The following is a 144,179-nucleotide window of genomic DNA, read 5'->3' as shown; positions in this document are numbered from 1 at the left end:
AGATTTAGTATACGCAAAACAATATATAGCTTAGAGCCCCACTCGCTTGGGGGCCCAAAGTTTTAAACAAAAATGATTGTAATGTAATTTCCATATAACGAGAGAAAGCAAATAAGATAAAACAATAAGGCACATCCAACAATGGTGCTTTGTATTGTTATGAACCACTATTTTTCAGGCTCACTTGTCATGAGGCCCCTGTTATCCAGCCACGCTTATAATGAAGCCTCCGTTTCAAAATCCTGCTTGTAATGGGCCCTTGTTTCCATTTAGATATTTATTAGATCCATAAATTATCATATAGCATATATTTAAACCTAAGAAACGGTGACATTTTGTCGCTAAAAAAGAAAGTTTGACGTATAAAGGGCCCCTAAAGCTTCACATATAAACGATCCCTTTCAATACTTAGGGCCCCATCAAATCTAAGTCCGACACTGCTTAGGATAGTGTAATGTTAATCCCTTCCCTCTGTTACTTCACACAATAACTTGAAGCGAATTTTTGATTTATTTGTTTATTTATTTATTTATTTATTTATTTATTTATTTATTTTTGCAATAATTCTCTAGTTTGTTTATGGAATCAGTTCATTAAACATTTACAGTGATAATCACGTATAAACACGGAGTGCCCGATCTTCTCTAAAATGGTTACTTCACATAAAATTGTGCGATTCGGGGTTCGAATAGTTACTTTTGAAGCATTTATTTAAACTTACTTATTCCATTTTTGGTTGAGTCGCCATGATAACATGACGATAACATCACTGCGAAGGTACAACAAATTCGTCGTGAAACGGAAATGCGCTATGGCCGTGATCAGCCGGTTGTCAAATGTGGTTCATTTTAGAAACCAGATTCAACTCAGTCTACTTTCCACAAATTTAAAATATAATCTGAATAGAATAGAGAATAGGACTAGTAAGAAGGAAGATTACCGGCCATTTAGGTCCGGTTTTTGAGGTTGTATCGGACACCGGACAAGGAAGTAAAAAAAAACGAAATGTCCGATAAAATACCGGACGATTGGCAACCCTACCAGAGAGTCCACGCGCCAGAAGTGAACGCTTTAACACTGAGCCATTATGGCCCCTTTGGTTGTTTTAGTTAGTAGTGGACGCAATAAGTGCCAGCAGACTACCTAATTCTCTGGAATATGAGGTGACAAAAGTATGCTCTGTTTTGTTGTTCAGTTTAATGCCCCTTTCAGCAACGAGGCTATATGAGACGTGGAACTACTGATTAACATGGAATCCGAACCACATGAGATCCCGCCGGGAATCGAACCCGGGTCTCCCACGCCACAGGCGCGTACGCTAACCGCTTAGCCACAGAGGAGCTTTTATGATCTGTTTTGTCCTATATAATTGATAGGATATATATTAGTATATAGAGTTGTCCAGATACAACAGAGGAAATCAATATAAGAAAGGTTTTTCTTACCTTGATTTCTACTAACATGTTTGGACAACCCAGCAGGAAAGTAGTGGCAGCCTTTTTCGATGCACATCGTTGTTATCTTCACTAAAGTGTTACTAAATACAGAAGTTAGTCACGCATTAGTCAAGCTCTTAATACAGCGCTAGAAACGAATCTGCATAGAGCCCTATGTTGTTAGTTGTCAATCTGATGCAGTAAATAGTGTTTATTTATCCTCCTAGAATAGATTATTTATTTATTTATTGTGTACTAGCGTCAATTACCCGCTTCACTGGGTTAAAATAAGGAAGATTAGTAATATTTTCCGTTAGTCAGTAAAAATTTTATGTTACTGAAACGTTTTCTGATATCGGTCATTTTCGATCATTTTTATATAGTCCATTCTCCCCTCCCCCAAGTTGAAAGTCTGAATTTGGTTGAGTTGAGTTGATTTTAGTTCAGCGTCCCTTTCAGCAGCGAGGTTATATGAGACGTGGACCTACTGATTAAAGTGAAATCCGAATCACATGAGCTCCCGCCGGGAATCGAACCCAGGTCTCCCATGCCAAAGGCTCGCACGCTAACCGCTTAGTCACGAGGGAGCTCAGGTCTGAATTTGGATTTAAACGGCATTGGAAGTGTCACTATTCATCTCAGTTACCCTGAAAATTATGGATTCGACACTAATATCAGTTATTTTCTATCATTTTTATATATTTCCCCCTCCCCTAAGTTGCACCGTCAAAGTGAAATGATAAAACTACTTCAGGCTCGAATCTCATCTATATTGAAAATTTGATGTAGATCGGATCGCTGGTTCAAGTGTTATTATTATTCACATAGTCATTTTCACTTTTATTTACATAGATGAGGGTGACCATATCTAGAAAATTTAAAAGAAGGGCCACTTACAAAACTGGCATCATTTGTCAAACCACCTAAGGAATAACTATTGTTATGTTGTTATTAATGTCTATTAGACTTTTTGAACCAGGATTAGGGTAAAATGAGATATGAAATTTCTTTTACAAAACTTTGAAATTTTTATTAAACGAAGACTGAACTATTGTTATAAGATCACGTAAAAATATTTACTACGTAATCGTTATACATTTTTTTTTTTAAATGAAACATTTTGCACCCCAATTGCGTTTTTCCCGACATTATCACTCAACTTTCTGAGAAAAGAGACAATCCCGTTATTAACGGGGATGTGTTACCTCGCAAGCGTAGTCGCGCTAAAGCTCTCGCCTGTAGTGTGAGAGATTTTGGGTTCGATTCCCAGTGATGATGCTCGGTTGAAAAAGTGTAACAGCTCTTTTTTCAGGCCAGCGGTTTTATTCTGGGTTTTCTGGGTTCTGGGTTTTCTTCATCTACACCAGACAAATGGTACGTAACATATAGATGTTAGGCCGCTTCTTTCTTCCACGGATAGTGTACTGGCCAAAGATTATCCATTATACACGACAGGTTTAGGGCCATATATGCCAGCAATGTCAGGTAAATGTATTATATAAATCTAGATACAGGTATATAAAATATATGTATGAGTGTATATATATATATATATATATATATATATATATATATATATATATATATATATATATATATGTGTGTGTGTGTGTGTGTGTGTGTATAAATGTTCCAGTATAACTCTGGAACGCCCGGAGCAATTTCAACTAAACTTGATACACATATTCATATTTACAATCTCAAAAAGAATAGGCCTACTGTTGAATAATCACACTTATAGAGGAAGTAGGAAAGGTGACATAAAAATGATCTAAAATGACCGATATTATTGTCTAGTCCATAACTTTTGGGGTTGCTGAGGTGAATCGAGTCACTAGTCTCTATCAACACCCATGGGAGGTGGAAGAGTGGCATAAAATAACTGAAAACAACGGATATTAGTGTCGAATCAATAGTTATCAGGGTAGCTAAGTTATTTGGTGACAATTGCAGTGTGCCTTCCAAGTCCAAGTTCAGCCTCAGTGGGGTAACAACCCTATCGCTCCTACGAGGTTAAGGAAGACGAAAACGTTTAAAAATAATCAAAAAATAATCGATATTAGTGTCGATTTCATAGCTTTATGTGTCGCTGAGATGAATAGTCACACACCAGATATCATAAAAGTACAAACTCAGTCCCAATCCACAGGATGGATGTGAGAAGGAGGATTAAATAAAACATCTAAGATGATCAAGATTACTGTCAAACCTATAGTTTTGGCGCCGCTAAGCTGTTAGTTGCCAATTCCGATGACACTTAAGCCTAAATTCAAGCAAGAACGACCATGTCAACTGGGTTGGGGATTTACAATAGAGGCAACATCGAAGACGTTGCTCGTACTTCTCTCTCTCTCTCTGTATATATATATGTATATATATATATATATATATATATATATATATATATATATATATTGGTATTTCAGAACAACGTTTGGAAGATGATTCCTGACACAAAGATAAGACAAAAAAAAATAGACCAACCTGGTTGCAAAAACCCGTCATTTCGGACTTATAGACTGCCGAAAACTTGGGAAAATTAAACTGAAAGGTCCATAGCTCCAACACTATGGGACCTACCGTAGTTGGGGCAAGACTTAGGAACTATAATGTGCGCTATATCCAAAAATACATATTTTAGAATCCTGTGGTACTCATTCATAGTTTTCGAAATCGCTGAGATGAATGTTGACATGTCCAATGCCGTTCAAGACCACGTTCAGTCCTCATCCGCACGATAGGTGAGAAAAGGTGGAAAATAAAATATCCACAATGACCGACACTAGTATCGAGTCCATTGTTTTCAGGATCGGGAAAACGGCTGACCCATTTGAAGTAGCTTTTGGAACATAGTGTTATGATCCACTTGATATCGGGTTTTTATAACGCCGCTTCTATTTAAGTTTGTATCCTATAGGAACAGGGCGTTTTAAAATTTATGTGATTAGTAGAGTATGTTATGAATTTTTATCATTAGAGTTTCATTGAATTGCAGATCCTCAGGGGGAAGGGGATTCAAATGTTTCCCTACATCCAATCCTTTCTTTCCTGTTCGAAGCTATCAACAGCACTAGTAGACTTACTTCCAATGGATAAAATGCACAACAAAGGATGTTGCGGCATGTGCTCTTAACAGCTTCTTGTTTATAGTTTTGATCCAATTCTCACTATTGTTGTGGTATATAAGTATAATAAACAATAACTTACTTTCTAGTATCCTTTTACTTTTTGGAACCATCACATCATCTTCCGTTGCCTTTGCCTTTTTCAAGAATTTCAAACCGTACTCTACTATTACAACCATGACAAGCATCCCAGAATACCAGGTGAACTTCCAAACAACAGTATCATAGTCCACAACGTTAGTTATGAATATAAATAAACACTAGTGTCTCGCTTATTGGATCAAAACTTCTAATATATTTCAATCAAAAAATTTTCTCCTAGGCCTTCTATCTAGAGAACTACATGTAGTGTAGCCAAATCCAAACTATCACTTAACTCAGTATGATGTACTTATTCTGCAGAAAATACGAAAACTTGATTTAGGGGTCGTTCAGAAATTTTGTGTCTCCTGATCCAAAAACTAATTATTGGCCAAAGATCGCAATCTTTTGATGCATTTTTTGGATCATTTCTAAAAATTCTTGTTTTACAAGAATTTTTGGAATACTTGTCAAGAGCAACGGATCATAAGATACCCAAGGATCCAAAAAGTAGTGAAATCTCATTTTTTTAAAATGTGGCATAGCACTATATTATTAAAGCACTTCAATTATATAGCATCGTGTCTTCTTTAATCTTAGTATGCTTATGATCAATGTTCTTAATCTTGAATTTGTGTACTGTAACATTGTCAATATAGGATATTATGTATAAATGAAGCTATAGTTGTTACAGATTCTGTAAATAATAAATAAATATACAATTTTGTGGTGTTCTTTGATGTCTTTGTTATTGCACCCTCAGTATTCAATTCTACCGCCCCCCTCCAAGAAACCAGGCTGGCTACGGGCCTGCTGTCGTTCAATGGATCCTCACGTAATACGAGATTTCCCTAACACACAACAAAGAGCTCAGCGTTGTGATCGTCACCTGACCGTTGCCAACACAAGCATCTCACTTGATTCCAACTTCGAGCGCTTCTATTTAATTGATAAGGACATACTTATACAGGTGAACGGTAACTACGTGGACAAACTTCAACAGGTGATTCCGAACACCTGTACGAGTAAAACGTCTTGGGAACACATGTAGCCGATCAATAGTTTGGGAGGGGCGTAGACGCAGTACGTAGTACCGTACATAGATGGCACTATGTTATCCAGCATGTTTACTGTACGAGTGTGCCTCGTATGGGAACGTGTGTTGTGTTGTGCTGGTAAAATGGTTCGTTATTCTTACTGAGACCTCGCTGATATGTTGTTCGTGCATGGCCAAGCAGACAGCAATGGTCGGAAAGTAGCAAAAATTTACGCGGAGAAGTATCCTCATCGACAGCAACCAAATCACCAGACGTTTGCTGCAATATTTCGAAGTTTGCGTGAAACAGGATTATTTGAGGGGATGCATGAACGTGGAGGCCGTGTGGAGTATGTTCGTGCACCAAATCTCTAAGAACGTGTGCTACAAGAGATTGCGAATAGCCCCAGTGCAAGCTCTAGGGAAGTGGCCCGCCAGTATGATATAAGCCAAGCGACTGTGTTAAATATTCTGCACGACAGCAACTACTATCCCTATCACCTTGAACGTGTCCAGGTGGTTATTACATAGGGTCACCACTAATTTTGGATTTCTGTCGTCAATCTATAAACGGGGAATTTTACTCGTGGGTGGAAGGAGGAGTCGCCTGAAGTAAGGAAGAAATACAATACTCTCATATCTGATAATTGAAATCATGGATAAATTTTATTATTCTTTCTGTATATGTTCATTTTCATCAATCATTCCATATCGGACTTCCGAAGAAAAAAAAACTATCGAAACAACTTATTGACCGTGCTGATAGCGACTACTCCCCGTCACGATCCTGTTTTCAGTTTTGTTAGTGATAGGAAAAAGAAGAGTGAGAAAGAAGAGTAGCAGAGGGAGGCAGGGAAGAAGAGAAAAAGAGAAAGAATGAAGAAAAATAAAGGATTGGAGGAGAAAGGATTACTGGATAATTCAGGAAATATAGTAATGAACTTGAATGGTTATTAATGAAGCATCAATTTTGAAGTGGTCCGGAAATAGACACATGTTCATACATACGAGCCTGATCTGGGTCCGGGCAACTGCACAAGAGGGAGTTGCCCAAACCCAGCACAAGCTAGGTGAAAATGGAATTTAATTGGTTGTAAGGTAATCCTGAATGGTAAATATTAACTATCAAGTCTCTGAACTCCATAATCTGAGATCGACCACACATATGAATTAGCCGAAGAAAAGAAGAAAAAAATTCTTATACATCCTGTTGTGTATATCAAAACTGAGCGTTCGAAATCATTAGTAATGCACTATTCATAGTGTCCAAACATTTCGCTCCATTTAATTTCGTTTATATTTATACATACATACATACATACATACATATATATATATATATATATATATATATATATATATATATATATATATATATATATATATATATATATATATATATATATATATATATAATCATTTATTGAGCACATATGAGCTAACAGTTTGTAGATGCACTCACATGCTGAACAGTTTTTCCCACCTAGGGACTTCCAAAGACAAAATTTGGTCACAGGATGTTTTCCCCTTGTGTCAGTCCATTTACGACTTCGTTATTTGATCAATTTCAGGTTACTTGTTCGTCACTGGGACACCTCATAACACCTTTCAGTTATCACGTGTAACTTTTGTATATAGTGTTCAGATTTAAGACGATATTTCACAGGGTGAGGATTATGATGATTTATATTATGAAAACCACTGGTTAAGTTCTAGAATATATATATGTAGGTAGGTAAGGGGGGATTCAGGGTACACTTTCCAAAATAATTTTCGGGTTGGTCACTTAAGGGTAATATTCATTATGGTTTGGGTTACGTTTTAGACCTGCCATTATTTCAAAACACATGCCATCAACAATAATTCCACAGAAGATTGCTAATTACATCTATTCTGGACAATGGAAAAAAAATGTATAGTTTCGCGGCGGTATTCTTAAAAGAAAATCTTCATATTTACATCCGTCGGATAATTGCTTCGAAACTCTCGCAACCACTTTACATTCGGGGTAGATACGAGCGCTCTTACATATGTCCGTATAATCCATTAATATTCTACGTTTTACTTTACTATCTTATTCACATATTAAACACATTTACATTTCGACGTATACATTTATATATATATATAAAACGCGCACACATTTAATACATTAACCCCCACAATAATTCTTCAGAAGGTTGCAACATTGTACAAAGAACAAACAACTTCAAACATATGAAAGAAAAAAATTAATTAATTTTTACATATACCGCGTGTCTATGAATTTTGTAGTTTTCATATATTTATTTCGAAGTAATCCAAAAAGTACGTAAAGCAGGCACGTAACATAGAACATTCCTAATTATATATGTATAAAGAGATAAACTAAACACAACATTAAATTTGGGCCCAGAATTATTACAAGATTTACGAAACCAAAAGGGAAGGAAAGCGACCAATGGATTTAGAAAGAATCCCAGAAGGACGACGGTGAAGGAACGTAATTGAAATGTCGTCAAGTACGAAGTCATTATTCACTTCGGCAATGGGTCAAAATATGATGGAAAAACCCAGTCTTTATATAATTCATCCATGAATCGTGTCGCGCAATGTTTCAGCTGGTAATTTCAGATCAGAGTTATACGTTAAGTAATTGGTAATTAACAATTTCGAAATTTGGGGGGGGGGGCAGGTTGAGATTTTTAAAAAAATCTTGAAGAATGGAGAAGAAGGAGATACAGAGGAGAGGACAAAAAGAAGAAGAAGAATGGCGCGCCAAAGACTTAAGTGAGAATAACTAAACCTACAAAGATAGGGGTCAAATTTCACTCTCAACAAATCCATAGCCAAAATATTCTTGACATGCCGAAAAGGTGGTCTACCCAAATACGTAGACTAAAATAAGTTGTCTCGAAACTCACAGCGAGTCCGCGCCCTCAAGGTAATTTTCAAAAAGGCGGAAGCTTTAAGGAAATTCCCTCCCTCACCGTAATCCGGTTGTGTCATTAGAGACTCCGTCCCTACCGGAAGGTTGGTGTAGTCTCTTAATTTAGAATTTCCAAAAAAATCCATCCGACCTCGTCGAAAACACTACTGCTATAGCATTCTAAACTGTGAAGTAATAGCATAGTCCAACAATATATCGCCCTCCTGTTCGCGTGAGGTTCCGGCGTAGGGATCAGAACCCGAAATATTCATAGCACGTACACATTTAATATATATATATATATATATATATATATATATATATATATATATATATATATATATATATATATATATATATATAAAGGGTATACTTATATACTACAGTGCATTTCACAATTTACAATAATTTTATAGTGCTTTCAAGAAACACAGTAGCATATCATCATGGAAAGTGAAATTCTTTTCATTATTAGTCAAAATGATAAAGGTATTAATCACATACATTTATAAAGAGAAAATAAAAAATATAAGATATTCATAGTGAACCATAGTTAAAAAATAAAAAAGGGAATATCAGGGATGTTGCATAATTCCTGAAACAATTTTAAAAAAATAAGCTTATTGTAATGGATTCAAATATTCAAACATGCAAAGAGCTTTCGTTTCAAAAAGCTTTTTCTCCTAACTTTAGCATCAGCATACTCTGGGACAATCTTGTCATAGCCTTGAAGTTTTTGTTCTACGTTTAATATAGCAATATTTGTTGACCTTTGTTGTGAGGTATTACCTCTCAAGTAGTTCTGTATGAGCTTTAATTTCGAGAACGAGCGTTCAGCAGTAGTCACACTTACTGATATTGTTACAAAAAAATACACGTGCGGTAAGCACATCAGGAAAAGAAGCAAAGCTATTTCCCAAATTGTTAGAAAGTTACCTGTTTCAGCCCTATTATAATCTCTGAATACCAATATTTGCCGTGGAAAATCTGAGCTTATACCACTACTGTACTTTGTAGCAAAGTTACATCCAGATTTCTGAAGGTCTTCCTCAGATGCAGGCAATGTTGCTGGGGTGGGAAAAAAGCTATTGAGCACTTCAGTCATTCCGTGGAAATTGGTGCTAAGTTGTGTGAAGTAACTGTGTATTGGATATGAAGTAATGATGAGATAATTGAATAAACTCTAATTTAATTCACTAAATTCGATTATTTTATTAAATCACATTATTAACGAAAGAAACGTGAACTTTTGGAAACTCATTGAAAAAAAACTTTGATAAGAACTGTACATTTTTAGACATTTGTTGTAAACACATTTTTGTCAGTAAACTCGACTAGCTTCCTTGTTTCCTTTCCGCATACCTTCAAGCATAGCCTGATACTTCCCGATTCTTTGGACGCTTAACTCATCATTCTTCAGCCAAACAAAACCACGAGGAACAAAACAACAAGGGGTATTCGACACACGATTAAGATAGGTGCAGGATCATCGGAGACAAACAGATCCCACCATTGGAGGACGACCGACTCCATAAGTCAAGAGTACCATTCTGTCGGTTTATCGCCGCAGACATCTTTAAGTTTGTCAGCAGAGTAGTGGAATGAAGATGTGGGAAAACACAATTGGAAACGCATGAAGACGAGAGAACTCGACGCCCCTTGCAGATCAACAGGATAGAGATCCAGGTGTTGACTGTCTCCAGCTATCCAGGCTGCTCCAAGGGCAAACATTCATTATACCAGATGACTAGGACGACGCCAATCTCGATGGATCTATCAGGCTAGTGCTCTCCTTTATCTTTCAATCATAACCTATTTCTCTCTCTCACCTTTTCCTTACCAGTCATCTTCAAAATTGAAACATTTGAATTTCATTTAAATTCAGTCATAATTTCGTTATTAAGTACCGTGTTGTGCATAAGTTGCATCCCCTATTGTTACATTATTCTATGAGTATTTTAGAGATTATTCTGAGGTATAACTGTTGGCACAGCACCGGGACAGTTGTGACACAATAACTTCAGAATAGGATAAAATACAGTGTATCTTCCAATACATCTAGTCTACTATCCGTAGTAGTGCATCAAAATAACCTTTTGCGTTTCTCTGGAAATGTTTCTAAAATACTCAATTTCGAAGAAAGGTCCTTTGTGGGTTTTACACAAGATCTTTCATTTGCTGAAATTATTTCTTCAGATTTTTCTCTGATCAGAAGTTGGCAAACTTTTGGAAATTACATACATGGACATTGGGATCTATTCCCAATTGACTAGCATCAACACAAATTCAAATGTATCTATCTTCTTTAAGACCTGAGCTGCTCTCAACTCATCTGGTTTCTTACTTGTTGGACAAATCGCGGTAAAGGACTTTTGAACATAAGCAATTGTGTCTTTCAAGCAGTTAAAAGCAGTATGTTTTGTTTCCCACCTAGTTATACTTTTTTCTAAATAATGTTGAAGCTATTTCATCACTAACAGCTAAAAGTGACAATCTCGGAGTAGTAGAACTAAAAAAAAATCTTGAAGAACATCAAAAACCTCGGAAACGTATGTGAAGATTTTGCAGCGTTGGCAATGACAAAATTCAGATTATGTGCACAGCAATGAAGGTACGGAGCGTTTGGAGTAATATTACTAATTCTTGCTTGTAAACCACTATAAACTCCGCTCATTACTGATGCTCCATCATATCTCTTCCTTCTGCACCGTTGTGTATCGATTTGGTTGCTGAGTAAAATTCCACGAACGAGATGTTCATAGTTCTCGACAACATGCTTATCTAATGCATAAAATCCTAAGAAACTTTATTTAATTTCTAATGTCTCTTCTTCATAGTTCACAACAACAGAGCAAAGAATGACACTAACCTGATCAGTTTTTGTTACGTCGAATGTTAAATGCACGATTTTTGAACATCTTCATTTAATGTTTCTCAAATTGCTAGACAGAATGTCAATGAGTTCGTTCTGTTTTGGGGTTCTCAGATATTTAATTCTGCTTTTCTGTTTTTGCTGCAACATGTTCAAAACCTGGCGGTAGCACTAGAATATTACAAAATAAAGTTATTCTATTATAAAACAAATTATATTGATAAATTTATACTTTAGTATCTTCTTTCGATGATACAAGTTTCTGAGAAATGTATGTATTTAGATAGATCAACTAACTTTTTCCCACGCAGCTGTCTCGCTGTCTGAAGAGGTCTTCGATATGACAACACAGCCACTCTCCAGCTACTACAGCAAGAATCGTATCGTTGCATTCTCCTTCGCTCCACCTCCGCGCACAACGTATGAACGGGCTGCCAGGTAGCACCAGTTGCCCGTAGAGAAATCGGTTTCTTGGTCGTGAGCGCAGACTAAAGGGAAATTACACGAGGGACGATGAGCTCTTTTGGAGGTCTCTGAGAATTGTCTCGGGCATCTTGAGCCTCCGTTAGTAGCGGTCTGAGTCAACGCAATAAAATTCTGTGTTTTACAATATTTTCCGATAGTTAGCATAGCTGTTATAAATACTTGTTTCATTATTTGCGTTTCGTTGCCAAGGCTCTTACAGAGGCTTCTTCATTGGCTAATCGCATATTTCAGCATTCTTTATTAATCGATTAGCTTCCATTTTGTCTGGTGGGTACGACTACCCATATCAAAGTAAAATGTATGGTTACTTCATGGAACAAAAAAGTAGAAATGTACGATAAATCTTGCTAGTGGAGAGAAAATAATTTATCTACTTGATAAAAGGGAATAAAGACTGTATAATAAAATAAAAACTGGACTTCAATAATAATAATAATAATAATAATAATAATAATAATAATAATAATAATAATAATAATAATAATAATAATAATAATAATAATAATAATAATAATAATATGTACAGATCTTATTAAGGTTAGTGGTAGTCCAAGCCATCAAACCAGTATACGCCATTGTCAAAACCGGATCAAACTCTGCTACTAATTTCACTGTTCGTAGAAAATTTCCTTCTGCAAACTCATCTTCACATTTTCTTAACCTTCATTTCCTCTCAAAGCTGTGATTCCAGAGGTAAGGAAAGGAAAGTATTATTTTCATGAGACACACCAAAACTTATCTCCAAAACACACTTACTTCTGAAATTTGATGCTCGAAACCCTTATCAATTGTTTTATTTTTCATCCAAGCATGCATGTGAATCACACTTTCCTCATGAACAGTTATTTTATGAGAAAGATGTCCCCAACCATGAATATCGTCAATCTATTACCAAATAACCAACAAGTTTCACAGTACACTTTATCCATGAGAGAAGAATAACACAACCACAGTCGAGGAGTTTTAGCTCTTGATTTTGTTCTCATAAAGTAATAATCTTCAAAGAACTTGCGTCTTGTAATTTCATTGATAGAAAAGTTAATGCATGGTCGGCAAGGCCCAAGAACAGAAAAAGCGTTACAGGCACGTAGCCAAAGGGGATCCGGGGGGTCCCGACCCCCCCCCCCCTTCGAGAATAGAAATGAAAAAAAATAAAGGAAGGATGAAACAAAATGAAATGAGAAAAAGAAGGATCAGCATTAAAAATAAAAAGCTACAGCAAGCTTTTCGTTACTCTTTCTTTTGAGGAGATTTGTATCATTTGCAATACATGGTGGCAAGGTGGGCGAGATAACCTGGAAGAGTCAGAAAATTTGAAATTATTAGAAAAGTTACGGAATTTTCAGAATTTCTGCTACTAGTCAGGGAGATTTCAAGCTCCCGAAAGAATAATGCCGTTGTGTAGCAGCGTGGATATTTTTTTATCATAATTTTTCGTCATCGCATCCTTGCAGTATCAAACATGTTATTTCAAAAACAATTTTCTACTGCTCCTTTAACCTGTCATTTGGAACAGACAGTAGTTAATGGAATAATAAAAACAAAAATTTATGTGGGAAATAGTTGTTAACAGTTGATTCAACAGAGAAAGGAACGCAGATATTGTAAAATATTTTACAAGACATTATTGAGTATGTACCTTTTATAGTAGTTGAGGTCATAATGGAAGGAAAATTGTTATATTTGAATAAATAATAATAATACGTAAATATTGCAAAATCTTTTCAATACGTTCTTTTTTATTATTTTACTCGAGATTTCTTCATAGTTTGTTATTAAAATACTTACCAACATATCCTTATTTTATTGTCCTACCTAATCAATATTTGTTAGTCACGGACCCCACCCCCTTTCACTAAATCCTGGCTACGTGCCTGAGAGTTACCATAAGTACTCATTTTTACTTATTTCACAATGATTAATTCTTCCACATACGAAGTAAATAGCAGAATATAAGTATTTAGTACCAAGTAATAAAGGGGTTTAGCGGGGCCCCTTGGCTTGGGGATCCCAAAAAAGATTTTTAAAAAAACATTACGAAAGCCACTAGTAATTTAGAATTTCACCACAATGATTATTTTTCACACATAAGAAATGGCCCTATTGGCTTCATGGGCCCTAAAAATATGGTAATAAAATTGCTGACAATTTTAGCATTCACAATGATTTTTCCCCACACATAAGAAGTGAATAACAATATAAGTATTCACTACTGAGTAATAACCGGGTTCAGAGAGGCTTCTAGTTTCGGAGCTTCAAAAACAGAAAAAATAGTACTAAATTACTGGCAATTTTAAAATTAGCAATGATTTTCTCTCGCACATAAGAAAAGAATAATAAAATATAAGTATTTAGTAGCCTACTGAGTAATTAACGGCCTCGACGGGCCCCCCGTGCGTTGCACCGCCCATTCTTACGGCACTGATGACGTGGCGCCCACTATCAGCATTCAAGGATACTATGTAGCTATTGGTGGAAAAGTTTGCAGTGTCCAAAATGATAATTTAGAGTAACGTAACGAGGATAGACCACATAAATAATGGGAAGAGATTATCATGACTAGAAACCGGGACAAAATGTGGACCTGCAAGACACCGAAACAAGAGACTTCAGCCGGAACTATCCAATTAAAATGGGCCGCATGGTAACCCTACGTATTTATCTAACATCCAATGAATTATACAAGTTGATACAGTATTTTTGTTTGTTTAAGTTTGGGGCCCCTTTTCAGCAGTGAGGCTACATGGGACGTGGACCTACAGTTTAAGGTGAAATCCAAAGCACAGTAGCGTATTCAGATTATTAGCTCTCCCACCAGTAGTTGAATCTGGGACCACTTGCACCAAAGGCACACGCCCTATCTACTAGGTCAGCTTGAAAGATTAAAGTGATACAGAGATTATAATCTCAATCAATCAGAGAATTACGTAAGTAGAATAAATAGAGATAGCTAGGGAAATAAATGTAATAAATAAATCAATAAATATGTAAATAAATAATATATGATAAGGGAAATTAAAAAACCAAGCTGCTATTCATTGGACTGAGCGAAGTCTTGGCTTAATGCTCCGCTTCACAAGTTCGTTTCACTTTTTTCCCACACATTAAAGTTCATCTTTAAAATATTCGTCATTTCTCATTCCTAGAAGAGGTCTTTCGAAACAGAAGTTGGACGAACGGACTCAAAGAGGTGAAGAATATAAGACTCCCTTTTGACTACATCATCGCACACGTTAACGGCACGGAAGACCCGAATTCGATTCTCGGCGGGAGCTCATGTGGTTCGGACACCACGTTAATCTGTAGGTCCGCGTCAAATATAGCTTTGATGTTAAAAGGGACGCTAAACCTCAATTCAATCAATGAAGAACTTATATCTCTGTTTGCTACGCTCTCACTAATGGGAAGAGGTTAGTGGTTCTGAAACAGGAACAATTATTCAAGTTTCATTTAGATACAAAATGCTTAAACAGTTATAGCCATGGTCGGTGGTACGATCCCTTAATAAACCATTCTTTGAGTTGAGAAAATGTGATAATGAACTATCTGTACTGTGAGGATTGATGTTACGTGATGGTTTGTGCATCCACCAACTAAACCGGATCCAAACTTTTGTCATTGTTCGGAGCCGACGTTAATAATAGATCCTGTCTGTCAGAAGCTCAGTAATGCATAAAGATCCAGAACGCAAAAAATGCACTTCTAATCAGTCATCTTAAGGACCAGTGGCGTATTTTATGGGCAACCGAGGATACTGGCGCTAGCCCTGCAACATTAATAATGATAGTTAATATAACACGTATAAATTAATTAAAAATAATACATTTACAGTTTAATATCTTCTTTTCATGGTACTAGATTCTTTATATTTTCACAAACATGAATACGTACTAAGGCAGCTGTTAAAGCTTAGAACACAATCTCTGTCGCTTTCGTAAACAATGATGATTTTACAACTCCTGAGAAACCGTAGTCGTCTGCCAGCAGAGAGAAACGTGTAACCGCTTGCGCGCCCACGTAGATTTCCCCATAACAGTATACTAGCAAGGCACGGGATGTCAACCAAACAGGTTATCTCTCTGTGGATCGGTTTCTGTAGGCGGAGCGAATAAATTGAAGTTAAGAACAATGACATAGCAGTCATTTTGGGGCTATCTGAGAATTTCGAGGCAATATTTCGTAACGCTTTGCGTTAACGCAATGCAAAATTTCTGGTTTACTTTGCAATTCTTGTTATTGTAGTTATAATTACGTATTGCATTATTTGTATTGAGTTGAATCCGTTGATTTTGAGCAAACCATTACGAAATGAGGCCCGCAGACAGTATTGTAGATTGGAGAATGTGTTAACTTCTATTACTCTGGTGAGCATTATGAGTAATATCTAGCGGGAAAATGAAATGCTACAAACAAAATTATCAATTTTTATTTTTGTTACGAATTAAATTGATTATAGAACGTTTTTTGTAAGGCTAAAATCAATACACTAATGGATTTAAGACCAAATAGCAAAATCACTATACATATTTCGTGATGCAAAGTGATGAACGAAAACCATTGTATGGGATAACCTGGCATATTCCGTAAACGTTTGCGTTAACACAGAACGCAAAATTTGTGATTTAGGTAGCGATAATGGACATAATAATTATAATGACTGCCTGCATTTTTGCGTTACGTTGCAATACTCAGATTTTTTTTGCGACCATTACGAAATGACAACCAACGTCATTAACAGAGGCGACTTCTGAGGTAAGTGACATTGGTAAAAAATAACATTTTACGCATGCAATCCACGAGAAGTTAACTGCGCAAATGTGTGATGGGATTTCATTTACGGTGGAAAACATTAATGGTCTCAAAGCAAAAGTTCAAACAAAGCACACCAATAATTTTTTATTCATTATTATGCATATTATTATTATTATTATTAGTCTACTACTACTATTACTACTACTACTACTACTACTAATAATAATAATAATAATAATATACAAGGTCAGTGGTAGCCTATGCCTTCAAACAAGTATACGCCACTGTTAAGGACCAGCTTCACAAGTTAATTGGATACAAGATCTGTTCATTTAATTACCAGACTGATGCTGTAGAAGCCATAGATAGATCCGGTCTTGGGGTTACCTGTTCGATTCAGCTCACGCAAAATGAGCTTTGTGATGAACAAACACTATGTGCTTTGGTTTTCTTGTATCTTCTTACTTTCTTCATCCAACCTTTTCGTTCATTAGCTTCATTACCGTTTCCCTTGGTATCGAAGCATAATCATGGGACATTAAACAAATATATATATAAAGGTAACCAAGAAAGTTCTGTCGCTTTTTCACCAACCACCTTCGAACATCGATATGTCACCTAAAACGTACCTGGAACATCAAAAATAATTCCCATCAGTATCGACGACCTTCTACCAACCTTCTGGAAGGTCATGGATTCCATCGCAGTAGAACTTGGTGGTCCGTGTCCGTGAAGCGAAGAAGGTATCAAGTTCATTTTACACCTCTATTAGGGATTTGATCTGGTGTCCTCTAAGGTGATTGTCCAAGGAATGGAACAGGTGATAATCGGACTGTGCAATGTCCTGGGAGTATGGCGGATACAATAGTGTTTCCTATCGGAGGAGTAGAATGGTGTCCCGGGTCATCCTAGCCACGTCGAGCTTAGCGTTGTCGTGTAACAGTATGACCCCTTTGCCATACAGAAGTGCTGGCTCCAGAGTATTGCTTTTTCTTGAACACGGCTCAACTGTTGACAATACACAGTTGCATTGATGCTCTGACTAGCTGCACGATACTGCGAGCAGTCCACCAAACATACAGGAGAACCTTTTCCTGGAGCAGTGCTGGTTTCGGCTGTTCCGGAACTGGTTCATGAGATGCTAACCAATGATGATGGCGCCGTGGAACTTCGTACAAGACCCACTTCTCATCACATGTCAATATCCTTTCTGGAAATGGCTTCTTCCTCAGACGAGACAGCAGTGTCTGCTCGCGTTGCCTTCTGGCTCGGAGTCAAATCATGTGGGACCCATCGATCCAGCTTGTAGTACTTCCCTAGTTGATGGAGGTGCTGCTGAATGGATTCTCCACTCTCACTGAACTGTAGTCCCAGTTCATCACATGTCTGGTCACTGGTCGCCTCAATTACTGCCTGAAGATCTTGGTTTTGTACATGTGTTGGTCTTCCGGCACGTGGTGCGTTTTCGAGTGTTTCGTCACCGTCCGTAAACTAGTTAAACCACTGCTGGATTGTTTACGTAGTCACGACACCCTTACCAAAGTGTTGGCATATCTTCCGTCCCGCTGCAGCGGCGTTTGACCTCAGTTTGAACTTGTACAGCATAAATACCTTTATGACGCTCTGTTGAGGTCCCATGTTCACTCTGTCCTTACGCAAGTTCACGGTATAACTGAACTGCCACAACCAGGTAGTATGTTGGATATACCCACACCAACAACTGACCTTTGCCTTATCTTCATTCACATTCAACTCACGGCGTTAGGGCCAATTGAACACAGACCTCCACAAAAAGGGACAGAACTTTCTTGGTTACCTTTATAGTATATATTTAATAAATATTTGTAAAAGTTCTTCCTCATTCTGTTTTTCTCACATAGCATTTTGGAGGTAACAGTATATTCTTAGCATAGAAAGGACCCAGCTGCGGTGGTTCAATGGTAGAGTGGGTGGGGTCACTGGTTTGATTCCAGCTCTCGCCAAGTAAACCTTGTGGTTGACAAACACGATGTACATGGGTTTTCTAATTTCATCCTAGTTCCTTCATCCCAGCATTATTATCATCATCCATCTCATAATCACTGTTTCTAACGTTGTATATCTAAATAAAATAATAGTAATAATAATAATAATAATAATAATAATAATAATAATAATAATAATAATAATAATAATAATAATAATTAAATATGAAGTATTGGCTAGTCAAAGTGTTTTGTCAACAATAGAAGTTCGTTTAAATTTTGAATTTAGTTTATTTGTTGTAATAATTTAAAAATCTGTTACCATGAGCACATCAAATTAAATTGATTATTGAGTAAAAATTGAAGATGGACGTGAGGTGAGTTGATAATATACAGTATATATATATATATATTATACATATTTTGGTTGGCATTTATTCAGAAGTTGGGCGTCCGCTTTCACCACGTTTTTTCGCTGTTATCTCCTTTGCTCACTTTCTGCAATGTGTTACTGGGATCATTAATCCGTGCTCTTCACAAACTTTTAAAAGATTTGCCCTTGTACATTCGCCATGTTGATAACATAAATGCTCGTTTCTTTCCCACAATGCAACTGTTTGGTTACCTTGCGCCAAGTAGTTCCCTCCGCTCGCCGTATAGTCCCAAGTTTATAACCACTTATATATAACAAATAAACAGATTTTTCGAGACTCTATGTATTGTCAAGCACACAAACGATCAAATTATCCATATCTTTCCTGTAAATTATAAAAATTTTGCTGGAAGCGGACGCCCAACTTTGGAATTTAACCCTGGTTAATTCATTTGCAAAATTTACGATAAAGTGTTCAGTTTTTGTAGAAAAAACGCAATAGGTACAGTAATATTTTTCATAAATAATATATTCACAGCGTATATCTTCGATGAGGTTTGAATTTACACTAATCCTCTTGAAAAGCAATAGGCCTATGTAAGATTGAAAATTTAAATGTGTATTGGCGTAGAATATTTGATATGAGTTTGTCTGTATGTTATAAATTTACATTACTATTGATGATGAGTGTGGTTTCAAATTCACTTTTTTTTTTTTTTTTTTTTTTTAATATTTACTAAAACGTTGGAGCTGGCTGACAAACATGTTGTAGATATAACTCCATCAAAAGTAAGAAGTCAGATGAATTCGTTGCTACTCAGTCACTAATTTTTACTTTTAGTTTGCTTACCATTTCCGAACTACGTGAAGGTTGGTTATTATTGACTTAAGCTCCGTGCTTATATTCCCAGTCCCCTGCGTTGTTTCAAATGTCAACACTTCGGGCACACAACAGCACGTCGTGCTTTTTATGCGAATTGTGGCCAGAGGTGAGGAACCTTATACAGTGACCAAGCTCTTTTATGTCAACTTCAAGGGCGAGCATTCTGTTTGGTCTCGGGACTGTCCAGCATTTCAACGTGAGAAACGTAACCGGGAGCTAGTGGTTGTCGAGATTTCTACTGCCAATCCTAAGAGTCATTTGAAAGAAAGCAACCTCTTTTCTCATTATGTGCCCTTTGCTACTATTGCAGCTATCTCTTGTAAGTCTGTGGAAACGCAGACGTCCGACGTTTCCACACAGATCATATTCCCGACAAATGTCCAGACATTCCGCCCCCAGTCGTGTTAACTAGCGAACCGCCTAAAAACCCGATGTGTTTCTGTTAGTGTTATTATAGATGGCCTTCGGTAAACTCCACCTCTTTGCCGCTCACCTTATATGACCGGCCTAAAACTTAGACAGTATATACGGCAACTTGATGATACGACCGTTTCCCCGAAAAGAACAAAAAATTTATCCACCTGTTCGTAAGCCACTTTCTATTTCTTTAAAGTTTGATATGGTGGAAGACAATCTGATGGATACTGAGTGGAAGGTAGTTGGCTCACATGGAAAGGTTCGCGTCAAACATTAATTTCTGATGTTTTATATGTTACTATTATTATTGTTATATATTTTCTCTATTGGTAGTATTTATTGTTATGTATTTGTTATTCTCATATATTTATAATTTTATGTTTTAGATTTTTACTTCTCTTTTGCATTAGTATTTTTCTTATATTTTAATATGTTGATTTTTAAGTTTTATTTGAATAACTCATGTTCCTCGTGACGGGAATAAATAGCCTCGATGTTGATGTGTCTATTAAATCAACCAATCAATCAACTACTTGCCTGCCTTCGTTCTCTCAGGTTTTACACTTTATAGCGACCAAAATTGACCTGCTTGTTTTTGAGACTTGTCCCGCAATAAATTGAACATTGTGTTGCTGCACATACAGTAATAACCAGGGCCCGGATCTTGTTGACCTAAAATTTTCTAGAAAGTGACCTATAAAATGATACTAAAATACCTGTAAAATGACCCTAAAATTCAGTTTTAAAATATGCATTTATTTTAATTAACGTTTAATTCAAGAAAGTTTCGTTAGTGGTAATCCATTGATCAGTCCATTGTACGGCCTTGTACGTACTGAAAGCGTCAATTCCGAGTTGAAACTAGGAAGCACTCTTAGACAATAAAAGTTCGCAACTTTAGACTGCACGAGAATAATAGATAAAAACCCTGTTTAAAATCTTTTTACGCCTTCTAATTAATTGTTAGTTATTTACGTGATCACATTATTTGTGGTCAACAACCCAAAAGTATCTGTTGGACCACTTACCAACCTCCACCTTTCGTCAACCAACTACAGCTTAGTTTTCATTAGCTTGTTAAGAATGCAATTTTTCCACCCCAATAGTCAGGAAGCATGAAGAGAGATTATTTAACTTTGTCTTTTTCACATCCGTAAACAGTGTTCATTTTAAGATTTCCTTATGTAGAAGAAAAAGAAAAAAAGACAATAGGTGACCTAAAAGTTACCTTAAAATATTAAAAAATGACTGAAACTTCAAAACGACAAAAGGTGACCAAAAGTTGACCCTAAAAAATGTATTTTTAGAACCTAGAGTTGATGGATAACGTTTTTATTTAAACTTGCCTTGTCCTATGCGTAACACAAAAAAGTTGACTTGTCAACAAGATCCGGGCCCTGATAATAACTAACTCTCCATTTTCTTAAGTTATTGTGAAAATTAGATGACTGGAAAAAATATGAGTGAGGCTACTATAATTTGCTACAGCAAATTAATCAAACGTGATTAAACATGGTTTTGAAATGTTGAAATGGTGAAAGAATCATTTAAGACATCATCACAATTGCCTTTCTAGCTTTATTCGGGTAAATATCCAGGAACGTCCATAGTTTCGAGGTTATGCTTCAACGTGCGTCAATAAAAATTTGAGGAAGTTGAGATAAAATAAATTGGAAGTCTAAGAAAAGCATGCTTTAGGTATATATAGAGAACAGCATGACGGTCAATACAGCGTTCAGTTAGTAGAACATGGACAAGAGAATTGCAAATATATGGGCAAGTGTCAATATGCCTCATCAACGTTGAAGGACTCAATGCATTGGTGTATTGTGTTGGAATGGAGCCTCACAGTCTTCCTACAGAAAGGCAGGCTCAAATATTGTGAAATTTGTGCACGTGCAAAGCATGTTTCGAAAACGCAGGGAATCTTGCAAGGTGGACCGCACAATGTGATCACAGCATTGATAACACTCATATTGTTCTTTCGTCCACAATATTAGGTAGACGCTGGAGCATACTGCGTGTGAAGTCGTCTTAGTCGATACTTTGACAGCTGACTTCGTGCTGAGGCATACATGGCTTTACGTTGACTTCCATTGATTCGGAACAACAAACACCTCATTCTACAAAGGGCGTATGAACACCGTTGGTGATATGTTAAGCGGCAGACAAGTTGCACTGTGACGGCTGCATATCTATTAGATGCTATCGTAATGAGCGTAATCTGCTACTGTAGTGTTGAGTATTAAGGCAGCCAAAAGACAGGAGTGGTGGCGTGAGTCGGCACCATTGGGTGCTAAATACGACCTCAGCTTCTGCCCATTCAGAGCAACCTCACCAGTGATCAATACATTAGGAAAGTTCCTTGATACAACTTCGCATGTTATTTCAACAGTATCATGCCCGATTACACCTATCCCAGAATATAGAATCATTCTTAAAGGGATAACCTCAGGGGCGTCATTTAGGGGAGGCAGGGAGGGGCAATTGCCCCCCCTGAGTTTGAGGTTTATACAGATTTTATCAATAGAACAGTAGAAAATCAGTGAAAATCACAAAATTTTACTTATATCAAGGGGTCTTGCCCCCCCCCCAAGCAAAATCTGAAATGACGCTCCTGGATAACCTGCACGTCGCCTGATATGTTTCTCATCGAAGATGAGTGTGGTATTATTGGTTGACATTTTGTTTATCACAGACCTTCAACAAGTAGCGTCAATGTCTTGTTAACTCGAGCTTTTAAGTAAGGCTACTAGAATGGCGAATCTTTAACCGAATTACACTTATACTACCAGTAATTAGAAGACGTGTGGTAAACAATTGAAAAATACAAAGCGAAAATGGCCGACTTAAGTTTTCGGGAAAAAAAATCGGCAAACCAGGTTGGGATTCGCTGTCATAGTACCTTCTCCTGGTCGAAAAAGGCTAATCAATATCCAGTTTCAGTCCGAATACGAAATCCAGCCATTCCAGCCATTCCAGCCCAAATACAGAACCTGATCCGAATATGTCCTTACACATTCGAGCGGTTCTTCCACCATTGTAGATGGAGTATCGAAGTGACATGGCAGCATTTACTGATGAGGTAGCCAAAAAAAGTCTTATCTTCCCTCCCAAAAAAGTCTGAATCTCCACTTGCACCTCCCAAGAAATTAAATCTGGCGTCGTCACCATGACTCTCCTCGCGAAATAATAGGGTTTGAGAAACCCTGTGTTAGAACATTTGGTATGGAAGGATTGTTTCAATGAGGTTTATGTTGCTCCTGAAAAAGCGTATTTAAAAATTAACCGCCTTATGCAGAGTCGCTTTGAGGTATTATTAGCGTCATACTAAAGGCATGACTACTGAAGGAAATATGTTACTCGAACTCTTTAGTATGGCACTAATCATTCGTCAAAGCAACTCTGAATAAGGCCCTAAATGTCTAATTCTATTGTTTTCTTGCACCAAACTCTACGCGTATTACAGAATTATTGTAACACTTAACTTTTGTAGATATTAAGAAAAGTGGGCGTACCTTTATTAATATACTCATTTTTTAGTTCTTTACTGGCGAAGAGACGTTATTGTAGAAGTACTCTTGCTTATCAAATTATCCTTTATCTTATTTGTTATTAATATCTGACCGAATGTAGTATGTATATCAATACAATTTTTTTGACATACAGTATACGAATCATCATTCTTTGTAAGTTATCCGATATGGATTCAAATTTAATATGAAACGCAGGTTCCCTTTTATCAGCCTGTGCATGAGTTTGTTTGTTTGATGCGTTAACTGGAAATTTAATGTCCAGTTTTAGCACCGAAGCTATATGACTAGCGAACTTAGTTTAATGGGGTTTCAATTCCCTGACCTTATACTTCAAAGCAAACCCGCGATTCCTGTACATAGTTTGAGATTGGAAACTTATTTCTTATGCCCAGAATACAAACCAAAATTATTTAAGAATGGATCACGAAAGCTCAGCTTAAAGCACATAAATATAACAAAAGCACATGTTTGAAACAAAATATAACAGTATACGTCTCAAGCAGCTCTGGTAGTTTTTTAATATGTGCTAATTTTTTATGGTTAAAAAAGCTAGAAACGAAAACAAACATTGCTGATACAAATTTGTCAAGTTTTATTGGAAGCAGTTATACCTAAATGTTGTTCCACTGCACTCCATGTGTTACACGGAGAGTCTCCATCTTGTATTCGATCTTTCTCCACGTCTTCTGCGCATCTGAGGGATTATAGAAACATTAATAGTATTTTGAATACGACCCTTCAGTTCTTGTATATCATCTATCATTTCACAAAGAAACAATGTCTTTGATGTACTCCCAAAGGAAGAAGTGCAGAGGAGTAATGCGAACATTGATTTCTATGGATTATTCATGAAACAGTCTGTTATCGACTCTTCAGATCCATTTCACACTACCGTGGCGTTTCACCTCACTTTCTGTCGATAAAAACATTTCCTTACACGCCTTGATAGTACTATTTGTCGAAGGATGCTTGTGAAACACACGACGAAAGTTTCATTGTCTTTGTACAACCATTTTTATCTATTCACATTACTACACACATTTTGCTTTTCCCTTAATAAAAGAATTTCTTTTAAGCTGCACTAGCACCGCCAGCACCAAATTCACAAATATTGTTCTGCTTTTGCAACACTTAACTAACCAAAAAGGTTCATTTTTGAAATGTGTAATGACTATTGAAAACTTTTCAGTTAGAATTCGAACACCTCGTATTATACTGGGTTTTTAGAATAGTAATTAAATTACTTTAAATTGCATGACAGTTACTATTTATTTATTTTATTTCCAGATTGTTTCCAGCTTAGGTAATAAACCTAAACATTTAAAGATTGTGGTTGCTTAAACTGGCGAAATAATCTGTCTTGACCCGAGTGGGTCACGTGCCCTGCTTAGGTAGCTTTGGTAAGCTCTTTATTAAGTAGGATAAAACAAATATGTTTCTTCTATTGGACTCTTAATTAAAGAACCATTATTTGCATGTTTATATAACAGAGAAATATGTCATTAGAGAAATTAGTATCTTAAAAATATCGTGTCCATATTAGCATATCGAAAACATGAATATAACATTTGAATTAAAATAATTATCCACAGCAGAATTTACTTTTAGTTTAATGTCTCTTTCCAGCATTGAATCAACACGAGACACGTACCGAAAGTTCGATGGGGTTCGAATATGTATAGAGCTCCGTGGCTATTTGGTTAGCATACGCACTTTCGGTGCGGAAGATGCGATAGTAGACTGACTGTCCGTGAAACCGTGGGGGAATTAAATATTTCCATATATATGTATATATATATATAGATAGATAGATAGATAGATAGATAGATAGATAGATTGATTGATTGATTGATTGATAGATAGACATTTTGGCGCGAGAGACCCGACTTCGATTCCTGGCGAGAGCTTATGTGGTTCTAATTCCATGTTAAGCTTGCAGGTTCACGTTTCATATAGCCTCAATGCTGAAAGGGGCGCTAAACTCAAAATATCTAATAGATATACATATTTGATCCGCAACACCCACATTCATTATGTCACTCCTAGACAACTACATTCACTGACAAAAATCAAAAATCATAGAAGATACTTATTAAGATACTTGTTATATCTTATTTATTAAGTAGGATAAAACAAATATGTTTCTTCTATTGGACTCTTAATTAAAGAACCATTATTTGCATGTTTATATAACAGAGAAATATGTCATTAGAGAAATTAGTATCTTAAAAATATCGTGTCCATATTAGCATATCGAAAACATGAATATAACATTTGAATTAAAATAATTATCCACAGCAGAATTTACTTTTAGTTTAATGTCTCTTTCCAGCATTGAATCAACACGAGACACGTACCGAAAGTTCGATGGGGTTCGAATATGTATAGAGCTCCGTGGCTATTTGGTTAGCATACGCACTTTCGGTGCGGAAGATGCGATAGTAGACTGACTGTCCGTGAAACCGTGGGGGAATTAAATATTTCCATCGGCTCCAAATTTGACCAAATCATACACGAATACCTGGACGTGTATTGGCAAAATTTGTACCTTAGGTTGTCATATAGAACCAGAAGGATATTTATATCACCATTAGCAATAGTTACCCAAGAAAACAGTTGCCAATATCACAATTCTGGCCAGTACAGGATGAATTATGGGTTCATGGGTATGGAAAACCGAGCTAATGTTATCTCATTGGAAGTCACCTGAATCTCCAAAACCCGAAAGGGCCAGGCAAGCCCGATCCTACTGAAAGTTCTACTTTTTTTTTTTTTTTTTTTTTTAATGTCTGGGATCCTACATCACAAATTTCTTCCAGGTGATCAAACTGTCAATAAGGAGGTTTACGCGACTGTACTACAATGGTTACATGATTCCGCTTGTCGTAAGCAGCAGGACAAAGGGGCATCTGAATAGTACCATTAATATCATGACAATGCTCTGTGTTTCGCTTAAGGGATTGTAATCGACTTTTTGCCCAAATATGTCATCCCCACCGAACACAATTGCTCCTATTCGCTGTATTCCTTTCCCCTAAGCTGGAATTTGCATTTAAAAGGAAACTATTTGACAACATTCAGGACATCCAGAATAATACGACAAGGGAACTCCAGGGTATTACACAGTTTCATCAGATCATTTGCTGAAAGAATATTCATTGAATATGCAATTAGGAATCTTGTTTTCAAAACTAGATATATCCGTAAGATCATTACAACAAATAGTGATCATTAAATAATAAGTATTGTCACCTTGTACATCAAGCGCCATGTCCTTCCATACAACCATCACCCTATTCATAAACAAAGTCCAATTCTGGAAAAGAAATGCGTAACAAATTAAAATTATCTGAATGTTGAAACAGTGGATGGAAGTCTTAAATCAGATCCGTAGCTAGGGAGGGGCAATAGTGCCCTAAATTATTTTTTTGCCCCCTTTGAAATAGAACTTGTAGGAAGCTTTTCAAAATGTTTCAAAACAAGATACGAAGTTGTTGCTCTTTTATTTAAATTTTAATTAGTACATTTTACTTATTTTTGCGAAAAATGATATGCTTCTTGCTAGAGTACCAAATATCCCACAGGAACCTTAGTGATCTTGGGAGATTTATACAATAATATTTGTCAGCACAGTATATCCATCGTATAAGGTACAACAGCTCTGTTACAGATTTCATAAATACTAAATAAATAAAGTGTTTTGTGGTGTTCCTTGATGTCTTTGACATTGCCCTTCCAGTATTCACATCTGCCTTCCTCTAAGAAATTCAACTGGCTACAAGCCTGTCTTAAATACCTGGAGCGTTTGCTTGTCACTTTCATTTATGTGCAGCAAGAAAAATAGTTCCAAACATCAACTCAAAAATTACTTTTATACACGAAAATCTTAAGTAATCTTCCCGCCAACTTGTTTTGTTGATGTCCACAACTATTTGATAATAAGCAAATCACTCTGGGACAATGACCACTGGAAGAAGAAAGAACTGTCTAGAAATTTCAGTAGGATTGTAAGTGCATTATTGCCTGGTGGATGCTGTCCCTTGCATGAGAAACTTCTCCTATACATGCTGTCCCTGGGATGAACAACTTGTTTCATACATTGTTTCGCCTGAGCTTAATCTGGGAATTTTAGTAACGTTGTTGTTGTACCTTTGGTTTCCTTTTTTCGGTGTTTTACGTTCCAATCAATTCATAAAAGTCTTTTTGGAAAACTAAAACAAAACGATAAATCACAAGCATAAAGATCTTCTCAGCATCATATTCAACATCTGTTCACAAATAACAACCTTCTACACTCGAGTTCTCTGCTCAGGTTTCGTTTGTACTTAGGGAATCAATCTGCTACTATCAACTCTAAAACAGTTCCTAGTGCTGATATTAGTATTGTAACTTTTGCTATAGTTCTATTATGATTTTTTGTGACGCATACACATATATAGAGCAAAGTCGCGAATATACACATCTTGATGTACATGATGTTTCATGTAAAACAATTATTACTGACGCACATTACATAGCTTCAATAGCTGCAGTGAATATATATACTGAATATTGAACTCGAGGAGTAAGCAAATCTAATATATTTTTGTGTATATTAAGAAGAACCCAGTCCCCTGGTTTCTAAAATCTAGAGGGGGTTGTTGTACCCCCGCTGCGAGCGCAAATGTTCGTAGGAGGAATCTAGAATGTTCTTCCAACTACCGTATTTTAATGGAAAAATATTTCGGAAAATACAGTATTTAAGAATTGATAAGACTTTGATATAATTTGATTTGAGATTATGGCGGATTAGTGAGTTCAATGAGCGATTCGTGTGTTGAGTCTTGGTTACTGCCAGAGATTTCACACAATATTAACTACTAAATGTAAATTATTGGTGATGTTCGTTTTCATTTGATTCTTAGCCTGAAATTATGAATATACAAAATAATTCATCCAAATGTTGATAAATCTTCATAATTAATATATGAAGAGTTTCTCAAGTATTAGCACCAAGTGTATTTTCTTGTCAAAAAGTGAGCAAAATATCTGTTGCAAAGTCATCGGGAAAAAAACAATCCCCAGACCCAATAATTGAAGTCATGACTTTCATAACCGCATAAGTCCAGCTAAAGAGATATTGAGAACCTCAATAAAAACAATATTTGTTGGAAATGTAAACTTGGAAATCATACTTTTTTATATTTAGTGACATTTGTTACTCAGCAAAGTGTAGGTATGAAAAAAGTCTGATTTGCAAGTTCACATTTCCAACAAATATTCAGTTTTTATTGAATTTCTCAATATCGTTTCAGCTGGACTTGTGCGGTTATGGAAGACACGGCTTCAATTCAATTCCTTCCAAAAATATAATGATGGTACCATTGATTAATAGTTAATATAGTTGAAATATCTAATATTATTAAGATGTGTAGGTTCTTTCAAGCGTTTTGTCTTTACAGGCAGATTCTCATTCGTCAGATCTACCAATCAAAGATCTTTATTTGGATCCATAAAAAAATAAAATAAAAAATTCTTAAGATCAAGGCGGATAGAAGAAGAAGTTGCATGTGTTTTTTTAAGAAGTAATGGATCTAAACTACAAAGTACAAAGTGCAATAAGTACAAAACCTGCAAAGACAACTTGCGATTCAAAGGGAAACTGTGTACATATAGTTCTTAATCAGGTCTTCAAGAAATACTTCGGTTGGATGATTAAGAGATTAATATACAGCTTAAGTTAAAATTATTGGAAGAATTTAGCAAGATACATTTAAGAATATGGTTTGATGAATCAGACATCTTCGACATGATCATGAAGAATATAATGGACATATCCGTGAAGTAAATATAACAATTCCACGCTTTTACATAAGAGAACACAGTCATCTTATGTACTTCCAATATATATATAAACTTATTTCTCTTTAAGAAGAGGTCCATAACTTTTGTGGTCCGTTAATCGGAAGAAGATTGTAATGGAGCTAAATTTTGGAGAAGAAACATTCAACATAAAACTATTATTCGCAAAAACAGTTGTTCCTGTAATTTCAAAGGAGTGTATCAGGTTTCAAATATCATCAAACTTGTCAATAAATATTGGTACAAAGTAAAAAAAATCGTCTACATGACCAGAAAAGTGCAGAAAAAACGACGTTGAAAGAATATATGATTGATATCATCTTTGTGAGCACAATATTTTTCTTGGTTCTTCTATGGACATGCGTTGTTGAAGATGGAAAAATGTCTGCTCAATTAACCATAAATTACGTAAACAGCAACATTCGAGATGAAATGGCAAAGGTCATAACACACTAACGTCAAGACACAATATTTTGCACAAAATATTTTATGATTAGTTGAATGTGGACAGTGTACACAAAAAGACTCAAAAATTATTAAGATTTAAATTGAGAAGAAATAAAGAAATTCAAGTTTTCACTAGTGATCAGGGTTCTTCAGTCTAAAATTCATTGTTCCTTATTCAGTGACTCTAAACACATCGAACAACTCCCACCGTTTATTTCAAGGAAGAAACAGTAATGTTTTAGCGCTTTTGATTGATTATTCAATGTTCTTTAGGTACTTCAAGACTTTGTTACTCACTCTTGATGACGCATCTGAGATTATTACACTTAATATTACCGTGCAGTAAGCAGCAGATACCTGTTACTACATCTTTATACAGCAGAAACATCCTAAACCTGCAATGAACTGTTGGTGTTCTGATTATCGATTCTGCACCAAGCTTCAACGTTGGAACTGCTGTCCATGCCTGCTTTAAGTCCAATGCATATTGGTAAGTATAATGTTCTCTTTCTCTTTTCAGAATAACAAACAAGTGTTTTCAAAAGTTGAACATTATATATATCCATTTGATTTGTGGCTTAGGAAGCTCACTGAACAAGTTAAAATTACCACAGTTCCGCACTCTCACTAAATTCCTTCAAAATGACTTTCCCAGAAATCAAGACTTAGTTAAATCAATTTGTCTTACACAGGCACGTAGCCAAGGGAAGGGGGGTCCGGACCAAATCCCCTTCGAGACCAGAAATGAAAAAAATTAAGGAAGAATAAAACGAAATGAAATTAGAAAAAGAAGAATCGGCGTTAAAAATTAAAAAAAAAACTACAGAAAACTTTTGGTTACTCTTTCTTATGAGGAGATTTGTATTACTTGCAATATATGGTGGCGAGGTGAGTGGGATATCTTGGAAGAGTCAGGGAATTTGAAATTTCCGGAAGTTACGCAATTCTTAGAATATCTGCTACTAGTCAGGGAGATTTCAAGCTTCGGAAAGCATGATGTCGGTTAACAGCGGGGACACTTTTGATCATAATTTTTCGTCATCGCATCCTTGCAGTACCAAACACGTTATTTCAAAAACAATTTTCTACTACTCCTTTAACCTGTACATTTGGAACAGACAGTAGTTGAAGGAATAATGAAAACAAAAATTTATGTGAAAACAAAGTTCTGTTAACATTTGATTCAACAGAGAAAGGAACGCAGATATTGTAAAATATTTTATAATACATTATTGAGTTTGTACACTAATGTCCAAAATTATTGTCGCATGTCTATAAATATGTTGTTGTAGGAGTATAATTTGATAACGAATTCGCCCGGTATTTCTTACAATGTTAGTATATGTATAATCGGCAAAGACACGTAAGTGGCAAATTTTGTCAAAAGAGCAGTAAATAAGAACAATAAAACAAAAATAAAACTTTCTTGTCCATTTATCAACATTTCGTTTTACTCACTCTAATTTTCGTATTTATAATTCTTTCCTATGAAATTTACCACAAATAGGGTCTATGCATTTCCCGATTCTACACATGGTATCAGTATTAAAAGTACCCTGCAAAATCATTTAAAAATTATATTCTTACAAGAAGACAGTCATGGATATGCGACAATCATTTTGGACATGAGTGTACTTCTTATAATAGTGAATACGTACTTTGAGATCGTAATGAAAGGAAAATTGTTTTATTTGAATGAACAGAAGGAGAACAGAGGAAATGAAATGAAACGTAAATATTGTAAAAATAATTTTCAATACTTTTTTTATTATTTTACTCGAGATTTCTTCGTAGTTTGTTATTAAAATATTCACCAACATATCCTCATTTTATTGTCCTAACAAACCAATATATGTTGATAGTTGTAACTGTACCAAAATTCTGCTTAAAATATTTTTCGTATAAACGCAAATTCTGCGTTAGAGCATTATGTGACGTTTATCTGAATTCGTACACTTTGTGCAGTGTATGCTTCTTGTTGATCGTGCTGCCGCCTGGTGGTACTAAAAGTCAGATAGAAGAAGAGGAAAAGGAAAGAATGGAGTTTTTAGTTGGACTTCAATGTGTGTTGATGTGTGTGTGTGCTATGAATGACTCAGCTAAAATTTTAGAATAACGCTGAATCCTGAACCCAAAACATTTTGAAGAATATAAATAGTAATATTCTTTTTTAAGAAAACTTTAATATTCCTGATATCGCGTAATCATCCATTAAAAACAGTGCTGTTAATGTGGATGTTTTGGTAGTTTTGAAATAAAACATTATTAAAGTAAATCGACCCTAAGTAATATTGCATAACAACACGGTTGGGTGATCAAGATTAAAGGTGAAAAAAAGGACTTGGCGGGTGGTACCCGAAGACAATGGTCATACAATCAGCGACTAACATAAAATTTGGTAAAAATAAGTCAATTCTTTATCAGAAATAAGAACATAATGTTGTCACTGCGTTCACTTGGAATGACTGTCTGTTAAATTCTCAATATCGGAAGAAAGGACGATTTTTGTGAGTGGATTCGACGGATATATAGTGTCTCAACTAAAATGTGATCACACCAATCTATAAGCCATGGTGGACAGAAAATGTCGAAGTGAGTGGTAAAAAGTATACTTACGAATTCGTTACACAAATGGGGCGACAAGTGTAAGAAAAGTTTGTTTATCTCAGGTACGTTTGTTTATTTCCAATAAATGGCACAATAAAATGTAATTTTGTCAGTTTTTCTTTCACAGATTGCATGACGTAACGAGAACGTGGTTGTTGGATAACTTGTGTTCGATACATGAAAGTAGGTGATGCTCTCGTCTATTTTCGTAATACGCCTTAGGTCTTCACCCAGGTGATCCGTCCGAATCTGGACCGTAACGGTGAGGTGTGTCGCGTCTTCCTCAAACAGTCGTCGCGTGAACAAACTTTCCGAACCCACAAATAAAATGGTGTAAAGCTGTATTATTTCAGGGCGAGGAATAGGGAGTTCTCTGCGGAGGCCGGTTGAGGACGGTGTGCACCACGCAGCACTATGCTGCTCGAACCCAGAACCGTAATAGAATGGCGCCTGAACAGGGACTAAAGTCTCAATCAGGAAGGTACGCGGATCGAGCCCGGACACCGTAATACAATGGCGTTTCCCTCCAGGGACGGATCAATTAATAATAATTCACGTTTTTATTAATTGATTCGTAACGGATGTGACATCTGGAAGAAGATCTAGGTGTAATATTCGATAGGTTTCATTTCTCATGATATGCTATATGCGCTAACTCGAAGATATTATTGGTGTTTGTTGTGTTTGTATATTTGTAACTGGTAATCATGGCAGAAAGTGAAAATTTGAGTTTGCTAACTTTGCTTGAAGCTATTAATAAAATTAACGCTGGTGTTAACGATACTAAAGAACAAATACAATCACTTAATGGTAGTGTGAACGATACTAAAGAACAAATGCAATCACTTAATGGTAGTGTAAATGACACTAAGCGACAACTCAATGATGTCATTAACGAGTCGAAAACTGAAACCCAAGCTCAGATAGAAAAGTTCTCTAACGACCTTACAGGTAAATTAGAAATGTTAGAATATAGGATGGATGGGCAAATTCAGACACTGTCGACTGAGTTAGTACAAATGAAAAGTGAAATAGACAGGGTTAGTCGTACTTGTGCGGATAACTTTGAAAAACTGTCAGCACAGTTTCAAGAGAAATTAAATGTACAAGAAACAAAGGTTGATGAAGTTAAGCTTGCCGTGAAAAATAACGAAGACAAAATACGTTTAGTCAATGCTAAAGCTAATCAGTTAGGAGATCAAGTTAGGGACACCGAGGAACGTATTATAATGATTGGAAATAAAGTTAAGGATTTAAGTTCCGATGTCAACTTAGTAAATGATAAAGCTGAGCGAGCGCAGGAAAAAGTGGGAGAAGACGAAAGTAGAATCATGAAATTGGATCAAAGTGTTCGTGAGATTTTTGATGTAAGTATTGCAACACGAGAAATAGCTCATCATACTCAAACGATGATAGACGATGTTAAGGGCGAAGTAGAAAGTAAGTTCGATATAGTAAATCAAGAGGTCAGAAACTTGCGCGTGAGTATGATTGAAAGTCAAATTAGGTCATCAACACTTGTGGAAAACGTAAAATCCGAGATGGAAATTAAAGAAGAAAAAGTTGACACTAGTGTACGTAAAAACACCAACCCTTTTCTTGATTACGATGTTAGTTCTGTGTTGAGTGAAAATGATTCTTCGGATTCTCACAGTGATAATAGCCTTGTTGGGGTAAAAACTATCAAACGGAGGAAAAAGCGGGAAAGAAAAGTAGCTTTAAAATTACGAGATTTAGAATCTTTCGAGAAATTCTCTGGTCACGAAAATGAATTGACTGCCACTGCATTCTTACGTAAGTTTGAAGATCAAGCTTCGCTTATGTCAATTTTTCGTAGTCAATATTTAGATATTATCAAATTTTTGTTGACTGGTTCTGCGCAAAATTGGTACATTAACAATTGTGGTTTTTTCACTTCTTACGATCGTTTTGCCGAATTGTTCAAATTAGAGTTTGAGAATGAACAGGTTCGTGCTAACAAGTTAATGGTATTGCAATACAAACCATATGATGCAAAAGTCGACGGAAGTGTGTACAATTTTGTGTCATATAGATGTAATAAGATTCAAGAAATTAATCCCGACATAAAAGAATCGTTAGCTATTAGTATGATTCTCAATTTGATTCCACCTTACTACCGACGTCAGTTAACAACTTTGTCCACTATGAATTTGTCTTCTGTATTGTCCGTCATACAAAGATTAGAAGCAATTCCCAGGTCTGATAACCGTAATAACAGCAATAATCATAGGTTTCTGAAAGTCAACCAGGTATCTGTTGATAAGAACGGTAAGCGTAAAAGTAATCAGAATAACGTTAGTGACTGTGATGAGTCAGATCAGGTACATTCGAACGAAAATTCAAACAACAGAAATAATCGGAAAAGAAAAAATTCCTTTCGTAGAAACAAAAAGAAAAAATGGAATAACAATAGTAGTTCTGATAGGCATGAAGAAAGTGTGTGTTTTTGCAATCATGGTTCAAATGTAAGTAATAGCAATGCTAATATAAATCAAAATGAAGCCACTAGTGATGTAACTAATAGGCCAGCAAATGGTAATTCCCAAACAAGAAATTCACCTCAGACTGGTTACAGTAATGGAAATTTTGTAAATCCTTCGAACTTTGGTAATCCTACTGGCTTTAGGCCACCAAGACCGAATTTTACGAATGTCACTGCAGGTAATTTTGGGTTTCAAAATAGATTTCCTCCCCCAAACTAGAAGCACCCTGCCTGAAGAGTGCTCATAGCAGGGAATTAATTCAAACGTGTAGTAATGAGTTAAATAATGCACTCCTTCCAAATAGTCAGACTGTTTTTGTAAAGCTTGATAAAAATCTAATAAACTTAGTACAGTGGGATGATGTTTTCTCATCTGACGAAGAGGAAACTAAAGATTTTTGTAAAACTAATGTAAATTCATGTGCCACTGCTGAAATTCTTGTCAAAATTATGAATGAAAATCTGTACGCTCTGTGCGATTCAGGTGCTTCGGCTAGTTTGTTAAGTTATAATGCGTGGAAAAAAATATCTAATATAGTGTCAAACGCTGTATTACAACCCGCTCCTCAGATTGTTCTAGTAGATTATAGTGGAAAAAGAACAAAATCAGTTAAGGGCGAGGTTACCCTGTGTAGAAATTGGACCTGTAACTTGTGATGTTAGATTTATTGTTGTCAGTGACCTTAATTGTAATTGTCTGCTAGGCAGAGATTTCTTATCGCTAGCTAATGCGAAATTAGACTTTGGCGAGAAATCCGTTACTGTAGGTTACGACCCTAACACTTGTAAGGTACCAATGAAAGAGTATGAGCACGGATTTGGTAGTGACCCCCTTCTGAGTAATGAAAGTAAAGGTAAAGTAAAAATACTTACTAGAGAGAGTGTTAATAAAGTTGGTTTTCATTTAAGTAATGCGAATTGTGTTGACACTAATTCAGCTATTGAAAGCGAAAACGAAGATGTAGTCGAACCTGTACTAGAGTGTCCAATAGTTAAGAATTTAGAAATGCATAAGAAACAGTTGACGCAGGAATGGATGGATAGTTTGTTTGAAAACAGTAAAGCATTTGAACATGTAGAAAGGTGTAATATCAATAATGATTTAAACATAGAGCAAATAAAACAAGCACGTTTGAACGAAGCTGCTGAAGTAAATTTTTTGTATCATTTCTATGGGGAACAAATTCATAAATTGGATGAGGAAATTCAAAAATCTCATAATAATGTAAAAATAAATCAGGATGTTTGTAATACAAGTAAAATTACTCGTAATACCCAAAGTCACTTTCCTTCTGTTACTGAAATTAGAACAAAAGTTCTTGAAATTGAAAATTTATCTAATGTTCAAAAACAACGACTTTATGATTTGTTATTGAAACATAGATTGGTTTTTAGCGATTTGCCAGGTAAATGTAATAAATTTGAATACACCATCGAAGTTGAAACTGATCAACCGATTGTAAAACGTCAGTACCCATTACCTTTTAAGTACAAAGAAAATATTGAACAGCAAATAGCTGAATGGTTAGAATGTGGCGTAGTGGAAGAATGTATTTCTGTGCATTGTCATCCTTTGTTGTGCGTAGCTAAGAAAAACACTAGTAAACTTCGTACTGTCGTAGATTTAACTCAATTGAACAAATTTGTGAAATTAAAGCAGTTAAAAGTCAATAAGATCGATGACCTTCTCATCAAATTTCAAGGAATTCAATTCGTGTCTTGTTTAGATTTTGTGGGAAGTTATTTACAAGTATGTTTAAGTAAAGAAAGTAAACAATACACAGCCTTTTGTTGGAACGGTAAAATGTATCAGTATACTCGAGTTCCGTTTGGTTACATAAACGGAGGAGCTGCTTTTATGTTGTGTTTGCAAGCTGTCCTTGGGGCAGGTTTATATGAAAAAGTAGTCTCGTACATCGATGATGTCTCATTAATTTCTATGACTTTTGAAGAACAGTTACAATTTTTGGATCAAATATTTCAGAAAGTTTACGAGGCTGGCATGACATTAAATCTACAAAAGTGTACTTTTTGTAACACGAAATTTAGTTTTTTAGGGTTTGACATCAGTCCGCAAGGCATAACAAAAAATCCTTCTTATGTACAGTGTATCAAAGACCTACCAAGGCCTAGAAATTTGAAAGAATTGCAAAGAGTTTTAGGTTTGTTCCAGTGGTGCGCCAAATTTGTTGAAAATTTCGCTCAAAAATCTGAACCTTTATTTGGTTTGTTAAAGAAAAATAAAAAATGGATCTGGGATCAATCTTGTGAAGATAGTTTTAACCAGTTGAAAAGTGATTTAGTTCAAGAGGTAATGCTTGCACATCCTTTGTTAGATCATGATTTTTGTTTAATTACAGACTGTAGTTCAGTTGCTTTAGGAAACATTCTTTTTCAAGAAGTAGATGGTAAGAAACATATTTTAGGGTTTTATAGTAGAACGTTAAAACCTGCTGAGAAGACTTACACTGTGACTGAACGTGAGTGTCTTTCAATTGTAGTCGCGCTTAAACGTTGGTCTCAATTGTTGTATGGAAGGCATGTAAAAATTTACACGGATCATAACTCGTTGGTATATTTGCACAAAATGAGACAGTGGAATTCTAGACTTGCTCGTTGGAGTTTACAAATTCAGGGATTTGATGTACAAATTGTATATATTAAAGGTCAAGATAATCAAGCTAGCGATGCATTGTCACGTATCATTCTGTTTCCTGAGGTTGAAAAGTATGAAGTTAATAAGTACGAAGTGTTGCCATCTTGTTTTAAAAATTTAACTGTTCAAGATTTAATTAGCAAGCAAAGAGAACATCCGGAGTATGAAAATATCATGAAGTACTTAGAGAATCCCAACGATCCTTACGTTAAGGTTAAGAATCGAAATATTGGTGAATTTTACAAAATTGAAAATGGAATTTTGTTGAATCGTAGTTACCATTTTCCTAATCAATGGAAAATTTGTATTCCTCCTTCACTTGTGAATGATGTAATTCAAAATTATCATGAACAAGGTCATTTTGGTTTTGAAAAGGTTTTAGGCTTTGTGAGTGATTGTTGTTATTGGAAGTCCATGCGTAGAGATATCAGTAATTATTTGCGTGACTGTGTTGTTTGTAAACGTACGAAAGTTGAAACTTCGCCACCAGCTAGACCTTTACAAACTGTGGCTGTAAAGAATGTAAGAGACATGGTCTCGATCGATTTGTTAGGACCTTATCCACCTTCTCATACTGGAAATAAATTTGCATTGTCAATTTTAGATGTATTTAGTAGATATTACACAATGTTCCCAATCAGAAATGCAACGACTAAATGTGTTTTGAGATGTTTAGAATATTACTATTTTGTAACCATGGGAATTCCAAAATCCATACTAGTAGACAATGGTGGATGTTTTGTATCAGCAAAATTTAAATCTAAAATGGAAGAATATGGTATTAAAATTCATTATGTAACACCTTACCACCCAAAGAGCTCAGTTGTAGAGAGAATCCATAGGGAGACGAATAGGTTGTTCAAATTGTTGTGTAACGAAGAACATACTTCTTGGGAAAGATACATACCTCAGATTGTCATTTTGTTAAATTATTCTGTGTGTAGTAGTTTAGGTGTCAGCCCTGCTAGTCTTCATTTAAATGTAAAAGCAAATTATTCTGTATTGAAGCATTTTGGCATTGTAACAAACGAAAGCTATGATGAAAGTGAACCTGTAAATTGGGAAAATAAACTCATAATGGCTGACTACCGTAGAAATGAAAAAGTTAGAAAAAGAAACGAGAAATATAATGCATCCCAAGAAAGAAAATACAAAATAAAAGAAAATGATTTGGTATTTCTGTTGCAATCGCATTTGAGTTCAGCAGTAGACAAAAAGATCCGCAAGTTTTTCATGCTTTACAAAGGTCCACTATTTTGTAAAAATAAAATTTCAGATAAAGTCTTTGAACTTGTAGATCCTTTAACTGGAGAATCTTGTGGCGTACACTCTATCGATCGTATGAGAGTGTGGAGACCCACTATGTTTCCGATTAGACCCAAAGTAGGTTACGATTTAAATTATGGTTTGTGGCATTTGGTGGGTGGAAGTGAATAATAATTTACGCCATTTCTCTCTGTTATGTAAATTAAACTGTGTCGTACGGTTTAGGAATGTTAGGAATCGAGTGGAAAACTATCAGAAGTAAATTTGTAAAGAGTAATAATTACTTGTAGACACGATGAAATTATATTTATGTTCGAAAATTGTTGGCAAGAAACTGTAAGGTACACTCATCAAAAAATCAGGATACTTTATTTGGATGTCCTTAAGATTCAGTTACCAAGTATCTTCTACGATTTTTGATTTTTGTTAGTGAATGTAGTTGTCTAGGAGTGACATAATGAATGTGAGTGTCGCGGATCAAGTGTGTATATCTATTAGATATTTTGAGTTTAGCGCCCCTTTCAGCATTGAGGCTATATGAAACGTGAACCTACAAGCTTAACATGGAATTCGAACCACATAAGCTCTCGCCAGGAATCGAAGTCGGGTCTCTCGCGCCAAAATGTATATCTATCTATCTATTTATTTATTTATTTATTTATCTATCTATATATCTATATATATATATATACAAACAAATGTATGTGTGTGAGTGTGTGTGCGGTGAAAGTATTAGCTGTGTAACTGGAGGTGTGTGTAGTTTAATATATTCATACGTATGTACACGTGTATGCGTGCTTGGAAGTGGTGTCGTACGTGTATATGTTTATGTGTAGATGTGTGTGTGTCAGAGTAATACCGGCCTGCCTCTTAATTAGGATGTCTCTAGACTTTAGTGGCATTGCCTCTGTAAGACATCCCACGCACCCAATCCGACGCCACCCAAGGAAAAAAAAAAGATCAATATGTAAAGTGCAGATTTAAAAAAAAAAGACGTAACTACATCCAACCGTCTGCCCAGCGGCCCAAACGCCCTCCTTCCACTGCCTGTTCCCCTGTCTGTCAATCCAGCCACAATCAATCTTCACCTTTGACCCTTTGAAGTCTCTGAAGATTGATGATACACTTTCCCCACCCACCCATTGATCCAACCACCCCATTTAATCAAAGCTACATACCATAAAATCAACCCTGCTTACCCCTGAGAGATCTGAAAATTTGAAAAGAATTAAATTTAGCGCGCCAAACATTGAGAATACTAATTACTTTTGTAATAGGAAACAAATAGAAACCATAGGAATATATTCTTAATTCAAACTATACATAATATATAGTGTAAATGTAAACACAAAATTAAACAAGCTTGTTATTATAATATTTATTATTTTATTAACTGTGAAGTAAGGTTACCAAATACAAGGTATTATCAGAAGAGCCAAAGAACTAATGAAGATTATAATTGAAACATTCTGAGGAAAATTAAGAAGCATTGAAAGAAAAGCGAGATTGAAACTTAAGTTTATTTTTTAAAAAAACGAATCTTTTTCATACTGGGATAGTAAATAACTGAATATTTTAAAAGATTTGTAGTTCCAATGCACAGACAAGCCACTATATTCACTAGACCTACTCTTATGATTATTACCTATTTAGTAACATAGATTCTGAAATACTGATATTTTCAAAGAACTCAAGGATGATAAGTACAAAGAGCAGTTTTAAGTAGGCCAGATCAATTACAAGGGTCGTTGAAGCTTGACCGGGACTTTTATTTCTTCAGAGGAAATAGATAGCACAAGAAGCAGCAAACTACGTATGTCAGTTTTTGAAAGTTTTCTCCGTGCGCAACGAGGCCCGTTGTCATCGTTGTGGTAGCTCCCTGATTCCTTTGACGTAGAAAGAACCTGGTTGTTGTAAACACTGGAGCACATCGTTCGGCAGTGCTTCATCTGTCGTGAATTTCCTCTCCCTCCCAGATGGTCTTTAAGGGATGCAAACAAATCATAATCACTGGGGCTAAATCTGGACTGTAGGGCGGATGGGGGAGAACTTCCCAGCGCATTTCGCCAAGAGTTGTTGTTGTCACATTGGCCGTGTGAGGGCGGAGATTGTCATGGAGAAGAATGACATTTCCAAACAACATCCCAGGTCTTTTCTTGCGAATGGACTTTCGTTCAGCACTACTCAACAATGGGGAGTAATACTGGACATTAATTGTGCTCCGTTGTCCAGAAAATCCACATGGATAACACCCTTCATGTCCCAGAAGACACCACAACTTAAAAAGTGGCTTACTGAACTATTAGAAAAAAGATAAAAAAAAAAAACCGTTGGCTATCAAATGTGAACATATATAGAACTCTGATGTTAGTAATACCAAAGGTAATCGTTCTACAGAGAATCGAAGGAAACAGATAATAAATTTGGATTCAGAAGGGGAAGAGTTAGCTGAAAATGAGCAAGAGTTCGAAGCCGAGCTTAATATAATGGATCAAATAGTCATAAAATATAACATGAAGATCCAATCGCTCTGAAACAAGGGTAATGGTAGCAGCGAAGAACAAAACAAATGCAAGATATTTTATTGGTGCAGAAAAGTTAGAGATTGCACTTGGTTGTAATATAACACTGGATGGAAGATTCAAGAAGAGATTGTTAGTAGAACAAACCAAGCTAAAGTTACCTTCAACTGCAAATGCAATATACTTATTTCCTGTAAATTGATATATTTATTTGCAAGCGCTTGTTAACTATCTTTGTTCAGAGTGTATTTTTATATTGTAGCGAGATCTGGACGCATGGCCAAACAAATAAGAAATGCATAATAGTCTTTGAAATCCGGTGCTACCGATCGACATATTTAGAAAACGCGAAACAAGAATATCATAGTTTAAATTATCTCCTAGCTCAGGATTACGAGTAAGTAAAGTGTTTACGTTGCATGAAAAACTTGGACTCATGGGTGCCACATGAGTTGACAGTGAACGACAAGGATCCTCATCTGTAGGTGTGTACTTCTCTGAGTGTACTTAACAACAGAGAAGATTTCTTGCATTGGATTGTTGATTGGATGAAAAATGGATCTGCTACGACAACCATACACGCTCAAGGCTAGATAGACCGTGATTAACATCCAAACTGACTTCTCCACCCGCAGCTTTTGTTGCTGGAATGGCGATTTATGGTAAGAGTGGTTCATGTTTTTCTCCATCGAGACAAGACCATCACTGAGAAACGTTATACTGAACTCCACGAAATTCATTGAAAACTTGGACACGAGCACCAAGCAATGGCTAACAGACATGATATTCTCTTGTATCCCGAAAATGAACTTCCAGATGTCGCTCGAAGAACGGTACAGACTCTAGGTGAGTTGCAGTATGAAGCCCTTCATCACCCATTATGTTCTACTGAAGTTTCTCCTACCGACATCTCAATCACTTCTTGGTACGGAACGTCCCTGATGGGGCACAACGTGCACTTGAAGCTTTGCATCGCGGACTCCAGACTTGTTTCGTCATGAATGTGTTGCTGTAGCTGGAAACAACCCTAATCAAGTTTAATTTTTTCGCCTTTGAAAGCTACACGTCATTCGGATGCTTCTTTCGCACTAACCCAACACTTACATATCTATATGTATGTAAGTATTTATGTGTGTCTCGTGACCTGTCAACAATGTATTAACATATTTTTTTGCATCATCTTCAAAACAGGTATATTGGTATTGCTTCGATATTTGAGTGCCTAAATATGGTTTATAACAAAAAATATTCCAAAGAATTAACTCGTTGGAAATTTTTGATTGATAGTAAAATTTGCTCACATGTTTTAACGGGTTTAGTTACGGAGGAAACAAGAATGATTATAGATTTTATAGTTTTAGTGATATTAAATTTTGCTTTATATTTTTAATTCTAGTTTTCTTTGACGTAACTGCCAACATAATATCTTGGTGGTATCTTACTCTCTTCTGACTGGAAGTATCGTGCTTTAATATTGGGCCATGTGTGTGCAAGTTAAGCCCGCGGAATCTCACGTTTTCCTACTTTCTTACCATTTTCTTTCAAACTTATGCACTTGCATCTATCAACAAAAATTGTTATTCCATTTTCTTGTTTCACGGAAAACATTTTGGGTTATACGGTGTATATTAAATGAACCATTATCATCTCGGTATTCAGTCAATGATTTGTGTACAACATTCCATAATACATAGTTGCCTGCAAGTCTCTTCAGCGTTTCAGAGCTGTTGCAACTGGCATCTTCTTTAATCTGGTGTGTATACTGTAGTATAATCCTTCTCCTAGCAATTTTTGAACTAGTCCATCATGCCATAAGATCTGTTCAGACCAGATAGCCCTACTTTTCATATTTCTAACGGAAAAGTTATTTTCTCCCCAATTATTTTCATGGAATTTTTACAAAAAAGTAGCCAATCTACAGATTTCAATGCGGTACATACTAATATCACGGATAAAATTGTCTTCTAGATCAGGGTTAGAGTAAATTGAAACTTTACCTTTCACGTAATCAATAGGATATATACAGTGTACATTAATTGAACTTATCGTTTTATACTCGCGGTTTCTATGCCTTTCTCTAATGTGTATGTGGGGGGGGGGGGGGTTCTGGATCATCTCTCTGTAGTATCCAGCAGAAATCAGCCAACATAGAACTGAATGCACAGTTCTCTGGGAGAGCATCGAGGTGGGAGTAAAGGAAGTGCATCTTCAGTGTCATGTTGCAGTAAATGATCTTATAAGCATAAATGAGGTCGTCCACAAAGTCCCTGTAATTTTTAGCTCTCCTTTTTCCCAACAACTATGTTGTCACCTTACGAAAACAACGCCACGCATGCATCAGAGATTAGAGAGGACTCAAAGTGTCTATTTAGCAGTTCAGCAACATCGTTATCCCTACTTGATGGTGGTATATATTGAGAGCAGAAACTAGCAATCCTACGTCATAAGCCACAGAACGAATTAAAGATGGGATGTCAGAGTATTGAATATTCCTTTTCCTCTTGGTACTGACTCCTTTCCTCAAGGGAGGTACCACAAAAAAATAGCAACCTAATGTTTGATCCGTGAGTTCACGCAAAATAGCAGGCACACCAAACTCCATGGAGACGTTTCCTACATGCATCCATGCATTCAGTATAGACGAACACAAGAGACGAACATGCATCACGTGTGGAGCCCACGATATATCTTGATCTCCGCTGTTTTAGCCAAGGGTCGCCTTTAGAATCACAAATAGCATCTGCACAAATGAAATAAAAGTTATCAGGTTTGTTGCAGCAGGTGCGAGGCATTGTTTGACAGCGTAGAAGTGCACAATAACACAGTTCTTCTATTTCAACACTTCACCTCATATTCCTTCACTACCAACCGCCACGACGCTCGTTCCAGTAACAAGTGAGCACAAGAGCACGCAGTCGTGACCAATGACAATTAAAATACCGTACCATCTGGTTTCTATTTCTACATTCGACAATACTCATGTGACAGGATGATGCGCACAAGGGTCATGGTGTAAAGCAGTGCTGCCAAATTGTACTAGAAGCGTACAGCTCACTCAGTTACGGCAGAGAAACCGTTGTCGCAATGCCTTTGCATGTAAGTCTTTTGATGTCACATAAGTGTTACTGTGCAACGTAAACACTTTACTTACTCGTAATCCTGAGCTAGGAGATAATTTAAACTATGATATTCTTGTTTCGCGTTTTCTAAATATGTCGATCGGTAGCACCGGATTTCAAAGACTATTATGCATTTCTTATTTGTTTGGCCATGCGTCCAGATCTCGCTACAATATAAAAATACACTCTGAACAAAGATAGTTAACAAGCGCTTGCAAATAAATATATCAATTTACAGGAAATAAGTATATTGCATTTGCAGTTGAAGGTAACTTTAGCTTGGTTTGTTCTACTAACAATCTCTTCTTGAATCTTCCATCCAGTGTTATATTACAACCAAGTGCAATCTCTAACTTTTCTGCACCAATAAAATATCTTGCATTTGTTTTGTTCTTCGCTGCTACCATTACCCTTGTTTCAGAGCGATTGGATCTTCATGTTATATTTTATGACTATTTGATCCATTATATTAAGCTCGGCTTCGAACTCTTGCTCATTTTCAGCTAACTCTTCCCCTTCTGAATCCAAATTTATTATCTGTTTCCTTCGATTCTCTGTAGAACGATTACCTTTGGTATTACTAACATCAGAGTTCTATATATGTTCACATTTGATAGCCAACGGTTTTTTTTTTTTTATCTTTTTTCTAATAGTTCAGTAAGCCACTTTTTAAGTTGTGGTGTCTTCTGGGACATGAAGGGTGTTATCCATGTGGATTTTCTGGACAACGGAGCACAATTAATGTCCAGTATTACTCCCCATTGTTGAGTAGTGCTGAACGAAAGTCCATTCGCAAGAAAAGACCTGGGATGTTGTTTGGAAATGTCATTCTTCTCCATGACAATCTCCGCCCTCACACGGCCAATGTGACAACAACAACTCTTGGCGAAATGCGCTGGGAAGTTCTCCCCCATCCGCCCTACAGTCCAGATTTAGCCCCAGTGATTATGATTTGTTTGCATCCCTTAAAGACCATCTGGGAGGGAGAGGAAATTCACGACAGATGAAGCACTGCCGAACGATGTGCTCCAGTGTTTACAACAACCAGGTTCTTTCTACGTCAAAGGAATCAGGGAGCTACCACAACGATGACAACGGGCCTCGTTGCGCACGGAGAAAACTTTCAAAAACTGACATACGTAGTTTGCTGCTTCTTGTGCTATCTATTTCCTCTGAAGAAATAAAAGTCCCGGTCAAGCTTCAACGACCCTTGTAATTGATCTGGCCTACTTAAAACTGCTCTTTGTACTTATCATCCTTGAGTTCTTTGAAAATATCAGTATTTCAGAATCTATGTTACTAAATAGGTAATAATCATAAGAGTAGGTCTAGTGAATATAGTGGCTTGTCTGTGCATTGGAACTACAAATCTTTTAAAATATTCAGTTATTTACTATCCCAGTATGAAAAAGATTCGTTTTTTTAAAAAATAAACTTAAGTTTCAATCTCGCTTTTCTTTCAATGCTTCTTAATTTTCCTCAGAATGTTTCAATTATAATCTTCATTAGTTCTTTGGCTCTTCTGATAATACCTTGTATTTGGTAACCTTACTTCACAGTTAATAAAATAATAAATATTATAATAACAAGCTTGTTTAATTTTGTGTTTACATTTACACTATATATTATGTATAGTTTGAATTAAGAATATATTCCTATGGTTTCTATTTGTTTCCTATTACAAAAGTAATTAGTATTCTCAATGTTTGGCGCGCTAAATTTAATTCTTTTCAAATTTTCAGATCTCTCAGGGGTAAGCAGGGTTGATTTTATGGTATGTAGCTTTGATTAAATGGGGTGGTTGGATCAATGGGTGGGTGGGGAAAGTGTATCATCAATCTTCAGAGACTTCAAAGGGTCAAAGGTGAAGATTGATTGTGGCTGGATTGACAGACAGGGGAACAGGCAGTGGAAGGAGGGCGTTTGGGCCGCTGGGCAGACGGTTGGATGTAGTTACGTCTTTTTTTTTTAAATCTGCACTTTACATATTGATCTTTTTTTTTCCTTGGGTGGCGTCGGATTGGGTGCGTGGGATGTCTTACAGAGGCAATGCCACTAAAGTCTAGAGACATCCTAATTAAGAGGCAGGCCGGTATTACTCTGACACACACACATCTACACATAAACATATACACGTACGACACCACTTCCAAGCACGCATACACGTGTACATACGTATGAATATATTAAACTACACACACCTCCAGTTACACAGCTAATACTTTCACCGCACACACACTCACACACATACATTTGTTTGTATATATATATATATAGATATATAGATAGATAAATAAATAAATAAATAAATAGATAGATAGATATACATTTTGGCGCGAGAGACCCGACTTCGATTCCTGGCGAGAGCTTATGTGGTTCGAATTCCATGTTAAGCTTGTAGGTTCACGTTTCATATAGCCTCAATGCTGAAAGGGGCGCTAAACTCAAAATATCTAATAGATATACACACTTGATCCGCGACACTCACATTCATTATGTCACTCCTAGACAACTACATTCACTAACAAAAATCAAAAATCGTAGAAGATACTTGGTAACTGAATCTTAAGGACATCCAAATAAAGTATCCTGATTTTTTGATGAGTGTACCTTACAGTTTCTTGCCAACAATTTTCGAACATAAATATAATTTCATCGTGTCTACAAGTAATTATTACTCTTTACAAATTTACTTCTGATAGTTTTCCACTCGATTCCTAACATTCCTAAACCGTACGACACAGTTTAATTTACATAACAGAGAGAAATGGCGTAAATTATTATTCACTTCCACCCACCAAATGCCACAAACCATAATTTTAAATCGTAACCTACTTTGGGTCTAATCGGAAACATAGTGACAGCCATAATTCCAGTCTTCACCAAACTTTCTCTGTTAATCCTGTCATTATGTTTCTAATGTGCATTTGTCTCCCCCCTTCTTTTTCTATTGTACACTTCATCTTCCCTATAATTGTTTTCTTCATTCTCTCCCTACGATTTTCACTGCTAGTCTTCTTTCGTTTCACTTTCTTCGAAAATTTCCTTTTCTATAATTCATTTTCCAGCCCTTTTTATCCTCAAGTTTTCACATACTTTTCTTTAATAATAATCATTGATTTCTATAGCTGTTTATCAAATGTTCTTCCCACTCTTCGTTCATTGTCAATATTGTGTTATTTTCTAGCTATTCGTCTCCTTTACTCTGACATTTACCATAAATTAAAAGTCTTGTTGGAAATAAAACATTGATGATATGATCAAATGCACATTGATACATTTCAATATTATACAGGTAGAGCTTATTTCTAAATTGTTACAACTGGTATGATTATTTTTACTTTTAAATTTATTACCAGTACGCCGTACCGATTCATACCGACCCAGTTCGATTAATGCCTCAATCATCTCATATCATAATTCTGACTTCATATGTTTCTACACATCTACTTATTTACTACGCATATTGACAAATCTTTCATGAACAAACTTACATCTCAAGCTTTGTTATCTTTTTCCTTTTTTAATAACTGATAATATATGAAATATGGATTCATAGCTTAACAAGGAATCGGAGTCACATAATCTCCCACCGATAGTAGAACCATGGTCTCTCGCACCAAACACACAAAAATATTATTCATACACAAACACGTTTTTTTAGTTTAACGTCCCACGATTATGCAGCGAGGCTAAGGGAGACGATGATGATAACGGTGGAATGTCTAAAGTGAGAGAAAACGGGAAAAACGAGAAAACCCATGCACACGGTGTTTGTCTACCACAGAATTTACTTGTCGCGATTTGGAATTGAATCAGGGACCCCATGCACCAGAGGGGAGCGCTCTACCACTGAGCCACAGCTCTCTATTTTTAAAACATACATTTACACAAATATACTACACTGACATTTCCAACTACGCGCACTCTAGCTCTTTAGATCGTAAGTAAGAGGGAATACCCAAACCAACCACAATTGCAACACAATACGCACGGGTTTTGTGGTTACGAAACGCACGTCACTAACCAAGTGGTGTCACATCTGTGTGAAGTTGGAATTATTATTGGTGCTGCTTTGTAAGTGTTCCTGCTTTTAGCATCCAAAGATTATTGTGATTTATGACTACGAGGAATGAAGAGAGTACATAAAATTTTAATTTTTGTTGGAGAAAACTGAAGCTTTGAATTACAAGTTTGCAAGTGTTTCCCGGTTCAAAAGTTAACATTTCAATTGAAGATTCTTTCGGTGCCCGTATAAGCGCCGAGGCCCAACTGTGGATGACTCCCGTTCTATTCCACAATCTTATGAAATTAGCTGGCAGGTACTCCATGGCAAATGTGCTCAGTGGTCTTTTGATTATCTTCATTAAGAACCTGTCGATTGTTTCATCTCTTTCTCATTTCAGCACGACCAGGTAGTTGTAGGTACGCAGTTTGTTCAAAAAGTATCTGACTTCCATTCATTATGTGTTCAGGATAGTCCTCTCAAATGCATTTACTTCCTTTAATTCTGTCCTTCCATCTGTACAGTTTCGCCCCGATCTCCTTCAAAGTTCATATATTCAGTTTTCTTCCTACTGATTTTTAATTTTCTGCTCCCCAAAGTCTTCTATACTTTTCTAGTTTCTTTCTCTTGGTCTTCTCTCTTGGTATTGCACAAGACAATATCGCCTACAAACAGCATACACCACTGTGATGAGTCTGTAATACTCTCAAATAGGACATCCCTAACTAGATTGGATATATATGAGCTCAATGAAGATCCTTGAGGTAATTCGACTCTGACAGGTACCCAGTCCATGTAGGTTACACTGCTCTTGACCCTTGTTCTAGCCTCTTCACATATATCTTCGCGAGGCGAACTTATTTTCCTAGTACATCTCTACTACTCATGTATCTTCAGATCTATTGACGTAGTACTCTGTCCAGGTACTTTTCTGGCGTAGTACCTGACGTAGAACTTTCTTCAGGTCGATAAATACAACATATATTTCCTTCTTCTTTCCTTGGTATTTTCTCGTCATTTGTCTAATTCCAAAAATCGCATCTGTTGTTACCCCGACCTGAGATGAATCCGAAATTCCAATTGTTCTTCCTCTATTGATGTCCTCTCGCGAAGCCATCTCTCAATTAATTTTTCTCAAATCGGTATTTTATGAGACATTAGATTAATCCCTCTATTATTATTGCAATCTTGAATATCACCATTCTCCTCAAAAATAAGTATTATTATACTATATCTCCATTCTTGGCAAATACCTCTTGCATCAATTTAACAATAGATCTATTCCTTTTTCGCCGAAGCATTTCCATAAGTTCCGGGGCCAATTGCTTTGCCTTTTTTTTCATTTTGCATACTGCTAATATTTCTTCTTTCTTTATGTTGTTTGTAACTATTTGCTTTGATACCGTTCTCCAAGATAACTTTCATTTTTTTTTTTCATTTAAGAGCTTTCTATAGTAATTTCCAATTACACATCGACTTAATTCACCACTCAATACAATTCCTATCTCATTTTTACTTTGTTGATTTGCTCCATTATACGGTAGTTTATATCCAATTCCTAGGTTCTTTGCTTTATTTCTTTCCCATTTTGTTTTCTGAACACAGTGCTTTTATCTTCTTCCTGCCATTAGATCTACAACTTCTTTCCGGTCATTGATCTCACATTTAAGGTGTAAAATCGTATCTGGACTAGCTTCTTCCCGTTACTCAGTAACTTTCACTCATTTTCCACAACGGGCAGGTGAGGCCTTTTACCAATCAAGATTAAAGCGTACCATAATATTTTAGTTTTGCAAGAGTTGTTATTTATTTATTTATACAGTTGAATGCCCTTCCTGACGCTGACTGTCACTATTTGTCCGGACTTCAGACCGGCACTGAATTTTACTAGCTTGCACTCCCAGTGGTTGATTTTAGTACTCTCCATAAATTCATCCATTCAACGATGGATTTCACGACTTCATAGACCTTCCGCTGTCTAAAAGTGCACAACACTCCTTTGCTCCTCTTTCGACACCTTCACGGTTGCTGCTCGGTTTTCATAATTTCTCATCCCTTGCTGGAAACGTAGCACCATTTAGCGAATGAAACGCAGGCGAATCATTTTCAAACACCAGTAACTACATTTCTGGTTCGTCTCCGTATTTCTAAATACCATAGTTTTTGTGCAATATCTTCTACTTCATTATTTATTCACTGCTTCTTATACAGTTGTTTATGAAAAAAAAAATGTTTGATACCTTTTGAAGAAACTACATATTCAATTAACATAGTGCAATTTTTCAAAGGAGAAAAGAGCCCCAAAGTCGTGATTTACATAAAACATTACTTTAAATGCTTATCGAGGCATAACTATTGTCTCGGACGTAGTTTTTCCTAACAAAAACAATTTCAGACATTCTCTTTATTCCTTGTTGTCATGCATCACAATAATCGCAGAACATTACGAGTAGGACGACGCACAATGTAGTATCAAGAAGGAACCACTTCACAAAGATTGACGCCACTCATGACATTGGCGCGGGAACTCCAAGCTAACAATGTCTAGTGGCACATTCCGTAACTACAAAACGTATCCATATTGTGTTTTAATTCCGGTTACTTTTGTGTACCCTCTCCTATTGCTGATTGTTATATGAACAATTACACTTACACGACACCATACCTTACCTGTCTCTCCATATGTTATGTATGTTTCTTCATAGCTTATGGCATTTTCAGCAGCGCCCTAACACTTGGTCTGATGCCTACATTTTCATCTGACCCGATGTCCTATGGCCCAGATGTCTCCCGAAGTTTTCGCGCTCCTCTGTCTGTCTTCCCCCTATCTAGCCATTCTTTCAGCCACCCCATTGAAGCTGCTGGTTGAAAAGTCTTAAGTTGGCCTAATTCCTCAAAAGAAGAGTCATTAACAGAAGAATATAGTGAAGACTCAAGATGGAGAATGCCCTTCTACCTAAGAAGTTATGCTAGAAGGTATTCAGGATTCGTAATTAAATGGCTGCTGAACGAAGCTGAAGAAAATAATTAATATCTGTATTGATTGCGAGATGATGATTAAACGAGAGGGAAAAAGGAAATACCAGTGAAGGAAGACTTCTATCCGTCAATTGAATGAACAAGAAGAACAGAAGACAGAAGTTAATGTTGGATATTTCTATTTGCTTGTCAAAGACATTAGCTGTGGTAACATATATGCTTGTGATTTGTGAATAAATGTAAATCTTTGCCTTCAATTCAATGAGTTTTTTGTCAATAGGTTTCTCATATATATATATATATATATATATATATATATATATATATATATATATATATATATATATATATATATATATATATATATATATATTTACAGTACATATCTTCTATCTTCTATCTATTTGTTTATTCTATTCTATATAAAACTAGATGAACTGACATAAATAAAAGAGGTACTTCTGGTTGACGTGGAAAGTTGAGATTTGGCATAGTTGTAGCTTTCTGAGACTAACCCACAGGAAAATTGCCAAAAGTGAATATTTTTAATTTTTAGGGGGTGTAAGGGGGATGAAGAATTTCCCCATGTTATTTAATTGGGTCTTTTTTTGGACCTATAATCTCATGTTTTAGGTACTTAGAATTAAAATAAAACCTTGAAATTCGGTATGCTTGTGCGTTTTCGTTACTATTATATAAGTAAACCAGTAAAAGTAAAAATTTCCAACTTTAGAGTGGGTTTATGGGGATCTGAAAAATCTTTCCCATGTTATTTATATGGGATACCTTTTACACCCCAAAATTATTGGGCATTTCCTGTAGGGCTACGATGATTAAATTTGACATGATTGTAGCCTTTTGGAACTAACTGACAAAAAAATTACCAAAAGTAAATATTCTTAATTTTTAGGGGATTGAAAGGGGAGATGAAGAAATTCCCCATGTTATTTAAATGGGCTTTTTTTTGGACCTATAATCTCTTATTTTAGGTACATGAAATTAACATACAAACTTGAAATTCGGTATGCTTGTACGTTTTCGTTAGCGTTAGCTAAGTAAATGAGTAAAAATAAAAATTCCAACTTTCGAGTGATTTTATGGGGAACTGAAAAATCTTTCCCATGTTATTTATAGGGTACGTCTTCTACACCCCAAAATGTTTAGGCACTTCTGTCTCGATTAGAATGATGAAATTTGGAATCATTGTAGCCTTTTGCGACTAACCCACAGGAAAATTGCCAAAAGTGAATAATTTTAGTTTTTAAGGGGTCTAAAAAAGAATGAAGAAATTCCCATGTTATTTAAATGGGCGTTTTCTTGGGATACAAAATCTTATTTTTTATATAGTTGAAATAGTAAACGAAAGTGAAATTCGGTAGAACTGTGGGTTTAAGGGATGCGAAGCCGTAGGCCGAGCAAAGGAGGGGGTGTAGGGGGAAGCCCCGAACTGGGCACATTTAGGAAATTTGAGAGCAAATGTCCAAAATTCACTGTTGATGCAAAGGCTGATACATAACACAGACAAAGCCGTAGGCCGAGCAAACGCGGGGGCCTTGGGGCGGATCCCCCAGCTAGCCGAAGGCTAGTCTATATTATAAAATTGAAAGAGACTATGTTTGTGACTCTTAATCTCTTGAACCGTCCGAACGATCTCGATAAAATTTTAAACATAAATCAGATTTGGGACTAAAAAGTTTCTTATAATTTCATCCGGTCCAATGCCAAAACCGCGAATGTGCAAATTTTGCTATTTTCACCTAAGTGCAATTTTATACGGTATTTGATGCACACAAATTCCAATACCAAAGTCTCACTTGTGAAATATGAGTACATTAGAAGTTATCATCAATTCCTAAAACATGTACCTAAGTTATTTACTGATTTTTCGGTGTAAGTTGAATATTAAAGTTCTTATAGCTCAAAGTCAAATTTAGCACATTCGCGGTTTTGGCATTGGATCGACAATATATAGTCAGTTTTCTAATGGTCCTTTTTTTTTTATCCCGTTTGCAATTTAATGGTAGAGTATTCTGGATGATATCACTTTGTTCCTTATAAGGTAGGAAATGAGAAAAGTGATGGTGGACATGTCAAACCCGCAACTGGGAGGGGGAGGAGGTGGGGTTAATGATGAGTCATCGCACGCTTAACCTCTTATAACTTCGCTCTTAATCATTCGATTTTTATTTTCATTTTTTGAAAAGAAAGACCTAAGTACGTTCTACACATTATGTTATTAGCACCTTTTACGTAAATTTAGCCGTTGTGGTTAAACTTTCAAAAAAAGGATATTTCCTAAGAAAAATATTTCATTTGACAAAATTATCATTTTTGTATTATTTATTTGTGTCAAATAGCTAAATTTATAAAAGGAACATGAAATACGAATAAATTTTTATTTTCAAAATCCTGTTATAAAAAACCTAAGGAAAAGAACAGTATATAAAATCTAATATTTCACTCAAGAGAAAAAAATTGTTTTAATTATCATTACAACTATTCCTACAATTTATTATATTATGCGATCCATATTAATATTAATTCTGCAGATGTCAATAAGTATTTTAGAAATGTTTTAATTATCATGGAATAAATAGTCCAGTCATGTGTTTTCTTATTATATTCATTTACTGAAAAGTAAAGGATATTTTTCTTCTGATGTGAATTCACACGTTAGTCATCGGGATACTTCCATAATCCAAAGATGTCCTCCTTACTTCTTCAATCTTCATAACATTAATTCTTCTTAATATTTTAATATTTTAATATAATTTAATAATAATACCTGTACACTACACTATACCATGACACCACATTCAGAACGCTAAAAGGGGGATAAAGGAAACACACAAACACATCCTGATTTTCGTTCCTTCACGTCACAGGGATTTTATGCTGTTCAACAGATCGGCAGCAGACCGAAAGGCGGACGGACTGGTTCACGAGAGAATAGAATAAGAAGTCACATAACAAAGGCCTTCCCTTAATTGAGTTATGACAATGCTCAGTTCCTTCTTACTTCACGAGAGCTTATTATCTATCCTTCACATTATCCTAGTAACAGATTCCATATCTGCATAGTCCGCTTCGAGGTATCTATCTCATAACTATGATTGAAATTCATCGCTGAGAGAAGCTCTTTAGGTCCACACGGAATATCACACATTATTGGCTCGTATTGCCCTTTTCCATTAACAGCCCAATCCCAGTCAGTAACTGTAAGTAGTTTAGGATTAGCAATATGTGCTTTACGTCATATTAGGGCTTGAAAATGTGTTCTTTTTATGGCCAGACGCAGAGTATCTTGTGTTGAAGGCATGCATGATCCATCGACTTGCTTTTTAGTGAAAAACCACCATCACTATTCTTTCAGGGATGTTATCTTCGGGATTCTTAAGTATACAGAGCGTATAAATGCTTCCAGAACTTGGAACGTTACTTCTGTTCCCAGTGATGACAAAGGGTCAAGTAGGCATTAGCGTCCATAAATGTATTAATGAAACTTCTTTTCCTTTTACCATAAAATGAATCGGTGGTATCAGTCCCTGAGAGAGAATGCAATCCAATCAAAGCACCAGCTCGTTTGTGATCTAACGCTTGATATACCATACGAACAGATATCTCACATGTTTTAGCTCCTGAGACAACAAAACAGGTATCCTGTGGAAGTTGAGTGTAGAAATTCGTCGCCAGCGCTAGAACATCAGTATCAGGAGAAAATATGTTTAAAGTTCTGCTCCATTTAAACTTGCGAATAGTGCATGTAATATGATTTTCATATCAGCCTCTTCTTGTGTTGTTACTAGAGCTTCAACATAAATCTGGCTAGTTTTAACTCAAGGTGAAGGAAAAAGATATTCAGTCGTAGTTGTTGATGGAATTGCAGAGGTCTATAAACTGAAAGCAGGAAAGGAGACGAGAACAATTTCTGATTTGACAAATCAGTTCTGTAAAAATATCTTTTTCAGAATATGGTAAGTTTTCTGAGATTCATATTATATTTGGCATACCTAGATAATTCTCTTAAATATGCATTAAGAGTTCGAAAACAACAACGTAGTGTTTCTGTAATGCACAAGATAGAATCCAACATAGCTCTGCTCAGCAACGGGATTTCTACTGGATTTCTAAGCCAACCAAATTGCATTTAGTTGTATTTTGTATGGTCACCACATTCAATGAAATGCGATTGTTACTGAGTTTCTAGGTCTACCAGAGTAGTTTTGGTTGCGTGATGTATGAGCACAAATTGATCCCAATGCGATTGTTACTGAATTTCTAAGACTACCAGGCGGTTTTCAGTTGAATAATATGTGCTCCCAACCCCCAACGCAATCATTACTGAGATTTCTAGCCCTATCTGATGGCTTTTAGCTCAGTCAGCACATAGTTACTGCATTTCTTGTCCCACCAGATGGTTATAGTTAAGGTTGCGATAATTTTTTGATCCAAAATACGGACAAACATTAAAATGACGACCGATCAAATATAAGGTCCTCAAACACAGAAGAAATTTTGGTTTCGACGTGTTTACTGAAATCCCGACGACGGCAATTGAAAACTCAAAATTACAAATCGCGTAATACACTTCATTATCATGTTCGCTGTCCTACCGACACTTTTTAATAATTAAACTTCTTCAATTCTTCATTGAAACTACAATTCCTCTTCTGGCAACTTGTTATGATTTATATAAAATAAAAACAATTTCATGTAAAACTTCGGAGGCCTACACAAACACCAAATAAATGACAAGCGGTGGTACGGCGGTTCTGATCTGTCGTGGTAATGGTGTTGCCACAAACGTCAATCGTAAAAAAATCAATTTCGCCCGAGATTTTAGCGATTCCCAACTCGAGAATTTTCGGACAGCTTCAAAAACTGTCAAATACGGACATTTTCCTGTTTTATGCTTTGTACGATACGGACACGGACACGGAACCAAAAATAAAAACAGTCCGAACAAAACACGGACATATGGCAACCCTAGTTATAGTTAAGTGATATGTAGTGTCACCACATTGACCCCAAAGCCATTTCTGCCTGAGAACATTACATAAAGTTCTTCTCAAGCTAAAGTACAAAGGGAGGAAAGAACAGCTTTTGTTATTTTCTAAAAATTATTTGTAAATAAATTACTATAAATACCTTTCTCTTTTCATATTTTGGGTAGTAATTCGAATGTTGCGTATGAGTGGGTATTTTATATCAGTAACCAATATTCCTAACAAAATCGACACGAAAATGCACGTGTCTGTGACAATTTGCTTTATGTGGTGGATGGATACCTATAGATTCGACTCCTTAATAATAATAATAATAATAATAATAATAATAATAATAATAATAATAATAATAATAATAATAATAATAATAATAATAATAATAATAATAAATTCCTTGACATTATAGCCCCGAACGACTCCCAGCTGCCTAGCAAGCAACTTGCAGCTTAATGATCTATGACGAGCACATCGACCCCCAACGCGATTTTTACTGAATTTTTAGGCTAACTAAATTTCATTTAGTTGAGTTTCATGTGTCCCTCACATTGATTCAAACGCAATTGTTGCTGAGTTTCTAAGCCTACCAGAATGGTTTTAGTTGAGTGACATATGGTCAGCAAATTAACCCCAATGTGGTTGTTACTAGATTTCTAAGCCTCCACACGGCTTTCAGTTGAGTAATGTGTATTCAACACATCGACCCCAACGGAATTCTTACTGGGGTTTCTAGGACTACCAGACGTTTTTTAGCTGAGTGACGTGTTGTCAGCACATTGTTACTGGATACTGGTCCTACCAGACGGTTATAGTCACGTGATATGTGATCAACACATGGACCTAGACGCGATAGTTACTGGAGTTTCTAGGTATAACAGACAGCTTTCTTTAGTTGAGTGATGTATACATTGATCTTAATGCGGTTGTTACTAGATTTCCAAACCTACAAGAATGGTTTTAGTTAACTGGTACGTGGTTAGCACATGGAGCCAATGTGTTTAACCTTATCAGATTGCTTTTAGTTGAATGATGTATGGTCAGCACATGGAACCCAACCCAAATATAAATGAATTTCTAGATCTACCACTTGACCTTCTAAATTAGAGAGATCACCAATTTTATACTATTACTATCTGTTTTCTTTTTTAACTCGTCACCTCGCCACATCCAGCAGAAACATAATGACTTTTATCTTTATTTATTATCATTAGTTTTGACAAACACCAGTGTGCTTGCAATGTGACACGGAGAAATACTATTAACATCAGTGAATAGTGGAGATAAATATTAGTTAATATTTATTCCCATAATCAGTTTTCTTTATTTTTTTATTTTTTGTTTGTTTTCCATTCCCTCAGTTCAATCAGAGAGAGGCCTGACACTTCAATAAACATCTTAGACAGACGTCCCTTGCACTACTTTTGGTTTATTGTATTTTTATACCATATTGGAACACTTCGGGACTTTGCATTTTAGACATGAGTTTTGATGACTATTAAGTAATTCCAGTATCAGCTGATGAGAGACACGCTTTATATAATATTAGTATAAATACTGAAGGAGTAGTTCGCTCTGTGCATAACTAAATTTGCACTAATAAATGTATTTTTCTTTTACTTTTGATATATAATAACTTGTTTTTGAAGTTTGCATCGTCACGTATAATTGAAGTTACGATATCTCCGAATAATAATATAAGCAATTTGAGTTCTGATTTCCGAAACGGGTGAAGCTGTGTGTTACAGAGATATCTTTCATCTGTTCGCCTTAGATGCGGATCTCTTCATCTGGTTAGAAGATTAGTGTTAAGTTTGTAGCAAGAGGTGAGAAACTGTTGTAGCAAGAGGTGAAAAACTTGTCTGTGTAGTAGTCTGTGGTTTTAGTAGAGAATAAAGGAGGCAAAAATGCAACATGTTTTTAGAGGAAGATTAAACGGGTAGTTTAATTCTGTTCCTAACATTTTGGTGACCTCGAGACGTGATAGAAACTTGCAAGAAAGTACAAATTATTGTCTCAGTAATTTTGTGTGAATACAAAGAAAGAAAATATGGAATCCTTGGTACAAAAACGAAAAGTAGTACGGGCATCTTTCACCCGTGCACACAATGCCTTGTTAGTAGTGCTCAAAGAAGAACCTGTTTCAGAAAAATCTGTAAGGACAAAGTTCGCTACGTTAGAAAGATTATCTGGTGAACTAGAAGAGTTAACCGGGAAAGTGACTGAATTGATTTTGCAAGATTCTACGAAAACAGAGGAGGACTTTGAACAGGAATTCGGTAAGGCAGAAGAGTATAGAGAAAAGATGGATGCCGCTCGTATCGAGGTTGAAATGTTTTTTAGTGCACGTGCAGTGTCAAACAAAGGTAGTGAAGTGTCAGTGGTGTCTTCGCCTACTTCAAGGAGGAAGTTAAAGCTGCCAAAAATTGAACTAATAAAATACGGAGGTGAAGTTAAAAACTGGTTGAGTTTCTGGAGCCAGTTTAAAAGAATTCATGAGGATAGATTGATGGAAGAAGAAGACAAGTTCCAGTACTTGATCCAAGCCACGGTACAAGGATCCAGAGCTCGTGAAATAGTGGATAGTTTCCCGCCTACAGCAGAGAATTATTCTAAGGTTATTGAATGTTTGAAAAATAGGTTTGGTAGGGAAGAGTTATTAATAGAATTTTATGTGAGGGAACTGCTTGGATTAGTCATTAAAAACGCTACAAGTACAAAGTGCAAGGTTGATACGTCACAGTTGTATGATAAACTTGAATCGTACTTGAGAGCACTAGAATCCATAGGAATGACTACTGATAAGTATGCTGCGATGTTATTTCCATTGGTTGAATCGTGCATACCAGAGGACATTTTAAGAGTGTGGTTGAGAAATGCTAGTGTCACAATAAGTAGCGAGGATGGGCAAGAAAGAACATATGGTGACAAGTTAAACCAGTTGTTGGCGTTCTTGAGAGCGGAAGTTGAAGGTGAGGAAAGAATATCACTTGCAAAAACGGGTTTCAAGTTAATGGAAGCTTCCAATAAGAGGGAGAAAAAGAAGAGAGAAGAGGAGCACGTTATGACCGTGAGTGAATTGTTTGTGGGTGAAAGAAATAAAAATTCTGTTAGTTGTATTTTTTGTGATAAGCATCACGAAAGTAAGGAATGTTTTCATGCTTCAAAGCTTTCTTTGAACAAGAAGCAAGAACTCGTAAAAAAGAAAAAAGCGTGTTTTGTTTGCTTAAAAGTTGGGCATTTTTCAAAGACGTGCAAAGCAAAAGTGCAGTGTGTTATTTGTAAACAAAAACATTGGGTGATTATGTGCGCGGAGTTACCGTCCGAACGTAAGGATACTAGCGAATCGGAAAAGGAGGAAGAGAAACCTAAAGCTACCTTGTCTAATCAGTGTTGCACACAAGATGTTGTGTTACAAACTTTACCTGTAGTGTTGGAAGCTAACGGTAAAAGGCGCGTTGTAAGGGCGCTCATTGATTCAGGTTCTCAGCGGTCCTACATTTTGTCTAGTACTGCTAAAGAGATGTGTTACACACCAGTGAAAACTGAACAAGTAATACATGCGTTATTCGGAGGTGGTTCTTCGAAGAAAACAGAACATAAATGTTACAATATAATGTTGAAAAGTAAGGTAGGTAATGGTGCAGTTGAAATACAGGTTTTGGATCAAAGTGTTATTTGTAATCCCATACCAAAACTAAAACCAGGTCCTTGGCTTGAAGAGTTGAAGGCAAATAATATAATTGTCTCAGATATTGGTGTCGGTTCTCCAAAAATCGAAATATTGCTAGGTGCTGATGTTATGGGTAAACTTTATACCGGAACTTTGCATCACTTAGATTGTGGTCTAACTGCTATTCAAACTGTGCTAGGTTGGGTAGTAGTCGGAAAAATAGTCGAGTATATGAGTGAAAGTGTTCATTCTATGGTGACTCTTACTCTTTTGAATCAAAATACACGTTTAGCAGATTTGTGGAATTTAGAATCCATAGGAATTTCTGACCCCTGTGAAACCTTGAGAAAAAGTGAAATAGACGCAGCGGTTTTAGATCATTTTGAGAAAACTGTAACTGTTAACGAAGAGGGAAGATATGAGACTTGTTTACCTTGGCTAGATGGCAACAGTGATATTCCCGATAACCGAGATCTATCGGAGAAGCGACTAAGAAAAGCAAGTGAGAAATTAATAGCGGATGGAAAGTTTGATGAGTATAGCGCAATTTTTGAAGACTGGAAAAATGAAGGAATTATAGAAGAAGTTCCAGAAGAAGAGTTAGGTAATCGAGGGCATTATTTACCTCATCGGGGAGTCTTTAAAGTAAATTCCACGACAAATGTTAGACCTGTTTTTGACGCTTCGTGTAAAGAAAAGGGATCTCGTTCCTTAAATGATTGTCTAGCAAAGGGACCTAATATGTTAGAACTTATTCCTGCCATTCTCATGAATTTCAGAAAGAAAGGGATAGGCGTTGTTTCGGACATAAGAAGAGCTTTTTTACAAATTTCTATTAATCCAGCAGATCGCGACTACTTACGTTTTTTGTGGTGGCAAGATTATAATGAACAGGTGATTAAAGTGTTTCGACACCGCAGGGTGGTTTTTGGAGTTAACTGTAGTCCCTTTCTTTTGCATGCTGTAATAGACCACCACTTGAAACAATACAATTATCCTTATAGTAGTGTAACTGAGAAGCTTAAAACTTCTATGTATGTTGATAATTGTGTAACATCCGTTGATTCTGAAAATGAATTGAAAGAGTTTATTGAACAAGCAACGAACATTATGGCTGAAGGAAAATTTGAGTTAAGAGGGTGGGAGCATACTACGTTGTGCAAAGAAGAACAGAAATGTGTACCAATATCTGTTCTAGGTTTATTGTGGGACAAGCAAGATGATGTTTTATTTTGTGACATAAACTTAAGTGAGAAACCTCCTGAACGAGTAACGAGAAGAGTTGTTTTGTCCTTTGCGCAACGAGTGTTTGATCCAATTGGTTTCAGTTGTCCTGTTACTCTTTTTCCAAAACTCTGGTTACAGGAAACGTGGAAAGAAAAGTTGAGTTGGGATACTGAATTACCGGAAAAAACAAGCAAACAGTTTCTTAAATGGTTAGAAGAACTTACTTTGTTAAGGACTGTAAAAATACCCAGGTGTGTTTCGTTTGTAGACATAGAATCTTCTAGTTTACACATATTCTGTGATTCATCTAAAATGTCCTATGCTGCAGTAGTGTTTTTGAGAACTGAGGTTAATGGCACTGTTTCAGTACAATTATTGCAAGCTAAATCGAGAATCGCGCCACTGAAGGGTATCACTATACCTAGATTAGAATTACTGGCATGTTTCATAGGAGCTCGTTTAGCGAATTTTGTGAAAACAGCAATGGGTTTTGAAAAGATCAAAGAATATTTTTGGACGGATTCATCTACAGCTTTGTGTTGGATACAGAGTGAAGGACCATGGGCAACATTTGTTAATAATAGAGTGAAGGAAATACGCAATTTAACAAATGTAGAAGATTGGCGTCATATTTCAGGGCAGCATAACCCGGCTGACCTGCCTTCCCGAGGATGTTCAGTTAGTAAACTTTTAGAATCGCAATGGTGGGAGGGTCCCCAGTGGCTCAAGCAAGAAGAAACAGACTGGCCTCGATCTACTGTCATGACAAATAAAGAAGAAGTAAGTGCTGAAAGAAAAAAGGGATTGGTGATAAGCATGTATGTTGAGAGTAAAGTAGATCCGTGGTACTGTACCTATTTTTCGAAGTATTCAAAGATAGTAAGAATGGTTGCTTGGATTATTCGATTCTGTAACAATGCAAAGAAATCAAATGAACGAGTTTGCGGAGAGCTGACAGCTATTGAGCTTAATTCGGCAGAACGAATTTTAATAAGGAACGTACAAGACGAAAGTTTTTCAAGTGACAGGAAGTCCGAATTGAAGTCTCTTGATATTTTCCAGGATAAGGAAGGTATTTACCGAGTAAAGACGAAGCTAACAGAACGTCAGGATGAAGAAGATTTTAAGTTCCCTATGATTCTACCTAGTAAGCATAAATTGGTGGAATTGCTGATTTTTGAGCAACATGTCAGTGTGAATCATGCTGGTGTAAGTGTAGTATTGACTTCTCTCAGAGAAAGATTTTGGATTCTCAAAGGTAGAAGAACGGTAAAAAGGATTCTTGCTCAATGTGTTAGATGTAAACGACATGAAACAAAAGGGATTCAGTGCATTCCCGCTCCGCTACCTGAAGAGCGAATACGAGATGCTTCTCCATTTGAAGTGACCGGTGTTGATTTAAGTGGCCCTCTTATTTTGAAAGATGGTACAAAAGCTTGGATTATCCTATTTACGTGTGCTGTGATAAGAGCTGTTCACCTTGAACTCACCACATCTTTGTCCACTAAGAGTTTCCTGCTTGGATTTAGAAGGTTCATTGCTCGGCGAGGACGTCCGAAGATTGTGTTTAGTGATAATGGGACAAATTTCGTAGGCGCAAGTAATTTGCTCAATGAAGTGGACTGGAATGAAATACAAAGAGAAGCCTCAGTAAGAAGAATCGAATGGAAATTCAATCCGCCTACAGCGGCATGGTGGGGTGGTTTCTGGGAGAGACTTATACAGATTGTCAAAAGGCTTCTAAGGAGAGTATTGGGACGTGCATCTCTACAGTATGAGGAGTTACTGACCATTGTATGTGATTGTGAGGCTACAGTAAATTCAAGACCCCTGACTTATGTTTCTGATGATCCACATGATCCCATTCCTATTACACCTGCAATGTTTTTGCAAGATATTTCTAATGTAGGTGTACCAGATTTAGATAATCTGGATCGTTTCTTTTTTGACAAGAAATTTCGACATCAACAAAATTTAAGAGATAGTTTAAGGAAACGCTTCCGGAATGAATATTTAAGCCAGTTAATACAACGGCCTGGGAAGACAGATACTTACCAAAACATCAAGAAAGGTGATGTAGTTCTGTTGGAGCTAGAAGATAAGAAGAGAGTGGCTTGGCCCTTGGCTAAAGTCATTGACGTGTATCCTGGTAGAGACGGACTGTACAGAGTTGTTCGTTTGAAAACTTCATCGGGTGAGATGATTCGACCCATTCAACGTGTGTTTCCTTTGGAAATAACTTCCGGTGAGGAACTACTTGCAGAGAAAGTTAAAGGGATTTCAAGTGTACCTAAAGTTGAAAAGACTGTAACCACAAGGAGTGGTAGGCAAGTGAAATTCCCTAAGAAATTTTTAGATTGAGACTGTACCTTATGTAATATATATATTTGTTTGATTAATGTATTAATCAAAGGTGGGAGGATGTTAAGTTTGTAGCAAGAGGTGAGAAACTGTTGTAGCAAGAGGTGAAAAACTTGTCTGTGTAGTAGTCTGTGGTTTTAGTAGAGAATAAAGGAGGCAAAAATGCAACATGTTTTTAGAGGAAGATTAAACGGGTAGTTTAATTCTGTTCCTAACAATTAGAGTGAAACGTCAGAAGTTTGTGTCTGGTTGGAGGGCAGCTTAATTACAAAAATTGCTACGCTCGTATTTAGCCACCTGGTTAGGCACAGCTTGGTCATATCTGTCCCCGAATGGCTGGCTGGCCTAACAAGCTTAATGGAGGCTATTCTGCATTCACGTGATTATGTATTTAAGCTCGAAAATCTCGATTTCGATGCACATCGTTGCGCCCGAACAATGTTCAGTATTAATGTGATCAGTGTGTAGGTGATTTAAGTTAAATTTGAGGATTTCCGCGTAAGCACAACCAAACTTTCTTACTGATATTTTAATTCTCAGTGCCAGTTAAGGTTAGTGAGATTTGTAGTTATTAACCTACACCGCATAACGACAGCCCTTGTGGCTTGTTAGTAGCATAGGCCCTAAAGTGAAAAAGAGTAGGAATTTAGAAAATCAATTTGTACCTTTGATTCCCTCAGTCAATTAATTTTTATTTTATTTTATTTTATTTCGTCTTTATAATCATACATATTACACGAATTCGTCCATATGAATATAACTCGCCAAGGTATAAAGATAAATAAACATACATAGTTGTAACACATACAAACTGATTAGATCAAAATACCAGGCTATATCTACACTATAAACTAAACACACACACAGACACACGTACACACACACACACACAGGGTAAATGTATAAAGGAGTTTTGGTAAATCAAGAACCTTAAAACGAAGGACGAACAAAGTTTGTGTTAAAAGGGAGTTTTAAAAAAATGTCATCGTTGTTGGGTAATAATGCTATTGATACAAAATAATGTACGTGTTTATACAGGGTGTATCAAAAGTCTGCGGCAACAATCCAACTTTGTTATAAGTGAAGTCATCCGAATCCATAAGGAAACAAGAATTTTAGGGAAAACCACAAATGGATCAAAAAATTGCGATCTTGACTAATAATTAGTTTTTGGATCAGGGGCCACAAAATTTTTTAACTGCCCCTAAATCGAGTTTTCGTATTTCCTACGGAATAACCACATAATACTGAGTTAATTGATAGTTTGGGTTTGATTATACTAATGTAGTTCTGCAGTTATAACTAAGGCCTACAAGAAAATTTTTGTTGAAATATATTGGATCTTGGATCAGGGGCCACAAAATTTTTGAACGGTCCTTAAATCGAGTTTTCATATTTTCTGCGGAATAAGCACATCATTCTGAGTTAAGTGATAGCTTGAATTTGGCTATACAATATTCAGTTCTCCAGACATAAGGCGTATAAGAAAATCTTCGATTGAAATATATCGGATCTTTTGATTTTAAAAAAATGGAAAGTTGTTGGACATGAGTGGTTTACAATCTAAAATAATGGAATTTTTCAAATCGCACAATCCGTTTGGGCTTCACACTGGTAAGCGCCTTTATGTTAAATAAAAAATAAGTTTTGCCAGTTTAGTATTGCCCTCACCATAGTAACAATAACACAACATTGCTCGCAAACGGATTCAAACCTTTCTAGCTTCCCTTGTACGACAATGTGAATGTTCCTCGTGTTACTTCTGCTACCATTACGTTTCGTTCGAACAACCTGCTAAACTGGAAATGTTACTCTTCATTTAAAATGGGACACACCAACGTGAAGCCCAAACGACTGATATGATTTTGGAATAATTTCACCATTTTATATTGAAAACCACCTGATCTAACAATATTCCTCTGTTTCAATTTTTTTTCGTACCTTTACCAATAACGGATTTGGTTTATGGCTCCGGACCTTTGATACATCCTGTATAAGATAACACACCTGAAAGACGATCAAGTGACTTACGTTTGTTCGACATGCTTCTGAGATTTCTTAACAACATTTCTAGAAGTCATTTGTATATTTTGACATTAAACGTAAAAGATTAGATAGGCTTACTTGTGAATGGGGGAAATTGTATTATTATCTTAATATTTCTGCAACTCTTACTGTTCTTTGTGCAGCTTTTCCGAGTGTAAATCCATGTTGTGTTGTCATACATTGGCCAGTTGGAAATAATTGGTTTACATATGTCTTCGAACATATGAGGAGATACTTCAAAGGATTCACCTTGAGTCCGAATAGTTTTATTTCGGCTATTTAACTCCACCATCAGAATTTAGATTTTAGGAGTACTTTGAAGGACTCTACATGCCAGTGGTATGAGCTTCTGAGTTTTATGTGTAATTGTAATTATACCAGTAATGGTTTGTAATGTTATAATTCGAGGTAAGACACGAGGAGGGAAAATAACGATTCTTTGTACTGATTTTTTTCGTGTTATATCCTGATAATGAAATGTGTGTTCATCCAACTCCCTATATGTAACGTTTACATATACACTAACCTTCCATTTGCACATTTCAGAATTTCTTGCTTTGTTCGCATTTTCGTAAATATTTATATAGACGACATGACTTTTACGGTAACTCTCGTACAACTTTCGCAAGTTTGAGTGCGTTTGTAATTTCTGAAACCATACTGAAAAATTTCAAGGTTATATAGCAATGAAAACTACTTTCTTTAATTTTGTAGATTTTATATTTATGTTTGTGTATAAAATTATATAAAGGAACTATATACATTGTTAACAAAATACAGCTAACGTCTTTTAGAGCTAAACTTCAGTCATACACTAATCGTCTTAGTGTGAGATTTTAAATCGAAATTCATACTTGTGTCTTCGCATAGATTATTTTGGTATAGATTGCACATTCTCTTATTTTCTTCCGCAGAGAGAATAGATGATCCATTTGTGTTGGTTGTTTTACGAGCTGAAAAGAAAAGAAATCTTTTAAGTAAAGAAATGTTATCATTCAATCGAGTAGTAACACTTTTTTTTTCACTTTTGAAAAAGAGCATACATACAAATATTTATTTTTCGCATGCGTACTTAAGGGAAATAGCCTCTGTTTTTCTAACATACACATCATTTTCGTTGTCATAACTATTCTGATACCCCTATCAGGTCAGGTATGAAATAGAATCTGGGCAAGTTTAAAATTATAGAAATGAATTAGGTTGACTCTGTGTAATCTTAAGGTTATAGAAGTGGAATGTGGTTGAGTCTAGGTAAGTTTAAAGTTATAGAAAATATAGTTACAAAATGAAGCGAACTAGAGTCTGTCTAGGTTCAAAGTTATGCAAATGATTTGAAGTTAAGTCTGGGTAACGTTGAAGTTGTAGAAACCGTGTGAGATTGAATGTTGCTAAGGTTGGAAAGTAGAACTGGTGTCAGGTTAATGTTAAGATTTGGAGAAAATACTGAGGTCTGTACATAAGCCAAAGACAGAGATATACCTCCAACACCTGTTCGTTATCTAAGCCACTAGGTGAGAAGTAATACCAACTAGGTTAGTTGAGTTGAATTTCAGTTTAGCGTCCCTTTTCAGCAGCGAGGCTATATGAGACGTGGACCTACTGATTAACGTGGAATCCGAACCACATGAGCTCCCGCCGGGAATCGAACCCGGGTCTCCCGCGCCAAAGGCACGTACGCTAACCGCTTAGCCACAGAGGAGCTCCCAACTAGGTTAGTATAGTATAAGATAGTATCTAAAGACATTATTTCTTTTCTGTGGTGATGAACTTTCGTGTTTCTTAACCCGAAGTGTTAGTGTGAATAGAACACATTTAAAAGTAAAAGAGCATATCCGGTTTACCATAAAGACAGGACTGTGTCACGTGATCAGGTCAAAAGTCATGTTGCGTGCTAAATCGAATATGGAGATTCCAAATCCAGATTTGAGATATTTCAAACGCATAACCTCTGCGTGGAGCGCCCTGGGTAATTCGCAGAAGATGCATATACTTTATCACTATTATTGATTTTACTCAAACAATTTGACTTTAGACAATGTTCTATCCATAATTACCTTACGTGCTATACATTCTTTTTAAGCTCTTTATCATGTCTTTGTAATAAACTTTCAATTAACCATCTCCTTATTACAGTTTTTGAGATATGTGGGCAACGTCACATTATCATTGATTTTCCATTGACGTTAATGCTCATGTTTCTTTTTTTTCTTTTTTTTATGTTCCATCCAATTTAGGAGAATTTGCTTTTGAAATACAGAATTTACATAGTCTCTTTTACACTTGAGCTGAATTTTAGCCATCTCCCTCTTTTGGATTTTGAGATAAGTGGAGAAATTATTTGTTTCTCATTGATTTTTCGTTGGCATTAATGTTAATATTTCGTGCTTTTAGACATGTTCCATCCATTTTAGGACAATTTGCGTTTGGAATTTAGAATCTACATAGTGTCTTCTTTATTTAAGCTGAATTTCAGTCATGCCCCTCTTTTGATTTTTGAGATAAGTGGAGGAATTATTTGTTTTTCATTGATTTTTCGTTGGCATTAATGTTGTTTCGTGCTTTTAGACATGTTCCATCCATTTTAGGACAATTTGCGTTTGGAATTTAGAATCTACATAGTGTCTTCTTTATTTAAGCTGAATTTCAGTCATGTCCCTCTTTTGATTTTTGAGATAAGTGGATGAATTATTTGTTTTCCATTGATTTTCCATTGTCATTAATGTTAATCTTTCGTGCTTTTTTGACCATTTTCATCCATCTTAGGACAATTTGCTTTCGGAATATAGAACTTACATAGTCTCTTCTGTATATAAGCTGAATTTTAGTCATGTCCTTCTTTTGGTTTTTAAAATAAGTAGATGAATTATTTGTTTTCCATTAATTTTCCATTGTCATTAATGTTAATGTTTCGTGCTTTCTTGACTATATTCCATCCACTTTAGAACAACTTGCTTTATATAGAATCTACATAGTCTCTTCTAGTTTTGAGCTGAATTTCAGTCATCTCCCCCAAAGTCTGTTAACACCATTGCAATCGGGAAGGGCCTTTGCATCTCAGCTCTTAGTATTCCATCAATTTATGTTTAAAGAAGAAGAAGGAGAAGGAGAAATAAGGAAAGAAAAAGTTTTGGTTTTAAAATGACGTAGCTATGATTCAGTCTTGTTGTTTCGTACCTAACAAGACATAATATTTGCTAAAAATGTGAAATAACACATATTTAATACTTACGTTTCTTGATAAAAATATTTTCCAGTCCTCTAATAGGTGATTCGAACATTAGACAAACTAAGAATGCAAAGATGAAAGTAACTCCAATATCACCAAAAGTAGTGGCAAACTGCAAATAGTGAAAAGAACACCAGTTATTCAAATGCAGTAAATAAAAGAAAAATTCTCTGCAAATAGTGTAAAACATCAGTTATACAAACGAAATAGATAAAAAAAATCTGTCAAAATAGAGTTAAACATCAGTTATACAAACAAAATAAATAAAAAAAAATTCTCTGCAAATAGTGTAAAACACCAGTTATACAAACAAAATAAATAAAAGAAAAATAGAAATAAGAATTCTGCGATATTATTAGAGTTTAACGAAACAAAAACAAACAAACAATAAATCTCCGAAGATGGTACCTATAACAATCGATAGATCTCGTTGAGCTGAACAAGATGATGTGCATGATTATAAAACTTCATGCGCAGTTTTTGAGAAAATTATGAAAAATAAATTTCTTTTGTAAACTTAAAAATTGAAGCTGTAGAGAACCATGTCATTTATTGAAATGAAACTGATAATGAAATATCCCACTAAGCTGTTTATTATAGTACCAGCAAGATGACAATATATAGTATGATTAAGGAGATAGCCTTAAAATAATCATTAGGCCTAACTCTTAAATTCTAATTTCTGTTTAATTAATATATTATCAATAGATAAGATATATATTTGTCGGTTGATCATATTGAGCTGAACTAGATTACGTGCTTGTGGGTAAGTTCTCATTAGTGGTTTTCGAGAAAATCGAAAAAAAACTTTTATAACATAGTAAACTCCAAGTTAAATACAGACTAAGGTAGCTATGTTAATAAATGGACACCTGCAACCAACCAAAGGTGTTTAAATATACTGCAACTTATGCTTTCTATATTAATCCCTATAGAGTGAAAACGGGTAAGAGACAACAGAAACTGCTTTTATTATTTGAATTTAGTGTCATAAGACTAGGTTCAAACTGTTCTCCAATCCATGTACTGTAATCGGAAATAACAGATATTTACCACTTTTGGCTTTAGTATTAATTGCCACAGAACAAGAACGGTTGGTAGCGGTATATATTTTTCTGATTTATATTCAGGGTTAGAAGAAACGTATGTTATATCTGCGGTCACCCATTATGAAAACTAGAAATGATTTTAAAAATTAACTACAACTTCTGTTAAAAATTAACTACAACTTCTGGATTGGATATTGATCCTCAAAGACCAAAAACTATAAAAGATCACAAAAAGAGAACATATTTTTGATATAACTTTAGTACCAAGAGTTGGTTTCATCTCCCCCATTTACCCAACCATTGAAACCGGAACTGTTTTATCTACCACTACGGGTTAGAATTAGGAATGAGAAAATCGTTTTTTTTTGTTTTTTTTTTTTGTATAAAAAAACTAGAAACCGGTTTGTAGAAAACTGAAAGCCGAAACCGGTTTTAATAAAAAAAACATAATCATTTTTTGATATAAAACGGAACTTGTTTTAAAAACGAAACAGGTTTTGATAGAAAACCGAAAAATCGGGTTGTGCCCATTACTAGAGTATTTTGGAAATCTATAGATTGGATGTTCATTGTAATTGCACAATGTAAAACGGAAGTCACTTGTTTAAAAATTTGGTTTATATTTTCCCTTTGTTGGTATTTACTGCTTTAAATTATGAGAATATATTTATCAAATTACTTTTCTAAATAAGTAATTTAAACGTACTTACCAATTTGTACCGTGTATGATAATATGGAGATCTTAGAATGCCAACAGTTTGCAATTGTACTGCTCCATGTACGAGGAAGGCACAATATGTAAGTCTACTTAATGGAATGAAAGCTTTGAATCTAAGTATTTTGTGTAGAATCACTGAAATTAAGAATGTATAGATTATATTATGTATTACTTATTATTTCAATCTAAATAGATAAAGATTCATTGAATCTGAAAATTATAGCATTTTATAATATGCTTTAACTGCAATTATATTACAATTAAATTAAATTTATAAAACAAAATTATAAAATTGTTATATGATTTTGGGCTTGTAAAAGACTTTGCAGAATATACTGTGCAATGAAAGACTCGTTTTCAGTAATATATTTATTTCTTCTTAACTTAGTAAGCAAATCATATTAAGTTTAACCATTTATTACCACCAGACTTAGAATTATGTTCTATTACAATACTCATCGAAAAAGTGTAAACAAGAATCTATCATTCGAATCAACATGTATTTATGTATCTTATCTGTTATACATTAACATCCGTAAGATTTATCCCATTTAGATGGGTCTTGGAATGGCTTTCCTTCTGGTTCAAGGGGAATAAAAGGAATAAAATCAACCCATTACTGAAAGAATGCACATGTACAGTCTTGTTCAAAAAATCTTGACCACCCACTTAGCTTTAAAAGGCGGTAACCATACGTAGAAAATTCTAATATATCGGCTCTAAATAATAATAATAATAATAATAATAATAATAAAACAATTAGTCAAATACCATCCAAATTAGTTTATTTACAGACTTCTTTTAAGAGTCCAGAACTTTTCAAACAGAAGTGTTTTTGAACAAGACTGTAGGTATTATGTTAATGTAACAAGTTTCGACTTTTATTGTTGCAATAGTTATTTGATTTTGACGATTTTATTTATTCATTTTTCTTATTTAGTCTCAGTTATCCTATCGCTTCGGATTGAAATCATTCATGAATTGGTGTCTGTGCAATCTATTTGTATCATTCAATTTCACGCATCATAGGATAAACGTTTGACAAGAGATACATTTTTGCTCAACATGGACCAAATTAAATAAAAGTACTTTTTAATTATTTCTTGATATACGGCAAGTTTCTGTTTGAAGTATCACTCACCTAGTACTCTCAACTGAAATTTTTGAGTTTCTGGGGAAGGTGAGTCATGGAAAGCCAGGGATGGTTTTAGTAGCTTGAAATACATTTTTGTTTTCCTCTCGAGCAAATATACTATCAGCTTTACCCAACATGTACTTTGTTTAAACATATTTCCGTCAGCATGGTCCGTCAGTCTTAACTGGAGCCAAACACAGAAATAATATTACTTAAATGTTTCTTTGCATGCTGTAAGCTTTTGTTTAAGGTGTCACTTAACTTGTAGTTTTATTTGGAAATCTTTGAGTTAAGATGCGTGACTGGAACACTGACCCTTACTTGTTCTTGCTTGCAAGATACTGTAAGACATTTGTGTTAATCCATATTGGCGCACAAACGTTGTTACATGTGACAGTGCAATCCCTTTGTAACACTAAATTCGAATCATCTGTCTGCACATGTTCTTATAGTTTATGTTTCTGCACATCTTTGTAACTCAATATATTATGTAAATTTTCTGTACTGGATATGTAGCACAATGCTAATTGTATATCTATGACCAGTTTTATATCATAAATATATTTCTTACACTACCATTGTCTCTGGAGATTAAATAATATGAATGACAAAGAATGAAGAAATGCTAATGGATGAAAATGATGATTACTGAATTCCTGATGCGAGCAACTCTCTGATAGTCGCAACGCCTATTGCTATTATTTTTGGATAAAGCTGTGGTGCTATTTTGTCCACAATGTGTCGTTCGGCACTGACGAATTTTAATAGTAGATCTATGTGAGTCCTTGACCCTCGAAAACCATTTTCTATTTTAAATAACGATAACTCTCAAATGAATTGATTTTTAAACAATGTTTACTTTCTTTTTTTTTTTTTTTTTTTTTTTTGAACTTCGATCTTTATAAATGAAATGAAATCTTTCAGTTTAACGTCCTACGATTATGACCTTTAGGCTAAGAGAGACGGATGATTAATGCAAATGAATGGTGATAGAAGAAATAGTGGAATGAGAAAGTGGGAGGAAATAGAGTACCCTACGAAAACCCACGGACACGATGTTGTTCACCACCAACTTACTTGGCTGGCGATTGAATCAAAGACTCCACGTATCAGAGATAAACGCTCTACCACTGAGATAACGTGTCCCCTTCATCTTTATAAATGAGTATGTATTATTCACAGGGACTTCTTTTAAGAAATATCAAAGCTGGCATAATTTTAAAATTTCGAAATACCACATAAGAGCAGCAAAATTGAGTCTGTTGAGCCATATTTATCTGCGATCCAGTATAAGTGACTAACAAGTAGACACAAAATAATATTATTTCATTTAACAAAATTAGATTCAAATGGCAATACCCATTTGTGTATGTGAGTGTTTGAGGTCTAACTTAACCTAACTGAACTTAGACGTATCCTCACATTAATATATACTTCAAAGCATGCATGTAAATATGTAAATATTTTGGGGTATCGAATGCAAATAAATAAATAAATATACTTTACAAAAAGCTCACTTTACAAAAGGATCATGGGAACGTATATCTATTTCTATTTCTAGAACTGTTAATTTCTTCCGGTAGACGTCAACCGCTGGAAGATGTTTGCTCCGATCTAACGGCGTGATGTGTAATTTTCATCATTATGAACTATGTACTGTATCTTTGTTTCAATAGTAGAAAATAGAATGTGGATTAGCCACCGTTAAAATTACTGTTAAACATGAAATATATAATAGATTGAGTCTGTTAACGAAATCAGCCGAGATAATAATTCTGGCTATCTACAGCAGAAAACGAAAGTCAAAAATTCATTTTCATTCAAGAGTTGTCGCGTGAAGTAACGAACGGACGAACGGACGGAAATACCAACGTCACAATATTATTAAGTCCCACTTGCGTGATCCTATTAAATGCATTTAAAAGAAATAATTTCCCTACTTTGCAACTTTATTTTATTTTATTTTATTTTTTACTTATTTATTTTATTTTATTTTATTTTATTTATTTATTTATTTATTTATTTTGCGAAAAATTCAACAATAATGTGAACACTATATATTGGTTGTATTAGAATGTACTCCCATGTTCAAAAGTTTTCTTCACATGTTTGCCTAGTACTGATCGCTTAGCATATTTTGTGACTATTTTCTATTTAGTTGTTTGTTTACTTCTAAAATGGTTAATACCTATATGTACCAGGACTGTGTTATGTGTGTAACAACTAAGACTATTAGAAATTTACATTCATTTCTAATAAAGCATAAGATGCATTCCCTCCCTCTTTGTAAATTTTGCTCCGCGTTTGCTTCGTTTACGAAAAATGAACTTAGAATTTCACGATGAAAGTTTTGGATTTTTTTTTCTGTTATTAACTTGCTTTCTTTTGTGTGTGTGTGTGTTGGAAATGTATGTTTTTTTTCTGCTTATTTCCAAGAAGACACATGATGAATTTTCCTAATAAGAAAGAAAGTTCTTATTTCTATTTATATAATTTCTAAAGACATGTGACAAAACGTTTGGACACTAGTGTACCATACAAACATTTAAATTTTTGTATATAAACTTCTATTTTAATTCAATGTTTTTAAAGGCACTATCAATATGAGTGTACTTACAGTCTTCATATTTGTGAGTTGTAATGATGCCAACACCAAGCGCAAATGCCCATCCTACTCGATGCAAAGCGGCATATAATGCTGAATCCAGAGCACTATATGGGCTGTTCTCTTGGTAAAAGAAGAAGGCACTCAACATACAGCTTAAGGCCAAAATGAAGCACAAAATCCACGTCAATATTGCCCAGCTCTGTAACATTTACAAACAGGTAAAGTAATGTTTAGTGAGTCTTGCCACTCTTGACTCCACAGAAGATGTACAGCTTAAAAACAAATGGTCAAAATAATATGAATATAGTAAGCTTGTTATGATTTATTGTTAACCCAACACATATATATGCTAAAATCGCGTAATTGATCAAAACTGGTAAATTATGTTGAAGTGAATGTATTCGGGACTTGAATTTTGAGCCTTCTCATAAGAGACGAAAAGTAACGGATCCATTCAAATCCTTCAATAATAATAAACATAACATGTACCAATTACCATGGTACCTACCATGGCTGTACCATGGGATCCACATACGGTTTTGCATATACAAAACCATTTACATGGTTTTATTATACTATCCGAAAATATGGAAACTCATATGGTTAAATTATATGATTTTGGTAAAATGGCAAGGACTTTTTGGACGTATATATAAGAGAGTATTTGCCAATTCTATTATTTGCGTCATTGTTTAAGTTTGATTAATTGCTGTTTATAATTACATTATGTGGCATTCACATAATATATATATAAAAAAAAAACAGGTTAAGGTAATAGGTTCAGCAAAATCAAAAAAACAACGGGAAATTAAAGAATCGTTCTTTATTCATAAATACAAACCTGCATTGAACCTTGATACTGGCAACATTGATCGAACTTGGGTACCTATTTTTGATGCATACTTTGGATCTGGCAATAGTGGCCTAACATAGACACCGCGTTCTTTTTATTCAGTTCATTCTTCTTTTCACTCTGCTCTGTTCATCTTAGGATCTTTTTTGTGCGTTACTTTTATATAGTGGTATGCATTCCTGGTTTTACTTCTTTTATCTCCTTTCCGTTTTAATCCTTTTTACCTTGCCACTGAGGAAGGAACCAGCTGAGAGTTCCGAAACGTCAAAATCTTTAAATTTTTCAAGGGAGGAGTCATTGGTAAGTAGCTAATTTTTTGTTAATTGCTGTTTACGTCATTAAGTAGACTTAATTTAATATTTCACTAAATTTCAAATAGCAATCCCTACTGCATGCGATGATTTCCTTTTAGTATTTGTAGATATAAAATTTTTCGATAGTCTACATTCATTTTCGGCTTCGTTAAGAGAAACTAAAGACGTTAACTTATAAGGAAATAATCACTATTAAATAAAACTCTACAATAAAATAGATACAGATAAATAAACAGGAGAAAAATAACGACAATTTTATGAGTATGCGCTAAGACAGTACGTCAACTCTTCTTGTCTAGAACTCATTTTCATTGATTTACTAACAAAGAGTTAGTTCGTTACGTTTCTTCTGTTTATATTTTTCTTTCTTTCTCCTGTGTCTACTTTCTCAGTTTGTTTCACAGTTGACTAGTTTCTAAGTTAGAATCTTAAATCTCTTGAAACTACAGAAGAAGGCAGCATAGGCCGATGGAAAAACTTACGTTGTCTTCAAATATTAAAAGGAAAACTATAGAAGAAGGCAGCATATGCCCATGGAAAAATTAACAGTGTATTCAAATATTAAAAAGAAAACTATAGATGAAGGGCAGCATATGACCATGGAAAAATTTACATTGTCTTCAAATATTAAAAAGAAAACTATAGAAGAAGAGCAGCATATGACCATGGAAAAATTTACATTGTCTTCAAATATTAAAAGGAAAACTATAGAAGGTAGCATATGACCATAAAAAAATTTACAGTGCTTTCAAATATTAAAACGAATACTATAGATGAAGGTAACATATGACCATGGAAAAATTTACGGTGCTTTCAAATATTAAAAGGAAAACTATAGATGGAGGTAACATATGGCCATTGAAAAATTGACAGTGTCTTCAAATATTAAAAGGAAAACTATAAAAGAAGGCAGCATAGGGCTACGAAAAAATGTACAGTATCTTCAAATATTAAAAGGAAAACTACAGATGAAGGCAGCATATGGCCATGGGAAAATTTACAGTGACTTCAGATATTAAGAAGAAAATTATAGAAGAAGGTAGCATAGGATTATGGAAAAATTTACAGTGTCTCCAAATATTAAAAGGAAAACCATAGAAGAAGACAGCATAGGACTATGGAAAAATTTACTCTCTCCAAATATCATATTTTCAAACTTCAATATTAATTATATTTTATTTCATTTACAGACATAAAACTTCAGTTCTAACTACTACTTACGTCTTTCATTCTCATTTTCTTAACTTTATCACTGTGAACAAGGTAGGCAGTTATAATTCCCATGAGGTAGGTAGCTGCTCTTGTATGTGTCTTAATGTATACAGATCTAAAAGTTGTGTCCAGTCTTGGATCCTTTAGAGTGCTGAAAACAGACAAAAAATCAATATTGAACTTGTTTGCCACTTTTTTCGTATTACGTGTATGATAATGACTTACAATACCTTATAATAATTTTATCATCTTTTAATTTTTAATTCAACTTTTATAAATTAAGTTAAGGCAAAGTTGTTTAAATGAAATGAAGCCAAACTTCTCATGTCGAATGTAATGAAGTAATTATTATCTATCCCAGTTGGAACAATTAACTATTTGAAATTCGAAATTAGGTGACCGATTAATATTCAGATATTTGAAGCATGTTTCCTTCTTTTTGGTTATAGCTAGCGATGGTCAAAATTTTTCGAAATCGAAAATTTCACTTTCCGGATTTCAGAAAAATCCCAGAATTCTGAAAAATTCCGGAATTCGGAGAAAATTGAGATTTCGGAAAAGGTCCGGATTTCGATAATATACCAATGTCGGAAAAAGATCGGATTTGGAAAAAATCCTGAATTCCAAAAAAATCCGGAATTTAGAAAATTTTATAAAGTATCCGAAATTTAGAAAATTCCTGAATTGAGAAGAAATCCGTAATTCGGAAAAATTCAGGAATTAAAATTCCGGAATTTTTCTGAAATCGGAATATTTGCGATTTTACTTTCCGGATCCCGGAATGTAAAAATTCCGGAATTGGCTATCCCTAATATTATAGCCATATATGCAATGCTAATTATTACTTTTTGTTACTCTAACGTTCAAACAGGTTTTCCTTTGGGTACACTTTGATGCACAAGATCAAATAAAGATTACAAATCTGAACGCACAATGTTGGTGAAAATATATTGTTAGATACATGCCATATGCCTGCGATTACACTCTATCTCAAGTCTGATTACAGCTGGACTAAATCCTGACAATCCCTTATGTTCTCCACTCAGTATCGATTTTAAATGTTATAGTTTTTCTGTAGCCTATTGGTCCAGTTTTACTTAAAATTGTGTATTAAGTTAACTCAATTATTTTCGGGAAAAGTAGCTTTAGATTTGTATATTAGAAATATTTTACTTTTCATGGTTGATTATATTCTCTTTATGCACCGTGTGCCCTAAATGAAAGATTTTAGAAGAATGTGCAATTTGTAGATAAGTATATTAGATAATGCATCTGTTATGGGTAAATTAAAATCAGACGTACACTTTATTGAAGGGTTCTGATGATTGCAGATCCTCCAATCGAAATTACTAAGAACTACAAAAAAATAGTCAGTAGTGATTTAGCAATATACAACTTAGAATTTAAACATGTTTACCTGAAGATAAAATGATTTTTTGCTCTGTGAATTGTAGTAGTTTTTAAATGTTTTGTTCATTATTTCACTACGTTACTTTCATACATACAAATAAGCAAAGCTTTGCTAACTAACTCTTGTCAATTTAGTTCTATTACTACTAAAGTTTAAACGATATTATGGGAGTATTAATGATATTAATATAGAAGTTGAATAATGTTCAATCGATGTGAAGAACTTTATGATATGTGACTGTGGTTGAACATTTGCCTATAGGAGGAACTACACATGTGGAAATTATTTAATAATTTTATGAAGAGAAGTAATGAAGAGACCGTTGTTAAATCATATACTGCATAAAGCTATTTATATGTTAAAACTACAGTTGAAGAAAGTGAATCTTAGAAATGCCTAAAACACAAACTTATTTAGAAAATAAAGAAGCTACTACGTCAATATGATATGAATACAGTGAACTTGTTATCATTTATTACTGTTAAAATCGCGTGATAGATCAAAATTTGTAATTAGTGTTGAGACTTCAATCCATTTGAGACCTGCATCCAAATCTTCCATACAAGAGACAGAAACGTAATGTGGCCACTAGAGCTCTTTTTTGGTAATAACCTAAAAGCATCACAAATATCTATAAAGCTATACTTTGCTATGAAGGTAACCCAAAAAGTCATTCGAAATTAGAAACCATAAAACCAGGAAGACTGGTAACGTTATACAATATTATATTTCATTACTGTAGCATACTTACTCCATAAAGAGCATCAAAACAGCATCCAAATGTCCAGAATATGTAACCACAAATGGTATTAAAATTGTCACAAAGAGAACGAACCCTGTGATAATCTTTCCTTTCTTTGGCCACCTCCAAAGTGGATACACAATCAATGGTGCAAGCAAGTAGAAGTGGAAGTCACATGTTATATACCAAGATTGGAACATACACTGGAAGAAAAAATAAAGTGTTATATTCAAAGTAAAATCAATATTATTTTCTTAATCAGAAGCTGAAATGTTTTATATTATTTTAAGAAAAAATTAAATTATTCAAATTCAAACACATTTTAATTATTATATTCATATCTCACATAGTTTTCTATTAAATAATTTAATCTCTTTTGGTTATCAGATGAACTTTCCATTGTTAATGGCGCTAAAGGTTTAGAAAAGAGACTGCCTTTCAAATGTGTAACATTGAGAATGAATATAAGTTAACTCTTCACTATTTATACCTACTCTTTTATTATTAGTCATCGATATTCAACTGTTAGGAATAATCTGCTCTTTTATTATTAGTCATCGATACTCAACTGTTAGAAATAATGTACTCTTTTATTATTAGTCATAGATACTCAACTGTTAGAAATAATGTACTCTTTTATTATTAGTTGTCGATTTTCTGTTATTTATCATTTTTTAAAATAAATATTGGAAGTTAGTAGTATATTATTTACAACATTAAATACTAATATTGGAAGTTAATCTTTCAGTTTAACATTAGAATTTACAAGTTAGAACAAATGTTGATCTACTAGCATTTACAACACTTCTCCATTCTTTATTTCATTTTTTATACTTGAATCCAAAGAAACCTAACAATCATTTAATCATTAATTTTTACATTGTGTTGACTTGATTATTTTTATACTCTTTTATATATATGACCCTACTTACCATGTCTTCTGTGTTAACATAATTGTTTATATACAATATATTCGTCCACCAATTCTGGACACATCTTTCACTTTGTTTCCCTACCACATGTTCCCAAAGAGGTCCAGAATCTAAACGTGGAAAGATGGTTGCATAGAAGGCTATCACAAATATGTACGCGGGAGTAAGTCTGTAAATAACAAATAAAAAGAAATTAGAATTATAATCACCAATATATCAGTTGATTGCAATAATAATAAACGCAAACTTTGGTCCTTCAATTAATGAAATGCTCTTGGCCGGCCACATGTAAACACTCAACTAGGTAATGCATAGTCAATTAAACTCCCAAAGTCATTCCATTATTTCTTAGTTTCTTGATCTACAATTCAGTTCTTTTCTTTAATAAGATAGTCTTCAATTGTCTCCACAAGAATGAAAGAAACATTTTTTTTCAATAGAGACCATTCCGAGTAAGGCCCTTTATAAATTTTACAGCTGCTAACAAAGAAATTACAAATCTTTTTTGAAGCATTGTTTATCCGATAAACAAAGAACATCTTCTAAAGGATATACAGGAATCACGAAAAAAAAAGAAAAAAAACAGACTACTTCTGATTATGCGCAAATCGTTATCAAATGAAAATCAACAACCGAGATAGAAGAAATATTAAATTCTTGCTATAAACAAACTGTCGTATTGCTTCAATCGCCATGATTGAATAATTTAGTTCTTTCTCTTTTATTTCTGTTTGGAAATGTTATCAAATCTTTTTGTATCTATGATTATTAAAAAAATCTCTTATATATATAGTTCCTTCTATCTAAATTTTATTAGAATTTAACACTATTGAAAAAACGGTTGTGTGAGCATGCTAACAGGGTGTTAGTGAACTACACCAACAAACTGTAAGAGGTGATTCCTCACATCAAAATAAGAGGAAAATTTCATATGGACCGATGGGGAAAAGTGCATAGTTTTAGAGCTAGGGCTGCCCAAATTCGCGAAAAAGCTACATTTCAGCTGGCACTATTTTAAATTTCAGAAACTGTGGATTGCGATCTTTATCAACCTAAAGGAAGTCATTGCATACACAATCCAAAAATGCATATTACATCAATTTTCAATGGATGTGCAGGGTATTCTGTACAGAGTATAATTCTCAAATGTGCTCTCAATAGAGATTTCAGATATACCCTGATTTCAAGGAGGGTCCAAAGTAGGCAGGAGGTAAGCCTTGACAACAATCGACATCCAATGCTTCGGAGGAAAGTCGGAAGTATTAGGAACTGCCAGCTCCATGCATTTTTCTGTTCGGAATAACGTGTGATGCGATGTATTTCGTCACGGTATATTTGACGGTTTCTTCACTTATAAGCGTAAAAGAAAACATCGCAGCATGCTTTTTGCCGAGTACGAGAGGCCGTGATGTTGACGATCCTTAACACTTCCGACATCGCGCCAAAGGATTCCATGTTCACTGCTGTCAAGGCTTATCGTTTGCCTACCTTGAACCAATCATAAAGTAAAAGCATATCTCAAAGTTCGGTTGATGGCATGTCTGAGAATTTCACCCTGCAGAAAATACTCTGCACATCCGTTGAACATTAATGAAATATGCATTTTTGAATTGGGTATACGTGACTTCCTTTACGCTAATAAGGACGATCACTTCACGATTTCTCGAATTTGAAATAGGGACACTTGAAATTTGGCTATTTCCTGATTTTGGACAGCCCTAGCTCTGAAATTATGCACTTTTCTCCACAGGTCCATAGGAACTTTTTGACTTATCTTGATGTGAGGAATCACCTCTTGCAGTTTGTCGGTATAGTTCATTAACACTGTATATATATATATATAAGGTGTTTCAAAACATCAACATCGACAACATTTGGGAGGTGATTCCTGACACCAAAATAAAATGAAAAGTATAGGCCAACCTGGGTGCACAAATGCTTCCTTTCGGAGTTTTAGGCTGCCGAAAACATGAAAAAAATGAACTTTAAAGGTCCATAGCTCCAATACTATAGGACCTACCGCAGTCGAATCCAGACTTCACTTAGGAACTAGCATGTGCCCTATCCAAATATCCGTGTATCAGAATCCTGTGGTACTTCCGCAATAATTTTTATAGAAGTTGTTGGTGAGTACTTAAACTTATATGCCCGTAGCCAAACTCATTTTATAAAAATTGTTGCGTGAGTACCTTGGGATTCTGAAACATTATTTTTGGATAGCGCACATATGAATTCCTAAGTGAAGTCTTGATCCGACCACGGTAGGTTCCATAGTTTTGGAGCTATAGACCTTTAAATTTAGTTTTTTCATATTTTCGGCAGCTATAACTTCGAAAGGAAGCATTTGTGCACTCAGATTAGCACCATTTGTGCACTCAGATCAGATTAGCACTTTTCATCTTATCTTGGTGTCAAAAATCACCTCCTAAACATTGTCGGTGTTGTTGTGAAACACCTTATATGGTATTTAAATAAATAAATAAATAAATATTTAATATTTAGTTTAGTTTGCTTGTCTCCTATTGACCTTTGGAAAGCAATTGTAAATATGTACTGATTAATCATAAAAACCATAACTTCTGGAAGAATATTAGGTTATTTGTTATTTCTCCATCTTCTTTAATAAAATATAATTTTAAGCATTTTTTAACTATCAATTTTGAGCTTCAAATTTTCTTAGAAATTTAAATTTGCTGTGTTGAGACATGGAACTTTGTCTATTATTATATTACATTACTGCCAAGCAGCAACTCTAGCAGAGAAAACTTGCCAATAATTATAATTACTTTATCAATATATTGATCAAAATATCGTATAGTAACTAGCAAATGTACTTAGGTTATTTATTTTTATTGCATGAACATTACAAAATGGATTCTAATAAATAATGTTGGGGGACACGGTGGCTCAGTGGTAAAGCGCTTAGCTCTGGTGCATGGAGTCCCCAGTTCGGTCCCCAGACAAGTAAGTTTAAGGTGGATAACATCGTGTCCGTGGGTTTTCTCGGGGTACTCCCGTTTTCTCCCACTTTCTCATCATACTAATTCTTCCATCATCATCCACTTGCATTAATCATCGTCCCTCTTAGCCTAAATCATGGGACGTTAAACTGAAATGTTTCGTATTTCATTTTCTAATAAGTAATGTTTAAAAACTTGATATACTGGTAATTAATACAAACCAGGAATAAACCTTACAAATGTCGTTAATGACATACCGAATATATCCATATTAGAATTTACATTATTTAGAAAATTAACCATTTTCTTGGCAAGAAGACTTGCGTTGCTCAGAAAAATACTGTGTGCTTTCTCCGTGTCAAATAGTTGGAAAATAAGACATAATTGCACAGTTTAGTTACATGTTTTATTTATACAAGGCTGTGACGTAATGTATCCCATAGGATACAATGCCAAGAATAGGTAGTCATAAGGTAATCAAAAAATATTCAAAAACATTATGTATCCCAAAGGATACATTGCCAAGAAGAGAATTAAGTGAGTAACATTTGCCCATATGTCCGATCTCTTCAAAGTTTTTGGCACAATGAAAGAAATTGTTTTTACTCTTGTTCTCTTTAATGACTTTAATATGCAAATAAGCTTTAATAGAAAGGAACAATCTGAACTATAATATTACTATTTAGTAAACGAAGATCAAATATTTTAATCAGTCTTCCTTATAACAAGCTCGGTATTTATATATATATATATTTTTCATTCAATGTAATGAGCATATTTGGCAGAACTTCAACAATCGGAAGTGCCGGAATTTTTTGTAGTTTTCATACGTGATTTTCGTCTAACTGATTCATATGAATCAATATGAATACAGTTTGCGTGGACGTAGAAAGATAACATTTCTGAAGTTAATGAAATTAATATTATTTTAATTTGTTGCTGCCAGGAGAAACATATATAAGATAAGAAATATTCAATCTCTATGATCTGACCATTTACTATTCCCGGCAAGTGCAATAGTTTGACTTCAAGGAAGCAAGCGTTTGAGGAAGCCAGTGGTAGAGCGGTGGATAGAGTGGTAGAGTGGTATTCATAGCACTGCACTTGTAGTTAAGTGCAAGAAAACATTTCGTTTCAAAACTAGGAACAATCACATCAACAAAAGGCCGTTGATAATTATTTTTAAACTAATGAAAATTAACCTATATGGCGCTTTATTTAGTTATCTAGGTATAAATGTGACTAATTTCATGAATACAGGTCAGTTCTACGATTTTTCTGATAAGTTTTACGTTTGTTACTTGACAGATAACATTCTCAATGTATGCTATCCGACTCTATTGCTATCAGATTTTGGAAGAATACAACTAAAATTTGCTCTAAATTCTACGATCTTACCAGAAGATCGTAGAATTGGCTTTAAATCATTTTTCTAACCATTAATCTAAATCAAAACTTCAAATCTAATATTTCTTTTCCTAACTGCAATAAAATACGAAGTTTCCTAGAAAGGGGAAAATTTGCTAAACTGTAATTATGATTAAACAAGAAGTATTGTAATACTGCTACAATAGAATATGCAAGAGCTAACTAATAATATTAAAATATTAAATCTTTTTCTGTATTTGGTGGCCATGAGAAAATTATGGTCAAAAAATACTAACTGTATATTTGATTTTAAAAACAATATATTATGGGCACGTATCATATGTTAAGGTTTATAACGAAAATAGTTTTATTACGAAAATAGTTTAAGAACAAAGAAGAAAAGAGTCCAAATTGAAAAATCAAGATTAAATGTAGAAGCAAAGATAACAAAATCTGAATTTTTTCCTCTAAATAAGTCTATACTTAGCAGGAAACATTATCAAGGAAAGATGAGATACATATAAATGTAAGCCACAGGTAAAAAATAAATAAATACATAAATAAATAAATAAATAGAATAAAAATATGTAAGCCACAGGTAAAAAAAAAGATAGAAATAACACACTAGAACAAATCCCTTATAAACACAATGGTCACAACAGAAATCTCAATCTTTCTTTACTATTAATTATCTTCACTCTGCTTTTTCTAGATAATGTCCCCGCTAAAAGACGAAATGTTAGGTTTTTGAAGGTGCTATATTATGTAATACTTTTCACAAGCTGTTTTAAGTTCTCGCCTGTGGAAGTAGACGGGTAGAAATATCTTCGTTTCTACAAATTGCTTCTTTGGGCATGGACTATTAAGTTATGGATTTTCATTTATTTTACTTGAAATTCTGATTTCTGATATCTTAAAATTCCAAACTTTCGGGCTCACCCCTGAAGTCTTGTTCATGCAGAATAAAAATAGGTGGAAAAAGTATTAAAGAAAACATCAAGTAAATATAAAAAGAAATGGACTCTCCGAGATAGAGCAGTGTACAAATCACCTTGCCAATTGTCACACTCTATATAGATAGATATAGTAATACGTCCAAACAATCTCTTGTTAGTGTTTTTGACTTGTGACCGACAGAAATCAACAAGATGTGTTTTACATTGCTTTGCGCTAGTGAGTCTATTTCTTTTCCTTTCCTTGATATTTTCATTATTTTTTTCCTAGTTTTATATTATGTGAATAATGCTTCAAGGAAGGATCGAAAGCTTGAAAGTGTAAGACATTTTTAGGATTCATAATTTCAATAAGTAAAATGATTGTTAAATTCCTAAACGTGTTAGTATATTTTCTGAAGTTGAATCATATTTAGTTTATGTTGGAAATTGGAACTGGCACAAAGTGATACAGAATATTTGTACTTGGCTCAAAGTGCCACAAAAAGGTTGCACATACTCTGATTAGAATGATTGGTCGTTATTGGCTCAGTTCTAAACTTCCCTTCTAGAGTAATTTAACAGTTTATCATAACAAAGTTGCATGATATATTTACCTGATTAATCGATGGAAGTAGAACAGTGGAATGTTCAACTTATTCGTTTTCTTCAGTTCAGCAAACATGAAATACGCTACAAGAAACCCACTGATATTGAAGAAAGTATCAACGACTACTGGTCCATTGAGTAATGTCTGATTGACGATATTGAGATAGCCCTAAATAAGAAAATAAGCATATAGAAACAAACTAGTACCAACATGAAAACTGAGACATTTATGTACTTCAAATTAATTCATTATGTTTTCACTGAGTTCATTTTATCAAAACTATGAGTAATCCTAAGGTAACATTTTATATTAGTATTTTATTTCTGTTCTAATTTTACGATGGTGATTTTTTTCTGAGTTGAAAGTTTAGAATTAGGTGTTACGAGTGAGGTACCGGTGTGACCAGTCATATGACTATCAAATGAAATGATCATTAGGCTAATTAATGTCTTACGATTATATAGACTAAGAAATGCATATGAAAAGCACAAAATGAACAATGATGGAAGAATTGATGAAATAAAGACAATTGGAGGTAGGCTAAGGGAAAGAAACAGTGTAATTGAAGAATAATAGAAGAATTGGAGAAACAAAGATAATTGAGGGTAATTTAAGGGAGCAAATAGTTTAAGTAAACAATGATGGATGAATTGAAGAAATGAAGATAATGGGAGATAGGCTAAGGGAAGCAATTGAAAAATGTTAGTGAACAATAATAGAAGAATTGGTAAAATACAGATAATTAAAGGTAGGCTGAGGGAAGCAATGAAAAGTACAAGTAAACACTGACGGTAGAATTGATGAAATAAAGGTCATGGAAGGTAGACTAAGGAAAGTAAATGAAATGTGCAAGTGAACAATGATGGAAGAATTGACGAAATAAAGACAATTGGAGGTAAGCTAAGGGAAGCAAATGAAAAGTGTAAATGAACAATAATGGAAGAATTGGTAAAATACAGATAATTAAAGGTAGGCTGAGGAGAGCAAATGAGAAGTTCAAGTAAACAATGACAGAAGAATTGATGAAATAAAGGTCATGGAAGATAGTCTAAGGAAAGTAAATGAAATGTGCAAGTGAACAATGATGGAAGAATTGATAAAATAAAGACAACCGGAGGTAAGCTAAGGAAAGCAAACAGTGTAAATGAAGAATGATAGAATTGGTGAAATGAAGATAATTGGAGGTAGACTAAGAGAAGCAAATAGCTTAAGTAAATAATGATTTAAAAACTTGGAAAAATAAAGATAATGGGAAATAGGCTAAGGAAATCACATGAAAAGTGTAAATGAACAATGATGGGAGAATTGGTAATATACAGATAATTAAATGTAGACTAAGGGAAGCAAATGAAAAGTACAAGTGAACAATTATGAAAGAATTGGTGAAACAAAGGTAAGGGGAGAACCTCGTTAAAACAGATATAATTTTGTCTATCACAAGCTCAAATGGCGAGCAAAATACCATTCTCATCAAAGAAGAACGCTCTACTAGCGCGTCCCCCAAATGAATATTAAATATTTGCATTATTAGCAGTGAGCATCCGTTGAAATGGAAAAGCAGAATCATTTATGTTTCAATTTAAATGATATGATTAACAGACTTTATCTTGTGTGACTACTGGACTATCAGGAACATGGAGGCGAATAAGTTTAATTTAAGGAAGGGTTCCTTATGTTCTTTAAACAATATAGAAAACGCTAAAGAAAATTGATACTCGAGATGTTTAAGCTCACGAAACATTCGTATCTATTTGCATATTTTTTTTTAAAGTACCAATAAATTACCAAGTGTATCACTCATATAACTCTACAATATTAATTTGACAAACAATAACTCTCGAATTTGATTTGAGTACTTTAAAACTAAGTTTAGCATTATATTAAAACCTGTTAATCAACTACTTACCCATTCTACCACTTCTGCGTTTATCAATGGTTGACCGCATATAAACATCATCCTATGTCCTAAAATAATGAGGAACATAGAAAGTACTCTAGTCCCATATATGATATCCAAAGGACTACTTGGTGCATCTCGTGTACCTAATTTTCGAATGTTTGTATACGCCGAATAAGATATAAGAACTTGTTGCCACGTACCTGTAACAATAAATTTGAAATAAATAATATGCATCTCAATTGTTAACTAAAGATTGTGCTACATTATATTATCGTTTATATTCAATTTCGTTCAAATGTTGCAATCACAATAAATCGCTAGAGGCGCATAATTCTTGAATTGCAAGAATTTTCCTTTTAAGCATCTGGTCTATATCTACACAATTTAGGATACATGTAATTTTTTTTCTATTGAATTGTATGAAATCCGATGGATTGGAACAGTTTGCAACATATTGCATGCATAATTTAATGCAGTCGTAATTTCAAAATAAAGTATATTTTACAACTAAAAATTGTATTTGCCTGTGGCGGATCTTCAGGGAAATCACATCGATAAGAATTAAAATTTTATCGCTACAAGACAAGGGAAGAAACTTTATCTAATATTCTAATTCTTATAGGTTTCTTCTACTGGCTTGTGTTGAGAAAACGATTGCGTCTCAAACTATAACTAACTAACTCAAACTATAACTCTATGGCCTATGGAACCCGGAGGTTCAATGCCGCGTTCACAAAAGCTCTCCACTGACTTCTATCCTTAGCTAACTGCATCCAGTTTCTACTTTGTATACCAATCTCTGCGAGATCCATCTTAATATTGTCCTCCCATCTGCGCCTAGGTCTTCCTAATGGTCGTTTTCCCATTGGTCTTCCAGTCAAGACTTTGAAAGCGTTTCTACTTTCTTCCATTCTAGCTACATGACCCGCCCAGCTAAGCCTCCTAGACTTGACGACCCTAATAATGTTGGGTAAACCGTATAAATTATGTAGTTCCTCGTTATGAAGCTTCCGCCATTCCCCATTCCCGTCCCTCCTGGGTCCGAATATTCGTCGCAGGAAATACTTTCAGTCTATGCTCTTCCCTTAGAGTAAGTGACCATGTTTCGCAGCCACACAAAACAACAGGCATGATTATCGTTTTGTATATTTTAAGCTTCAAATTCCTCGATAGAATTCGCGACGACAAGAGATTTTGAACCGAATAGTAACACGAATACCCTGCTTTTAGTCGACATTTAATTTCTTCGTGGATATGATTTTCCTCTGTTAATATTGATCTTAGATATTTGAAACTATCCACTTTATCAAAAGTATTATTTAATATTTTAACGCATCTATAATTTGCTGTATTACGGTCCCGTCGCATGGATATGATTTTCCTCTGTTAATATTGATCCTAGATATTTGAAACTATCCACTTTATCAAAAGTATTATTTAATATTTTAACGCATCTATAATTTGCTGCGTCTCAAACTATACAAATTATAAATGATCCAAGAATTTAAAGACACTGATAGATAGATAGAAAAGCAGCCATCTTTGCTGCAACTGCCGCTAGCGCTTGCGGTGGCTTGTTTCTGAACTAGTTTACTACATGAGTCAAAACTTTATCTATTTTGCTACAAAATGACACCAAAAGCGTGTCTGTAAGCTAAATAAATAAATCAATATGAGTTTTCAAAGTTGTAAAGTCCTTTTTGGTACACCCTGTACTGTTTACTTACTCTATACGTAAAATGCAGTTAATCTCAACAAAGATATAGATCTATTATAACATGGCGTTTGGATTGTACTATTAGAAATGTGTATTATAGTATGTATTTACTAAGATCAACATCAGTGCTACTTACGTTTTCTAGCATTCTTTTCATTTTCTGTTTTCCTAATAGTGGCTAGATCATAAATACTGCCAACAAGAACAAGAGTAATAAATACTGCCAAAATACACCTGGAAGAAATTAATAAGTGTACATATAAATTATCTCTCATATGCATAACTGTATAAATTATCTCTTATATGCATAACTGTATAAATTATCTCTTATATGCATAACTGTATAAATTATCTCTCATATGCATAACTGTATAAATTATCTCTCATATGCATAACTGTATAAATTATCTCTCATATGCTCATTAAAGGGATCTAAAAATAGTATCATTATAATCAGGATGTATAATATCGAAGTATCAGACATTAAAGTGAGGGAATGATTAAATCACTTTTTTAACTGTCATTTAATTTACTGTAATTTATTTAAACTGCAATACATGTATACTAATGTTTTGATGACTGTCATTAAATTACAATAGGCTACATCAGTACCTAGATAGAAGTACAGTAAACAGTCATCTTCAGCTCTTGTCATCAGAAAAGTAAAGTTATGAAAAAAATAAAAAAAAAAAAAAAAAAACTGTATAATTTTTGAAAATCCTGATAGACATGAAATGATCGACCTCTGTTTGAAAGAGTAGAGTTTTGTTGCCATTGTACAAAATAAACAACTTGTGTGTTTCAAAATAAATAAATAAAAAGTTGGACTAAAGCAAACTAGCCATTTTCTGACTCATGGCCTTTTCAAAACTACTGATTCATTTATTTCCCTACTATACACTTTCTGAATTATAACTTATTTCCCTTCCATTTTCTATTTCTCGAATCACTTAAACTTTCTGTTCAATCCTTAAAAATGTCCTTATCACAACCCTTGTTGTCATTTGGGAAAGTTTCCCAGAGAAAAAGTACACAGTGTAAGGTAACAAACATACCGTTAGCTCAGCATAAATTACGGGGTTGATTACGATTATGGGATGACGGTCATTCGAACTTTCCAAGAAAAGTAGTTCAGTATCAGAGGATTCCTTTAAAATTTCAACGTGATAATGCAGAAGGAATGTGGTTCGATAGGTTTTCGTTTCCTTTCAAGCCCCATGCAGACGTATCTTATGTGTAAATTTCAAGAAATTTGAAACAAACGAACTTTAATGCTGGTGCTAAAAAGTATGCCGTTCTTTGCAATAATAATTAACAGTTTTTATTTGGTTGGAAGGAATTGTTATTTATGCACTGTTTATGCAACAATTCAAACTATTAACTAACAGATTGCATCTATTGTAGTTTGCTTCCTAATGGTATATAATTCTTTAGTCACATACTACTTGCAAATAAATAAATTAATTAATATAACTAAATAAATAAATAAATAATAAAATAATTCACTGAAAAACTGCCTTTTTGTCATGTGCGTTGAGTTATTCTCGAACTATTTGACATATCTAACAGCCCAGTGAGCTAAGTAATATGTCGAATAGTGCTGATCAGATATTATAGGTTTAAACGTGACTCCTTTGTTATAATATTGGTAAACTTATACCATAATTGTTAAAGTGAGTGGTGATAATTTAAGGTATCTTCTCGTCACTAAAATTGCTGAATTATCAATTTTGTTATTGACAATTATAATTATTTTATTTTTGGGGATTTTGATTCCTTGTTACTTCCATTTTTACTAATTCTATCTTCCATTTTAATTATATAAGAACGTAATTTCTCGTAGATTAGAGTCAGCTATCTCATTATTGTTTCTAAATAGGAGTTTACTTCATAAATTTTCTTGATTCGAATTAACTACCTCATATTTTTTTCTTGGTTCGAGCTATCTCACATGTTTTTTACATTGATGTTAACTTCTCATTATTGTTTCTAAATAGGAGTTTACTTCATAAATTTTCTTGATTCGAATTAACTACCTCATATTTTTTTCTTGGTTCGAGCTATCTCACATGTTTTTTACATTGATGTTAACTTCTCTTTTTTTTTCTTGATTCAAGCTTTCTCACAGTTTTTTTAGATTGATGTTAACTATCTCATATTTTTTTCTTGATTCAAGTTTTCTTACATATTTTTCTAGATTGATGTTAACTATCTAATATTTTTTCTTGATTCGAGCTACCTCACATGTTTTTTTTTCTAGATTGATGTTAACTATCTCATATTTTTTTCTTGATTCGAGCTATCTGACATATATTTCTAGATTGATGTTAACTATCTCATATTTCTTCTTGATTCGAGCCATCTCACATATTTTTCTAGATTGATGTTAACTATCTCATATTGTTTTCTTGATTCGAGCTATCTCACATGTTTTTTTTCTATATTGATGTTAACTATCTCATATTTTTTCTTGATTCGAGTTATCTCACATATTTTTCTAGATTGATGTTAACTACCTCATATATATATATATATTTTGTTGATTCGAGCTATCTGACATATATTTCTAGATTGATGTTAACTATCTCATATTTTTCTATATTAGAGTTAACTATCTCAGAAGTTTTCTAGATTGAATTAACTATCTTACATTTTATTTCTATAATGAAGTTAACTATCTCATATTTTTTTTCCAAACTGTAGTTAAGTGTCTCACTATTTCTTCTATATTGTAGTTAGCTATCATGTTGTTTTTTTCTAGATTGGATACAATTATCTCATAGTTCATGAAGTATATCCTCTATTGCCTCATGATGTTGGATCAAACCTAAAATTCCGATACTGAGGATGTATGTGAGTGGTTAGTATTTTCGCTTTGCAATCAGTAGAGTACGGATTCGAAACCCATGGCTGGCGATAACAATTGGGTATTTTCTACAGTTTTACCTTCGTTTCTTTAACCATGTCGATCCCGGCGTCCCCCACAGAAGACATAAAATATGACGACACTATTATTGCTTTACAACTTTAAAATCAGACTGGCAACATTGAAAACTATTTACAGGGGATAATCATAGATGGGTCATCCCTCGTAAACAGTTTTCAATTAGGGATGCGCGCGAGATAAGATTTGAGACTGTCTCGTCTCGAAAGTGTGCTGTAAAAGTGATGTCTCGACTCGAAAAATATATATATTTTTCTATTGGAAGAGCTGTGTCTCGACTCGAATTTTGTCAGGAAAATTCTGTCTCGATTCGTCTCGAGCGTATCCCTATCTTCAATGTTGCCAGTCGGATTTTAAAGTTGTAAAGCAATAATAATGTCGTCATATTTTATGTCCCCTGTGGGGGACGCCGGGATCGACATGGTTACACAAAAAGGGGATGATACATTTATAGATCTTGATCAATTTCCTTACAATTGTTCGTTTTCTTTTCTCTTAATATTAGCATTTGAACTTAAAACAAACCTCCTGTTGTACCTGAACTTTGTTATTAAATAAAATGACTTCTGCCCTCATGAAAAGCACACTCGGCTAATGCAGTGGTTCCCAACCTTTTTCGACTGACGATACACTATGCTGAACGTTCCGGACATCGCAACACATTTGTTTGATATTATTATTATTATTATTATTATTATTATTATTATTATTATTATTATTATTATTATTATTATTATTATTATTATTATTATTAACCCTTTAACGCCCAATGTCACCTACAGGTGACACTATTTTAAAGGCGTCTTCTTGTTCACTAATCGTCCACCAGGGGGTCCTAGTGAACTACAGTAGCACGACCTACTTACGTATATATGTTGCATCACCACACAAAAAAGTTTCGAATTTGACGTACTGTATCAGGAAAAAGACGCCTTTCAAGTAGTGTCACCTGTGGGTGGTACTGGGCGTTGACGGATTAATAATAATAATAATAATAATAATAATAATAATAATAATAATAATAATAATAATAATAATAATAATATGTAAATTGTAATAGTGTAACTCTGTAATTTTTTATAATGTAATGATTGACTGTAGTACTGAGCATTATTGCTGCCGCCGGAGACCTTGACTAGTACAGTTATGTTCTTGAAACTCAAAGGATTTGACGGTATCTTAGGCTGTTCAGAGGAATCTGTCCCGTAATCGACAATCCACGATATATTTTACTTCAAAGTTGATTTTAATTAATTATTATTAAATTTTTTATGATTTTTAAACTCTAAAATTTCGAGACACACCCTAGGGGGCTGCGTGACACAACAATGTGTCGCGACACAGCGATTAAGAACCGCTGAACTGCTGAACCGTACAGAAAGAAAAAACAGTAACTGCTAGAACTAAAATTACTTGAAAATGTAAATGAACTTTATACTTACAAAAATGTTACTTCTCCAGCTGATAGAGGTGTAGATGTCCTAATCTGGCACATGTCATCTTCTACATTAACTCGCGTGTTAATTCCATAAAATCTATTGACGGGTTCTAAAGCTTCTTTCAAGGATACTTCTAGGTCCTTTGGTGTACAAGAAGATGGAATACACAAGGCCCAGTGGATGGAGTTCCTTTTCAGTCTTGTTCTTTCTCCTCTATGCTGTAAATGAGTATTTATTACATAATTTAAATAATAGTAATATTAAACAAGATATTAGACTGATTAATTAATAAGTACAAACGTAACATTTTTCTTATTTTCTATCTAAAAGCATGAGCTGTATTGTTTAGTGTCAGAATTACCTTAACCACCATATTAATGAAACGTGTGTCAATTGTCAACCTTAATAATGATGCCCAACTTCAAACTTTTTTAATAGACCAAGACCGATATTATATTTGTACAACACAAAGATAAAACTACTTCTTAGAGACAAAATCTTACTATTGTGTAGTTTAGCATTCAGTAACCAGAGTTAAGTTGAGGGTTACGAAAAGAGGTGGAGCGAACTATCTTCTTTTATTTTTGAAATGTAGATAATTTTATTCATTATTTGAAATGAAACAGTCAAGTTGATGTGAAATGAACATTAACCAGATAAGATAAAGATTAAAGTCATGAGATTATTGAGTACTTTTTTTTTTTTTTTTTTTTTTTTTGGTACTACTAAGTTTAATATTATATATGAGAAGCTTGTTTCCAAACTCCACCTAACTAGTAAGTCATTTTTTGCAATTTTACAGGAGAAGCGAAAAACGTGTATCGCTCTGGTTCTACATTTAATGAAAAATATTTGAACGATATCTTTTATGTATAGTGGTACATAACAACATGCTAAATTTTAAGAAATGTCTGATTTTAGGTTTAGGCCTAAATGGCGGGAAAATGTTTCATTTCCGTCCAAAAACCACTTAAGTCATATGTTTTCTTCAGAAAAAATCAGCTACTGCTCAATGATTACACTCTACTATCATTATATCTTGTAAAAAATATATAATAATAATAGTAATAATTTATATTTGATTATACTGTGTGCTTATTTACACTAACATGTAAGATTATCATGATTTGTGTGTTTTTAATGAATTTTTATTTATTTTAGTTCTAAGATTTATATATTAAACTTTCATTTTTTGAAGTATACTTTTATATTGATTATATTTTATTATGTTTTACCCAGTTTTCGGAATATCTTGATCGCTTCCTTCCCTTCTCTTCCTTCACAGGCTCTAGTAATCCAATTTCCATTTTGCAGTACAGGTGTATTCTTTTCAGCCAATCCTAATAACAATGTAGTAGTCTCTTGTATACAGGGTATATACTTTTCTTTAAATACCTTCTTACTGGTTGTTAACTCTTACTATAACTAACTCTTACTTTTAAAGCAAATTCTAAACAATAGATTAATTTTCGCTTCAAATTTCAAAATAAACACCAATCTGAGAAATGGTAACAATGAATATCAAACTTTCAAAGGAGATAAATAATACCGACGTGACTTAAGTGGAGTTTGGAATTAATATTTTTAATGACTTAGGCGCATTTTGAAAAAAAAGGGATTTTTTACATTTAATTTCAAGACAACTTAAAATTTTGAATCGTTTTGAGAGGTTTTACGTGAGTTTTGAGAGGCTATATAGTCAGGCATGTGTATCTACTCCTAATATACAAATAAAGAGCAAAAACCGAAAATTGAAAAAAAGTGACTTAGGTGGTGTTTGGAAACAAGCTCCTCATATATATTAAACAAAAAAAAAAAAAAAAAAAAAGAAAATTAATGTGAAGAAGAGTCAGTTAACACTAATTAAATATCGGTATCATTGCAATCTATACATTATTATAAATTTACATTTTGGATTTTGGATTCCATTAAGAGGATAAAATATAAAACCGAAAATGAACAAAAGATGTAACATTTTTCTCTTGACCCACTTGGTAAACTGTATCTACGGTGCAGTTTTACTATACGGATCCACAGATTATAAAATGTATTGAAAAATTTGAGGAAGCCTTTAATTTGCCCATTTTATGTCGAGAACAGAACCCAACGAACCCCTGAGGGGCTTCTAACCCGTGACTACTACTACTACTACTACTACTACTACAACTACTACTTATACTATGGATCCGTATAGTAAAACTGCACGGTATCTACTTATATTCTTCTGAATGCTAAATTTTCTACCAAAATGGAACTATCGGGTAAGTACTCAAATAAGTTTGTAATATTGAATTTACTAGTGGCTTACAACGTTGAAGAAAATAATTCAGTAATATGTCGACTCTTAGATATTTGCGACTTAAATCTTTCTTAATCTTAATCTGCAGCTAGGTAGAGAGAAAGATGTAGATAAGAAGATACAGAGGATATATTGTTTTCCTTTGCATATACTTCCATAAATTTAAATCATTAAAAGGTTTTCTGTGTATAATAGTGAATAGTCTGTGAAGAATGCTATAGTATAGTAAATAGTCTGTGAAAAGTGTAATAATGAATAGTCTGTGAACAGAGTAGGAGGACAGGAGAACACAAGTGTGCATGTTACAAGAATTGCAAGGAGAAACAAAGACAATAATATTTCTTAGCATGAAGATAACAATTAGTATCTATGGCGTAATTTGAAGTGTTGTGTGCATGTGTCTGTACCAGTAAATAAAGAGTAGCCTAGTGTAAGAAAGTAGTTTTTTTTAAAAAAAAAAATAAGTAAAAGTAATAGTACTAGTAAAAGTAAAAGTAATGCTTCCTACCACTTTTTTTTTTAAATTAAACTTTTGAAAGTGCTTCATATAATATTTACAAAATGCTATTAAATTTTAATTATTAACAGCATTTAACGGAGGAAAGTGTGAAAAGATGAGACATATTATAAATCGATAAATATCAAGCTGAAAATCAACATATTAAGCTGAACAATATATATATGTATAGTGTGTTTCAAAACAAGACCGACAAGTTTGGGAAGTGATTCCTCACACCAAGATAAGACGAAAGGTATGAGCTAACCTAGGTGCACAAATGCTTCCTTTTGGAGTTATAGGCTGCCGATATATATATATATATATATATATATATATATGAACTTTAAAGATCCATAGCTCCAAAACTATGGGATCTAAAGTAGTCGGGTTTAAGACTTCACTTAGGAAGTGATATGTGCGCTATCTAAAAATAATACATGTTTCGGAATCCTACGGTACTCACGCAACAATTTTTATGGAGACAGTTTTCCTACGGGTATATAATTTGAAGTACTAACCAACTACCTTTATAAAAATTGTTGCGGAAGTACTGCAAGATTCTGAAACATGGATATTTGGATAGGGCACGTATTAGTTCTAAATAAAGTCTTGACCCAACTAAGGTACGTCCCATAGTTTTGGAGCTATGGACTTTTAAAGTTCATTTTTTTTCATGTTTTCGGCAGCCTATAACTCCGAAAGGGAGCATTTGTGCAGCCAGGATGGTCTATACTTTTTGTCTTATCTTGGTGTCAGGAATCACCTCCCAAACGTTGTCGGTGTTGTTTTGAAACACCCTGTATATTGTATGTATGTATGTATGTGTGTGTGTGAGTGTAAAAGCTCAGGTGTAGTTTTTGAGAAAATCGGAATAAATTAATTTTTGTAAACCTAAAAATTGACGCTGTGCGAGAACCAAGCCATCTATTAAGGTAAAACTGATACTAAAGTATACCATTATGAACTTCTTTGGTATGACGCTAGGAGGAGGACAGTACATAATATCAACAATAAGATAAAGCGCAAAAGTGTCATTAACTCGTAAACTTTAATTTCTGTTCAAACTGCGAGGGGGTTCCTAGAAAAATTTGAGGATGAATGCGAATTGATGGGTGTAGACGAGTCTCAATTTTTAAAGTTACTACCACATATATTATTGCCGCCTTGTCTAACATGGTTTAAGGCAATTAGAAATAGCCTCCGTACATATTCTGACTTTAAGAACGCTCTGCTATCTAATTACGAGAACGATTTTATGATAGCAAATAGGCAGGCACGTAGCCAAGGGGGGGTCCGGGGGGTCCGGACCCCCCCCTTCGAGACAAGAAATGAAAAAATTAAGGAAGGATAAAACAAAATGAAATGACAAAAAGAAGGATCAGCGTTAAAAATTAAAAAGAAAACTACAGGAAGCTTTTGCTTACTCTTTCTTATGAGGAGCTTTGTATTACTTGCAATATGGTGGCGAGGCATTCTGGAAGAGTCAGGGAATTTGAAATTTCAAGAAAAGTTATAGAATTCTCAGAATTCTTGCTACTAGTCAGGGAGATTTCAAGCTTTCGAAAGCATAAGTGCCGTTGTGTAACAGCGTGGACATTTTTAATCATAACTTTTCGTCATCAAATCCTTGCAGTATCAAACATGTTATTTCAAGGACAATTTTCTGTTGATCCTTTAACCTGTCATTTGGAACCGACAGTAGTTGACGGAATAATAAAAACAAAAAATATGTTGAAAGAAAGTTTTGTTAGCATTTGATTCAACAGAGAAAGGAACGCATATATTGTAAAACTAGTTGAATATACACATGCTTCGCACAGGGGCTGTATTTGGAAGTAAACGCCTGTGGGAGTATCACCATTGGTCTCAGCGACCGCGGAAACTATGTATTTAATACTAATATCGGTCATTTTGGGCTATTTCTTTACATGTCTCGGTATCCACCCCCCGCTGACTCCCGGCCCGCATACTTGCAAGTCATCGCTAATGGAAGTGTCACCATTGATTTCAGCGACCGCGAAAACTATGGATTTGACACTAATATCGATCATTTTGGATTACTTTTACATCTCTTGGTATCTCACCCCTCTCCGGTGACCCCCGGCCCGGAGCCGCATAGCGTGAATTTAGAAGTTAATGCGACTGGAGTTTCACCATTGATTTCAGCGACCGCGAAAATATGAATTCGACACTAATAGCTCAAGTGGTAGAGCGTTGGCTTCGCATTCGGGAGGTCGTGGCTTCGAATCCCGCTTTCTACCATCCTGACATGTTTTCCAGAGTTTTCCTCAGTCCTACCAGGCAAATGCCGAGATTGCACCTACTAAACAGGCCCTAGTCGATACCTTCCCAAATCCTTTCCATTGTGATTGTTGTTGGATATTCAATGTAAAATGGCCTCTGAGCTGTATCTGGAGATTGTTAAATAAATAAATAAATAAATATCGGTCATTTTCTACTACTTTTACATGTCCCGGTAAACGCCCCCCTGAGACCCCCCTGTTTCGAATTTGGACAAAAACGTTTAACTCTGGTCTGGAGCCTGGACGAAGGTATTCGTGACTAAAATTTGGTAACTCTCGGACAATTTGTCTGGTTTTCAAGCCGGTTCCGGTAAACGCTCCCCCTGATACCCCACTGTTTCGAAATTTAAAAAAAAAAACGCTTCGTCTTGATCTGGGGCCTGGGCCAAAGTACCCCTGACCAAAATTTGGTAACTCTCGGTCCACTCGCCTGGTCCGCAGGTCGAACACAGACAGACAGACAAACACACAAACAAACTCTTTATTTTATTTATATTAGAAGATAGTTTACAAGACAGTATTCAGTGTGTACTTTTTATAATAATTGAGGTCATAACGAAAGGAAAATTGTTAAATTTGAATAAACAGGAGAAGGTCGTAAATATTGCAAAATCTTTTTTAATCCTTTTTTTTATTATTTTGCTTGAAATTTCTTCATAGTTTGTTATTAAAATACTTGCCAACATATCCTCATTTTATTGTCCTAACAAAACAATATATGTTGATAGTAAAGTAGTTTAGATTGATCGAGCTCCTGGGCCTTCAGAATTTCATGCTACTCCCCCCCGTTACGAAATCCTGGCTAAACGAACCAATATATGTTCCAGTAAAATAGTTTAGAGTGATCGAGCCCCTTTTGTGATGACCACAGTATTTCATGTCACGGACCCCCCCCCTTCACGAAATCCTGGCTACGTGCCTGAAATAGGGATGCCATACTGAGAACGAAACCATTCAATCCTAAGGTTCATAAAAGTGTGACTGAATTTGTGGTTACTACATATAACAAATTAAGATTATTAAATCCTAGTTATCCAGAATCCTGGATCATTGCTTCTATTCGAATCTTACTACCTTTTAGATTACAGCAATTATTAATGTCCGCACAGTGTGTCAATTTTAACCATTTGATTATGCTTGTCCAAAATTATGAAAGTCAATCTGTAATGCAAAATGGTAATAGAGGGTTGGATAGAAGTCAAGGTAATTCTGGTCGTAACCATGTACAATATGCTCCGGTTCGCAACTTAAATGTACAAACTGAGAATACGTCTAACTCGTATCGTTTTAATAGTAGAATAAATGATCATAATGTTAATGGTAATCAGACGCAACCTAATCGCAGAAATGGGAATAGGAATTTTAGAAATAGTAATCGAAATTTTAATAGGAACAATAATCATTGCCTGTTCACACGAAATCGATTTCTAGATGGCAGTAATTATACACATAGGAATTCGAATGCTGAAATAGTGCATAATCGCCAAGAAAATACTCAGGATTGTGGAATAAATTGTCATTTAACTTAGTCAAAACTTTAGTTTCTCCTGAAGTTATAACAAAAGCTAATGTAAAGAATACTTAACAGAGGGAACTTAGTCTTCAAAGGAGAAAAATGAAGTATTTTATGGATATGTAGCTTGGTTTAAGGTATTCTACTTTATGTTATTTAATCTTTGAGTTTATATCTATAATAGTAATTATTCAATTTATATCAACAAATACATTATTGTTATGTGTATTATTTGATATTTGCATTTTATAATATTCATGTGTTTTCTTATGATTCCAAAACGCAATATTAATCGCATTATTCATGTTTCATGTTATAAAGTATATTTGAAAGCATCTTTGTAATGCGAGGATATATATAATAATTTATGTTTTCTATAAGGAATTTATATTTAAACAATTTTTACTTTTCTGTTCTTGTTACATTCGAATTGTATGCTAATAATATAAATGTTAAAGAATAAAAGATGATATTTTAAATGTAAACGTATGAAAGTAATGACCATTATGTAAAATTGATGTCATGTATTTCATGGAAAGAAGTACGAGTAATGAAAATAAAAATTTACACGTTTTTCAAAGAACTTCGAAATTAAATGTTATTACGGATTTAGTTTTAATTTGCCTAGAATATATGTATATCAACATCTTTAGTTATTGGCCCAAAGTCATTGATTTAAATTTGTTAACAATTAACCATTTTATGGCCCATAACGGACTTAAATTAAGTGACCGTAATTTTTTGTCTACCTTGTAATCAACGATTATAATGAAATATAATTAATAATAGTGTTTTTAATGTAAAAATAAGAAAATGCATGTGTATTATGATATGGTATATTTTGTATGTACGAGGGGCGCATAAGAAGTATCTAAGGTTAACGGTCCAGAGTTCTTTTTCTTTTTATTGAATAAATAAATAAAAAGAAAAGTCCGTCGAGCGCCATAATATACAACAGTACGTTGTATATTTTGGGCCATAAGGTATTTTAAATATTGTAGAGATATATGGTTTTGGGTCATATTATTTTGGTGATAGAAAATCACAGTCATTCAAAGTTGTATTAAAATACTGAATTATAGTAATGAAATGTTGTTATGTAGTATAAACACGTGCTTGTGTTTATTTGTTGACGTATGTCAATAATTTGTAAATGCGTTAAATGTAATTGTTGTGTTAGGGCTAGACGCTAAGTCGTCAGTTTACATGTTTATTATGATTTGCAATGTTCTTTCTAAAAATAATGAAATGTCATCAATGTGAAACTCTGTACGTAACAGTGACACACTTTGACTGTGGCATAACCGTCAGACTTGCAGAAAATTGTTGGTCTGGGAATTTGGTCACGATGTAGTTCGGGTGAAACCAATGTTTTACCAATAGCTGAGATAGACAAAAAGATCAACAAAGGGAATTCCAGAATGTCTGGAAAGGAAAATAAAACCTCTGGTCAGAGAGGATTAGGATCAGAAGTGGAGGATCGTTAGAGAGAACCACTTGAGAGCTCGTCGCAGTTGAGTAGTCAGCTGCAAGTCCAATTCAGCGGAATAGATCTAGGAGGATCTAACATTTCCTATTTCAACCATTAACTTGGAGTATGGTTGGGTTATAGTCGGACTCCACAGTTCGCCGACTATCTGCAGTAAGAGAGATCCTGTATCATAGAAGCATCAACATCCAGTCCAGGCAGTCATCAGTTTTTAAGGTATGTGTATCTCAGCTATGTACGAATTATTCGTGACGGAATTCTTAGATGCTGTCGATATGTGATCTGACGTGTTATACTCACTCAACACTAACATATATTCACACTTGATATTTTGAATAATACAGTTATTTAAATGAAAGCTCAATTTGTGTGGTTTTTCTCTGCTCCCACTTCAAACCTACTCATTTCAGATGGTGAGTAGTAGCGATCTCCAAGCGTCAATAATAACATCATCCCCATGCAAATTTAGGCACGACGCGAGGAGGTTGTTAATATGTACTAGGCTGATTATACTATTAAAAAAATGAGAAAGAAAAAGAAATAAGTTAGTTATAATGTCAATATAAAAAGATATTCAAATGTTTTAAATAATATGATTTTGGACGTCGTTGTCAGGACAACCGAAAATAAATAGAGCTAATCAGTTTAACGAGGTAGACATATTGAAGAAAAAAGTGTGTAAACGTAAAATGTACACTTCTCAGTTATGATTATTAAACAAAGTGTGAAAACAGATAAATAAAGATGTTTTAATGGCTCAATATTAAGGATAAAGTACCAGTGATCGTTGTATATAATAATTTTTCACGTTTATAGGTGAAAAAAAACGCGAAATATGCCATGACAAAATACATCGTACCGGTAACACGTGTTATTTCGAACAAGAGAAACCATGGTATTGGCGATCCCTAACACTTCCAATTTCCGTTGAAGCGTTTCTTGTCTACTGTTGTTAAAGATTACCTTTTACGTACTTTGAATCCATCTTGAAATCAGAAAATACCGGAAAATTATATTCAGAGTATGTCTGGGGAATTATACTCTGTAGAGAATCTCCTGCACATCCACTGCATATTGATGAAATATGCATTTTTACAATACGTATGTATAACTTTCTTTACGCTGATATGGGCCACCACTACACGGTTTCCTGAATTCGAGATAGCACGTGTTGAAATTTCTCTTTACCATGATTATGGACAACCCTAGCTCTGAAACTATGCACTCATCCCCTTAGGCTGATATGATTTTTTTTTTTTAATGTAAGGAATCCCCTGTTACAGTTTGTCGGTATAGTTTATTAACAACCTATATATATTAGTCAATAAATCACATGAAACTGAACAAAATTGTATGTTTGAGGATAAAATTGGTGGAACAGTGATTGGTGGCAACAGTAAAGATGTGAAAGATGTTATTTCAACTTTTGTCCAGAGTACCCATTTCTAAATTTAATTTTGGTTCTATCGTTCAAATGTCAAAAGCCTTTTATGCCTTACTACCAATTATGTTTTTTTTTTTTTTTTTTTTTAAAATCATTTTTACCTAATAGATATTATGCTTTGAGTCTCTCAGATGTATTGAAGGGCCCGATGTTTGGACCCTATTCCTACAGAAAATACTGTTCCTTATTTTAGTCTTGATAGTGCTGAAATTTGTTAGCGAAAGTTCGACGCACAATATTTTAAAACAATATTTAAAAAAAAAAAAAAAATAGTGGAGGAAAAGTGACTACTTTTGAGTTTATTGATGAGATTACTCTTCAAGTGGTTCACAATGCAGCGAAAAAAATTCTAAACATAAAAATTGATGTTGTGCGGGAACCATCACATTTATTGAGATGTAGTTGATAATGAGATGTACCCTCTTTAAGCTCTTCATTAGGATACTAGCAACACGACAGTACATTAGTATAGTTACTGATATATAGCCAAACGTGCACCCAGAATTTTTTTCTTGGAAGGGGTGTACGATTTGGGGAAGCGGGGTTCCAATACTATCTACGTAGTATTGAACGTAGTATTATTCCGCACCCGGAAAGACAAGTAATTGTAAAATGCTTCCACCTATATTTTCAGAAAAAAAAAATGATAGAACTAGATCGTTTTTATAAGAATAAGAGTACAGATAAAGTGTAATGAAGCAAATTTTCATGCTACATCAATCATTTCCCTGTTAAACAAGTATAGTTTTATAGAAAAAGTGTACAAATATATGTTGAGCTAGTAAGTTCGAATCACATTAGGTTCCATCAGGAATAAACCTGGGTATCCCATACCAAAAATAACCGAGCAAAATTAAGAAGAAACAAAACCGATAAAGACAACATTGAAACGAAGAAAAATGTTTAATAAGAGACAAGAATTAACAAAAAATGTTGAAATATCTAAATTTTTACTCCACTTTATACTTTTTATTATTTATTTATTTTTTACATGGTGGTCATGACGGACATAGTCATGTAAATCGTTCAGAAAATCATGGGATGCAGTGTTGCCAGATGTAACTTCACGTTGAAGTGGCCAACTCAGTTATATGTATTCCAGTTTTTCGCTCTTTAAACCCAGGATAATCATTATTATTGGATTACTCTTATAATATTAAGAATTATCGCCCTATCTCAGTTTTGTCGGTATTTTTTTAAAAAAATGAGACGGTAATGTCAAATAGGATAAGGAATTATTTACATTCTAATAATCTAATATCATCATCACAACATGGGTTTCTAACTGGCAAATCTACAGATTCTGCAATTTTCGATTTTCTTACTACTGTTATGCACGCGATAAATAATAAAAAATAGGCAATTGGACTCTTTGTTGATCTTACTAAGGCACTTGACACTGTAAATCATGATCTCTTACTTTAAAAATTATGCTTTTATGGTATAAGAGGAACTGTCAATAAATGGATTGAGTCTTACTTGAAGGATAGGTATCAGATAGTTCAAATTACGAACGAAAATAATGGCAAAATTCATAAGTTTAGTAGTTATGAAGATACTATACTAACTGGTGTACCTCAAGGATCAGTGCTTGGTCCATGATACTTTCTTATATACATAATGATTTGATACAAGAAATGTTGCCTAATTAATGTGTTTTATTTGCTGATGACACCAATGTTATTATTACAGGTAACTCACGACATGATATTGAATATTATCTAAACACCTCATTTTTACAATTAAGTAACTGATTAAGTAGCAATAAATTAGTTTTAAACAATGATAAAATTTCCTTGGTAAATTTTTATTATCCTCTTCAAAATAAGTTTATTCCTTATGTAATGGTAAATGACAAAAAAGTAGACTTTTCTATTTCAACTAAATTTGTTGGTGTCACCATTAATTCGAAACTAACTTGGAGTGAGCATATTTCTCAACTCAACAAAAAATTAAGTACTATTTGTTTCGGCCTTCGTAGATTAAGAGGTAATGTCACAACAGAGGCTTTAGTTTCAGTGTACTATGCAAAATTCTATTCTTTAATAACTTACGGTATTATTTTTGGGGGTTATTCTACTGAATGTGTTAGCACGTTTCGCTTACAAAAGAAAGCACTAAAGGTTGTGTTTGGATTGTCACCAAAGTCTTCTTGCAAGCCCATCTTTCGAGGGCAAAAAATATTACCATTACCTGGTGTGTATCTGTATAAAATTATCTTGTTTACCGTACGTAACAAACACTTATTTATTAAAAACAGTAACGTCCATAAATACAATACTCGATTCGTTAATAATTTGCATGTTACCCCCCAAAATTTCTCGTTTTTCCAAAAAAGTGTATACATTAACTGTACAAAAATTTTCAATAAGTTACCTGACTTTCTAAAGCAAAACAAATCATATTCTATGTTTAAATCTGATCTTCACATGTTCTTAGTAGATAAGTGTTACTACCCGGTAAATGAGGTTTTGAAGACAATGTATAAATGTTTTTTATTATTATTATTATTATTATTATTATTATTAATTATGTTATGAATGTGTAAGCTTATAAAAGTCATAGTTATGCATGTATTACTCTATTTGTAAGTTTTTTTTATAGCATATATGTAATTATTTTGTAATTTTTGACAACTGTATGCGTACTCGAGAATACTCTCATTTGTATGCAAAACAAGCAAATAAATGAATATCACAGTGTTCATGCAAGTGTGAAGCAGCCCGGTTTTTCGTGCACAACCTTACAAAAGACAATACGAAGGTTTTTTTTTCTCCTTGTTCATCTCAACCATAGGTTGGTGAGCAACATGGAAGTTTTAAAACTTTTCTCTTGCATGGAAGAGCTGTTTTATACTTTAGTAAGGCCTCTTCTTTGTAACTGCATCAATACGAAGGTACGCCTTTTAAAAGAAACTGTGAACAGAGTATTAAAAGAAAAAGGAAATATTCTATTTGTAAGTATATCTTACCTTAATTTTATCCCACGCTGATCCTTGTGGATCATACTCCATCTGCAAGATTTTCTCCTCTTTCTTGTAGAAATCAGGATAAGTTTCTTTTGCTGGAACAAATTCCACTTGAGCCAGACAATACTGTCCTTGCAATTTGGTTTCCTGCAGTCCATCGTACTCATCACTCAAATCAACATTCACTTCCACACAGTCGTCGAAATTTCCTAGTTGGTAAGTGACGCCTTTCAAGATGCCCTCAGGAAATTTTGCTGCTGCATCGAACACTGTAAAAAAGAAACAGAGGAAGATATATATTTAAGTACTGCATGTTCATGAAGCGAAATAAACTCTTTCTTACGTCTTATGATCATCTCTATGCAAGTTGAATGGTTGGCTCTACCTGTTTGTCAACTAAAGTAAACCAATCTATAGTGTAACATGACGTGTTATCCATAGTTTTAGTGAAAGAAGGCCTTGAGAGATACTTTGCAGTTAAAATAATTATATTTCGGGGATGTTTCTCCATCAACAGCCTTAATAGCTGGGAATTAATGAACACGTCATTCAATAATATCAACTTCCAAATACATGTCTATATGAAATGTAGGAGCTCACAGGTAAATTAGTGAAATAAAATATAAACACAAATTCATTTTCAACCAAGTGCAGCAGATGAGGATAGGTATTAAGGAATTTGAAAATATTCTAAATCTGGCGTTGTTACTGGGCTGTTTCGGAGAAATTAATATCCTTAGTCAGTAACTAAAAGTCGATCCTCCTTGTCGTACTCGTGGATGTTGATTGTGTTGAAATGTTGATCGAAGTCCCCCATATATCTCGAAGTAAACGGTTTTGTTCCAAGAAGGAACACGATAGCAGTTCTACATAAGGAACCATGTGCCTTCTCATTTCTACATAAGGAAAACCCCTAAAGGTAGGACCCTCCTCTAGGTAATGTGTTCGTAACGTCATAGTAAAAAGTAGTGAGGATGTCAGGGGGGATCCAGGACGGACTTCTGTGGGGGATGGGAGGTTGTAATACTGCTACTTAGAGCCCCTTTTAAGAGCTCCAAACTCTGGGATGGGTTTTATTTATACAGGGTGGTAGGTAACTCCACTGAAAAACTTTGAGAGGCGGTTCCTTATAGGAGATGAAAGAAAAAAGTTCTAATAAACATGGGTCGAAAAACGTCTCCTTTCAGTTATGAACTACCGAAAATTCGAAATATCACGTTTCAAAACGCCCTGGGTTAGAAACTATAGGGCCTATTCCAAGCGGTTTAAGGAATTACACAGGAACTGGTATACGCTCTATCTAAATATCCATGTTTCAGAATTCACCGGTACCAGCGAAACGAACGCATCATTAGTACTTAAAGGAGTTTCCCTATACTTCAACTTCCTTTTTAGTTCCTTTCACCGATAACGGAGGATGGTAAAACATGGATATTTAGATGAAACACTTACTAGTTCATGTGTAATTCCTTAAACCGCTTGGGGTAGGTCCAATAGTTTCTAAGTTAGGGAGTTTTGAAAAGTGATTTTTCGAATTTTCAGTGGATCGTAACTCTGAACGGAGACGTTTTTCGGCCCATGTTTATTAGAACTTTTTTCTTTCACTTCGTATAAGGAATTGCCTCCCAAAGTTTTTCGGTGGAGTTATCTACCACTCTTTATATAAAATAATAAAATTGCCTCTTTTTCTTGGGGGGGGGGATCGCTGGATCCGCCCCTGGGATGAGTCATAGATCTCTTTGCTGGTGTATCAACCTCAAGCTCCGTGCATGGCTTCTCTCTGAGGAAGTCGTAATCGGAAAGCCAAATCTCAATAAATAGAAATAACATTGACGAATTCCAACTCAGAGATAATCACAGACGTGGCAACATTACAAATCCTTAATATCGACGAAATCACTGTTCCGAACTTGAAGAGTGCCAGCCGGAGATTGTTTCATAAAAGAGCTAAATATATGTGCAATATCCTGAAGTATTGTTTATTGATACAAGGAAGCCAGAAAACATTGCCTGACAAAAGTAGAAACATAACAGGTTGCAAAAGGGAAAAGTAACAAGTAAGGTTGACGAAACATTGTTGTGATTTAACCCATTTAAGTCCACTGTTCTCAAATGAGGACAATTTATTTTTTTTGTCCCTTTTTGTTAATGGATTATTTGCTATAGATTTATTTCGTCTTGTACAATAAGGACCTGGTACCAGTCCATCTGCTACCACTAAAATCCTCAAAATATATTAAAATGGGGTCAGAATTAATGTTTAGAAAGAATTACTAAATTCTGAAACAAAAAATAAGTTGGGCTTAAAGGGGTTAAAGAAATCTGCTATTGCACTAATTTAATAAATCAAAGGTTTCTGTAAAGCTTTAGACTACAAAAGCAATGCTTCTTCATAAAGAGAGGAAAGAGACAAAGTAAAAAATAATTCGTAGCCGTAGATGATAAAAATCCAAAACTCCGTCTGTTGGAATCGAACCAAGAACCACAAGATATGTAGTGTCTTATGATCTCCCCGCAAAGTTGATGATTGAGTATAAAAACTGAACACGTGGAAGATTTATAACAATTATTAGAAATCTGAAAAGGATTAAAAGAAATATAAATATCAAAATATCTTTTCAAAAAGAAAAAGAAAATGTTTTCGCAGCGAGGATGCAAAGGAAAATAAAGTTCCACGGGGATCCGCTTAGCATAAATATATGAGAAAATGCTTTCCTCCTAGTTTCATTCCCTTATCCGCATTTCTAGCTCTGTTAATTGTGGCAACAGCGCGTCCTTGAAGGCAGTTATTAACCTTTGCTGGAACTGGTCGTAGGTTAACTCCCAAAAATCTGCTTGCTTAGAAGTAGTATCAAACTAATAAACCGCTGAACCTTTTAAAAAAGCGAACCTTAAATCAATTTCCTTTTCAATTAACCCCAATTATTTACCTGAAGCTCATCAGCAACATTACTATATTGTCATCCATGCGATCACAAAACGACTCTGCTCTAGGAATATGAAGAATATGACTCAGAATGCCGGGATTATCTATTACTGCTTTTGCTTTATAACAATCAACGTTTAATTTGCTGCAGGGGAAACAACTTCTGGATATCTATTGCCATTTCTGTTCTATAGTAATCAACGTTTAATCGGTTAGAGAAAATAGCTTCTCGGTATTTATTACCATTTTCACTCTACAGCAATCAACGTTTAATTGATTCAGAATACAACTTTTGGGTAACTACTACCGTTTTTTTTCTCTATAGCAATCAACGTTTAATTGATTTCAGGAACAGCTTTTGGGTATCTATTACCGTTTTTGTTCTATAGCTATCAACGTTTAATTGATTTCAGGAACAGCTTTTTGGGTATCTATTAGCGTTTTTGTTCTATAGCAATCAACGTTTGGTTGATTTCAGGAACAGCTTTTGGGTATCTATTACTGTTTTTGTTCTATAGCAATCAACGTTTAGTTGATTTCAGGAACAGGTTTTGGGTACCTATTAGCGTTTTTGCTCTATAGCAATCAACGTTTAATTGATTTCAGGAACAGCTTTTGGGTATCTATTACCGTTTTTGTTCTATAGCTATCAACGTTTAATTGATTTCAGGAACAGCTTTTTTGGGTACCTATTAGCGTTTTTGTTCTATAGCAATCAACGTTTGGTTGATTTCAGGAACAGCTTTTGGGTATCTATTACTGTTTTTGTTCTATAGCAATCAACGTTTAATTGATTTCAGAAACAGCTTTTGGGTATATATTACCGTTTTTGTTCTATAGCAATCAACGTTTAGTTGATTTCAGGAACAGGTTTTGGGTATCTATTACCGTTTTTGTTCTATAGCAATCAACGTTTGGTTGATTTCAGGAACAGCTTTTGGGTATCTATTACCGTTTTTGTTCTATAGCAATCAACGTTTGGTTGATTTCAGGAACAGCATTTGGGTATCTATTACTGTTTTTGCTGTATAGCGATCAACGTTAAAACTGAAAATGTTTGATTCCTGCTACTTCCGGTTTGAATATAAACTCCATTAATGAACTCAATTCCTAAGTTTTGATACCCCTCTACTTGTTAATCCTGGCCAACATTGATGGTGATTTTCTTTTGTCTCCCAAACAGACGGACGGACGGATAGGTAAGTATGTAAAGCAGCTTTGATAAACCAAACTTCTTTAAAAGAAGCTTCGAAAGGATAAGACAAGACCAAACGTATTAGGGTAGTTCTTTCTTGTTAGCTGTTCGTTTTCAGAGTTCGTTAATCGTCTAAGCATTTCACAAGAAAACCTGTTTCCTTCCATACGTGTTTTGTTAACTTAATTATCTATGTTATTCAGAAGAGAGAGAGATTTAAAATTGAAAACAGCAGAACAAAACAATCATATAGAAGCCATTAAGCCTATTATACATCGTCATAGTTTCCCATCAATTGTATCAAACTTTTCTTTGATGGTAATTTGGTCAAATAAGTAATGGTAATTTGGGCTTTGATGGTAATTTGGGCTAAAACTTTTGCAACCATTATAAATGATCAAATACATGTATAAAGATGAATATCCTTGCTCATTTGTTTATATACTTTGATTCAATTGTTAGGTTAGGTTGAACGTATGTGTGTAATTTTATAGTAGCACATGCTAGTGTAACTATAATGAATAAGGTTGTAGAAATGAATAGAATGATTACTCACAGTTACTTCTGTCTCGTTTCCTTGCTTTATTGCTATTCCCAAGTACTTCTTATTTTTATGCTTCCATTCTTGTTCAGTAAGTATGTATGACTCTATATTGTATTTATAAGTCCGATGCTTAAATTTCGTCTAATTCAGTTAATTTTCAAGTAACTTTTGTAACTTCGGGGCACTGATTAAGAATAAATAGTTCGTCAGAAAAAATGTTAGGTTTTATAGTGAAAATGAGAGAGTACATATGAAAGAGGATTCTGTAGGATACTAAATTCCGGAGGAATTTTTCACAGTGTAAGAAACCACTAATTTATACTTAGAAATGCGAAAATATTGCACGTGCTCTAACCTATGTGATTTCATGCAACATCAAATGTTTTTCGCACAATCCTTATTTACATGTTCCTCACCCTCTGTCACTGATGCCCCTACCTCTTGCGAACCCAACCCTGTGCTAACTCGCGGGTCCCCTGCTGTGCTCCTGCTCTGAGTCGGTTAAATATAATCCTCGCATTTAATGGCCACCTAACGTAAGTTGAACTTTCTGCAGTCTTTTTATTAATGGTATTCTTTTTATTATTATTATAAATGATATTCGTTTCATGTGTATTTATACCGTAAAGCAAGTCCTCGTAAAGTGAATCTGCATTCATGAATGCAACTCCTACCCTAAGAAACAATTTGTAAGACACTACGAATGAATTTCGTGAAGAAATAATTACATATAATAAGATAGTACATAATCATTCCAGACACATCATATGCATTCATATTGACAATCTGTACGCAATTATCTGAGCATCTGTCAAAGTAACGACATACCAGAACGTCTTAAGAAATCATTTAAATCAAGAAAAGTAGAAGATTTTTTTTTTTAATTTCACGGAATATCCTTAATCTACATCAATTTTGGGAGGTCTCTGCAGTACTTAGCCCTAATATTCTTTAATTTTATAGTTATACAAAAGAGATTACTGCTAGTATGCATCAAAAGAATGTCAACTACTTTCCGTGTCTACGTTATTCTCAATTTTAACGCCACCACATAGCAATTTTCGTTTGTTTTCTTTGGTACAATGTTGGATAGAAATAGGACAAGTTCTAATTTAGAACAGTAGTACCAAATGTTGTAACCAACCCAAAAGTTGCATACAACTTGATTTCGTACACGTTCAAATTCCACTTTGATGAAATATTTGATTGAATATTTGATCGTCTATAACAGGATTTAGAGAAAGAAATGAGAATGTATTGTAGGATTACTACTGTTCTTAATAGTGTTGTTAAAATTATTCAAACAATTTTTCTTCTGTTATTCGAGTATCCGAATATCCGAAGAATTCATTATTCGAATGATTGTTCGTTATTCGAACAATTTTTCGAATTATTATTCGTTATCCTAATAATTGGTCGAATAATTATTCGTTATTCTGATAATTGGTCGAATAATTATTCGTTATCCTAATAATTGGTCGAATAACTATTCGTTACTCTAATAATTGGTCGAATAATTATTCGTTACTCTAATAATTGGTCGAATAATTATTCGTTATCCTAATAATTGGTCGAATAATTATTCGTTACTCTAATAATTGGTCGAATAATCATTCGTTATTCTAATAATTGGTCGAATAATTATTCGTTATCCTAACAATTGGTCGAATAATTATTTGCTATCCTAATAATTGGTCGAATAATTATTTGTTATCCTAATAATTGGTCGAATAGTTATTTGTTATCCTAATAATTGGTATTATCCATACCATATTATCCATCACAGAAAGCTCACTTGGCCTAAGGTCGAACCACTGGGCCCTCACACCATGAATCTCTACCACTGAGCCACAGTGCCATTTTTATAATTATTATTAGTAGTAGTAACTTCAAAAAATTGAGATAGTTATTAGAGCGTATATTTGTAAAATTTGAATTTCTTTAGGTCACAGGGAAACATAAGTGAACTGAATTCAGAAAATTAATTTACAACGTTTTAGAAAGTGAAATCCTAGATAAAGAGCTATACACTTTAGTGCAGTGGCGGCTGTTGAGGAAAATCACATAGATAAAAAAAAGAATATCGCTACAATCTATGGGTCAGAAAACTTAAAATATTTATATGTATACAAAAATTAGTACATGTTTTATGTTATGTTTCCTTAGTTTGTAGCGGAAAAGAATTTTCTTCAAGAACCGACAGTTTTGCTAACAAGATAGAAATAATACACAGCTTCTGAGCAAAGGACAATGTTTCATTTTATTAAAATATTGATGTGTAGACTTAACAGTTTTGGCCAACTAATTAAACTTTCGTCAGATAATGTGTCTGATAAAACCAAGGATCTAGTTAGTTGGGGAAACTGTTAGACATCGACGTGGCCTCGCGTAGTGTAGACGCTAACGCTTTCGCCTTAGTGCGAGTGGACCCGGGTTCGATTTCCAGTGGGCACGCTCGGTCGAAAGAGTATAAAAGGTTTTTCAAGCTATCTATCTTGAGTAAGGTTTTCCTCATTCACATGAGGCAAATGCCGGAATGGTACCTAACATGCAGGTCCCAGGCCGCTTTCTTTCTCCCCCAATCCTTTCTTTCTTTCCTTTCCTCGGATAGTGTGATCGCAAGGGACGTCATCCCTCAAACGTGACGGGCTGAATGACCATAGATGCTGAAAGCCCAGAAATTTAATTCCTAATCCTAATCCTGTTAGACATCGGTATTCTAATAAAAGCATGGTATTTTGTTCAGAGGCTGTGTGCTAGATCTATTTTAAGTTACTGAACCAAAGATAACATGAATCAAATAGTTATTGAGTTGACTCCGAGGATTAATAAGTGGAAGCAAGAGGAGGTTGAGATACCAAAAAGACTGAGAAATTTGCTAGCAAGTATATATTCTTATTAGGGAGGTCAATTCCGGAATTTTTACTTTCCAGAATCCGGAAAGTAAAATCGAAAAAAAATCTGGATTTTGGAAAATTCCAGAATTCAGAAAAAAATTCGGATTTCGGAATCCGGAAAGTGAAATTTCCGATTCCAAAATCCGGATTCCGGAATATTTTGGCCATCCCTAATTTTTATGGTTATTCTTTAAGCATGCTCCCACTTTTTATAATTTGAGTTGATAACTAAAAGACAGACGGCTCCCTCGTGGATAAAGCGGTTAGGGTACGCGCCTTTTTCGTAAGAGACCTGACTTCGATTCCCAGTGGAAGCGCATGTAGTCCGGATCTTACGTTAAGCTAAAGGTCCACGTCTCATATAGCCTTACTGCTGAAAAGGACTAAATTAATCACTAAATCAATGAATCGCAGACAAAGAACATCAAAAGTTAGGAAAACTACCGAAATAGTACCTGAAAAACGCTATTACATGAACTAATATGGATAAATTTCTAATTACGTGATTCTGAAAACTTAAATTCAGAGGATGAGCATACCATAAATTTTGTACCTAAATTTACATGTCAAGTCGAGAATTAAAACGAGACGAGAATTCGACAGAAAAATTACGAGACAAGACGAGACGAGAAAGCCTTATTTCTCGTCTCATGGGCCATACTAGCTTTTAGTTCCATAATCTCCTCAATTGCTTTATAATGATGGGTTAACACTGAAAATTATGTTATTTTGAACCTAAAATCGAACTCCGGATTACACGGGTCAAAAGCACACTCTCTAACTACGGCTACAAAGCATTCTTAATTGCGATATTCTTCTTTAATAAATAAGGATGCGCACGAGACGAGTCGAGACAGAATTTTTCTGACAAAATTCGAGTCGAGACAAAGCTCTTTCAATAGAGGAATATATATTTTTCGAGTCGAGACATCGCTTTTACAGCACATTTTTCGAGACGAGACAGCCTCAAATCTTGTCTCGTACGCATCCCTATTAATAAAGATTTGAAAAGGGGAAAATAGGGGATATTTATTTATATGCCAACTTTAACATCACTCTTCTCGTAATTCCATGGATATTAAACATGAATTTTAGGGAGAAAATGGATCAAAAGATTGTGATCTTGACCAATTATTAGTATTTGGCTCAGAGATCACAAAATTTTTGAACGACCTCTAAATCGTGTTTTCGTATTTTCTACAGGATAAGCGCATCATACTGAGTTAAGAGATAGTTTGGGTTTGAGTACACTATATGTAGTTCTCCTGATTATAAGGCATACAAGAAAATTTTTGATTGAAATATATTGGATCTTTTGATTCAAAACTAATTCCACTGGATTAAGCATCTTCAAATCAGTACAAAAATTAGCGTCAATTACTCGCTTCGCTGAGTTAAAATAAAAAAAAAAAAGTAATATGTTCCGTTGGTATGGATTATGAATTCGACACTAATATCGGCCATTTTCGGTCATTTTATACCTATAGAATCATATATATCGCCTCCCCAAGTTGCAGGGCTGAATTTTGATTTAAACGGCATGGGAAGTGTCACTCTTTATCTCAGCGACCCCGAAAACTATGGATTCCACACCAATATCTGTCATTTCCGATCATTTATATGTATCTCCCTCCCCTCTCTCTTCCCTAAATTGCACCTTCAAAGTGAAATGACAGAAACCACCCCAGACCAGAACCTCATCTATGTTGAAATTTGGTCGAGATCGGTCGGTCGGTTCAAGAGTTAAAAAGTCACGAACGTAGTCATTTTAATTTTTAATAGCTGAACCTGCGCTCTCTACACAACGCATCATTCACATATGAGCATGAATCTCCTTGTTATTCCTCTCAACATCTGTACATATTCCTTTACAGACATAAGTGAAAGACATCATGATAAAAATCTGCAACGGGTATCATAAAGGGTAGATTTTTTTCTCATTTGCAAGATTTGAGCCGACTTCCGGTTGGAGTTTCTGATTCATGTATGACCAGTGTTTTCTTTCTTCTTGCATGCAGTATGTAATAAGCAAATACATCACATATACAGTTAATTATAATGTCAGTTATATATGGTGTTCATTAGGCAAAACACTATAAGCAATAAAGATTCACCTTCGTTTTTCATAATCTTTTGGTCATGAAACAAACGCCTGAGAGATATACAACTACTATATACAATAATGTTATGTTGGAATATATAACTCGCAGGGTATAATGCTTTTTTTTTTTAAAAAAAAAACGAACACTTCCAGTGTACCCCTAAAAATGTAATAAAGAAATAACGGCCACATTTTTAATTATTCAATTAGAACGCTACAAACGACACCGAATTTGGAATCGATCAGCGAAAACGGCACGTTTCTAGCACTTGTGATGTTCGAGATCTCATTGTCGAAAGGATTGGTGACAAACATATACATTTTTCTTTGGAGACAAACATAAATCCACCATAATATAGATAGATAGATTTCAATTATAAATTTATCCAAGTGTTGACGAGTTCTGTTAGTGACATGAGCGTTACTTCTTCGAGTGTCCAACAGTTACGTTGTCATAAACTACACACCCAAATTTTTGGTCTATAAACAAATATGTTTACAAGAAAACAGTTATTATTTTTATTTAATAGCGTTTTTCTAGGTGCTACCTGTCTCACTTTTAACGTTTTCTTTTAAATATTTGCCATTGTCTTCAAGCTATTCACTAAATTAAAAAAAAAAAGTTATGTAATCTTACTGAAGAGCAGTAAGTTCTTTTTTTTTTTTTTTTTGAGTATATACTTATTATCAGATATTAGTGCCAGCTACTTCAGAAGGACAATGAACTTGATATAAGCAAATTATAATTAACTCCTTTAACGTACAACGGTTACGTTATGTAACTCTGTTTTCTTCTTTCTTTCTTTCTTTCTTTCTTTTTTAAGTAACTCAAGCTAATGACATAATCAATGTGTTTAATACGATGATGGAAAGCAGAAAGAAAGGGAATTTGTTTTCTCATTTCGACCTTGTGTTTTATGCCACTAGGCATCTACATGCATTCCCCTCTTTTCCTTCTTGTATTTTATTCGTGTGATTCAATGGTTTATTATGCATAATTCTTGACAAGAATTTTATTATAGTTCAAATGAGCATATTTTGCTTTATTATTATTATTATTATTATTATTATTATTATTATTATTATTATTATTAATAATAATAATAATAATAATAATAATAATAATAATAATAATAATAATAATAATAATATTACTAGCTCCCGTCGTAAGCACGCACGAGATAATTTCACTTCAGATGTATGCATGGTGTATATGTGGTAATGTGGTATTTATTTCTCGATAACTATTGGCCGTATCTGAACCAAATTATGGACAAGTAGCCCATGGTTTAAGATATAAAAATTGTTATAGACAATTTGGTGGCCGGGCTTAGCCAGGAAAGGGTGGGATCGGCTCGACTTGTATGTGGTACTTTATTTCTCGATAACTATTTTTCGCATCTGAACCAAATTTGGTTGGGAAGTAACCAGGGCTGGCCCTAGGTAATTTGCCGTCTTATGTAATGGTTTCATTTGCCGACCTCGTTTCTTCAGGAAGAACAAATCTTAAAAGCCACAAGATTTTAAGTATGCTACCCCTCATAAACACCGAAGGAAAGACAAAATGCACTCGCACTCAGAAAGGCCTAAACACTACAAATACAATTTCGTTGTGTCTGTTTTCTTTTTTTTTTTTTTTAATAATAATAATCTATTATATTAGTGAAAGATAAAGCAAATACACATATGCAGGTGAAAAATGATAATCGTTTTTGTAGAATTCAATATCGAGCTTCAATCTCAATATATCAGTTTACAATTCCAGCGCAATTATCTCTTTTATCTTTATTTCTTGATTTTCCTTCTACATCTGTTAAAAATAAAAAAAAAAAATTGTTTTCACCTTCAGACAAATGATATGGAACTTATTTATGACAAAGACAAGACTAGTTTTCATATCAAAGCTGAGATAACTAACTAAATGGAACAGGAGTATTTGAAAACATTCAAGCAATTCATGCTGGAATTTGTTTTAGCCATTTGCTTTAGCACTGTCCATGTAACCTTAAACTAATACGTCCTAAACATTGGGGGTGCGGTGGCTCAGTGGTAGAGCGTTCATCTCCGGTGCTGGGGGTCCCTGGTTCGATCCCAGCTTGCGCCGTGTGGACTTTGTGGTGGACAAACACCGTGCTCGTGGGTTTTCTCGTGGTTCTCCCGTTTCCTCCCACTTTCTTCATTTCACTCATTTCTCATAATCACCGTCTCCTTTAGCCTAACCGGCATAACCGTGGGACGTAAAACTCAAATTTCATTTCATTTTACGTCCTAAACATGATTTATGAATGTCGTATTCAAATAGAAGGTCAGCTTAGTAAATTTAACTACCATCATCATGAAGTCGGTTCCCAACAAGAAATATTTATTTTAAATAATGTAGTTATGATACATTTTGCCAACCCTCGAAACTTGCGCCCGGTGTAATTCCACGTGTTGCACATATGGTACAGCCGGCCCTATTTCCTGCTTAAGCTTGGCGTAGGACAGACTTTGCTTACATGTGGTACTTTATTTCTCAATAACTACTGGCTAGATCTGAATGGAATTTGGTAGGAAAGTAGCTCAGCATCTACAGTAGCTTTTCGCAACTATTTTGATATCGCGGACCCTTTGTAGCCAGGCCCGTATCCACGGGGAGCTAGGGGGACAAGCCCCCCTAAAAGTTTCACGATAGGCTTGCAAATGAACTATAATATGGTTGGATTGGGCTCCCCTAGCTTCTATCGGCCCCCTACATTTTTGGGCTGGCTACGGGCGTGCTTGTAGCGATTATTAATTCTCCACCCCCCCCCCCCGTTAAATAAAAAATAAAAATGTATTTTGCATATTATTAAACGGTAAAGTAGAATTTCAAATGTGTTGTTTGTAACAATACAGTGCTATTTTAAATAGAGTTATTCTAAGAAATGCAATCATACCAGTTAGATATAACAAAAAATAAATTCATCATTCATCTAATTTGACAAGTGATGAAATCTTTTAGTATTTTATTCTTCTTAATTGGTTGAAACATAGGTAATTTACATTACAAATAACCACAAGTGTGATCAACATGATAAGCTAAACTTTTAATGAAAATAAAATGGTTTGCGGACCTCTTTCAGTCTCTCGTAACCTCCTGGGGATTCGCAGAGCATTAGCACCACAAACGAGAGAGTTAGTCACGGGGCCACTACGTGGATTTCGAGAAATACTGAGACTTTATCCTGTATGGTTAGAGGGCATTCACAGTATCATGCAAAATTACTTCGCATAGTATAGGGCGTTCCTCATCACATTATTTTGTCTTGAAAACAGTTGCATTACAAGACCTGGCTACAGGTCTCAGTTGTAATAACGATTTGAGAAGATATTTTACACGCGTTTAATATTTAGATATAGATATATGGCGCGTTCAGTGCATAATGGAATCAAGTCCACTTTTTTGATAATTTTGGATGTATTTCGTCTTATAATGTAAAAGAAAAGTAACGTTACTATGTATTTAAGAATCTCTATCACTACGAAATTAAAATACCGCTAATTTTACAATAATTATGTGATATCTTCAAATAGATAAAAGATAATTGAAAAGTGGATCAAGACCTCCCTAGACAATGTTATTTTGCATGAGGCAACGTTATCACGAATCACCTAGTAGCTTTTCGTTTGCTGTTATTTAGAAACTCGAAAATAAATGCCGATTTTCTAAATGGCTGGAAATCGAAAGTAGATAAATGAGTCATGATAACGGTATCTCACGCAAAATAATACTGTCTAGGGAAGTCTTGTTCCACTTTTCGATTATATTTTATCTACTTGAAGATATCACATAATTACTGTAAAATTAGCGGTATTTTAACTTCTCAGTGATGAGGGCTCTTAAGCATACCGTACAAACTCTCTCTCTCTCTTTCTCTCAAATTTGGTAATTGCACTTGATTCCCTTGTGCTCTGAACTCCCTATATATGGCTAAACAACTTAATAAAGGAAACCATATGAGAAACTTACTTTGAACTGCCCATAACGTGAAGTTCCTTAGTTCTTGTAGAAGAATTCGGCTATGATTTCTGCAAAGTTCATTGGTAACACTTTCTGCCGCTGGTACATACGCCGACACAGGCAATGACAAAAATATATCTTTGCCATATTGCTCAAATTTTCTATTTTTATCTGCAGGTCGTACATCGTATTCCACAACAACATCGCCAGAATCTGAAACCGAGGTATTTTGAGAATGAAATTTAAGAAGTTCGGGTTCTGCAAGTACTGTCTTTGAAACCGCTAATAAAAGGAAGAGCGTACACAATCCCAACGTGGATGTGGGACCACGAGATAATCTATTCTCGGCCGCAGACGCACCCATGGTCCGTCACCGATGAAGAGAAGGCAACATCTGAATTCATAAACTGAAATTGGCTTGCAACTTAAGTCTGCTGCAAAAGGTACAAGATTCACCTAAGGTCAACCAGTTACAAGCACATGGATGGGATTTCGTTGTTTTTAATGCTACGAAACGTCACACTCCCCGTGTGACCTTGCACAAAAACAAAACTTTACACAATTCAGTTAAGTGTGTGTGCATATATATATTACAGAATCTTACTACCAAGGTCAATCTTCTATGAATCATATTATTAGTAACATTGCTTAGGACATTATACTGTGTGTGAATATTCGTTTACTTAAATATCGAGTTTTCCCCAGCAGTTTTCTACGCAAATTAGTTTTTTCCTCTCTTAACGTGATATGCTCAGGCAAAAGATTTTATTGTTAAAAAAATTACGTGACGGCTTCCGGCCTTCTTATTTTCTTTTGGAATTTCCAGATATAGAGACCGAACTTCCCATCGGTCAAAGACTACAAATAATTTGTAAAGACAAGAACAAATAATTTGTAAAATAATGCATGTGGACCACGCATGCTTATCCTGCATGTATATCCTGCATGCATGCATATCCTGCATGCATGCATATCCTACATGCATGCATATCCTGCACGCATGCACGCATGCATGTCCTCATATATACCATGGAGTAGTTGAACTTTTATGGTAAGTTTGAGATAACGAATCGTCGCGTGAAGAAAATTAAAGAAACCTTGACCTTTTAGGTGTGTTTGTTTGTTTGTTTGTTTAGAGTTTAATATTCCTTTCCACACAACATGGTAGAAATAAAGTCTTATTTCTATTATGTCCACACAAAGGCTCTAAGAGCCGTGGACTTACAGCTTATAGTAGGATCCGAATAAGAATAGGATTAGGAATTAGAATTCTGGGCTTTCGGCATCTATGCACATGTTAGCAAGGGCACCGATCATGGGGTGCCGGGGTGCCGAGCCCCCCCCCCACAAAGCTCATGTGGGCCCCCGCATTGTATTTATGAATATACAATTATTGGCATAATTTGAATTCAATTTGTCTTTTTAAAAAATCCTCATAAATACCTTCTGCATCTGAATGGGCACCCCCAAAGTTACCCTTGCTACCCATCATGTATGAGAGATGACGTCCCGCGGCGATCACACTATCCGAGGAAGAAAGCGGCCTGGGACCTATATGTTAGGTACCATCCCGGCATTTGCCTGGTGTGAATGAGGAAAATCCAGGAAAATCTCATTCAGAATGGCTGGTCTGAAAAACTTTTACATTTTCTTTTCGACCGAGTGTCCCCACCGGGAATCGAACCCGGGAGTAAAAAAAAAAGATAGGAATGGACATAAAATATATTCTTAGACCGCTTAATCGATTACAGAAAACCGCTTCTTGCCATCTATTACCGTTTTTGATCTATAGTGATGAATTTTAAAACCGGAAATAGTTGGATTGCCTAACCGTTCACCCTCTACATCCTGACAAAAATTCATGATGACCCATCAAGTATGTAGTTCTTGAGATTTTTTTTGGGGGGGGAGATCTTCGGGACAGATAGATACATGTTTTGTTTTCCGGACGGACAGTGTAAATATAATATACAAGAGTTTTGGTAAACCTAATTCCTTAAAAAAGTATGCACCAAAGACAATTGAATCGGAGAAGAAGAAAACTTATGCTACCCTCACCAGGGGCGGATTAATGCTTTTGGGGCGCAGGAGCCGAATATTTCAAGGGGGCCCAGCGCATAAAGTTTCTTTGCTGCCTTCCAAAGCTTCATAGGCTTATCAAAACAGCGAGAACGATGCTGCAATTTTGTAATGTGCTCCAAATTTACAATAATTAGTTTAATCACATTCATTATTAACAGTTAAATGCTCATATACTACAGAATAACACATAAATGCCAAATACAAGCCAAATGGTCATCAGTCCCTGTAAAAACACTAATAGAGTAAAGGAGATTTGGAAAACCTCCTAGATTTGCTCTAAGTAATGACAGAGATATTTCAAAAGAATTGTCACAAGCTAATAATTCTTTTTGTAATAGAGGCTGAAAATAGCTCACTCCGTCACAAAATACTTATCGTGAAGACGCTATTGGAAGAAGACTTAACTCTAGCGATACCACGAGCATAGCAAGAGGAAAAAAATTAGCATGGGTCTGAAGCCTAGAGTATAATAAGTTCATGGCTATATTTTAGTATTAAAGAGAAGGGTTTTGGGGGCCCCCTTAGCCTGGGGGCTGTGGAGCCTGGGCTCTATTGGCTCCGCCTTTAATCCGCTCCTGATCCTCACACTTTGCTGCACTACAGAAAACTGAACATTTATTTGTAGATGCAGTTGAAAACAAATTCAAAAGAACAATCCAGAGAAGAGTCCTTAACCACTAAGCCCCATCAAAACATTCTTATGCAGTCAATATGAAATTGTATGATTTTCTCCTGAAATTTTGAAGTTACTATTTTAGCCATTGTTGCAAGTCCTTCTGACCTACATTTCTGGAAACTTCAAGATCTGAAGTCTCTCTACCACTTTTTCTCTGGGAAGGGGGGGGGGCACGATGGCTCAGTGGTAGAGCGCCCACCTTTGTTGCGTGGGATCCCTGGTTCGATCAAGGGCCAAGCAAACTTGTGGTGGACAACATCATGTCCATGGGTTTTCTCGGGGTACTCCCGTTTTTTTCCTCCCACATTTAATTCCACCAATTCTTCCATCATCTTTCAGTTGCCTTAATCATTCATCTCCCTTAGCATAAAGGTAGGGTTGCCATATTTCAAAAATGAAAATCCAGGACGCTACTAAATTACTAGAATCTCTGAAATTCATAAAATGAAAATAAGTGTTATATACTAATTTACTTTCCTTCCATTAGATAAAGTTGTTCATGTATTACGTAATCACATTTTTAGTCATTTTAGTAGACCTTTTCCTCCCTAGTTAAGCAAATGTAAGCAGATGATTTACAACCTCACCCTGGTAAGCAAAAAAAAAAATTTTTAATTTCTCAGGATCTATTACGTTTAGTGGCTGTCAGAGTTTTTTTTAGCTCATAATATTCCATTCCTTTCTTCTTCGCTGAAATCCGGGACTTTTAAGCGTCCCAAAAATATTTTCGGGACGCCGGGACGCAGATCTCGATTCCGTGAGGGTCCCGGATTTTGTGGGACGTTAAACTGGGGCATATTTGTGGGACGTTAAACTGAAAGATTTCATTTCATACCACTTTTTTTATTTCCAGTTTTGCTTCATAAATATGAATACATTTTGAACGCAAAGCCAACAATTGTGCATAATGATTTTGTGCACTTGTTACGCAGTACAAGATATGTAACTATGCTGTAATAATGTAATTACTCTACAGTAACTATGGAATGTAACTATGTAACTACTCTATGTTTATCTCTATATTTACCAGTATATGCTTTCTATATTAATTAACTTTTAGATATACATGCAATGGCAGAATTATATAAATTCAATTTAAAAAATGTATTCTCTCTCAAATGTTTATATTGCTGAAATTATATAATGAAAACAACGACATTATTTTAAACAATTACATAAAATATATCTTTTTAATAACCGCATACAAATACCTTTAATATTTACATTCTGAAATTACAAGATATGAACAACTAATACCTACCAATACTTTCATTGTTGCAATAACTAGTAACTCATCTACTTTGTGACATTAAAAGAAAGTGCATTGTTTTTGAAGATACTCTTAGCAATAAAAGTAGTAATCGAATAGAAATAAATTGCTGCTGGTATGTTATTACGTAGAGACCAGTTTTAGACACTTTTTTTCTTTTTTGAAAAGTTGTTAATCAACTTATCGCTTCTTTTAATTGTCCCTCTTTTTATCAAAATTATCGCGCTCTTTTTCAATTATTAACAAGTTCGTTTACCCCTTTTAGGATTTCTTGTAACTTTTGTTACCATGGCTTAGTATCGTCTTTGACCGCTTATTTAGGTCCTATCACAGGTATTTAAGCGTTTATTATTATTATTATTATTATTATTGGACAAGTCAAAGATGGATCGAAGAACACCCCAGGTGCATTTTGAAACCGGATAGTCAACTTGGCGGCGCCAAGTGGAGGCGGAGAGGCGTGAATTTTTTATTTTTCTTAAGACAAATTTTAAAAATCTTTCACACTCTTAGTTTTCAAGATATCAAATTGAAATTTTGCAAACGGATTGTGTGCACCTTTCAGTATTTCCCATTTTTTTTTTAAATACCTACTTGAACCCGGGCCCATGGGGCGCAACTGATGGGAGGGGAAGATTTTTCAGAAAAAATTCCGGTTTTTCCCGAATTTCAGGTGTATGATACAGACAGTCAGTGGTACCGTTGGAAAGGGCGCGTTGAAGAAAATGGAGTTTGAACCATGACTCTAGGCCAAATAGTAATGACACAGTATTTTTCTTATATATATATATATATATATATATATATATATATATATATATATATATATATATATATATATATATATATATATATATATATATATATATATATATAGATAGATAGATAGATAGATAGATAGATAGATAGATGGATACAGTGGCGGATCTCGCATATGATCAAGGAAGGGCTAAACCATAGTAAAGCAGGATTGAAGCCCATTTTAACCAGTGTATACCTGAGCGTCAAGGGGGCTATAGTCCCTATAGTCCCCCTTGGATCCACACCTATATATATTCCAAATTTCCCTCGATTGACAAAAAAAAAAAAATCAATTTTCTCATCAAATTTCCTCTAGTTGGTTGTGTCCGATTCTTATAACAGAAGTTGTGTGATAAGATTAAGTTAGCTATATTAAATGAAGTGCCAAACACATTTGTTTTATTTATTTTTTCTTGTTTCTTTTTCGTTTGTTGCTTTTAGTTTATAATTACTATTTTACAAATAATACGAATACATCCAGCCAACAACGGGTGTAAATTATGCTAATTCGGACACACACACACACACACACACACACACACAAACTATTGCTATTATATTGGTTTATTTCTGAAGAACAAAGAAAAATTTAAGCACTTACATTGGTCAATCAGGCAGCCCTAGAATTTCCCTGAATTTTCATGTTTTATGGAAACATTCCTTTTTTTTTCCTTTTTGCTAAAACTTACCTTACGAATTTTCCCTAGATTAGGAAAATTTCTCACAAACTACGAACACTGTCTATATAGAAACAAAATGTAGCACATACTTTGATCCATGAGATATTGACCATTATCCCATAATTTTTAAAACTCGTTTTTTTTTCTATAGCTCTCATATTAGTACTCTTACTGAAAAGAAATAAAAAACGAAACAAAATTTCCTTTTGTATATATATATATATAAGCAGTGTAAAGCCCAAGGTGGGAAGAGTATCAATAATACTAAAAAAGGAAAGTTGGCAAGAATTCTGCAATTCTTTGTCAGAACGTGTATCTACTATCAAACTCTAGAATTACTGGAAAAACCACAAAAAATATGCATTGCAACAAAACTCACCAAATTGTCTTAAGGACCTAAAGTGGGTGGAATAATTTAATTAATTATTGACCCCCTCCTCAGTTTTGAATAATAGAGGTAATATTTAAAGACAACTTTTTAGTAATACAGATCCTGAATTTGATCAAGATTTCACGATGGAGCAGCTTGAAGCAGTAACTAAAAGTACTAATAGATATCTCAGTGGCGTATTTAGGATCTTGTTTCGGGGGCTTAAGAACCAGTAAGAAGCATTTGTGTTGTACGTATAATGCGAAAAAATAATAATGAAATTATTTCGGGAGGGGGAGGGGCTTGAGGCCGATAGCCATCCACTTAAATATGCCACTGGATATATTATTCGACTTCATTACAGACATGTCTTGATTCGAAAGGATAGCACCAGTAGCGACATCTATTAGTGTGATTGTTTATAATTAGGACTTAACGTAACGTTCAGAGTGAGATATTTGTCGTTTATTATTAAAGATCGTATTTTCCTTTCACTAATGCAGTCCATTTCGCCGCAAAGATTTTTTTTTCAGGAAGAAGAAGGTTGATGATTGTCTTAAGTTAGTTGCAGCGTCACATTAAAATTTTCATTTTTGCATAAAAGGTATGAATCTTCTTCAATTCCGGTGGCATTCTAGCTAACCACTTGTTCCTTCATTAACATTACTTGCTTATTGCGTATTTGAAAGTATAAATATAAAATATCTCACCTGACGAAACGTTATGTTTGAAGTGAACTGGTCATCTTAAAGAAACTAACTGTAGTTTTTAAAAGGGAGTTTAGCTTACCAAAACTCTTTTATATATTTACTGTGTCCGTGCATCCGGGAGACACGAAATTTCATGAACTACTTCAAAATATAATGAAATCTTTCAGTTTAACGTCCCACAATTATGCCCTTTAGGCTAAGGAAGACGACGATTAAAGCAAGTGAATAATGATGGAAGAATTGGTGGAATGAGAAATTAGGAGGAAACGGGAGTATCCTGAGAAAACCCATGCACACAGTGTTGTTCACTACAAGCTTAGTTGGCCGGGAATCGAACCAGGAAACCCACACACGAGGTAAACGCTCTACCACTGAGACACCGTGACCCTCTGTGAACTGTTTGATAGATTACCATCAATTTTGCTCAAAAGCTAGGAATCAAATGCGTTCGTGGAACTGATCCATTCACCGGAAATTAACCTTTTACTGTTTTAACGTTGATCACTATAGAGCCAAAACTGTAATAGATAGTGAGAAGCGTTTATTGTTTGAAATCAATTAAAGAGTCCCAAGAATATTTTTCATTTCCACTGTAAACTCTTTACTAAAACCGGAATTGGTACAAATCTACTACCACTTCTAGCATCAATATAAATTGAGAAAGTACCACGTCATACAAATGAAACTCGTTTACTTGGTGTACATGTGATACTGCTCCGTGATTTCCTATCAAAAACTGGAGGTCGGGAGAAGGGCTGGTCATCATGGAGGTCATAATACATGGCTCTTATGGAAGTATACACTTCCGTTCGAGTAAAAACCGGTCATGACGATGGTGATTGAGTGGTGTAGCCGGAAACTACGGGGGCATAACTTTCGCAGAGGTGCCAGGCTTTCTATATACCGAAAGGAAATCAAAAATATGAAAGCGTTAATAACTCACTAAACATATACTCATACGAATCTATTATTATAGCCGAGCCGCGGTGGCTAAGTGGAAGAATGCTCACCTCCGATGCATGGGTTCTTGGATCGGTTCCACCTTGTGCCATGTGAACTTCGTGGTGGACAAACACTGTTGCGTTGTTTACTCGGGATTCTTCTGTTTCCTCCAAGGATGTTATAAAATAGAGGATCTGCCCATAGAACAAAATCGTGAAGCCATACGTCACAGCTTCGTCACACCTACTCTGCCCACTCCGCGCCACTAGGATCGCAATGTTTCGAGCAATGTGTGACGTATGGCTTCACGATTTTGTTCTATGGGCAGATCCTCTATTTTATAACATCCTTGGCAGATTCACGCGATGCTCAGTTGTTTTTTGGCTTCATTGAGTTCATAGGATTAAGATACGTATGGGCATATCCTCTTTTTTTGTAACATCCTTGGTTCCCTCCCACTTTCTTCATTCCACCATTTGATTCATTATCATTGCCAGCAACTCCTTTAGCCTCGTTGCATAATCGTGGGACTTTAAACCACTGTCTGTTCGGTCTTACCTCTAAACCATGATAAACAATCACGTGCAACTAAAGCACGTTGTGCTGTTAGCCTATTGATATTATCTTTTTTAACCTTTGGAGCATTTATTTTTTCGGCCTTACCTCTAAATCGCGATAAACAAAGTCACGTGCAACTAAAGGACGCCATGCTTTTAGCCTACCGACGTTATCTTCTTTTAACCTTTCGAGTTTTTAAAAGTTTATTCTGGCCTTACCTCTAAATCGCGATAAACAAAGTCACGTGCAACTAAAGGACGCCGTGCTTTTAGCCTACGGACGTTATCTTCTTTTAACCTTTCGAGTTTTTTTTTTAAATTTATTCCGGCCTTACCTCTAAATCGCGATAAACAAAGTCACGTGCAACTAAATGACGCCATGCTTTTAGCCTACCGACGTTATCTTCTTTTAACCTTTCGAGTTTTTAAAAGTTTATTCTGGCCTTACCTCTAAATCGCGATAAACAAAGTCACGTGCAACTAAAGGACGCCGTGCTTTTAGCCTACGGACGTTATCTTCTTTTAACCTTTCGAGTTTTTTTTTTAAATTTATTCCGGCCTTACCTCTAAATCGCGATAAACAAAGTCACGTGCAACTAAAGGACGCCATGCTGTTAGCCTACAGACGTTATCTTTTTTTTTAAATCTTTCGAGTGTTTTCTTCCTCCCGGAAGAACTCTATACGGCACAAGAATGGCAAAATGCACGTGTATAAGTTGCTCCTCCTCGTGCAAGAGAGAGTCATGCATCAGCATCACTAGACAACCATATTTTTGAACAGCGGAAGGATACAAATAATTTTATTCATCGTTCTTTAGAGAAGACGGAACAGATCTTTAGAAATTTCATTTAATTTATTACTTTTATTATATTTCCAATATGCTACCTTATTGAAATATGGATTTTGGCAATTACGAGAATTACAGGTTCTAGGAAACGCACTAATAAAGTCTTGATAAGAAAAAAAAAGTTTCTAGAAGTCCAGTTTTTTGACTTCACGTTCATATGTACCTAGGTATAAAAATGTTTTAAAAAATAACTTGAAGAAATAATAAGATCAGATCCTATTATGCAATTGAATAGTAACGAATTCGCAACTGTGCGCATCAATTGAATTACGCAATTGCGAGTTACGAAGTGGATTTCACTTTTTTTCATTATTGTTGGATTATTGGATTCATTATTATTATTGGATTTAATTTGTTTTAAGTCGTTAATACGGTTTAATAAGAATATTTATGTATACACATTCTATTATAAACGTTCTTCATTTGCTGTGCTAAACAAATGTATAAATACCAGTGGCGTATTAAGGAGGTGGCTAACGGGCTCAAGCCCCCCCCAAGTAAATGTGTTATAGGCTAAACTTCATTAAAATTTGTCGCCACTCAAAAAGAAAAATATAAGTACTTATTCACGTGTTGTGCATAGCCCCCCGAAACAAAATCCTAAATACGCCACTGATAAAACATAACAAATGAACCTCATTTGAGGTGAGGGAATCGCTGGAGTGCTGGGCCCCATTCTCCCCTTGCAAATACAAGGGTTTTTGAAAAAGTTTCAAGCGTGACAATATCGTGCCACCGGTAATAAGCTGTTCATGGCGTATGGTGCCATCTATAGAAGAAATAATGTATCAGCTCCGAATGTCTTGGTTCGTCATAGTGGTGCCAACCCGTAGGAAATATCCCATATTGTAGGATTTTTGACAATGATTTTTCGAAATAGAATAAAGGGAATTTTCCTTAATCTTGGCAAGATTTTAGAGAATTTTTTAAGCATCTATTCTCTTGCGACTAATTAAACTGTCAATGAGTGAGGAGTACACAAATGAGACTTCAATGCTCTTGAAATTAATGCTAATTGTCAAATATTGTTACTATAAAATGCATGTGAGTATTAAAGTGATCTATCAGTGAATTTTGTATCCCAAAAAACAAGTTTCAAAGAACGTTAATTGCACTCTGATATTTAAAAAAAAAAAAAAGGAAATTAAAGAAAGAACAGAATCAAAGGAAGAAAATAAAACGAGAAACTCCAACTTTCAAATAGTTCCATACAAAATGACTGAAGAATGAGGTTTATCTAGTTTTATTAGGTTCAGTAGAAGATGTTACAAAAGTGTAATGAAAATATTAAAATTACAACAAAGGAACGTTACTTATTTCATTAGCATTTTCAATTATCTCTTTCCATTAAGGAAAATACTTGTTCATAAACTGTTTGATAAACGTAGAATTTTTGAATAGTTTATTCACATATGGAAGAAAATGACTCATATACACACTAATTTTACTGTTCATGCTTTCTAAGTGTAGCAAATTTTGTTATTAGTTTAGCGTGGGAAATTCAAGAGCAAAATGGGAATTTCTACCTCTCAAGATGGGATTTTATAACGTTTAGGGGTTGGTATCACTGATTCGTCAGTTTCTTTGAGGCGTTCGATTGAATCAGCCACTGTGTGTTGAGTTCGTATGCTGCATGACAACGTTCCAGTCTACACGGCTATTATTGCCAAGTTTGTAGTGAACTGTGGTTTCAAGAAGATTTAGTACTTACTCACCTTACTGCTCAGATTTAGCACAGTACACGTTCAACGCATCTAAGTTGATACATTATTTCTTCCATAGATGGCGCTATACTGCACTATGACATGAACGACTTATTACCAGTGGCGCAATATTATCCACAGAAAATTTTTGGAAAGACCCTCATGCATTCCTGGTTAGCCGGCTTAAAGAAGGGTTCGTTCTTAGAAGTTTCACTGTATAAAGTAAAAGTATTAGATCTAAGTTGCAGTGACGTAACTAGGGGGAAAACGGGGCGTGACCCAGGCGCCGGATTGAGAGGGCTCAAAATTGGGCAAATATTTGGGGGAGCGTTTTGGTTTGGTTGGTCAGGAAGGGCACTAAGGCGAGTTCTTGCCCCGGGCGACAACCAGGGCCGGCGCGAGGGGGGTCGAGCCGTGCCACCGCCCAGGGCGGCAAAATTTGAAAAAAAGAAAAGAATACAGGGGCGGCAAAATTTGAGAAAGAAAACAATAAAGGGGCGGCATGTGAAAGAACCGCCCAGGGTGGCAAAACTTCTAGCACCAGCCCTGGCGACAACTAGTGTATTTACGTCGCTGCTAAGTTGCAACTACACGTACCCGGAATCCAACAACAACAACTGCCCTCGGTCTTACAGTTGCAAGGTCAATATCTCTTGAAAAGGAAATCGCGTGTTTGAAGTGTAAATTTACATAAGAATTGCTGCAAGAACATTATGAAACTCTCTTCTGTTGGTAATTTCTCCTCAGTTTTCCTAGAGTGTAAAACAATGATACAATAATGTCAAGAGTATGCGTGAACTCACGTGTAATAAGAAGATACGAAAACAAAACATATCATCCTACCGAATTTTAGGGTAATTTTCTATGTATCAGCTGCCACACTTACCACTCATGTTTCCTGCAATGTGACACAGTACATCACCACGTGTTTTTTTGAGGTTGTTCATTGCAAACCACTTTCATTTTCGGTTGCTCCTCCGCCTTTTCTTTCTTCCGTTCTCGTGTTGTTTTCTCATTTGGTGGATGACCATTCTTTTTTCAAGAACGTGACAAAAATTGACTTCTCCGGCGAGTTACGTAATCAATCACGTTTTCACATACAAAATATAGCCCTATACCAAGATACATTGTATATCCAATTAACTTTTCATTACAAACTTTTACTTTCTTTTGTGATGAGCCCTCAGCGAGGAAGTACTGTTGATTACAACAGAGGTGACATAAATCGGTTTCTGTCAGAGGATGATTGTTATATCACTTTGACGTTAACTGTACAGAAACAAGATATGTTAACTAAATGTGGCTGGAATATAATGTGTAGGTGTCCTTGTATCTTCCGGAAACGAAACATTTGGCAAGAATAGAAATGGCATCAAATGAAGATTTGCATCAAGCGTATGTTACATTGTGTTGTGGATAGGAACAACTTCATTTTCTTTTTCTTTTTTTTTTTTTTTTTTTCAATTGATTACAACTTAATATCTTATTTTGCTTGAAATCATACTTCATCTTGGGATCGCCTTCAATTGTCCTTGGTGCACCTCGTGCCAGAGATGGACTGGATCCTGGATCGGATGTGTCAAATTTAACGCGTCTTTAGCCGTGAGGGGCGTTCTGAAGATGACATTATCCCTTCCCACTGATTTAGTGGCTAGCGCGCTCTTTTGGTGCACAGGGACCAGTGTTTGGTTTCCGGTGGATGAGTCTTGAAATTTGAGCGTACCACGGTGGTTCAGATGTCTCATATAGCTTGTATCAGCGTTTCCCAACCGGTGTGCCGCGGCACACTGGTGTGCCGTGAATGGCCCGCTGGCGTGCCGCGAGTAAATCGAAACAAAATTATTTATTCTATAGCAATTAAATTGCAGGACATAGGGAAAAATGTATATTTGTATTTCACATTACTATGAATCTCTAATATGACTCCACATTTTTAAGTTTCATACCGCGTTACTTTTCTGTACATTTTTAATATTGAAAAGGGTATTTGTTATCATTGTTATGACGTTATGACCATTATTGCTTTTTTATTGTTGCAGACTATTTCGTAACTCCAAAGTTTAAAATATTCAATCCTTTTGACAAAACAAACATGCATACGAGTTACCTACATTTGTGTCCTAAAAGTAAAAGAGATTTGTTTGTTTGTTCGTTATTTAGTGATCTTCCTTGTTAGTGATTTGGAAGTTTGGATGCAGTTTTTGAAAACGAAAGCGTATTTTTAAAAACCTAAGTCCAATATTTCATTGCAATTGTTTTTTCTATTTTTAAATTAGAATGAAAAATAAGCATAATGATTTACCATGGTGGAAAACCAGTGATCGAGCTCTCTTCTCTGTGAGGAGATCAGTAATCACAGAAAAAGATACCATGGTATTTTATATTTAAAAATAAAATTTATGAGTGTGCCGCGAGATTTCAAGTTACACCCATAGTGTGCCGCAAGTTGAAAAAGGTTGGGAAACGCTGGCTTGTATACTGAAAACAAATACTAAACTTCCCCCAACAAGAACCGAAGATGAAGGTGAAAGAGGGGAACGTCTACAGACTCCCTTAAAAATATTTCTTCGTCCTTGGGGAGTGCGTCTACAGACGCAATCTTTTGTTAAGCGCGTCTGTAGACGCTCGCTTCGAGAACCGTTTGAAAGGGTGTTCTATTCTGAAGAGAATGATGGACAAATCTCTAATCCTAGGAAAAATAGGGATGTCTCAGGAAATTTTTACCTGAGATCCTGTTTTTTACGGGAATGTGGAGTATTGTGGGAATATTATTTTTGTGCGGATTTACTTTTGCACCTAGAAGACTGGAATTTTGCACACACGGGATCCTTTAGTATTCACTCCTTCAGTGCACCCCTTAGTATTTTTCAGATTTGTTTCAGATCTCTGCGTTAACACAGGGGAGTCCAGAGAGGCTCAAAATTTGGGGGGAAAAATAAGAAAAATCCCGGTTTCCATCAAACTTTCCCGCCTGAGGGACATGATAGGGAAATGTGAATAGCACAGTTTGAAAGGCTGTTTTATTACGAATAGAATGAGGTACAAACCATGATCCTAGGGTAAATAGGGATGATGCTGTAGCTATTTGACTGAAAGTCTATAGTTTACCTTTAAAAAAGAATTTTTAAGGGTCCTCGAGAATGATTTTTTTTTTATTAAGTGCATATGTACACGTTCGTCCCGAAAATGGGGAACTCTTTTTATTAAGCGCGTCTGTAGATGTTCTCTGCGAGAAGTGAGAAAAACGTTTTCAAATAGAATGAAGAAATATTTTTTATTAAGCACATCTGTAGACGTTTTCTACAAGAACGGAGACAATTTTTTATTAATCGTATCTATTGACGTTCGTCCCCAAAATGGAGAAATCTTTTATTAAGCCTGTCTGTAGACACTCTCTCTAATTTAGTTCATGTTGATTGAAGTTTAGGTTCTTTTTTCAGCACCCGAGATTATATCAGACGTCTGAACCGCAGTAATATGTAATTACCACTAGCGAGTCATGGTGGGTCGTGGCTAGGGCTTCCAGATTTTCAGGTTAAAAAAAAAAAAAAAAACGCGGACAATCTATGGAAATTTATGCAAGTCACAATTATACATTTCCTTCTTTTGGACACAACAGAAGTAATTAAATAATAAATCAAAATTTACCAAAAGTGAGTGGCAGGGAATAGATTATCCCTATTAGTTGAATAACAATGACTTAAAAAAAGTAGTATATTTTAAATATCACACCAATGATATTAACTTACGTTTTGGAGAAAAACCGAGACATTTGGAGTTTTGAACAATTTTTGAAGGAAGAGATTATGTAAATCTGAGACTGTCCCGACTAAACCAATACTTCATGGGCCCCTAGTCGTAGGTTACGGTGAGTATTGGGTCATGGGTAGAACTCCCAGAAGTTCTAGTCGGACCGGGACAATCCTGGAGTTTTTCCCGCTTTTCTAGTCTAGAAATATGGAAGCCCTAGTGGTGTGTCATTTTTCCATTGACCTATTCCATCGTTGCCGTACGCTCACTCGATCTTTTCGCTTAATTCTATGGACCTTCTGTTTACTTGAACTTGTCTATCTCACTCGACCTTTTAGCTAAGCTCGAGTCCATGAGAGGAGCTTCTAGCCGTCTGGCTACTTCGCCCAGTGATTTGTTTACTTTCTTCTTTCTTTCTTTCGTGGTTTTGTTTAGTGTAGTTAACTGGTACTTGTTGTGAGGGGGTTGCTCTGCGGTATTCATTGACGTCATCTGCCTCTACTTCTATCTTTCTCTCCGAATTATCTTCTTTGTTTTTGCCTAATCTTCTGTGCCTATTCTCTTGTTGAGGGGCTGGGGTCGTCAGTAGATATTGCACAATGTAGAAAAACAGTGACTTACTTAAAGAAACTATTTGCGTGGGTATCTGTTTTTTTCTTTCCTGCTTTAGGTTTATTTGAAGTGGATATTGGCTATGAATTCTTTCTTCGTGCTGTTCTTTTGTTATCGTGAGATTTGGGTTTATATTCGAAATGTATATGGTGGTATATAAAATATTAACTGTTGATTATATGAGTCTTTCGGAGGTGCTTTGGATGGCTTTGTTCAAGGTTGCTTGTCTAGCTGACTCCATGGTGATACCTAGAAATGATGCGACCCATTTCATAATATCTTGTGTTGCTGCTTCAACTGCATCCTCTATGCCCTGTTTGATATATTGTGGTATTGCTTCTGTTGTGTCTGCTGGTTGTTGGGAGTTTACTACTGGTTGTTCTTGTCATTTTGTTGATTGGTTTCAACGTCAGAAGGGACAACGAGTTCTTGTTGTCTATGTTGGGGGTAAGGATAATATTCGGTATCTCTTTGTGGCATGTGCTTGTCTTGGATTTTCTTGGGCATCAGCTGTGTGTCCTGTGCAATTTCCTTCTGATTTGCATGTGGCGCAGAAGTTCACATTGATAAAACTATTGCATTGCTCTTGGTAGTGATAGCCGTCATGGTAGCAATCACGTAGACTAGAGCATTGGTGTCTTCGGTTGCCTTATTGCAAACAGTTCTAGCATGATGGGGGTCAACAGCAGCAACATAAAAGGTGTGCTCGATTAAGCTAGAACTTCATCAGTGACAGTTATTCAGAGATATTTCCAAACAAAGTTTGATAAATGCACATCGCATCACCACGAGATCTTAAAATGAATGAGATTGAAGACACAGGCTGAAACATAGCATTAAAAATAAACTTTCCAAATTTTAACGGACGCTCACACTCAACTACAGATGTTCTTTCGATGTGACTCCTTTTGTAACGCGGTAAATATCTAAACGATAATCAAATAGTTCTTGCCACACCCTGTCTGCTTGTACTTTTTCCTTGTATAAGCAACCTGTCTCTCCAAACTCGTCTATTTTAAAATTTTGAGGTGATCCGATGAGTATTCATAAAATTTTGTCTGGAAATGTCTCTGAACAACGGTTACCTTATCGATGAATTTCTAACGTATTCGAGCACATCTTCCATCTCACTGATACCGCCATTTTGTATACCATCGCGGTAGTGGAAAAATTACAGATATGGCAAGGTTTTCAGTGTTGCTAAAGTAAACTTGGAGGGTTTGTCTTCCATGTTGTATCAGCGGCAGGCAAATATGTCTTCAACATTGGAGGGGAAAGTAAGACCGTTTCCATATATATATATATATATATATATATATATATATATATATATTTGTTAAGCGATACTCAAAATATTTGTGAAGTTGAAAAACAATTCTGTGGAGGATCAGGAAGCAGGGTTGTCTTCAACACTGGGAGGCGAGCAGATTTGAGGCTTATTCTGGAAGGACGTGAATTTCATCTCACTTTCCTTTGTGCGGCAATCGGACACAAATCATCACATTTTGTCCCTAAAAACACATTTCAAATCGGATTATTAGGAGGACAGTCCCCCCATTTCCAAGATTGGAGGGGTCATGTCCCCCTCATGCTCACGGGATTTGCGCTAGTGTGTTGTATTGATATTTCAACAACAAATTCATTGTCGTTGTCACATGTAACTGTTAGGGGAAAGGAGGGTAAGTTGACGAGGTGTTTAAGATGACGAATTGTCAATTTCAGAATCCTGAAGTGATATGGCAACACAGCCTTCATGCGGTTCGAAAGGCACTAGTGCCACACGTGTTGGGAGATAGAAACTATTCCAATCGGCCGTGTTCCAGTTGACCAGGAGTGGTTTGACTGTTTGCACGTCGGTTCGTTGTAAGATTCCGGTGTCAGAAAATAACGTCTGAAGCTATTGTGGTAAGTCCCCAGGACATGATTTCTGTTTTTTTTTTTAAACAATGTAGTATATTAATTACATCAATAGCTCAATGTAACTCAGAAATAACTTGATGACAGATTTGTCTCTTTTGCAATAAAAAAGGGCTGTTTCGCTTAAGATGACGAATCAAATAGGCGGACAAGATGGCGAATTCGTCATCTTGCCCGAGCTGCGTGAGCCTAACAAGGGAGCAATTTGGAAGAATAGTTTATGACTATGTTGAGACTATGAAGATTCCTCACCGATTCAACTAAGAAAAGAAGAAGGCCAGCAAGGACTTCATCAAGACCTTTATGAATAAATTCCATTACTCTCTGCGAAAAGCGGAACTACATCTGCAGGGAGGCTAGCTGCTTTCAACAAAACAAATGTTGAATCATTCTTTAATGTCTATAAAGGTGTTCTAAATGAGAAATACTTTGAATCTCATCAGATTTTTAACATGGATGAAACGGGCTGTTCAACTGTACCCACGAAAACCCCAAACGTATTAAGTTCAAAAGGAAATCGAAGAGTAATTAAAGTTTCTTCTGCTGAAAGAGGTGTGAATGTAAGTGTGGATTGTCGTTTTAGTGCTGTTGGCAACCACGTCTCACCATTCTTTATTTTCCCCAAGGTGCGTATGCAGGAACACTTTTTGAACAATGCTCCTCCTGGCTCTGCTGGTATCTGGAATGAGTCCCATCCCATATTACCTTACAGGCAGTTAACGTGTGCAGAGAAAATCATATTAGCCTCTTAGGATTTCCTCCGCACACAAGCCACCGGATGCAGCCTTTGGATGTTGCTCTGTATGGTCCATTGAAAACTGCATATAGCCGTGCTTGTGATGACTACATGATGGCTCCTCCAGGTGAGAGAATCAGCATAAAGAATGTTGCTGCCATTCAATGTGGCATATAGTAGGGTGGCCACGATCAGTCACGCAGTAAAGGGTTTCCGTGCTACAGGGTTAGTGCCATTAAATTTTCAGATTTTCAGTGATTCTGATTTCGAGCCATCATTGACAACCGAAAACCAATATGTTCCTGAAGTTACAGCGACCGCAGCAACTGAAATAAATGCCACGGAACATTCAACAACTACAATGTCTAACTCAGCATCTGCATCATCTGTATCAGTACCTAAACATTCTATTCCAAAATTGTCTTCTTCCTTTGCGCAATCTAACCAAATACACTCTGAACTTGCATCAACACTTGCAGAACCCGATTCTTCCATTTTTGAACCCGGACCATCTCATGCAGACCCTGGACCCTCAAATAGAAATCATACAATGGTCTACTCCATCTTCCTAAAGCAGTTAACGAAGGGAGGAAACAGCGAAAGAAGCTGCCTTCGTTGCTTATCACCAGCAGTCCTGTCAAAAGAACTCTGGAAGAAAGGAAAGCCGGGAAATAAGCCAAAAAGAAGACAAAAGAAGATATGCATACCCAGAAAAAAGGAACATGGAAACGAAAAGACAAATCTCCGTAGTATACAAAGAAGACATGTATTCAGTCGACTCCTCTGACTCTTCTATATCAGTGACTTACATGGACGAAGACGACGATTCCTATGTTTTGGGGGAAGAAGTGTGTGTAGTATGTAATGAATATGGTAAAAGTGAAACGTGGTTCGCTTGTAATGTGTCAGAATTGGGCCCATGTTGCTTGTACTGAATTGTTTGTAACAGAAGCAAAATTCAAAGCATACATCTGTGACTTTTGTGTTTGAAATCACATTGCGCTTGTGTCCATATTCTTCTATTCATGTTATTATTTGTGTATTCTGCAAAATACTGCGTTTGAAATACAATAATCACTCCAGTTCTGTTCTCGCTTTTTGTCTCGTCATCTTATCCACCTATGGAAGTCATCTTACCCGCATAGGAGGGTAAGATGACGAAAATGATATGGGGTCAATAAAAGTGAAATATCATCGTAACTTTTGAATTTAAAACCATCAAACAATTAACAGAGTAAAACGAAAGTCTAATAATTGCCGTGAACATAAAATCGAAACATTTCATAAACATAAGGCTGACAAAACATGCATAGAAGCTTACTATCGTCAACTTACCCTCCCTTCCCCTACTTCTGTACCATTTACTCGGAATTGACCAAGACTTTAATTATGTAAAATTCGTGAGCATCCATTGTGGAAAATGTAACAAAAAGAGTCCTTTTATCTCATTTCCAGTGATTACTGTTTCATTAATATATTCACACTTTCTTTCTAACCAAACATATTCAGTGCGCAATTTGTTTATACCATGTAGATGAACATGAACACGACAGTCGAGGGCAGATTGTATTTCATGTGAAATACTATAATTGCAAATACCTATCTTACGATTACCGACTGAAACTAGTTCATTGGAGTCTTATTGCAATTAGCCATAATTTACACTATTTTAAAAAATACCAAAAAATCGGTATAAAAAAATTGTTAAATTATGTGATATGTGACGTAAGGAGTGATTATAGTAAAAGAAGGTCAAGGTAGTGGTGTCACAGAGCCCAAGGGAAGGAGGCCTTGAAGTAGACCGAAAAAAAAAAGAGTGGGAGAATAATATTAAAGATGGACTTACAACGGGGAGGTAAATTAGAGCAGTTGGTTTGACATTGGATAGAATCTAATTTCAGGCTTTTGTTTCTATTAAGAATTTCTGAATTTCTTAAACCAGGAATCATTATATTTAGTATTTGTCAAACCGAATATTTTTTTTTATTGCGTAGTCCAGTCTGTTTTTTACCTGATGTTTTGTGACGTCACCACTGAGGTATGCAGAACTTCGTTAAAGGCGGTTCAAGTTTCCAAATTTATATAATTTCAGGGAACTATATATATATTTTAATATGATGAATGCTTATTTTTACATAACATATTGCCCAATGGGAGGGGTTAAAACCCAGCATCTTCCCTTGCCTATTCCACTGGATGCCATAGTTTCCTACGTTCATTTTCAGTGAGTAACCGGAGAGAACAAGAAGCAGAAAAGAAACCTGCCCAGTGTTGGTAGATTTGAGGAAATTTTTATATCGAAATTTAGCATACATCATCATTAGTGATGTGAGATGGAAAATTTTCCGCTATATTTTTCCGGAAAATTTTCCGTTCTAAAAAAAATATCAGTAATCAAGTAACAATTTCTCAGCAATCATAAAATTGGTTGAATTCATGTACAGAAATGTAAAAAAGTGAAAGATCGTTTAAAGAATCTGAAAATTTTCATGGCTCAGACAATTTTCAGTAGTATGTAGGAACAAGTTAATCAATTTTTCGTGAATCGAAATATTTTCTGTCTTATATGGAAAAATTGAAGAACATTTTATGAGTCGGAAAATTTTCATCGTTTTGAAGCAAAAAGTAAAACAACTTTTTCTGAATCGGAAAGTTTTATTGCTCTGTAGAAACAAGTGAAAGGAATTTTCATAGATCGGAAAATTTTCATCACGATGTAGAAACAAGTGGAAAAAAATTTCATAAGCCGGACAATTTTGGATATTATGTATAGTGATGTTAGGTGGAAAATTTTCCACTATATTTAACTGCACATTCAGCTACAAAATTGAATTTCTGTAGAGGAAAGTTAGTCAGCAACAAATTATAATTTTCCAATTAGCTTTTGGGAACTGGAAAATTTTCTAATATTTCAAGTTGGAAGTAAACTTTTACACAGTGTTTCTCTCTCTCTCTCTCTGTTCATCTGCGAGCTCCTTCGTTGCTATTTTTATACATGATTTTAATCAATTTTATGAATACTGAGGAACTGTTACTTGTTCACTGATATTTATTAAGAACGGAAAATTTTCCGGAAAAATATAGAAGAAAATTTTCCATTTCACATCACGCCTAAACAACGATGTAGGAATAAGTGGAGTATGTTTTTATGAATCGGAAAATTTTCCGTTTCAAAATTTTCCGGAAAATTTTCATCGCTGTACAGGACAGACAATTCTTCGATTCATGAAAAATTGTTTCACTTGTTCCTACATAGTACTGAAAATTGTCTGAGCCATAAAGATTTTCAGATTCTTTAAACGATCTTTCACTTTTTAACATTTTTGTACATGATTTCAATCAATTTTATGAATACTAAGGAACTGTTACTTGATCACTGATATTTGTTAAGAACGGAAAATTTTCCGGAAAAATATAGAAGAAAATTTTCCACCTCACATCACGGCTAAACAACGATATATGAATACGTGGAGTATGTTTTTATGAATCGGGAAATTTTCCGGCAAATTTTCATCGCTGTACAGGACAGACAATTCTTCGATTTATGATAATTGTTTCGGAGCCATGAAAATTTTCAGATTCTTTAAACAATCTTTCAATTTTTAACATTTCTATACATGAATTTAATCAATTTATGAATACTGAGGAATTGTTACTTGATCAATGATATTTGTTAAGAACGGAAACTTTTCCGGAAAAATATAGAAGAAAATTTCCCACCTCATATCACGGCTATACAACGATGTAGGAATAAGTGGAGTATGTTTTTATGAATCGGAAAATTTTCCGGAAAATTTTCTGGAAAATTTTCCGTTTCAAAATTTTCCGGAAAATTTTCATCACTGATCATCATCATCATCATAGGTATTCTGACACAATTGGCAGGTCACTTGCCGCAACTGAGAAGCTTTCATGCTGCACGGTTTTCCGCTAATCTCTTCGTTTTCCCGTACGATTCTTCTGTTTTGATATTGTCCAATAATTGTAGTCCCTCCTTCGTCCCCTCCTTCTCTTTCCTGCCACCATAGCCATTAGCATGTCCCTCATGATACAGTTCCTTCTTAGCCAATGTCCCAACCGGTCTCTCCTCTTATTCTTAATAATATTTAAAATTGTTCTCTTCTCCCCCGCCTTTTCTAACACCCTTGCATTCGTTTACTGCTCGACCCAGCTAATTTTTTCCATTCTCCTCCACACTCACATTTCGAAAGCTTCCAGTCGTTTATCATCATTTTTGCGTAATGTCCCTGTTTTTGACCCATACAGAACAATACTCAACAAGAAGTCTTTTTCTAAACTCTGTACTCAAGCTCCCACAGAATTTAGTATAGAAGGAAAAAATAATGATTTTTTGAGATTAAATGCTGAAATCCAAGGAAATAGTTGCATTGTATTGTAGAGAGAATTTTATAATTGATTTGCCTTCTACCTTCTATTGAGAAGAAATGAAGTTACATTGTCTTCAGTTTCCTTCGAACAGTCTTCCATTGTTTAAAATCTTGGTAAATGCGACTCTCTCCTTCGTATCTCCGTTCTTCTACTACTATGGGGAAAGGTAGGAGTATTGAAGGCAGTTTTGCTTACGAGACGAGAAATGTCTCGTCTCGAAAATGAGGTGAGCAGTACCTTTTTTAAATTGGAGACAAGACGAGAAAATGAGCTTCCTTGTAGTTAAGCGGTTAGTATACACGCCTTTCTTGTGGAAGATACGGGTTCGATTTCTGGCGGAAGCCCATGTGATTCGGATCTCACGTTATGCTGTAGGTCCATGCCTCGTATAGCCTCACTGCTGAAAGGGACGCTAAACTGAAAATAAAATAAAATAAAGAGGAGAAAGTTCATGAGTTGCGTGCGTAACAGTAGTTCACCCAAGTCTTAGATTTTAGACACTCAAAGATGGCGTGATTCAATGAAAACTTGACCCATGATCCACTGACACACCAACCACCATGACCTGCTCTGACCCACCACTCACAATGGCCCACTCTGACCCACGATCTACGCTCTCCTTTCCACTGACTAAAGAGTTTACACTTGTAATAAAACAAGGCTGTGAAATTATCACTAATCGGTGTTTGAATTTCTACGGTCAATCGCTCAAGCACCGCTCTGTTACAATATCAGTAGATCTGACCTTTACGGTATAAAACGGTAAAGTGTTTGTCATACGATGAATTTCAATTTAATTATCATCTATAAATATTTTCTTGTTGAATTACAGATAATTTTCAGTGAAAAATAGGATGAAGTTCGAAAGTCTCAAATCAGGTAAAGTAGGCCAAAGTAAAGGTGGAAAAAAGTGTAAAATTCGACTCTATCTTGAAACCCAAGTAGTAAGTTTTATTGCTATTATTATAATTACAAATACCAATGTCGAAAAGTGCCTGAAGTTCTTTTTTCACTTACGTATATTCGTCTTAGATAAGTAAGTAGAAACAAATGAAAAAGCAAGAAAAATAAAGGCCTTGAAAGTAAAATGTAGACAAATTCACCATCGTTCAGAAGATGCTGTCTACAATGCACTGAGCAGAGTGGGTCGGTGAGTCATTCGGTCAAAGTGGATCATGGGGTAATGCATCGCAGTGGGTCACATTGTGTTGACCCACAACCCTCTGATCTCCATTTCTGCCAAGGGTGCGCGGTGGCTCAGTGGTACAGCGTTCACTTCCGGTGCTTGGGTTCCCTGGCCCCATCCCAGCTCGCACCGTGTGGACTTTGTGGTGGACAAACACCTTGCTCGTGGGTTTTCTCAGGGTTTTCCCGTTTCCTCCCATTTTCTTCATTCCACCATTTCACTAATCTCTCATCATCACCGTCTCCTTTAGCCTAACCGGCATAATCCTGGGACGTAAAACTTAAAGATTTCATTTCATTTTTTACATTTCTGCCAACACTGCTTCAGTGTTACATGATGCATAATTTAAAAACTGTAAGTTGATGGAGTGATTGTACGAACAGAATGAAGAGCATTTATCAACATTTAAATACATCATTACACAATATAATTACTCCAAATAATAAATAGTATGGCGTAAATGTTATTTTATCACATTGTTCGTGTACCTCTCGTGACAAAGAAAGGCTCTGATCACTTCTGGATCGAATTAAGAAAAACACCAGGACATAAATTTATAAAACGAGACGAGACTAAATTTCTACAAAATTTACGTAAC

At 35.0% G+C, this 144,179-nt stretch overlaps 2 protein-coding genes across 2 annotated transcripts; one reads left to right on the top strand and one right to left on the bottom strand.

Annotated features, from left to right (window-relative positions):
• The first annotated feature begins 58,865 nt into the window (after positions 1-58,865).
• Positions 58,866-64,076, top strand: LOC145669889 (uncharacterized). The gene has a single exon (XM_081738236.1). The coding sequence runs from the start codon at positions 58,866-58,868 to the stop codon at positions 64,074-64,076; it is 5,211 nt and encodes a 1,736-aa protein (XP_081594362.1).
• A 2,762-nt stretch (positions 64,077-66,838) lies between these two features.
• On the bottom strand, positions 66,839-120,716 carry LOC145669888 (nose resistant to fluoxetine protein 6-like). Its single transcript, XM_081738235.1, has 13 exons — positions 120,362-120,716; positions 106,711-106,976; positions 94,196-94,410; positions 89,946-90,043; positions 88,099-88,292; positions 86,200-86,360; positions 80,323-80,491; positions 79,400-79,593; positions 77,247-77,388; positions 74,868-75,057; positions 71,108-71,250; positions 69,352-69,460; positions 66,839-67,075 (listed from the first exon to the last, which is right to left on the bottom strand). Exons 1-13 carry the CDS (start codon positions 120,714-120,716, stop codon positions 66,930-66,932), a joined length of 2,382 nt encoding a protein of 793 aa, XP_081594361.1. The 3' UTR covers positions 66,839-66,929.
• Between the last annotated feature and the right edge of the window lie 23,463 nt (positions 120,717-144,179).

This window comes from Thermobia domestica, chromosome 14 (genome assembly GCF_964235325.1).
Source record: "Thermobia domestica chromosome 14, izTheDome1.hap1.1, whole genome shotgun sequence".
In the NCBI taxonomy this organism is placed as follows: domain Eukaryota; kingdom Metazoa; phylum Arthropoda; class Insecta; order Zygentoma; family Lepismatidae; genus Thermobia; species Thermobia domestica.
The sequence above is the reverse complement of the archived record's forward strand: the minus strand, read 5'-3'. Positions and strand labels throughout refer to the sequence as shown.

Coding starts and splice junctions, on each gene's coding strand:
- LOC145669889 (XM_081738236.1), top strand. CDS start 58,866: ATGGAATCCTTGGTACAAAAACGAAAAGTAGTACGGGCATCTTTCACC.
- LOC145669888 (XM_081738235.1), bottom strand. CDS start 120,716: ATGGGTGCGTCTGCGGCCGAGAATAGATTATCTCGTGGTCCCACATCC. Junction 94,411..106,710: donor CAGCGTGGGATAAAATTAAG/GTAAGATATACT, acceptor ACTCATTTACAG/CATAGAGGAGAAAGAACAAG. Junction 77,389..79,399: donor GTTTTGATGCTCTTTATGGA/GTAAGTATGCTA, acceptor GTCTGTTTTCAG/CACTCTAAAGGATCCAAGAC.